Genomic DNA, 144,179 nt, shown 5'->3' with positions numbered 1-144,179 from the left:
GTTCACTCTGGTTCAATATCTGACACCTGACAGGTAGCATAGTATTTATATGATATTTCCAATCAATGAATCAATGAATATCAATGAATTTCCTTTAAAAAATTCTCAACTTCATCCCAAGGCAAATAACCTTAGAATGCTTCGCCAACCAAATAGTTAATTGCATTCAGAATGAACAGTTAAGCTGGCATTACAATTTTTATTTTTCCACCTCTTACGGTATATGCTACCAAGTTTTGGTATCTTACATAAAATATATAATTGAAAAACATTTATTCTTAGTTAAACTGATACTAACAACTGTATCAATACATAAGGAATAAATAAAGATACTTGTTCAGCTAAATTTAGAAATATGCTTCTTTTATGGTTGCAGAATGCATTTAATGAGTGAAATATTATTAATGCATGATGATGATCATGAATCAAACACTTACGGATCTGACAGCCACAGAGATTTTGCATCATGAGATGAATTATAATAATGATTTAGAGATTTAAAAAAATACAATTGATGCTGCTTCACTTAATATTTAAGAATATATATATATATATCATGTTTGTTTGTTTGGCATTTAAGACAAACTCATAACACCCAGAGCACCTTCAGACAAAATTGTGCTGGTAAAGTATGTAATATATTTACAAAAGCTTTATAATCACAGATAACTTCTCTTTGAAGACTTAATTTCTGTGCTACTAATTCTTGCAGCAAGAAATGCATCCTATGATAGTCACATAAATTATTTATAATTTAAATGCCACTTTTGTGAAATCAGTATTTCTTGCAACTGATTACAAAAATTCTATAAAAATTACATACATCACAAAACTGAAGTCTAAAACATGGACAAAAATGCTTTTTTAAAGCTAAGGATTCACATGTGAACAAACAAATACTAGGTCACAACAATATGAAATTTCAAGCATCTCTGATACACAGTGATATGAAATGCATCAAATATACTTAAAATGCTTGAGGTTTCACCTCATTACAAGCATTCCACAAGGATAAACAAGTTTTGATGTACACAATTTTTTTGCTTTTTGGATCAGGATCAAAACCTTTCCTCCTCAGGTATTTCAAGAGTAGTTCCTTTGATACTTTTTGGCGATGAAGGACTTCTGAAGCATTTGAAGCACTTTTTATTATTTCATTCACTAAATCAGGTGCTTGTACACCATTATAATGATCATCCATCATATGGCTTGTAGTTATCATGGCAATTTCTTTCAGGTGATCCAAACTTAGGCAACTAAGTATTTCACGCAACCCTTCAACTTCATGAGGATTCATCCTGAATCTTGAATATCCTTAGTAGGAAGAGAGGCTGTGATATGCAATTTATGAACTGAAATGAAATATTGCACAGGATATGAAATTTTAACAAATACTATATGCTTAAAAACAGAGACAACAGTTAACAACAGATAATATTTTTCAAAAGGCATAAAGGGAAACATAAAAAAAAAAAAAAAAAAAAAAAAAAAAAAAAAAAAAAAATCAAAACAGACAACAAAGATCAATCAAATTAGCCAAATTTAAAATTTCTATTTTTATATAAAATAATCAAAAATCATACTGAATTTTTCTTATGCTACTTAAGTCAGAATTTCCAGTAGACATGACAAAATTAAAGTTGCAACTTTATAAACTATGCATGTTTTTTTTAACAAATTGCCATTACTTTTAATAAATTGTGTAAATATCTTACAAGCTAATGGAGAAAATTAAAAAAAAAAAATATGACAGTATATTTGTAAAAATCATACAATCAAACTCTGATTATCTATCAGTCTCAGGACCATGTCAGATATTGTTTATCTACCAGTCTTTGGATCATATCAGATGAATAATTGAAATTACTTCCACCACTGCTATCTAATATGGGCACTTGATAATTAAGTTTAGTTAGTTTTAAGATCTAGCTCAGCATAATACAAGGTAGAATATGAATAAGAATGAAGATTAGAATTGAAAATTGATCATATCAAATATAAGAAGTAGTGTAAGAAGTAACAGGTATAAGAAGCAAGCTTTTTAACTTGCTTCTTATTATGTACAATATGAACATAGTACTTTAAATAAATTTAAAATAGTCTTTAACTGCAACATGGTAAATATTAACTGCTTTACTTTGCTGGAGGGTTTTACTTTTTCACTTAATTTGCAGTAAAATGTGGTATGCAATTTTTACTTATAGCAGTAACCAAAAGCTAGAGAAACAATTTTTCAATATTTCAGATACTCTGTAGTTAAAATAACGACAAAGTTAAAAACATATGATATCTGAATAACATATGTGCTTTAATGTTACCAGAAATAAATGTGTAAAATTTATATGGTAATTTTCAGTGGAAAATTCTTCCTGCATTATTTTATTTGACAGTACAATACAGTATCCTTCTAACATTATTTTAAACTTTTACTTTAAATACAGAGCCACATGATTATATTTTATTGTACAATATGATCTGTTCTAAGTAGATGTGCCAGTATGAAATAAATAAGGCATTTGTTAAAAAAATAAAATTGTTCTGAACATGGCAATCAGTCTTTTTGGCATTACCAATAAATATATAATATACTATTTTACAGTTGTTTCTCGGTAAATTTATGCTATATGATAATTTCTGAGCTTGACATTTTGTCATAAGCAAGTATTTAGAAAAACATATCTTCTAGGATTTACCAAAAATACTCAAAAACCTCCAAAGCTAAATTTCTTTTCCTCAGCTCTCTGCATTTAAACAGTACTACAGTTCTGAGAATGTTGTTTTTAATCATTGAAAATAAAAATACAACTGTTCACTTACATTTTCAAAATGCAATTTTCAATATTAAAATCATTCCTACCACTAACAGAAACACTGCAAAAATAAATAAAATATACTCAGTGATGAGTTACAGTTTTCAGAATCTGAAATTAATCATTTTATAGCATATTGTACTACATGTAAACAAATTTCAAAAGTAACACATACTTTCTTCTTACGAAGTTTACTTATCAGTAAAAAATTAAGAAAGACAATGATTTACATACCCTTGTAATTGTGAGTTAAAGATGCATGACAACTTTTAAATTTCATTACTTCAAATATAAAATGTGATAAAATTACAATGTGAGAACTTCTATTTTACTTATTTTTACATGAAATACATACATACATAAAAATATGTAATTCCTATAATTTTACTATTTTTTAATCAGTTCATTAATATTTTAATGCCTTTGAGGTAGCTCATTTGAACTCTAAAAATGCACTGTATTCCTTAAGTTTTCAGAATTTTCAAAATAGTTTCAAATCAGTGCTATGTATATAATTAGCCATACTAATGAATAATATGTCATGCATTCAAATTATTGTAAAGCTAAAAAATTTATATCACATGTTAAAAATAATGAAACTAAAAATTTATATAGGAGAAAAATCAGTATATACAGAGAAAAATAGGTATGTACAGAGACAACAGAATTGCCTTTGTGGAAGCAATATCAAAAGTAGAGCTGGAAAGATAATGAGGGAGAAAGAAACAAATATTGAACACAAAACAATTTTCTATCAATAATAAATAAACACATGTGACACACAACTAGAATTAACTTATTTAAAAATGCTAAAAATATAACATATTCCAGTGGAATGAATTCACCCCCAAATAAAAAAAAAACTAATATGAAGCTTAAGAAAATGAAAACTATATAAAAATGAATAATCCTTTTGCATAAAAAATTCTTTACATAAACATATATAAATAAGATTAGGGGTATAAAAAATATTTAATTACTTTATTTAACTAACGAAATTAATAAAAAATATAAATATGATCATATGCAAATTGTTAACAGCCGATTATCATAACAATTAAGTACACTAAGTGGATAAATTATATACGTTTTCAAAAGTTAAATGCAGATGAAGAACTAATTCTTACAACCAGTTACATTATTCAAATTTCGCATCATACTCGGCATTAATAAATGATATAACGAAGTATACGAAAATAAACATATCTAATACAGCCAAGTATAAGAAATTACAGCTATTTCAGGGCATATTAATTAAAGACATATAACTTACATTATTAAAAGGAACCGTACAGCTTACTTCTTCTCAGAATGCCATCGCAAATTTTAGACAGTATAAGTTAATGAGCAACAAGTTGTCACATCCGATTTTATTCGAAAATTAATCAGTAACTTTTTATACAAAATTCTGTGCTACAGAAGACATAAATCTTAAATACGGTATAACGCTGTTGAAAAGACAGCTTCCATCAACTGTCAAAATGGATAACATTTAAAAAACTAATAAAAATAATGTTGGCAAGCAATATTACGCCAAATATGGTAACTGGTAAACATTATTATGTGACTGATATAAATATTCCAAACGCAAAATATAATTCTAAATGATTATAATTAAAAATGCATATACATATACAGCGTATTAATCAGACACATCTTTTGATGAAGTTTTTAAAATTATAATTCTAAAACTAATATTGTACGGGACAGCTTCTTAAAACTTGAAGCTCCAATTGGCGATAAAATTTATAAACGCCAAGTGGTGGAGCCATTCCTTACTCGCATGAAAAAAAAACAAGTCTGAAACTACTGTAACATGAGACGTTTTCTGGATGAAATTAAGTCACATTTTCATACCACGTAAAACTTCTGAAAATATTAGGATATGTACCTAAAAATATAAGTAAAATATCCGACATGAGACATTCTTTTTTAAAAAGACATGCCATTGTAAAAAAAAAAAAAAAAAAATATGATGGCGGTAAGCGTGTTTTTAAATAAAGTAAACTGTATTACGTCAAGTCCACAATTTATTTGAGGAAATTATGTTTCAATCTTTCTTTTTACTATACAAGTTTAGAAAAATCATGCTTAAAGAAAAAAACGGCTTCAATCGCTTGTGTTCAAAGACATATAAAAAAAAATGACCTCTGTTCTGCTATGTTTACATTTGAAAAAACGCTGTATTGGAAAAAACAGTGTTGCCACATTTGATTCCGTAAAAAAAAAACTCTACACTTCTGAAAAAAGAATTGCTACTGTGCATAAATGTGTCTTGAAGAAAATAGCAATGAGTAACCAAATATTTCAGCATCATTGCTTATTTCAAAATGTACTAAAAACATTACATGGTGAAGAATTAAAAAAAGGAGAATTTTTTTAATCTTAATAAAATGAAAAAAACTTGCATATCTGTATCTTTGCTGTCGATTCATACAGTTTTTCAATATTTCCTGGTCGCCCTGTCGATATTTAGTTGGATTGTCTGAAATGTTTAATTGATAAATGCAGTTTTCAAATATTTTTTTAAATAATAAGCAAATGCATCGAATAACGATAATATTACTGCATCTGCTAGATTAAATGCAACATTTTTCTGAAATACTCGAAAATATCAATGTTAAAATATTGAAAAGGTTTTTCTGTTACAAGTAACATGTGGCCAAAGGTTTGGTTTATGTGATTACGGCAAAGCCTCGAAGGCTATCTGTCTAAGGAAAGGGTGCCTTCGTCGAGGTCTTTTTAAGGGAAATTGGCTCGTATACACGTTACACGTGGGGAAAACCCACAAAAACTCTGACGAGCTTCCGATCGAACTACTGATTTTACTGTGGGCCAAGTTGCCAAATCAGAAATCTTGGGCAACATAGGTAGACAACAAAAACTATGTTAAATTTTGTTATATAACTGTTTCGTGGAATATGAAAGATACAGAAAGACTAAAAGGCTACGTAAGGTAATTTCACCAGGAAAATATTGTGTGTTTGTGTGGATTTTTTAGTGCCCAGTTTTGTTGTAAAGAATCCAGTTTTGTTGTAATCAGAAGAAACATTTTCACTCAGAAAATTCACAGATCTTTATTTAGAGATGATCAAAGACGAGAATCATTTATATCGCCTCAGACAAATGTATAACGTTTCTTAAAAATTTCATAAAATCATATTATTGAGTAAAGACGTCTCTAATATTTTTCTAGTATACTTTCTCTAGGTTTTCTCTCAAAATTTACTATAACTCTCTCGATAAACATTAATCACAGAACGCTAACCAAAAACAAAAACATCATTCTAATATTTTTGAACGAGCGAAAAAAGAGATAGACCTGTTGCTACTCAAACGTGAGTAAAATATAATTAAAACTGCAAAATTATGTTTATACTTTCTCACACATATTAGACTGTGAAATGCAAAGCGGTGGATTCCAACAGTTACAGAATAGTAAGTAGTGATAAGCTTATAATGTTTGTGTTATAAAGCAATTTCTATCAATTTTAATCTTCCTGTTGTTTGTGCAGTCACAGCGTCCCGTTTTTGGCTCTCAGAAATGCGATTGGTTTAACATTACTGAAAAGCTGCATAGTATTTTTTTCATACATAAGATCAATTACCCTAGTTTTTACGCGAAAATAAAAGATAAATGCTGAGTGATCATTTAAAATTCATTAAATTAAACCCATGTTCAAAAACTACTTCTTGGCATGGTATTATTTTCCTTCAAAGTTTAATTCATATTATAGCAGGCTACCAGATTAGCATTTCATATATCATCTCTCATCAAATCTCTATTCATCTTACGATCGTTTCTGAACTGAGAGCTTCGTCTTAAAGAAACAAAATCTCACCTTGAAAGGAAATTATTATATTTATTTGATGCTTCGCTGTACACAGATGTCTTCAATGTCAGCAGAGACTTTGTGAGGAAGAATCTTATCTTTTGCAGATGTGCTATCGGAAAAAGCTTCGCCTTAAGGAAATCATACTCATAAATGTTTAGAAGTAAGCTAAGTCGATAACACTGCTATAGATATGAAGTCCTTATATTCAAGTGCTTAGCAAGCAGGCACTGAATTTGAGAGGTGCCCATTTGCTGAAAAAGAGGCTAAATCTTTTTCATATTAATTACTAAAATTTGTGTCATATAGTCAATATGAATAAAATGCTTCATTAAAATTCATAGCCTTTTCAAATTTTTAATTTGAAAACTAAAAAGAATTTATTAATTTACTAAAATTTAAAATTTTAAAATTAATTATTTTTTATTTTATATTTTTAGTACTCTGTAAGATCTCTTTTTTACATAAAATTTCTGTAAAATATCCTTTATATTTTAATGCTACTAGTCTGAATCTAATATTGTACATTCTAAATATTGTACCATATAAACACATTTTATGACCTTAAATTTTGTTTGCGTTAAAGAATATATAGAAGATAAAACATTTAATTGAAAGTACTGAAGGAAATCCGAAGTAAATTTTGGAAGGTGTTATTCTCAGGAATTTTTAATTTACTATTTTAGTATACATTCTATAGCATTTGTTCTCAACGGGGGCGGTATCGCCCCCTGGGAGCAGTGGAAGGATGCTGAGAGACGATGAGCATGTTTTGGCATTCGAACTTCCCAAAACATTTATTTAAAAACTCCCCAGAATATTTATTAAATCGATTATTCAATTTACTCAATTTGTATCAGCAATAAAACGGACTTACGCGACGACTCCCCTCATGCAATTCTACGAATAGTGAGATGAATCTAAAAAAACTCATCCTGACAAACAGAATAAAGATTTGCCATTTTTCTCGAATATCAGAGCCAAGTTTCTGAAGGCACAGTCTGTCTGAGTTTTACTAGTAACCTCATAAAAAAATGCGACGCTGCTTTGATAGGCCTCTTATAGTACTATATCAAAATTAATTGTTAAATCGGGGAAAGCTCATGCCATGGACAAAGAATTGACACAAAAAAGAGACGTCGACTCCATATCGTGAAAAGGCGGACTTGCGCCTTTATCTCTCTAACAGTATTTAATCGAACGTTCAGAAACTGGCTCTGAACCATTCAGTACACGCAACTCACTGACCATACTTGATTGTTTCATTGATATTACTCTTTTAGTGTATTTTTTTGCTGTTCGTTTTTTAATTATTCGTTAATAATAAAGAAATTTTAAATATAAAACATCGCGGTTCTAAATGACCGTCTGTGAGACAGGAGCGATATGTTGTCTTAATTATATTCCTCGTTGAAAATACAGATTCACACAGTTAGGTAGAGCCAATGAACGGTGTTAAATGAAATGCACCTTTTTTAAAATTAGGATACTTTACTTCGTCCAAATTACGTAATTCCAAAAGTCATTCTTAGGTTCTAAACTACGTGCTTTTAAAATTTTGTCATTTTGAAAGAGAAAAATTTCGTTTTCCTCAGGAGATAAAGAGAATATATAATTAATATTTTAAGTTATCGTGAGCTTCTAATGAAGTATTATTATTTTATATCCTTTATCTTACTTCTAACTAATTAATCAAGGTAAAACAAAACTGCTTACCTTGTTCCAATGGATTCGTCCAGGGCCACTGGATGCATTCTTCTCAGGGACTCTATCTGCAAAATCTTGAGAGGGATAATCCATAAATGATAAACTTTCTTAACGCAAACATATTTAATGAAGGCGTTAACGGTTACATAATTTTTACATAATGAAAGGTTAAATGTTCGCACGACGCAGCGTGCGACTTCTCAGTCCCGAGTTCTCGTGACTCTCTAGCGAGAGTTCATAGTTCGAGATGACGTCACTCAGCCATCGGATCTCAGCAAGAGTTGAGTTGCAACATCCTCCCGCCCGGAAGGACAATTGCCGTAATTGTCCTTATTACATTCCAGCTCCACCGGATATAGTAATTGCACTGGTCTTTTAATCGTATGTCCATTGGGCAAGCGGACAGCACAGGCTCTCACCTTGCCATCTCTCCCAGGAAAGACTTCCATTATGATGCCCATCTTCCACATCAGCCGTGGAATTTTATCTTCATGCACTAATACAATAGTTCCTTTCTTCAAACAGGTTCCCGTTTTCGCCAGTTTGGAATGATGAGCAGATTTTAAATTCATCAAATAATCCTGCCTCCATTTTCGCCAGATTCTTTCTACCAGAATCTGTTGATGTCTAAATCGACGTGTAAGACTCTCCTTTGTTGAAGTTAATTTAGAGCTTCCTTGTGGCAATGATAGTAATCGTCTTCCTATTAAGAAGTGACCAGGGGTCAAAGATTCTGGCTCTCCTAAATCCGAGTATGTAAATGTCAAAGGTCTGAAGTTCAATGTAGCTTCCACTTCTGTTATGACTGTCTCTAATTCCCTGAATGTCAAGGATGATTTTCCTAAGATTCTCTTCAGAAGAGCTTTAAGAGACTGAACCATACGCTCCCAAAAGCCTCCCCATAGTACATTTTCACCTCTAGTTAGTAAACCAGCTGGATTATGTTCACCAGGCGTATATCTCCAGTTCAAGACATCTGAATTCTTCTGTATTTCCTTCACTCTGTTCTGAACGAATGGCTTCCACCTTTTCACATCACTTCTAATCCAATGTAACGTTATACTAGAATCGGTCCACATATATACAATTAAATCAATGTCCCGAAGTTTCTTTTGAATGTAATTTGACAAGCGCGAGCCTATCAAAGCACCCATCAATTCCAATCTGGGAAGCGATAATTTTTTCAAAGGTGCTACTCGTGATTTTGATGTAATGAAACTTGTATGAATGACTCCATTTTTCGAATAACGAAAATACAGAACAGCCCCATAGGCCTTCTGACTCGCATCTGTGAAACAGTGTAACTGTAAACCATCCTTTATATCCCTTTTCCCAGCACCTGCAAACTGATGTCTTGGTATTTCCAAACTAGAAATATGAGCTAATTCATCACACCAGCTTTGCCAATTCTTTCTGAGATTTTCTGGTATTTCAGTGTCCCATGCTATCTTTTGTTCCCATAAATCTTGTAGTAAAATCCTAGCTCGAATGGTGTATGGATTTAAAAACCCCAGTGGATCAAAGGAACGTCCTACAAATCTCAAGATTTCCCTTTTAGTTGGTATGTTTTCTATCCTTTTGGCATCTTTTACCAACTCTTCAATTTATATCAAAAATGTATCATTTGACCTATTCTATATGTATCCCAATACTTTAGAACAAGTCAAATCGTGTGAAAAATCTTCTTCATTCCATACCCTTTGTAAATTCGTTTCATTCGTTTTCCACTTCCGCATGTTAAATCCACCTTCTTTCAGTATGCGTTTAATATGTTCCGATTCCTCGAATGCTTCTGATTCTTCATCTGCTCCAGCGATTAAATCGTCAACATACATATTTTCAGTTAGCATGGAAAATACGTTCGGATACTGTAACTTGTATTTGTCAACATGTACATTAAGAGTTGCTCTGAGAAGAAACGGACTAGATGTTGCTCCAAAAATTACCCTTGTCATACGAAGAGCCTTTATTTTGGTTCCATTTAATTCACCATCGTTCCATAGAAACTTGACTGCGTTTCTGTCTTCATCAGCAAGGGAAATCTGCAAGAATGCTTGTTCGACGTCAGCTGTAAACGCAATTCGATTTTGACGGAACTTAAGGAGCAATTCCAGTATGTCTGGACACATCTTAGGACCTGAATGTAAACAGTCATTTAATGACAAACAATTCTCCGCATGTGACGAAGCGTCAAAAACCACACGGAGTTTTGTAGTTTCCTTGTTTTCTCTTATAACGGCTTGATGCGGCATAAAATACGTTTTTGGTCCAATTTCAATGTTAGTCTCTTCGGCGATTCCTTCTTTTAAGTACCTATCAATTACTTCGCGATATCTGTCATAGAACTGTTGATTATTCTGAAATCTACGACTTAAACTCTTAAATCTAATTTTAGCAATCTCCAGATCATCTCCTAGCTCATTTGAATTATGATTCCAAGGAAGGCGCACAATATAACGATTGTTTTCAAACTTCACAGATCTTTTGAAATTATCGGAAACTAAATTATCTAATTCGAGTTCCTTATCCGAATCATAATTTATCCCCATAGAATCGAGCTTCCAGAGATTCTTCAGCAACCTAGACAGCGATTCATTCTGTGTATCTTTATTATTATGAACCACAACCTTCATAGTATTCATATTACTTGGGAAAATTCCGTAAGCCCGTTCTGTTCCACTAATGGTCCAACCCAATTTTGTTTCAACCGCTACTAAGGAATTAGACAGTCTGTGAACCTTACCTGTAACTATTTTCCAATAAAAATCCGCTCCTATCAGTAAAGAAATTTTCGGCGGTTTATTCCCTTGTTCCCATTCATCGGAAAGTTGTATGCCCTGTTTTTTAATAAGATTAACTATTTTATTTCTAGGGGAATGAATATGTGATCCATTAATGACAGGAATAATTAAAGCTTCTATTTTGATTTCGTATCGATTCTTCGAATTACGCAAAATGAGCCTGGTTTTTTAACATTCTGCGCTTCAGACGTCGTGCAACCGAAAGAGAATATTTTTATTTTGTCTTCTCCAATAACGGGAAGTTTTAATTTCTTACAGATGTCCTCTCTAATAAATGTTCGCTGCGATCCTAAATCAAACAACAAGCGAACGCTTTGCTGCCGCAAATTGCCTGTGTTTATAATTTCAGCTCGTGCTGTCAGAAGAAATGAGTTATTTGCTGTTGCGCAATCGGAAACAGAAGAGACTACTGCCCTTTGGACGGGACTCTTGTCTGACGCATTCGTTTCGTCAGAGTGTATCAATGTATGATGTCGCCGATCGCAAATACCACAAGTTAGTTTCGATTTGCACATCCTAGCTAAATGGCGTCTTTTGAGGCACCTGAAACAAAATCCACTTCGCATTAACGCTTCCTTTTTCTCTGGCACAGTTTTTTGACATGATTCTGACGTATGATTTTCAGAACAGAATAAACAGCTATTAGATAGTGATGTGTTTAACGCTGCCGCTGAAGGAATTCTATCCTTATTATAATCCCGATTTCTTTCGCTGTCTCGAAAACGTTCTCCAAACTGCCGCTTATTTTCAAAATGGGATTTCTTTTCAGTGACTTCAGAATCTGTTGGCTTAATTAAAAATCCTGTACGTTCTCGACTTTCTATTTCTTTTCTTAGAAAATGGAGCAAATTCGTAATTTTTGTCTGATTATCATCTTCATACTTCCTATTAAATTCTAGTGCTAAATCATTCGGAATCACCTTTATTAATATCGGATATAATGAGGTACTGTACGAATCCGGTAAAATATTACACGATTCTAATCCTCTGATTTGTACTTCACAACGATCATATAATTTTCGAAGTGCTGTCACATCGCCAGACCTTTTAACCGGAGGCATAGTTAATAAATTGTTCACGTGGGTATCTATTATTAGTTCTTTGCGTCCGAAGCGATCTTTTAATATTTTCACAGCCTTTTCGTAATTCTCTGCTGTTAACGTCAACCCTTGTATTGCAGTTTCTGCATCGGAAGTAAGAATTGACTTTAAATAGTTGAATTTATCTACTGCATGCAGACTTTCGTTTTCGTGTACAGCTGTCTCAAATCGTGCCCAAAACCCGGGCCAACTGCACACGTCCTTTCCCGAAAATGTTTCCAGGGCCAATTTCGGGAGTTTAATTTTGTTTTGCGATTCAGTGACATTTCCACATGAAGTAGAATTAGCGCTATGTGGATTAGTATCTAAATATCTTTTTGCGCGTAATTTCCAAACAATAATTTTACTTTTATACTCTTCTCTAGACATTATTTCATCTTCTAAATTTGTTACATCAATTAAAGTTTCAATATCATTATCCGCTAAGATTAGTTCTTCTTCTTTACTAATTAACTGAGCAACCGTTTCTTCAATTACATTTTTATCCCCCTCATTAGCAATTTCTGTTTCTATTTTATTTATTAGCCTCGTAACTACTGCTCTTATAGCTGATCGTTTCTTTTTTAATTTTTCTAAATCCATGTTTTTGCTTAAGCAAAATCTATTAAATTTCAGTTCAAATTCAACCCAATGGCTCCACGTTATGGCGCCACAATATTATTATTTTATATTCTTTATCTTACTTCTAACTAATTAATCAAGGTAAAACAAAACTGCTTACCTTGTTCCAATGGGTTCGGCCAGGGCCACTGGATGCATTCTTCTCAGGGACTCTATCTTCAAAATCTTGAGAGGGATAATCCATAAATGATAAACTTTCTTAACGTAAACATATTTAATGAAGGCGTTAACGGTTACATAATTTTTACATAATGAAAGGTTAAATGTTCGCACGACGCAGCGTGCGACTTCTCAGTCCCGAGTTCTCGTGACTCTCTAGCGAGAGTTCATAGTTCGAGATGAGTTTCATTACGGCTGTCTCCCTAGAGGAAGTAAGATGGACTGGGTTAGTGTAAGCCACTACGATTTCACGCGCTCCCGTGTTCAGCTTTTTTTTTTTTTTTTTTTTTTCTTATGAAGAGTGGATTATTCGGGATCCGATTAGTATTTTGTGTTATTCAGTGTGTTTCTACTGTAATTCTGGTTTTAATTACTGTGGATTAATACGTTTTTGACCGTGTTTTGTGCTATGGTGTGCGTTGTGGGTGTTAAGCCTAACACGTGTCAGCAATGGATCCGAAGGATTACCCGCCGCTTCCTCCGCCCGAGGTTGTGAATGTTAGTAAAGAAAATCTCTCTGGTTTACCCGAGGAGATATGTGCGTATGTAGACAAGGTGTTAGGAAAAGGTTGGAGTCAGCTATTAAACAAGGATTGTTACGATGCGGAGGATTATCAACTCGCGCTTCAGCAAGTTCTGCTTCTGAATGTTGCAGTTCATGTAGATGAGCAGTTAACGGAAGATGATCTCAATACATTATCCAGTGAGGAGGATAAGCAAAAACGTCTGGATATACACCAAAAAAGGAGTGGAATAGCCAAAAGACTGGCTTTGTTATTTCAGGGTAAGTGCGACGTTTTTAGTGCCCAAAATCCTAGTATTGTAAATTTATCTTGTGATAAGTTGAATGTGAATGTTGTTAAGCAGGTCCCTAAGATGCAGGTTATATCTACTGTTACTTCTGTTAACTGTAATGATACTATATCAAGTGTAAAAAATGTTAGTGATAAATCTGGTGCAATTGCACAAACTCCTAGCGGAGAAAAAACAAAAATTTTGCTTAAACGGCCTTCGAAAAAAGGAAAAAGATGTGTTAGCGAAATTCAGGATTCAGAGGGCTTTACACAGCCGCGTAATACGGCTCGGCCTGCTAAATTAGTCAAAGCTAATGCAGAAATTAATGTTAGCAATAAATTTGATAAGCTAGGTGAAAATGCTAATGCAGATACTACTGCCACTAATAATGATATGGAAGTTAGTGAAGAGAATGAGGTTATTGAAATGCAACAACCGAAGGTGAAACCGATAATGGTGAAGCCTCCAATTAAATTTTCGGATTTCTCTAAAAAATTGAGGGCTGAAACTAATTTAGACTTTGCAGCTAAAGTTACTGGCGAGTTTTTAAAAGTTTTTCCGAAAACGGAAAATGATCACCGTCAGATAACAAAATATTTGGATGAAAAAAGTGTAGATCATTATTTAATTACCAGAAAGATAGATAGGCCCATCAAAATAGTTATAAGAGGTTTACCTATCGATTGCCCCTCAGATGACATTTTTGAGGAGCTGATTAATTTAAAGTATAAACCTCGAAAAGTTACCCAAATGCACAGAACCAAATCTAAGGCTCCTATGCCTTTGTTTCAGGTTCATTTAGAGAATGTACCAGGGGTGCAATCTATTTATGATGTTAAAAAACTACTATGTTTCTTTGTTGAAATACATCCTTATAAAGTGCGTGGAAATGTTGTGCAGTGTCACAACAACACTTCCACCACAGTAGTGAAAATTGCAAACTACAACCAAGATGTGTGAAATGTGCGGGTGCACATCGTACTGATAAATGTAATGTTAAAAAATTAGACTCTCCTATTTGTTGTAATTGCCTGCAAGAAGGACACATCGCCAATTATCGCGGATGTCCGAAATTCCCCCGACGTATAGTCGGAAATAAAACTGTGAATAAGAGTGCAAACTCAGAAAATGTAAATAATGGTGTTAAAATGCCTAGTACTTCTAATGCAAATTTGAGTTATTCTGCTGTTGCCTCCGGGCGCAGTTATGCTAGTGTAGCCAAGGGTGACGTTCAAAGATCTGTAAATACTGTTAATAATTTTAATGTTGATATGCATAAACAGACTGTCAGCAGTGGTGGTGCTGCTAGTGCTACCGTTGGTTCGGGTATGTTTATGGACTTTCTCAAAATAATCAAAGAGGTGTGTGATGTTTTTAAAGGCACCACAGTTATGAATGTTTTTCAAAAAATCTCGGCAGCCATGCCTGAATTGCGGGCTGCGGAGCACTCAATCGATAAGTTGTTTATATTATTTAATGTTTTTGACAGTGTTTTTTCCAATGTTGAATAATTATGTATAGTGTAAACAATAGGTACTTAAGTATTATTACTTGGAACGCAAATGGTTTGTCACGTAAGATTAATGAATTGCGGGATTTTGCAAGTGAGCACAGTCCCGACTTATTTTTCCTACAAGAACACAAGCTTGACCCTAAAATACCATTGTGTGTGGCAAATTACTATACCTACAAGTCGCACAGAAGTACTACCGCTCCTCGCCCACGTGGAGGTGGCACTGCACTTCTTGTCAAACGCTGCATTCCCCATTATCACGTGAACATTCCACAGCTCTCAGCCGTAGAGGCCACAGCTATCTGCATCACAAAAGACGCTAACACTCCATACACATTTGTCTCCACCTACATTCCTCCCATGAGACCTGTGGCTGTCGTTCAGGCAGACCTTGAAATTCTACTCACACTTGGTACACATGTTATTATTGGTGGAGACTTGAACGCAAGACACCGCGCATGGAACTGCTACACTTCTAATGCAACAGGAAGACTGATTTATTCCTTGGCCGCGTCGGCACGGTTTAAATTGGCAGTTCCAAGTACCCCAACACGGTATGCTGCTGGGTCCACCGCAATTATTGATTTTTTCCTGTTGCGGAACACCAGTTCTCCTCTGGATATTTACGTACTGGACGAACTTTCAAGTGATCACAATCCTGTTAGGATTATTCTGGACCTCAGCAGATATACTACATCAGACACCAGGGCCTTTCGTACAGACTGGCAGGTCTTTGCCAAAGCCCTCTCCAACACCCAGTACACTTTACCCACGATACACAAGGGGAGTGACATTGATAGTTTGGTCAAGGACCTCACTGAAAATATACAAAATGCTTATGCGAAAGCACAAGTTGAAGTTAAACCTGGTATGAAACACAAGCCTCAAGAGCTCAGATTATTGATTAAAAAGAGAAATGCTGCAAGACGAGCGTATCAACGTACCAGACACCGTGATGATAAAAGGAACTTCAATCGCCTGTGCGAAGCGGTCAAGTTTCTTACAAATAAACTCTCACAAGATCGCTGGACTAACTACCTCAGATCTCTTTCTGCAGAGGATAACTCCTTATGGAAAGCAGTGAAGAGGTACAAAAAATGCTATAACGCCATTCCGCCCCTTCACGGCCCTCAACGGATCCATTACACCGGAACTGAGAAAGCAGAACTTTTAGCTCAGCATCTGGAATCTCAGTTCTGCATTAACAACATTTCAGACTCAGACACTGAACAGCTTATTGCTGACTTCCACTCCAATTTTACCACACAGCCATGCACAGACAACATTATATCAGCCATGCCATCGGAGGTCTGTCTCTATATCATGCGAATTGCGAAAAGGAAGAGCCCTGGAGTAGACGGGGTCGCAAATGAGATGATCAAGCACTTCCCTGTCAAGATAATACTCTACTTCACCAAGTTAGTGAATATCATACTACGATGGCAGTACTTCCCAACTTGTTGGAAAACTGCCAAGATTGTCCCTCTGCTAAAGCCCAACAAGCCTGCGACTGCTCCTGAGAGTTACCGACCAATCAGTTTGCTAAGCTCAATTAGCAAAATCGTGGAAGCAGTTATTCTACATAGACTAAACATCTTCCTGGATGAGCAGAAGATCCTCATACCCTATCAGTTTGGGTTCAGGCGTAAGCACTCGACAACGCATCAACTCTACAGAGTTGTTGAATTAATAAGCAGTGGGATGCAACAACATCGTGTCACTGGTGGACTTTTCTTAGATGTCACCAAAGCCTTCGATAGAGTATGGCTGGATGCCCTCATATACAAATTACACAACCTGGGACTCCCAGGCTACATCACAAACATAATTAAATCCTACCTAACCGGTAGACACTTTGTCGTTCATGTTTCTGGTTCATTATCCACAAACCGGCCTATACGGGCTGGTGTTCCACAGGGATCCCTTCTGGGCCCTACCCTATTCAATATTTACGTGAACGACCTCCCCACTACACACAACACAACACTAGCCATGTATGCAGACGACACAGCGATCCTAACTCAAAGTGCATTTGTTAGCTCAGCAATACAATAGCTACAACACCACATCCATTCGCTGGAGACTTGGCTGACCAAATGGAAAGTCAAAGTGAATGTCGACAAGACACATGCCATACTGTTTACTACTAAGAAGAATTTCCCGACTCACCTGCAAATGTATGGTGTGGACATTCCCTGGGTCAAGCAGGTCCCTTATCTTGTGGTGATCCTCAGTAAATCTCTTACATGGAACTCACACGTTACACATATTCTCAGGAAGTTTCGAGCTAGTAAAGCTTCACTCTTCCCCTTAATTGCTCGAAACAGTGTTCTATCTATTGATAATAAGTTGCTCATTTACAAAACCATGTTGCATCCAATTCTTAGTTATGCATGCCCCGTCTGGGCATACTCGTGCAAAAGTTTGAGAAGGCAGTTACAAGCTGCCCAAAACGGGGTATTGCGTATGATATGTAATGCCCCCTGGTACATTCGGAATAGCCAAATTCGTAAAGAGTTAAGAATAGAGGATCTTTGTGATTTTTATTGCCGCCTATCTAGGGCACTTTATGATAAACAGGAACTTCTGGACAATCCTGTGGTTGTTAACTATTGTTATGATACTAGGGACCCCAATTTCAGGAAACGCCCAAGGGCGATCCTAATAGTTAGTAATGTGTAATTTTGTATATGTGTTATACAAATTGTTGCTCAGATTCTTTATTGTATATTGTTCTTTTTTCCTCCTGATTGCTTTTTGTTTTTACTAGTGGCACTAAGGCGTCGCACTTCGTATTTTGTTTCTCTTGTGTGTACATGTATTCTTCTGTGAAATAGTTGTTAAAAAATAGTTAATCATGTATGGATTAGTAATTAGGTACTTAAGGAAAAAATTTTGTATTTAACTATTAGCAATTATGAATTTAAACTCTTGCTCATTTAATTATTTAGCACATTCAGTTATATTTCTCATAATTCGAAACTTTTATCATGTTATTCGATGAGGGGTAGGGCTATGGCGCCCAGGCACCTTGGTGGTTAAGCACCGCAGTTCAACATAAAAGTTCGAGATGACGTCACTCAGCCATCGGATCTCAGCAAGAGTTGAGTTGCAACATGAAGATACATGTGTCGTCTACACAAACATCGAATCATGTGATTAAGTTAGCATAATCATATCGAATTTGAAAACCCGATTCTCCAGTCAAGCTGGCGCCGATGTTCCATAAATTTGTTTCTTTTAGTATGCGAGTCTCAAAGGCCGTTCCCACTGGGGTTTATCTGAACTAACGGAGTCAGTTCCATGCGTCGACTAGTTCCGCTATGCCTGCAGTTCAGCTTTTTCAACTTGCTCCTATGGGAAAAAGGATTTTGGAGATAGGTCGGCTACGTCGATTGTGCCCGTTAATTCAGAAAACCCCAGTGGGAACGGCACTTTAGGTCTCAGTAAAGGCGGTCACCCCAAAATGTCTTGGTGGTCCACCGGTCGATCGCGATCGACTTAATGCCCATCCCTGATCTAGATGGATCGATGAAGGAAATTAAAATAGTCGAGAAAGGTCAGGTCCATCTAGACGTACTACAGAAAGCACAGATCGGCGCATACGAAGAGAAGCGGTGGCAGCCCCACTATTGACTACCACAGACATTTTGCGGATTGTGCGGGTGAACTTTGGATGCGCCAATGCCTAAGGTAACAGTTTGGCTGAAAGTGGCTTGCACCCAAGCCGCCCTTTGTAAAGACTGTCATTAACGCCTAACTATTGATGCGAAAGATTGCGATGGTGTAGTCAACAAGCCACTTGGACATCTGACTGGCAAATTTAGTATTCAGGGACACGTCTCGTTTTTTTGTCTGATGATAGCCACCAGTTAAGAGTCTGGCTGCGTCTGAGAGATAGAGCCAATCCGACTATTATTGTTGAACGCCACAGCGGTCGTCAGCATAGTGGTTTAGGGTGCCATCAGTCATGATAGCAGGTCAGCCTTTTTAGGAATCGGAGGCATACTGACGACACAACTATACGTTGATAAGGTGCTGCAGCCTTACCTTCCGCGGCGGTAAAATGGTATTTTGCAGCAGCATAATGCGACGGCAATCACTCGGCAATTTGTTAGCCGACAAGCCTTGCAGTATATCTCATTGCTTCCTTGGCCTACGATTCCCCTGATTTTTCGCCAGTTAAGTATATGTGGGACGTTACTGGTCGTTGTTTCTGTACTCTGCCCCACCCGTTATCGGAGGACGACCTTTGGAGAAGGGTTCAGAGCATATGGGCTTCAATTCTTCAGGATAGTATTCGCACACTATTTGAATCTATATCTCATAGGGATACAGCTTTCATCAGCGCGAGAGGTATGGGCATGCATGCTCTGTCTGTGTACCAACTGACATCACATTCTACCCAATTTTTCACGATATTATATTTTCTATGTCGGTCAGTGTATAGACATCTATATCTGATTACTCTCGAAATTGACTTCAAAATTTATTCCAAAATAAAGTTGCTTTTCTGTTTAATTTAAAATCCATAGTTTCTATAATAAAAATAAAGTCTTAAATAAAAATGCAGTACTTATTCATAAACCTTCTCGATCCACACCCTGGAAACAGCCTTTTATTCAGATAAGTATGGAAAAATTTTACTAAAAGACGAGCTGTCGGCTAAATGTTTTGTCTGTTAAATACCCTGTTGACTAAATGTCAGTGTCGGTTAAGTGTCCTGTATGCTAAATGTCCGTGTTGGTTTAATGTTCCTGTCAAGTGTTCTGGCGGCTAAATGTCCGGTCGGCTAAGTGTTACGGACCCACACAACACATCTAGAATAATATAATCGTTTTATATTGATTTATTTACATTAGCAAACTAAAACAATATGTTTAAATACTCACAGCATTCATTAAAATTTTACACTTTATTTACCATGTGCATTAAAATGCATATTAAAATAATTTGCTTGGAACATATCAAAGAAAGGCATTTACAAATGATTAAAATAAAACTGCACGTGTCATTTTTGTCCACTACAAAAGCTCTTTATTACTTCAAAATGACTACAGGAATATGTGCATAATTATGTTATAATTTTAATTAATTTTAAATTACATCATGACATATAAATCAATGTGACATATTTTAAAAACATATTAAATAAGACAAGCTTAAAATTGTAAATACTGCAAATCAAAGAATACACAAAGTGGAAAAAGTAGAAATATATTCTAGAATCTTTTGTTACATGTACAAATTTCTTTCAGAAGCTGAAATGAGATAGAAACATTCCCAGAACTTTTATGTTATTTTTAAGATACATCTGATATATCTTACCAAATATATCTTAAAATAAGATAAAACAAATAAACATATGATTAAAGCATAATTATGTAACCAGAAATAACATATGCATGATTTCATTACAGATCCCAAAGTAAAAGGAATGTAATACACAAAGTGGAAAAAGTAGAAATATATTCTAGAATCTTTTGTTACATGTACAAATTTCTTTCAGAAGCTGAAATGAGATAGAAACATTCCCAGAACTTTTATGTTATTTTTAAGATACATCTGATATATCTTACCAAATATATCTTAAAATAAGATAAAACAAATAAACATATGATTAAAGCATAATTATGTAACCAGAAATAACATATGCATGATTTCATTACAGATCCCAAAGTAAAAGGAATGTAAGCATCCTAAAAGTTATATACGTTTCGGCAATGACGATAGTGCATTGAAAAAAGCTCCCAAAGACTTGAAGTTGAAAGATACAGTACTCACATTGTAAAGAGAAGGGGGAATATTATCTGTTACATTAATCTTATATGTATCCAATAGATCATTAAGTTTACGATCTCTATGCCATCCTAACAAAATATCAAAGTCAAAATTTGTTGTGATCTGGCTGATGTGAAAGTTTTCAAGTAAAATAGATAGTTTGCTTGGCTGCAGAGACGAAGAACCTCTATGTAGATATTTTTTGGCAGTACATATTCTTTGGCAAAGATCTGAAACATTTCTTCTATCTACCTTACGATTCTACACAGGGTGTTTACACATTTTCGATTAGGAATTAAATAAAAAATTAAATGTTTTGGAATAAAAATTTGTGCCATCAGCTTATGATTGGAAATGAGAAATATCGTCGGTACTTTCAAATTTATTTTTCTTTCAAAATATCACAAGTAGACAGACTGTTTATTGAAGGGCATGTTTTGCGCTTCCAAAGAAAAATAATCCTATTCCATAATTCCAAAATGTTGCGTAATGCATGGTATTAAAATTTCTAAGTCCAAAATAAGCAACATTTTTCATCGGAAAGCGAAAAACAGTTACCCGAAAATGGATACCCGAAAATGGTACGTACTATTTCTAAAGTAAAACCGCTGGTACAAGAGAAACGTATCATAAGAGAATTCGCCGACGCAGAAATCAATTACAAATTCTTTAAAATACATCTGTAGCACTAATAAATAAACCAAGATCTACAATTTAAAAAAGCTAAAAAGCACAACATTCACCAGCTTTTGCCAAGGCATGTGGCTCAAAGTAGAACAATTTGGAGAACGCTCTGTGAAAATTATTTAGTAGGAGATAAACGGCAATAGACTGTGATCCTTAAGGAAGCATAAGTTTACCTAAATGGCTATAAAAAAAAAAGTCTCTTTATTACTGAAAACGAAGAGAAGAAGATGAACAAACTTGGTTCCGTCAACAAGTAAAGAAAGTTTCAGTAAGGCATTTATGATTATCGCAGGAATCACCTCAAATGGGAAATTTAAAACAAGAAGAGCGGGAAAAAATTGTTGAATCAACTCTACTATCAAGAAAACGTTTTACGTCCGATATTTACAGAAGAAATTCCATTTCTTTATCCCAATGACTTTCAAAGAGTGAAACTTCATCAAGCAACAAATTTTACTCCAAAAAGCACCACTGCATTCCTTAAAAAAAATTAAGAATAATACAGGTATAGCATATATACATTTTCAATATATCCCTGCAAATGCTCGACATTGGTTATTGTAAGTTTGACTCTTAGCAGCTCTTTTTAGGTGCAAACCCACCCCGATTGATGGATTCTGGAAAGTAATGGAAATTACTTTCCCTGCATATTTTATGAAAAGATGTTCTGTCATGGAAAGCATGATGCATAATTAAAAAAATGTCGTTATATTTTAAATATTATTTAAATGGCCCTGAAATCGTTGTAAAAATGTGTAAACAATTTCTGTATCTTGTAAAAATTGCCCCAAATTATCTGTCATACTTTTCTACAACCATATCTTCAAACATACAATGAATACAAATATTTATTCTTCTTTTTTCTTTATGACAGCAAAAAGACTTTTTGGATTTCTTTTATTAGTTGAAAAAATAGAAACTTAGTCATTTATAAAAGCAAATTTTCAGAAAGTGGGCGATATCTGTATGAAATTTGCATAAAATCAGAAAATTCAGAAGTTAGTAAAATTTAACTAATTACATGATAACTACAGGCAAGATACAAATGCCATTATATTTAGATAAAATACTTCAGGTAAACTTGGCACACAAACTTAGTTCATAGATTTGGCAGTGATAAAAATGATTAATTATAAAATTTTAATTTAATCGACACAAATATTTTATTCTAATGTACTGTATATTGGACTATAATACACTTTTTTCCCAAAAAGGAATAATAAATATTTCAGTTAAATCTGGCACATATAGCAAAGTTGGCAGTATAGTATATAGAAATGGCTTAGTAATAACATTTAATATGAGACAAAAAAAAATTTTGTTCTAATAAACTATATATTGGGAAATAACACACTCGTTTCCCAAAAACATACAGTACTTCACATAAATTTGGCACACATAAACAGAGTTGACAGAGATACAAATGATTTAGTTTTAAAATTTAAATTTTATACAAGATAAAAATAAAAATTTCATTTCTTTAAAATTACACATTGGGAATAATTATTGTCACAATGATATAAAAAACATTTCACCAATAACATCACTGTTGATTTACATTTACTTAACAGCTAGACATACTAATATCTATCAAATATTTCAAACCCATTCCAAGCTTTTATTTTGCATGATCAGAATCATGGCTCAGATTTATTTATGATGATGCAAAGCAAACACAAAATTTGAAAAGTTTGGCATTTATAAACATTAAAAATCATATACCAAAAATATGATAGGAATATAAAAAACATTTCCTAATTAATTAATATATTAAAACTTCACACTTGCTTTATATGATGTATTGTAAAAAAATGCAATGTAAAAATAACTCTACAAAATGCTTGCAATCAAAAACAAAAAAAAAAAAAAAAAAAAAAAAAAAAAACAGATATGAGATACAGTCAGTAAATAGGTCATAAACTGTAATGATATGAGAAATAGCCATGAATATTTTCAAAAGGTGTAATTAGGTAGATAGAAACACAATGAGATTTCATTAAGATAAGACAAACAACAATGCCATCGGTCATTGAGGGCATGTTCGGGCAGTGTAAAAATGGCTACTGTGCTGGTAGAATGTATGTTAGAAAGGCAATAGGCATAGATGTGATTTCTATGCTATTAATCTAATTCTAGACTTCAATGCAACTTTAAGCTGCAATTTGCCAAAAACATCCAGACCACTGAATCACAGCATATTGTTTCGTCATGAACAATGCTAAGCTTTATATGGCATGAATACTTCAGAAGTATCTTAGAGAATTCAAGAGAAAACTTCTCCAGTAATCTCCATACAGCCCTGACATTTTTCTTGCATTGTCTCCTTGAAGCTCACCTAGGTGGTAAACACTCCACAGATGTTGCAGACACCAAGCAAGAGATCATGGCTGTGGCATTAACTGAATGCAGCAAGTATTAGGATCTTCACCCACTGATGAAATAAAAATTTTAACTTAGATTGAAAATAAAAATTGGTTGTCACATAAGCATTTCGTGCAGTTTTATTTCTATAGTCATTTGTAGCCTATTTACTGATTACCTTATAGAATAAATAATTTAAAATGTATATTCTTAAGAAGTAATATTTATTTTTAATATAAGAACTGTCAGTTTACATATTGCTTATTTGTATAAAATATTAAATTTTAACATAATTTTAATTTTATGTCCATTAAAAATACATAAAAGATAAAACAAAAATATTTTTTAGTATAAGCAAGACAGAATATGCTTTATCAATTTTGAATGTTTACATATATTGGGATTAAACAGTACAATATTTATTTTAATAAATGTCAATCCAGAACTGACCTATACAAACAGGTAGATTTCCTTCATTACATATATTCTACAATCCTAATGGTTGCCTACATTCAAAGCACTGATCAAGAGCTTTTGAAACATTCTTGGTAAATAATTATTACTTATTACAACATTTAAAGCAAGCAGCATTAAAGTTTAATAATGGCTAATTTATTCTTTATATAATTATTTTAATGCAGAACGATTCATTTTCAAAATTTGTCTACTAACAAGCTGTGAAAACTTTGTAACTGTATAACTGTGGATGCCACAAATTTGTAACAGTGGATGATTTTACCTATGAATTGCATGATCACTGTATACTTAAAAATTGCTACTCTAATTAATGATATGAACATGTGACAGTTTAAGAAAAAAATAACTCAAAAATCACATTAATTTATAAGAAACAAACTTTACAATGCTCTAAGTTTTTTATAAAATACTACTTTACTATTTTGCTTTGAAATATAACATTAAACTTCTTAGATGAATAAGAGAAAACATTTTTATTGGATATAATATTCTAAAAAGATTACACTGTACAATATTTTTAACACTAAAGGAAAAGTAAAAAAAAAAAAAAAAAGTTAAAATCAAAAAAGAACATAAAAAAATAATCTCAAATATAAATTTCTATGTTTGAATGTAAATGCAGAGTAAAAAATAATTAATTTTATTATATTATAATGGTTTAAAAAGTTCAGAGAACAAAACATGTAAACAAAATTTTGTACCATATATTTATCACCTAATATCTTTCAAGATGAAAAAGGTCACACAACATTTCTACTAATATAGATTTCATGTTAAAAACATGACACTTGTCAATTTTGCTTTTTGTTTTACACACATAGATAATGAAGAATAAAAATAAGTACTTTTTAAAAGACATTGACTAAGAATCTTACACATATATATTTCAATATAAAAGCTCTATTGTATCATTAAAAAATGTGCCATATATTTGTATTACAAAATGTTTGTACTATTGTATCACTTCAAATGCTTTTATAATAAATAAGCATAAGACACTTTACAAATATTTTATAAAAACTAACAAAATTATATGAATATAATGTAAAAAAAAACACAAAATGAGTAATAGAAATTACTATTGAAATAACAGGTGATGTCAGCAAGATCAACAACTGAATGCTAACATTCTTGAAACAACAAAATAGTAATATACCAATGAATGTAAGAAAAGTTATTTATTACATTTATATAATAAGTGATTTTTATAATAACAATAATTAAAATTCAGAAACATAATTTTTTTAATCTGCACAGCACAGTTGTGTAAAAATATATATATATTTAAAATATAATACACGTTTTCTAAGGAGTTAAAATAAATAATATGTACACAAACACAAAAACATTCATATAACCAAAATGCGGAAAAGTTGATATAAATCAAAGATAATGCAAATTTTTCCTAAAACCAAAGATCTTGCCTTCATCGTTTTCTTTTATATAGTTGTAGCCTAACAGATGACTAAAATTCCCCAAACAACTTTTTGTAAACAATATGAAAAATGTATATTCATATAAAAAATTAACTTTTTCATCCATCTCAGCAATCTTCAACATTTGCTCAAAATATTATGACTAGTAAAAATTATACATGATTTAATGACTAGTAAAAATAATACTTTGATCTTTTATGATCATGTTAAATGAGTACTGACATTATTTTACTGAATAATGAGATGTTCAGAGCCAGATTTAGACTTGATAAGGCCCTAAGCTATTTGAGATAAGTCTGTTATAATATATTTTAATACTATTTATACTATATTTTAATTTTGGAGGGGGGGGCAAGAACGTGCAAGTCCTAAGCTATAACTTGTGTAAATTTGCCGCTGGAGATGTTCATAAGAAATTAAAATATTACTTTATTATATCAATTCTATGATCACTTTTTGATGTTAAGTACTACTAATCATCTGTAACAGTCATCATATTACGTAAAGGGCTGGAAATACTATCTATGCACTGGATTCAAAGAAGGGCACATTTGATCTCCATACTGGAGATTAGAATGGACACATTTACAGGTCTAATCTCCCACATAATTTTTATTTTGCTAATGACCATCTTAAGCTATGCATTGAAATATTCAATTGTGCATATTATACAAATAATTCATTTCTGGGAGTAGCATTTTGATTTAATGAACCACTTATTGGAACAAAGATGACTGTTGTAAAAGATAATTATTAAAATAACTTTTATTAGCTACAGACATCAACTATATAATTACAATGAAATAATTAAACTTTATACCATTCATCAAATAATAAACAATATTTTTTAGTATTTCAACATAAATTTTGTTTTTCCCCTTTCTTTCCCATAGCTTACAATTTGTATTTTATTCCCAATTTGTTCAGTCACAGGAATTAAGTATGCATAATTTTATAATTATATTTCTAAATTATAGGTATATTTATCAGAGATAGTATGGTTATTCTTTCACATTGATGAGTATACAGAAGTACTTGTACTAACAAACATTAACACTTAAGTACATAATGTGAAAATATGATAATGAAATAAAGATACATAGTTTTTATGAACAATATTTTACAAATAATAGAAAATATTCACATATGTAATTAAAGCCCTATCCAATTAAATATGAAAAACATAATATCCATGCAAATATAAAATGAAGGAAATTCATACAAAGCTGGCTTAAAATTCACATACGGGAAATTTTCATTGACCTTTAGCACATTAAATTAGACCTGCTTTACCAGACCCACTTCGTGTTAGTCTCGGATTTTCATGATTCTGAATTTTAGTATGATCAGAACTTTCCCAAAGTATTAAGCAGCTGCGAATATAATCTTGTCTCCGCCCTTTTGCTTTGACAGGAACTCCTTTCTTTTTCAAATAATTAAAAAGCAAATCTTTTGAAACTTTTTGACGATGCAACACTTCAGAGCTTGTACTAGCATTTCCAATGATATCATTAATAACAACATTTGGGTTGACATCATTATCATATTTGACTACATGATTGGTGGTCAAATTAAAAATTTCAATGAGATCCTGAAGACTCATCATACTTAGTAGTTCAATTAATCCTTTCTTTTCTTTCTCATTCATTTTCATCTAAGCACTGTGTTTCTCTGAAAGAAAAAAAGAAAAAATAAATAAATAAAATAAATTCCATATCAGTGTCCAAAATAAATTAATATTAATATGAAATCATTAGTAATCAGAAACATGAAAATAAACTTTTCTACAAGATTCTCATAGTTTAAGTTTATATTTCCATATTTTTTAAATGAAAATGATTTTTTAAATTATTTATTAATAAACATCTATATATGACTTTATAACATACTTGCATTAAACACACTTAAAACACGTAATTTAAGCACTATTTATTTCTTTCTTTTTTAAATATAACGATATACAAAATAATGATACTCCAATGTTTTTAAAAAATGTTTCTCAATATAAAATACTTGTACACAAGGGACAATTCAGTAAAATTTTAACACATTACATGTATAGAAGCTGCACCTGAAAATCTCATCACAAGAAATTTCAAGAGTTAATATTCTTTATGTTTTGAAATTCCTGATTTTAAACAAAAATTCTTTGAAAATCCACAAATTTATAAGAAATTATTTAAATTTATCTGATGAATTATGGTAGCCCACATTTGAAGATTTATTTTGCCCATCAGACTATGAAAGGGCATTTTGATATAGAAGTTATTTAAAATGGACATATTTAAAATGAAATATATATGGACATATTTAAAACATTATTTAAAATGAAATACTATTATGAAATATTTAATTATTTAAAATGAAATATTAGGAAAAAATTTCATAATCTGAAAATTAAATTGTGCTTTTCTGTTAACAGGTGCCAAATATAAGCACTAGCATGAAATCTAACTAGATGTTTGCAATCCTAACGATATGTAAAATTTCATAAACTTCATTCACTTTTCACTTGTGTTGAACATGCACAATTAAGTTAAGGATGATGCTGAACTTGCACTTTTCTCTCACATTTTTGTTTGAAAAAAACTTTTTGGTACGTAAGTATTATTGCTACTGCCAAAGTAGAAGTTGCCAAATTTTCAGAAATCGCCAAACTCTGGCAACCATGTGCATAATAGTTTTTTAGTAATCATATCCATTGTTAGTTGATATCCAAAAATTCACTGATTCATATTTTTATTCTGCATGCTGTGCCAAAGGTTGATTGCGCTAATACTAAGTACTAACTTTCTCCTTGTATACAATGATCTATTTTCACATTAAAAAATATCAGAGAATTGAACAAATTTGGCATCATGTATGTTAAACATTGTACAGCTATTCATGATGCGATACAACAGACTATAACATTTGGCAACTAGCAACCAGTTGTAGAAAAACACTTTGAAATTTCATATTATAACATATTGGCTCAATCTTGATGCAATGAGTTTTGCCTGAAATTCATAGAATGAAGTGTCATTTAACATATTATGTGCAACTAAATATAATCTGGTCGGTCTTTATGTTAAAAACTATTAAGATGCTGTTAAAAGATAGAATAAAATATCACAGGTTCATTGCCTTTTAGTTACATATCTATTGTTGTTACAATATTTGTACAACTATATGGTTTTATCAGTATTATTACATTTCATTTTTGATACATGAATGAAAAATAAAAATCCAGAGGTATAAAAATAATACAGCTACAGAGAAATTTAGTTGCAAAAATATGTTTCCCACTTCTGTGAAATTTAGAAGTGCTGATGAATTCTTAAACATACTTTCATAATAGCATTTCATAAAATTAGACAGAGAATTAAAAAAAAAAAAAAAAAAACTGTTTCAATACTGTGAGTGAGAGGCCCTTCTAAAAGCAAAAATGTGAATCAATAAAATACTTATTATACATAAATAAGTTAAAAAGTTTCCTGTATTTGCATGCAAAATTCACAGAATTCTGAATAGAAGTGCAGAACACAGATTTTATTAAGATAAATACTTTGTCAACTAATATGTTTTTTTTTTTTTTTTTTTTTTTTTCATTTCTGAAGAAGAGGGTCCAATGCTGGATCATCCTCAAAATCTATACCAACTTAAGATAATTTTTTCACCTAATTTAAAGCTTTATATTAGTATGCTTCTGTTCATTGTCATTATGAATTAATTCAAGAAGAGATAGTTTGGTTTGGTTTATTTGATTATAGCACAACTCACGAGGGCTATCTGCCTATGGGAAGGGATGTCTTCATGAAGGACTTTCTAAGGGAAACTGGCTCGCGTCCATGTTACATGTGGGAAAAACCACAAAAAACAGCCATGTAGCCAATGTCTGTCATAATGAAAATACTGAATACAAAGATATCACATAGATAAACATAGATCTATCTATCACGCATCACACAGATAAACATAGACAAGTTTTGGCTCTAGTGTAGAATTGGGTGCCCCTTCGATTAACGACAATTTTTTAAAAATTTTGGCGATGAAACCTTGCTTCTGTTTACCATGATAGTTTTAACTTTGTTTTAGCTTCCTGATTTTATTTAAATGAAAATAGTTTGATGTGTACATGGACAAATTTAAGGCAGTGCACAATTCTAGGATGTTTTTTTAAGTGAAAACAGATCGATGTGTTCGGACACAGAGTTTGTGCAATTCTTTGACTTCTTATTTTGGTTTTGTGTATGGGCCATCTTGATACTGTGCCTTCCAAGCGCCGATCTTGGCGTCAAAAAAGAATCGTCAAGAAACAAGGGGCACCCAATTGTAAACTTTTACCCAAGTTTCATGTCAATCACACTATAACATGATTATATGATATTCTTTCTCTTAGCATAGCAGTGTATAAACAGCTGGAAACATATGAATAGGCATGGATGCTGTAAATTTCACATATGGTATTTAATAATTTATTGTCCTTTAATACAGTGGTTAATACAGTTAAAATGTTACTTAACCACACTTACTGAAAACTGATTTCAGAAATTAGCTTTATTCATGAAAACGTCATTCAAGTTAAAGGAAAGAGAAATTATATATATTTCACTTTACTGAAAAGCAACTATTATCAGTTATTATAGTAAATGAGCCCAGTGGGACGAATTTTATTTCTATGATAGAAAGCAAGGACTTAACTATTTTCGGTATCTAACATTCTCATTGAAATGTTATGTCTTCGTAAATAAATTTCTCAATACGCGTTAGTGAATTTAAGCATATAATTTCTTACATTCATTCCATAAAATAAAGAAAATGCTTATTAGTGAGAAAATTTACGCATAAGGATGTTACATTTTTAAAATTGTAAATATACATAAAAAAGTATTTTGAATTAATTAGTTTTTAAGGATAATTAATAGAATAGTTTTAAGGATAATTAATTTTCACACTAAACGAAATCATATATTTTTTACTTTATATTTCGTTTTGCAAAATAAATTTCACCCTTTATTAATAAACTCCGAGGATTTCTGAATATTACTTTACCTTAAAATATTAAATATATCAACACCAACTGACGGCAGACGCTTTCCTCGAACTATATATTTATTTGGTAAATCGTCTTAGAGCCCGTAGTTTTGAAAGAGAAAAAAAAAAAAAAAAAAATTACTCCAAATATTAACTTTTGCGTTAGCTAACAAATGATTTCAAATCTTTTTTACAAGTAATAAAAAAACATTTTAATAATATTAACCATTAAAGGAATATAAAAAGTACAAAAATTGTATTGAGATAAATGAATTCATTACATATGAATTCAACACAAAGTAGCTTCAGTATCTCAGTGGGGTCTGAAAGCCAATTTCCATTAGTGCGATGCAGACACGTTGTCTCGTCAACCCCATTAGAGAGCACTAATGTAGATAGATACTGGAATTTTTTTTAATGTATAAAACGATTTTCTACTATTTTTACATCCACCGAATCGCTGGTGAAATTCGTTAAAACTGCTCCTAGTTCTTCTATTTGCCACTATAGTGAAGATTCGATGCCCTCTGTGAGAAGAATTTTAAGGTTTACTGGGAGAGGAGGACACGATATGGGTTTACATACAGGAAATAAGTTGTGGAACTTTGCTTCAAATTAATTTATTACTTGCGTTCCACTTTCGTTGAACTTTCTTTGATATTTTAAGGGTTCCCTACACGTTAATTGCTTCAGATATTTTTCGGGAATAGAAAAATATATTATCATTATTTTTCGCATCGCTACTTTATCAATTTCATGATTTATTACACAGATAAAGGCAGTGGCGAAAATAGGGTTATATAGTGAATGCAGCCACCTCAGCACCGGCGCCAGAGCATGTGCAACAGGTGCAGCTTCACCGGGCGCCACAATCTAGGGGCCGCTGAGCAGCAGAATCTAGGAATCCCAGTGATTGCACTATGCGGCGAAAAGCCTAGCGATGGCACTGGTAGCCACATAGGGACCCGGGGCTTTTAAGGGCCCTCAGATGTTCAAATTATCCTCAGATTTATCCTCAGATGTACTAAATTAGTTTTACATGAATAAATTCTACATTTAAAAAGAAAATAGAAATAGACTGGTATCTTATTCCATCAAAACATGTACATATAACAGAACAAAAGCAGAGTTGTAGAGTTTTGTGTAGCTACAACTCTGCTTTTCTATTAGTAACGATGCTAACTAAAATTCTATTAGTAACGATGCTAAGACTTGAGTGTCTTCCTATTAAAACATAAACACTTCCAATAGCTTGGTTTGCTTTCTTGGAGATATAATTAATGTAATATGGGAATAAGGAATCTAGTCATTCCAGTTTCGTCTTTGGGTATAATAATAATGCAGGGATAACAGAAGAACTAGCTCATTCCTTTGTGTGACTCCTTTCCGAAGCGATCCTCATAGAGGGTTACAGGAAGTAGTCTGAAAGTATGTTGCATCTGTTCTGACTTCATCTGTTTAAAACTGTAATAAGTCTTAACTTGTGATGCTGTCCATCAAGTAGGGGTGTTGGTATGCAGATAGAAGATGTAATGTGAGTGTGCTGTAGGAAAAGTTAACTGAGTGACTCGTGTTTAGTTTCTTTCTTCTCACTCCTTCATGTAAGGACAGTGCTAAAACTCTCTCATAATGACTAAATAATGAAATATTTATTGAGATTTATTATGAAAATTCTAATGAATCTTATTTAATTATTACTTTATGTAAAATAAATGTGTTCGTTTGCAATTTCGTGTAAAACTTGCTTTATGGATTATTCAAAAAGTATGATCATGCTGGACACTTCCGAGAAGACAAGGTAAGAAATACATCTTTTCCTTACTTTGGTAATTTGTTGTAGAAATATTTTACAACAATTATTTATATTTTCCTTGAGATACTTTCTTGAGACAAATTCCATTTGGCATAAATATAGTGAGGAGCATAAAAATAAGTTGCAAAAAAGAGAAACAATTTTGTACAGGTATATGTGTGTAAACAATTCTATCGGGACTCGAACCCGTCATGGAAAGTTTACAATTGTTTGTCTTATCTACTACGCCATAGAGCTGTCGCATACAAAATATAACACAATGTATACAGATAAAGTCCACAAAACCTGCTATGTCAGGTACAAAAATCTTCTTTGCAAGGTATTAAATAAAAACTTGGTTAAATATGAATAAAAAATAAAACTTGTTTAAATGAAGTAAAAAAAAAAAATATTAGATAATATAAACAAGTCCTATAATTCAGAAGTCAAACAACAAAAATCAACGTATTTCTGAGTCTGTAGGTTTAATCCTAAGGTCATTATTCAGGATGGAGTTTCTTACGAACCAGGGAGCATTGGCTATGATTGTCAAGGTTTTATCTTGTATTCTTTGAATTTTCAATCTGTTCGTACGAGCGGTAGCCGCCCAGGCTGGAGAAGTATAAAGTAGTATAGGTCTTATGGTTTGTAAATACAAAATTCTATTAGTAACGATGCTAAGACTTGAGTGTCTTCCTATTAAAACATAAACACTTCCAATAGCTTGGTTTGCTTTCTTGGAGATATAATTAATGTAATTTTGAAATGTTAATTTTCTATATAAGTGAACACCCATGTATTTGACTGAGGTATCACGTGCTATTTCAATATTATTAAGTTTGGATATTTTCAAGAGGCTTTCTGGTGCGGTGTTTTTGAAAATAAACATCAGTAGATTTTTTAGCGTTGATTTTTTATCTTCCAGGCTTCAAACCATGGATAAATCTTATCAAGGACTGCTTGAAGTTTGAAGACGGCTTTTTTAGGATTCAAAGATTTGCTTAAAATAGCAGTGTCATCGGCTTAGCATGCGATGAGGGCTTCTTTAGGATAATTAGGGATATTATTGATTTATATGTGCACAGGTGCTAAAATACTACCTTGTGCTACTCCTGCAGTAATGTTTTTAACTTCAGATAAGGAATCTTTAATTTTAATTTGAAAGGTGCGCGATTAAAGATAACTGGCTATGAGAAGAATGATTCCTGGTTGTTCATATTCCATTACTTAATGTGACGCATAGGTTTGGCAAGCCCCTTTTTAAGGCGTTGTGGTGTGACTGCGGGATTGCGTTTTATGCTAATTTTGGTTGTCTATTTGAGTATGTAAATTGTGTGTTTTAATTCTGCCTCTTATATTGCTACCATTTCTTTTTGCGTTTGCTGCTTATTTTTTTAGTACGAGTGTAATAATGATCTTTATTTTGTAATGCTTTAACACTCTTTCCTCCAAAAAAACCTTTTTTCTTTGGAGGGAGAACATGTATAAGATAAGAAGTGGGTAACATGAAATATTAATTTTCATTTGCAATAGTCTTTGGAGGGAGAACATATATAAGATACGAAGTGGGTAACATGAAATATTAATTTTCATTTGTAATAGTTTTTAAATTTTCCTAATTAAAGGAAGTTAAGGAATGCTTTTAGTGTTGTTATTTTAATAATAAAAATGAATAACAACATTAAAAGCATCCGCTGCTCATGATAAATCTCTGTAAAGTGCGTTTTTTTTGGAATCAATCCAGGTCATACGATTCTTACATAACGCTGATGGAGCAGTTACTTATACAACGTTTCAGACAATACTCATATAAAAATTTCTAAAATGAAACTTAAGAGAACCAGTCGGACTGAACTAAACGATAGCTGAATCAATCTTACCGAATCTTCATGCGAAAAATCGTATTCCCTCTCCCCTTCTCTGCTTTATCAGCTTATTTTGACCAAATGTGACGTGAACAATAAAAAAAAGCATTCAACAATTCTCGACTACTGCTACTGTCTTTATGCGTCGAGCTCTGACACTCCATAATTTATTGTATTCTCCGCTTTGCCATTAACATTTAAAGTATCAGATAAATGTAGGAGCTTAGGTGTTGATGACATGGGAGAAGTTAACTAGGAGGGCGGATTCATGAAGAACTTAATATAATCGGGCAAGATGAATTCTTTTTGTTCTCGATAAACTATTTTTGATAGATAAACATCTAAATTGGAGTAAAAATCGAGCATAATTGAGGGAAAAATATAATAACTTTATTTTGCACTAGACCCTTGATTCTCCCTTTTGATTTAATTATTTTCTTTTTCGATCTTAGGAATTTGTTTGTAGTAAATCTGTGTCATTTTTCGAAAGAGAACATCGTCTAAAAACTGTTTTCAGCGAACATCTCTCAAAACTGGTCCTTTTTACGTGATTCTTGTGTGATGTTGGTGACGTAGATAATGTCAGTAAGAAATAATTTTGGGTTATGCGCATTGAAATGGAGACAATTAATCAGAGCGAAAGGAAGTCATGACTGAGTCGATCTTAACGATGCCTTCATTTGGCAAGTTCGAGCATCTGCTCTCGCTAGACATCCTGCTAACATGTCGAAACTTACCTTTCTTAAATTATATTGTAGCAATGTTTAAACTAATGATGTAGCTATTCAAGTAAAAGCGCGATTTTTGTACCAAAAATATTTAATCGAAAATGAAATGTTATCAATTAGGCATTTTGTAAAATTTTATTTCTTGCCGAGGAGACATGCAAACACCTTCGTCACCAATGCTACGCAAAATACACGTGAGAAAAACCAACTTTGAAATAAATAACCCAGAGAGATTTACCACTAGCAGTCAACATTGCTAGGACAGGAAAAGGAAATAACCAAACCAAAAAGGAAACCCAAGGACTCTGCAAATTAAAGTCAATAATTTAGCTTACCTATTTTTACGTATTCTATTTATTGTACGAAGCAAAGGAAGTATTGTAATCACGAAAAATTATGGGTATTGTATTTCAACGAAAATATCCATTTTGATCGCTATCGAATGCAATTTAACGATGTTTTTACGTCACATCTGTACTTAAGGAGAGAATAAAGGACTCTTTTTGTTTCCCAAACCAACAGAGAAGAGATTTTTTTCGTGGCGTCTGAACGTGCGTACGTATGTATGTATCTCGCATAACTCAAAAACGAGTAGCCTCAGAAAGTTCAAAATTTGTATATAGGACTACTATAACATATAGTTATGCACCTCCTATTTTGGTTGAAATCGGCGGCACCAAAAGTATATAAATATATTTACATATCCACTCTATTACTTGGCTCAGTGAGCTCAGTTTTTACATTCTTATATGTTGGTAAATATTGTGCATTTTTTGCTTTAAAAATGATTGAATTATGTTGTTCATATATTCCGGTTAAGGTTTTTATGATTTTTATTAATCTGCCTGCCATAGTTGTAGAATTATCAACATTTTAAAAGTTGTTTAAGTGCGGCTAAACCTATTTTTTTATACCATAGCAGCCATATTTACGGAGTTAAGTCTTTCTGCATCTTCAGTGTCTTTTTGTCGAATGGGACCAAAAGGAAACTTTTACTTTTGTGCACCGAAAAATCTGCCTCCTGGCCGAATTGCTTGTTTTTGCCTAAAAATTGTAATTTAAATTGCAAAAATTGTTTATTTAATTGTTTTAACTGTATTTGGTGTTTTATGTTTTTTTATATCTTTCAATTTTTAATGAAGATATTTTGAGCTTTTATGCATTTTTGCCTTGCATTTTTGCTTGCATTGCGGCGAAGTGAGAACTGAATTAATTGAGTGAGAAATATGTCTCTAATGAAATTCGAGGAAATAAGTTTAAATGAAATGCTGGAAAAATGCGTATAATTTAATATTCCGTACAAGGAAGTCATGTCGTGTACACATCAGATTGTTTTACATGTATCTTACATGTATGCATGCATGTAATAATTCTGAAGAGCTTAGTCGTGATGGCAGAGTGACAGGCTGGGAAGACGAACAGATGACATCGACACAAAAATGAATTAGACGAATTTCCAATCTTTGTTTCCAAGCACATAAAATCATCTCAGTAGATATTTATCTAATCATAATGAAATCCGCTACATTTCTATGATTCAGTCATAATGAAATATTATAAATTTCTATGTACATTGGCTTTGTAAAATAAATTACATAGGCATTTAAGCAAAGGTAAAGCGACGCGGTGTTGAGAGAGCAGCAGTTAGGGAAGGGAAGATGCCAATGCCAATGATTTGCAATTTTCGGAGTGCCTATGGTTCAAAATAGGAAGGGAAGAATGACGCAGTTAACGGTATTTATACGAAGTCTGAGGTATAAGTAGAGCTAATCAGTGATTGGTTAATTTGAGGTTGTTACATAACATAGGAGGTTCTCGAATTTGGGGAAACAGATGAATTTAGGGGGAGAGCACCAAATCTAGAATGTTAATTTTAAGGTTGAAAATTATTTTTAAAGCAGCTGTGGTATTTTCTTACATCTTACATGTATATTTCAGCACTTCAATGCAGAATGTGCTCCGTCTGTTCATACTCACAATAAGATCGTCGAAGAGTTCTTCATATATTACAGCGAATTACTTTTGTAACGTCAATCGCAGCTGCTATTGGGGACATGCTGTCGGGAATCTTCCGAGAGCATCTCATATATATTCGATTGGATTTACTTGCGGGAACATGAAGACCAATCCATGCGATAAATATCTTCACTTTTTAACGCTGTAGGATGAGATGTAGCGTTGTCACCCATGAAGAACTCAGGTCTACAGCAACTCAGAAAAGATAATTGCGAGGAAGGACAGATTTCTTTGCAATAGCGGTGACTGAACTTCCTTGGATGAATTGAAGTGGAACATTCTACAGTCACCAAATATTATGCCTCTCCATTAAAAGAGTTTTGGTAACTCCAAACTTATTTCTTTATATCATGTTGGAACTGCGATTCCTCATTCTTTCTAGATATTTAGACGTCGTGATTCACTCCAAATCCACGAAACCGTACCGTAACGTACGTGAAGAGAAAAACGTAACAATGTTATATGCAAGGTACTTTACATATGCATAACTTACTTGTATTTTAATTAAAAGTAAACATCATAACTTATACTTTGCCGAAAGAAGTGCTGAACTAATTTTGATAAGAGTGGTTTTGGTTTATTTGATCAGGCAAAGCACTCGAGGGAAGGGATGCCTTCGTGGAAGACATTTTAAGGAAAACTGGCTCGTATACACGTTACACATGGGGAGCAGCCAGCCCGTTCGCTGGGATTTGAACTCCGAACTGAACTACCAGTGTTCAGAGACTTTACCGCTCGGCCTAATTCTGATAAGAATTTCATCAGAAACCACATTTCTATTATTTAATATCAATCTGAAAGTGAGAAGGCGAACAAAGATTGTTGTATAGGAACATCACATGTCAACGGCATGACTATCATAGAAAGTGTATTATACGGTAGGCAAATCATATTTTATCTGTTACTTCTCTTAAGCGATTGATCGAAAAAAATGGCCTTTAACGGCTGTTCCTTTTTCTTTTTTTAATTCAACATACAAAAAGTACGCAAGCCCTAATCTCGTTTTAAAAAATTAGAGACAGCTGGATTCTTGCATAAGCTAAATGCCATAGCTTTTCGGTCTTAATGGTTCACACCTTTTTTTCTTTTTTTATTTGTATTACCCATATCCATTCTCGTTCTAAGAAGATACTTAACAATTTTACTGCTTTTTCAGGTTTGAATTTCGCTCCGCATGTACAAAAAAGGTGACAAATGAATATTTTTGAGATTTTCATGCATTCCTCTCTGAACATAAAATTGCTGTTTAAAATTCGGAGAAAATGCTGTGTTTCAGTCATTTGTGCTACTATTTCGTTTCATCTCCTTACTACCGCAGAAAACTGTTGTCCGCTGTTTCCATGGAAACGCAATAAAATAGTTAAACGACAGTTCCGTCTTTGCTATGATACACCGTTTACAAGTCTAAATTGACCATACATTTTATTACATAAAAATCAGATATAATGGAATATGAACTATCGAAACATACCGAAATTGAAATCCCTGAGACACTGAAACCTATTCTTATAGAATATGCAAAGAATGCCATCCGAGCGAAACCAGACGATTTGCTTCAATGGTCAGCTGAGTAAGTAAGTTTATTACAATTTCACAAGTTTAGCGAAAGTTTAAATTAAAAAAAAAATGTGATTTAAATAATCATATCAGGATCATGTATTTAAAATACATTGAAGATATAACAAAAAAGGTTACTAAAAGGTACAGATTTTCAGGTAAATGATTTAAATAAGATGAAACAGAATTTTAAGCTAAATAACTTATATAAAATGAATTTTAATGATAATTCTAAACTTCGATTTTGCAGTGAATTAAAATTTACGTAGTGATAACGACATGAGTTATTAGATATGCAAAGAAAGGAAGTAACGCTCAAAACTTAGTAGTTTTAGTCAAGAACTATTTTATCAAAAGGGATAAAACAAAAGCTGTAGCTTAAAAAATCGTCTTAAATATATATTTATCAGCTTTGTAGAAGTTTTTACTTTGTTTGTCACTATTTTTAAAATAAATATTTTAAAATAAACAGATAAGTAAAAAATTAAGAAATAAATTTCTTTTTCTGTATATAAAGTAAATTTATCCCTTTTGCAAGTGCATCAGAAACACACACAAACGCAAAAAAAAAAAAAAAAAAAAAAAAAAAAAAAAAAAAAAAAAGGACTTTGCATATTTTAAAATTAAAAACATGATTTTTTATATAGATAATGAATTAAAAAATCAGTTATAATTATGAGCAAAAACTATAAAATTTATTACATTTAAAAAAGTAAGTACGCGATTAGTACTTAAGAACTGAAAATACCTGCAAGATATACGCAGAAAATTAAGTAGGTCAATTAATTAAAATTTTTTTAAAAATTATAACTTAAATTTTATTTATAAGATCCTAATTATTTGGAAGATTCTCGTAGCGCTCTGAAAGAGCTCGATGAATTTTCAAATATTATAAATACTGATGACAGAATTAAAGTATAACTAAAATTTTTGTACATTTCTAAAGTTATTATTAATTAGAAGATACCAATTGCGAACATTCATGTTAAGACAAAATATCTTATATTATTCCAATTAATTATATTCCACTTATTAAATATAAAACTATTCATAAAATTTCATTTAAAAAGAAAATGATATATTTTATTATGTATTGCATTTCTTTTACTTATGGTTTTTCAATAAAATTGCTTTTTTTCATCCCGCAAAAAGTAATCAGGAAAGTGGTTTGTTTATATTCCATTTGACATAAAGTGTTAAAAAATATACAAGCAAATATAACTTAATAGTTGATTGTAGACCCATAGTTTTCAGTTTCAGAATTGAAGGCCTTCAGACTTCGGAAGTTTTAATTCAGCGATATCTTTTATACAGAAACTATAAAATACAAAAATTTAACACTTTTATTCAGGCTTCGAAAAGGAAAAATGTCAATATGAAAAGCCCTTTCTGATCCATAACAGCAGAAAATAAAATTTTGGAGAGACTAAATAATGAAAGATAGGCATGTATGTCAAATTTTGAAATGAAGATTTCTATAAGATGTCTTTCAGTAAAACACTGATTTAGGAGTCTTGCTTTTGAATTAAAATTTAGAAATGATGAAATTCAAAATCTTATGAGAACATTAATGGCGTCAGTCGCCTTCTTATTTTGGGTATGTATAAGTGTGTTGGAAATTATAATTTCCGGAATTTTTTTCAAAGCTAATTTTGCCTATTATGGACCAGACTTTTCCCCAATTTTAAAAGATTATTAGTACAATAAACAACCATTTTAATTCGAACCTTTTTTCCTAAAAGGTCTGCACCAAATTATCATAGCTGGCAAGCTGACTTTATACATTTTTACTTCCTTCTACGAAGTAAAGAAAGTATTGTAATCGCGAAAATTTTCGGGTATTATATTTCAACGAAAATGTCCATTTTGACAGACAACATCGAATGCAATTTAAGGATGTTTTTGCCTATGTACGTAAGGACTTTTTCCCAAAACGGGTTGCAAAAAGGATTTTAAATGGATTCAGAAGAGATTTTTTTCGTGACCTCTGTACGTAGGTATGTATGTATGTATCTCGCATAACTTAAAAATGAGTAACCTCAGAACGTTGAAATTTTGGATATAGGGCTGCTATAACATGCAGATGTGCGTCTCTCTTTTTAGTTGCAATAGGCTGCATCAAAATTATATATACAGGGTGTACCGTAAATGTTGCGACAAACTTCTAGGGGAGGTAGGGCACATTATAAGGATTGCATAGGAACTCATGCTCGGAAATGTCAGAGGTAAGTGGTAGCAGAGGTAGAAGATGGGAAAAGAAACAATAATAATAATTAATTTGAAACATTTATTGGAAATGAATACAAATGGTGTACGAATGCTTGAATGTTACAACAAATGCTCGAAGTTTGCACTATCAGAGGCCAAACGTGCCTGACATCGACGGACCATTTATTGCCGGACATATTCAAACACACTGGGAATTTCTTCGATTGTAGCAGCTGCGCAGGCGAATCCTGCCATGAGATACATTTCAGACACAACAGTATCGTGATACACGACACTTTTGATGGCTTCCCACAAAAAGAAATCAAAGCTTGATAAATCCGCTGCGCGTGGGGCCCAGGGAAATGGTCCAGCCCACCCAATCCATCGATGAGGGAATGGTCTGTTCAAAGTTCTATGAACATCCAGTCCAAAATGAGCAGGGCCCCAGCATGTTGGAATCACATGTCACGCCTCACATTTGGTGGAACATCGTCAAGCAAATCGAGAAGAACCTGCTCCAGAAAGATCAAATAATTCGTGCATTCATATGGTCCGTCGGTGTAAGGCATGTTTGGCGTCTGATGGTGCAAACTTCAAGCATGTATTGTAATATTCAAGCTGTCGTACACCATTTGTATTCATGCCCAATAGATGTTTCAAATTAACCACTCTTGCTTCTTTCCCATCTTTTACCTCTGCTACCACTTACCCCTGAAATTTCCGGGCATGGGTTCCTATGCAATTCTTAATCCTTACAATGTGCCCTACCTCCTCTAGAAGTTTGTCGCAACATTTACGGTACACCCTGTATATATACCAACTCTATTACTCGGATCCGTGAGCTCAGTATTTTTTATTCTTATTTGTCGGTAAATTGTGCATTTTTTGCTTTAAAAATGATGGAATTATGCTGTACTTATCTTCCAGTTAAGGTTATTATGCCTTTAGTTAATCTGCATGCAATAGTTGTAGAATTATCAACAATTTAAAATTTGTTTAAGTGCGGAAAAGCCTAATTTTTTAACCGTAGCAGCCATATTTGTTTTTCAGCAGAATACTGGATTAAGAAAAGAAATTTAATGTTGATTGGCCAGCATTTCTGCATCTTCGGTGTCTTTTTGATAGGTGATACCAAAAGTAATCTTCCAGCACCGAAAAATCTACCTTCTTGCCCGCTGGCCAAATTGCCTGTTTTTGATCAGAAACTCTAATTTTAATTGTAAAAAGAAATTAAAATGTTTTAACTGTATTTGGTGTTTTACATTTTTCAATTTTTAATAAAGATATTTTGAGGTTTTATTTATTTTTGCCTTGCCGGAAAGTGAGAAAATTAATTGAATGAGAAATATATCTCTAATGATATTCGAGGAAATAAGTTTAAATGAAATGAAGCAAAAAATGCGTAAAATTTAATATTCCGTACAAGGAAGTCATGTGGTGTACACATCAGATTTTTAAAACTTTAATCCCGGAGTTACGATCGATTGTTTAAGAGATATTTATTTCAGCAGACTTTTCGAAACATCGTTTACATTATCTACTCTAATACATCTTAACACACCGATAAAAATATGGAAATGAGAATCCCCATGCAGACTTTAAATCTCTATCTGTATTCCGTACATTAACCTTCAGAAAATTTCATATTCAAACGAATATATCTACAATACATATACTTTCGTATTCGAAATTATGTATTTCATTACCTGAAACACTATATTTACATGTGTGCTCCGCCTTTTACTAATTTCACAACCTCAGAATCGAAGAGATGAGAATTACGCAGTGCACACAGTTTTGAAGGGAAGCAAAGGAAGAATTTATACAATTAAAAGCATTGATGAATAGATATACTAATATATTACTCTCCTCAATACTATTTTTATATTATTATTTATTAGCTTTCTATATTGTGAAGTTGCATAAATTATTTGTTTACGGCAGAGCCCGCCAGGGCTATTTGCCTAATAGAAGAAATGCCTTAATAGAGGACATTTTAAGAACTGACTCGCATTCATGTTACAGATGGGGAAAACTACGAAAACCAACCATGCAACCAGCTAATTCGTCCCCCAGTATTTCAGTCACCTTAACGAATTAACGGACGAATTTAACTCGCTGTTGATGAGGCTGTTTCGAGGTGAGGTTCACGAAAATCTTTCTGAATTCATTCTTGCAGTTAAAATTTTCTGTTTCTACCATTATTTAAACAGACATAATAACAAATCTTTTTGTCATGAATTCAGTACCGTTCATTCCCATATATTTTACCGCTTTAAATAATATTGTGTAACTACAAGTATACCGGCTTGACAGTGCACAAAAAAATTAGTAATACAGAGTTACTTGAGCTGTCCCCGATGTTTGTTCGAAAATTACACTAACTTGAACATCTGACTTCAAAATTTCCAAAGTTCTCAAATGGAAAATTAAATGCAGAGTATTTATACTTGGTATTATGTTGTAGTTAATGGACAGATATGTACTCCAAGGGAAATGATAATGAAGCCTTTTTGTGAGATACGTTCATACACACGGAATATAAAGACCTCTTATACTCTCCTTTATGAACACATTTAGAAAACAATATCCAGAGGATGCTCTCCTTACTTTGTCTATTCCGTATTTTCGGCTCCATCAAATCCAGCTTATATTGTTACGGCTTTTATAAAAAATATGATACATTATTATTGTTCGTTTACTATCTAATGCAAACAGATTCGAATTGGACTAATTTTTGCCAAAATGCTCAAATCGCGACATGCTGTCATCTGAAGACCCGCTTTTTTAAATCTCCATAAGAGGGGAAAATTCGCTGAAAAATATAAGGTTTGAATGAATGACTTGACATGCAACAGAAATAAGTATCACTTTAAGGAATTTTAGAAACGAAGCACTCTTGTGCAGAGAAATTCTGCTCGGATCGGCATAATGGCTAGCGACGTTCCCTGCAAAATAAGCTCACCAGATTCGAATCCAAGAGGTAACCCACCACTGGTAAAGTGGTGTCTGTCCAATTCCAATTGCTTTCGCTCGCCCTTGGTTTCAACTACACACAGTTATTACCAAAAGTTCAGTGTTGCCAAAGGCCAATCACGGTAGTAAAATAAAAGAGATGTACTTTAGGTACATCTGTCCCCCGGAGGCATAAAAACCTTTCAGAGCTTGGGACTGGCATTCCTGGTCGTGGTGGCAAATGTTGCATTCAAAAATAACAAAAGTCGTAATTATAGAACACAGAAAAAAGCTGAAAACTATTCACATAAATACAACTACCAAGACGGGTTGTGATGTATGGTGCGGGGCCTTTTGACCACATATTCAACAGTAGGGTCATAATCGCACAGGTTTCTAATAGAAGCGTAGGAAGAGGTTCTAAGGCTTTCAAAGAAATTATGTGAAGTGATCAAAGTTTGCTCATGCATGGCCTTCACATTCAGATCCTCCTGAATTTGAGAGTTCTTCACAAACCACGGTGAGTTCACAATCGCTCTAAGTATTTTATTTTGTATTATGCCTAGTTTAGCATGCTCAGTCTTGTTGGCTGTCGCCCATGCTGGCACTGCGTATAACATAATCGGTCTGATTAAGGACAGATACAGTGTTCTTTTGATTTTTATCGATAAGTTAGACTTCCTGCCAATCAAGCTGTAAAGGGCACAGAACACAGCATTCGCTTTTTCCTCTATGGCTGTAACATGGTATTTAAAGGTGAGTTTGCTATCTATAATAACTCCTAAATACTTATAGGAGTTAGGCATCGGAACTGTATCGTTTTTAATGTTGATATCCGTATTAAAAATTTCATTCTGCCTGTAGCGTCTGTAAAGCACAACACAGCATTTACTAGAATTTAAATTGATTTTCCAATCCTCGCACCATTTCGTAACGATATTTACTTTGAATTGCAGTTTTTCCATTGCAAGAGGCGGGCTGACAGAATCCGTAAGTACGACCGTGTCGTCGGCGTATTTTAGAATCTTGGAATCCAAGGGATTTGGGAGGTCATTTATAAATATATTGAAAAGACAGGGAGCGAGGACTGCTCCTTGCGGGACACCACTGTAAATTATTTTTTTCATGGAAATTGCATTTCCACACTTTACTTGGAATATTCTACGGTAAAGATACGAGATCATAAGTTGAATAAAGCTGACCGGGAGCAGGAAATTGCTGATCTTATGGATAAGTCCTGCGTGCCACACTCGATCGAATGCCTTTTCGAAATCGAGGAAGCACGCAGCGACTGCCTTCTTTTTTTGAAAGTTGCCTGCAATATATTCAACCAGATTTAAAATTTTATGCGTAGGGAAATGACCGCTTCGAAATCCAAATTGCGAACTGTCGAAGAGGTCAAGTATCTCAAGGTGATTGGTAAGTCTGATTTTTAGAACTCTTTCAAAGACCTTTCCCAAAGCAGGAAGCAGACTAATCAGCCTGTAACTAATTATTAATTTCGGGTCTTTACCCGGCTTCGGAATTGTAATGATGATACTGTGCTTCCATTGCTGGGGAAAATATCTATATCGTATGCAGGCACTAAAGATTTTCACGAGAAGCACAATACACTTTCTTGGAAGGGCCTTGAGGGCGTCATTACTGATTTCATCAAAACCTCTGGCCTTGCGAACTTAAAAGATTTTTGATAATCTGTCTCGAACTTCTCTGGGGGTGGTGAGATCGAAGTAGTTAGAGGGAGTTCTGCATTTAAGCGAGGTAACGGAGTATTGAATTGCTCTTTCATGCTCGGTATCTTCTTCTGGGTGGGACTGAAAAACTTTACTTAATTCTTCTGCCATTAAATTCACAATTTCAGTCTCAGAATGGTGTATGTTACCCATGTGATGAATTGGAGTAATGCTATTGGTCCTTGTTGTTCGAAGCGAGCGTGCCATTCTCCAGACCGTCCCTGGCTGCAAGTCAATATTTTCCAGAGCGGAAATCATGAATTTCGCGTTTGATTTCCCTGTTAAGATAATTAACATATCTCTTATCTCTGGGGTTACGGGATAATTGCCACTGTTTTCTAATGCGATTTATCCGCTTAATAATGTCCTTAATTCTTGTCGGAAGGGCGAGATGACTTTCAGAATTCCTCGGCGAGGAAGCGTTTTTAATGGCATTCTGCATTTTGTGAGTAAAAAAGGTAGATTTGATTTTCGATGTCACTACAAAGGTTAAAGCTGCAATTACAGGGGTAATCTCTGAGCTGCTCTGTGAAGGAGTTCCAATTTACTTTATAGGAGATCTTTTTTAAAGGCGAATAAATTCCATAAAAAATGAAACGTGACCGGGAAGTGGTCCGATGACAATTCTTCGTGCACTTCAAGTAATGGAGTCGTACTAATGTTCTTGAGTAAGACAATGTCCAAGATATCTCCCACTCCATTATTATGGATGTGAGTAGGTGAGTGAGGGGCAACTAGTCTCACATCGTTCCTAAGCAGATAATTATTTAGAATTCTTCCATTCGGGTTATCCTTCCTAGTATGCCAAGTATGAAATTTAGCATTCAGATCACCCGCAATGATCGTGGGGTAATTCGTGGACGTCAAAAAATTGAGATCATGTACCTGAAGAAGTCTATTGGGAGGGTTGTAAACTGCTATGAAGAGATTAGTGGTGTCTGTACGGCATGGGGCACTAAAAATACTAGCGAGCCAAATGTTCCCTCGAGCGGATTTATGGTGGTAGGGAAGAGGGGTGGGTGATCCTTAGACTGCCCCCTTCCCAGAGTGTTCTCCATCAAAAATGGAGTGAAGCTTCCAGTTAATGTAGTGAAAGTATATCCTGTATGACCAATGTTGTAATTTTCGTGACCCATTTGGTTATATCTGTACCAGTAAAAGGATATTATGCGAATAGATTAATAATTTCTGAATTATAAGTTTTTTAGAGGGAAAATAGGAAAGGGGATGAAAGATTATTATTTGAATATTTATTAAATCATTGTAATATTCATATATTTTAGAATATTTAGAGCATTCAAGTGTTGATTCGGCCGAGTAGCTAATGCCCACTGTATTATGTTAACACATTTAAGTGCCAAGCCTATTCTGTCTTCCTTTCTACTTATCCATGACATCCAATTTCACTAATGTGCTGGCAGCTGGAGATCAGTTTAGAATTTGATAGAAGAATATCCTTTTTAAAACTGTACATCAGTCAACAGTGACTGACATAGCCAGAACAAATAAGACAAATCATTGCACAAAAAGCCGTGCACACACAAAAAGGGGGAAAAAATTCGGGAATCAATTTTATGTTGATGAATTGCATATTTGCTATAAAAAGCAAAGATACTAATATTCTATAGTGTGCATAAGACATAAGAATCAAGGATAATAATTAATGTAGGTTAATGAAAAAAAAGGGCGATTCCCCACCCATACTTGCCAACCTACGACACTCAAAAATCAGGAGATTTTTCGTAGTGTTAAAAAGACTTTTTAAAAGATAAAAAATATAGTTTTTAATAATGAATTAACTTTAAATAGTTACTAATTTTTAAATGCAAGCAACACAAAAAAAGCAATACAAAAATACACATAAAAAAAATTGTATTACTTCCATCGTTTAAGAAAACAAACGAGGAAAAAAAAAAAAAAAAAAAAAAAAACAACCCACTTTAATCAGTTTTCGTACAATTTTTATGAACAGTGGCAGATTTTGCTTTCGTTAAGAAAGAAACTTCATAATTTTGTTCATAGCAATTGTCAAATTGTCATGTAGGCCTGCTTTCTCTAATAAAAGTTTTTCTAATGTGTCATCACTAATATTAGATCTAAATTTAGTCCTCGTTTTCATAACAACACTGAAAATTTCTCACATTCTGCATTACTATAGGGAACTGTCAAGATGGCCAACATAGTTCTGGACAGTTCGTTATTTTTTAAAATTCCATCAGCATATTTTAGTTTTCCAATTAAACTCCACTGGGTGTCAATCCTAGCTGATTTTATAACTTCATCCAAGTTTTCTAATTTTCAACTGCAAAATTGCGACTGCAATATTATCAGTGGCAACATCAATATCATCATCTTTCATGATTAAATGAAGTAACACTGGAAATCTGTTCAAAAAGTACCTTATATCAGAAAAAGATGCATTTTCTACAGCAGAAACATCAGCAACTTTAGCATGCAAAATCACTTCATCGTTGACTGGAAATTTATGTAGTATGTAATCACATACTCGACTGAAGTAACTTCTAACATGAAGATACAACTTATTTTTGTCTTCTTCTGAATGCTCTTCCCCTACTTTTATAGTTGCAGCTCCCATGATCAAATCTTCATCTTTCTTCTGATTTTCTATTTCACCATAAATCACATCATATATAGAATTACAAGACAAAACACAGACTGGTTTTACAAACTTTGATAAAATGTCTTTAAACAGATCATAAATCATTGATTGCAAAACATGAATTAATGGCCATTGGCCCATTGGAGAACTGGAGAACGACGTTTCTGGATGCGTATGCTCTCACTCACAAAGCAGAAATTCTCATCAGATTCGCAAGGTTTTATTTTAGATATAATCTAGAGAAAATTCAATTGCTTTCAGACTTCCAAAACTTTTTTTTGTTCATATAACGAAGTATTAAGCCAAGTTCCATAAAATTCGTGAGAAATTTTAAGAATAAGAAAAAGTCGGGAGAAATATATTGTAAATCAGGTTGGTGGAAGAACGGTCGAAAATCGGGAGTGTTGGCAAATCTGGGTGGGCCACCCCTTTGGAAAAAGTTTAAATACATTGAAAGATGTGGTTATAAATTTAACATTCCAAGGATTACAATTTAACATTCTAGGTTCTGAAATTTCAGAGTTCCCCACAATTTAACGAATAAGTGATAATGGGGTTTATAATTACAAAATGGCCATCTCACTTTGTACCTTGACTCCTTTACTTTTAATACACATCCAAGACGAAATATCGAATACATCAGGAATTGGCAGAAATTTTTAAGTATAATGAATTAGGAAGCCATCCTTCTATGTAAAGATTTACATCCATAATCCTAGGAGGCTTAATTAAAACAAATAAATCAAAAATTACATTTTAAAAATTTAAACACTACATTTAATATATCAGATGCATAATGATTATCTAAGCTTTTCTAAAAAGAAAATATGTTCCGCTATATATTTTATGAACCTTTTTATATGCTATTTTTATTTTTTTCTCTGACTAATTTCCAAGTAATATTTTCATATTTTTAAACATTGCAGGTATTTTAGATCACTTACTAAACAGTCAAATGATTTGGAAGAAAAATGTGGTAGACATAAAAATGCAGAAAAGCAGTAATTCAAGAAGCAAAAAATAGAAAAAACAGAAGTTCAGAAAAATCTTCAATATTTTCACACTATTTAATGTTATATACAGAAACAGAAATATCTGCATATAATTAAATGTAACGTATAATTTGGATTAAATTTGAAAAATTCAAAAGCTTTTACTTTTATACCCATTTCGTAATGAAATATATTTACACAATTACAGCAAAGTTCAACAATAGATTTTATTGCTAGTAACAAATAATACATAATCAATTGATAAGCAACAAATTTTTGATATTTCAAGGTATTAAAAAGTTTGTTTAATGTTTAATAAACATCTAAAAATACTTTACAAAAATTCAGAAATGCATACAAATATTTTTACACAAAATCAATGCAAAATTTTAAGGCATTAAAATACATTTAATATTAATATTTTAATAAATATATATTTGTCATCAAAAGTGTGTAGTGCTGATAAGCTACTACTTATTTACAAATATGATAATACAGATATACAAAACATTTATGCTAATGTATATTTTAGCACAAAATTAATTAAAAATACTATGACAAGTTCTCATGTATTTTCAGGTGTTTAATGAAACAATAACTTAATTTTCATTATATATATATTATTAATGCTTAATTAGTTTGAATTATAAAAAAGCCCACTGAAACTATAAGAAAATCTAATAAAAATATTCACAAAATGTATAACATTAATAAGTATTATGTTAATAATACAACCTTTGATTGTTAATTATAAAAATACCATTTTTTATGCAATCATACATCAAAATATAATAAATTTTTGGCACTTACACTAGAAAGTTTTAAATAAATTTCACTGGGATCAGGAATAATATCAACACTATTAAATACAGGAACTTAAAAACATCAAAAATTAATTGAAGAATATGATATTAACATGAGCAAAATTGCGAAATCTTAAAATGACTAGGAAAGGAACACGCAAGACAAGAACAAATTTTTGGAGCATATTTCAAACCTTCAACCATCTAGGAATTTTATTTCAAAACTCTAAAATTTCTGAAAAGCCTAGGAAAAAGAAAATCATCCTCTCAATATATTTCCAAAATATACCAGGCATTTTCTGCCTGGACTCTTTCTCCTTATAATATGCTGACCAATGTGCCGCAAAATGTTCTCAATGCTTATGATTCTTTAGGAACTTGCTAAAGATATTGTGACAAGTTGTTGAACATTTATATATAGCTTGGATAATTACAAAATTAACCAATAAAAATCCTTAAAAGTAATAGATATTTATTAAAAAATTAAGAAGATTACAATAAAATATTAACCTTCGAGACTTATGCCCATAAATGCATGTTTATAAAGCATACTAGTTTTTAAGCAAACTTTTAATGATTAGATGCGTAAGTATATAAAATATGTATACATATGCATATGACCACAAATTTATATTACAAGTAAAATATATGCAATGAAATCAACATTTAAAGTTTAAATAATACAATTAAAAACAGTAAGAAAAAGTGCAAACTCTAAAAATATGATGAAATAAAAACAGAACAGCATTGTTTAACTTACTGGAATGTTAATTGGAGTATACAATTAAATAACCACCATGAATACAAATAAATCATTCAGTCAAATTATTTCTAAAAATGAAAAGAACACTTTAAAAATCCTTAAATTTCCCAATGGCTATATCAGTCTTTCAGAGTTCACATTTTATATTATAAGAAAAAGCTACAAGAGTTGTTCTGTTACTGTATATAGATGAAAATTATTTTCTACTTTAAAACAATATTCATTTATAATGTTTTAATGAAATATTTAAAATTATTATAAAAATTTTTTTAACTTTTATTTATGTAATCAAAACTTTCTAACAGCTCTTTAAAAATGCACAAACCTTTCAGTATTTTATTATTATTAGTAGTAGTAATAGTAAGATAATTGCACAGAAATAAGAACAAAAACATACATTAATACAGAAATAGTATATTATGAAGCAGTAAGATAATTGCAAAACTTATGGATTAATCAAAGTTCAATAGTATAAAGCCAGGAGTAAGAACAGAAAGAAAGATATGGTATATAGCAAAGCAATAATATGTGACTAATTACTTTTAGTGACTGGAATAATTTTAATAATTTTACACATGAGAAAGAGAAATTAATAACTTTAAAATTTTGTTGATGACAAGCAAAACTGAGACTCAACTAACTATAAAAGCACACAGAATGCATTGCAAAAGAAGAGACCAGCATTATCAGCAACAAAATCCTAATGTAAATATGGACTAAATGTGTATCTTAATATGAAAATATTTGAAACATTTTCAATTTATAAAAATGTTATGAGAGATTTTTAGTAAAGTGAAGAAGTGAGAGATTTTTATTAATTGTTATGAGAGATTTTTAGTAAAGTGAAGAAGTAAAATTATGCGGGTACATTTTTACTTTAAATACCTTATTTTTTAACCAATTTGACTAAATTTTACTTTTAACTTTTGGTGTTTATATATAAATATTACTTACACATTTTCAACTGAAGAGGGGAAGGAACTGCTTTCAAAGTAGGCATGCACAAAAATGATGCTATTTAAATTTATTTGAAGGTAATAAGTAAAGGAATTAAGAAAAATCTTTTATAGCATGTAGAACGGTTATAATGTAAAGGATCTGAATTTGACTTGAAGAATAATGCATCACAAATAACAATCTAAATAACATATTACAAAGTATGGGAGTATCTGTACCTGTTCTACAAATCTGTGAACCTCCTTGGAAGTATAAAGAAATTTAAAATCTAGTTCTCTTAAATATATTACGAAATTTGAACCAACTGGTTCTCATTAAATTAGTATTTAGTAGCCTCAATTGTGAATATTAATAACATTGTATTAATCCTCTATTGTGAATAAAAGATTAGTCTTTTCATTTTAAAGTTACATTTAATACATCAAATATCTAAAAAAATCACAAGGCAGCTAAAATATTAAATAATGTATCTTAAAAGCACTTAAGTTTCAGTTTTATATATGTTATACAACAATAATTTCTGTAAAAATGAAGAATATTATTATGCAAATTCACATGCAACTGGCAATGAACAGAAATATTGATTCAGAGATATCCAAACAGTGCAGCAAAATGCTAAATGTCAAGACAAGATAATACCAGGTGCCCCAAGATGAACCAAACACAAAGCAAGTAAAGTCTAATATGTCTGGTTTAGTTTGCCTCAAGCACTGATGATGTACAGCATAAATAATTAAATTTATGATCTGACACAATAAGAGTTAGATTCATATTCTGCTAATGGCATGATGACTTGTAATGATTTTTTAATTTAAATTAAGGCACAACATTCAATCATGCAGTTAAAAATATCTATATTCTACTAAATACTGAAAAAAACATATGATAAAGTGGCGAAAGCTTTTCTTAAAAGGAGTTACCAAATTAAATACCATAATATGTTATTTAACATTTCAATTATATTTTTTAAGAAAAAGTCTCTCAGACTAAAAATCTATATCAGTTTTCAACTACTTTATACATAGCTTATTTCTATGTTGGCATATTCAACAGATGGGTAACTTAAAGCAACAAGCTACATACAGCATCATACATTTTTTACAGTCTTCCACTTTTAATTTACTTCAGAAATGAAAATTACAGCATATACTTAATTAAAATATTTTTAGAACTATAGAATCTATGGAGATATTACTTTCTATTGACTAAGAACTCTTGGAAAACTTTTTCACTTCTAAAACATAATCAGCCATTTTTGATTGCCTAGGAAAATCTATTCAGCTTTCATAAAACTCATTTTGTAAAGTGCAGTTTGATAATTGAAGCATTACTTATATTCACAAATGATTCATTGTTCCAACAATTCTTATTCTGTCAGATTTTACAAGGGTTAGACAAAAATATGGAAACACCTCATAAAATGCATGTTTGAACTGAAATGTTTATTCTTGGAAAAGCTGTTGGTTGCACTGACATGTGTGCACAACATCCTCAATACAGTGCAAGTGCCATTCGTTATTCAGACAGTGTTCTGTGCAGTTGTGAGTGGTTCACGTCAGAGTTATATTAATTTAAATGTGTTCAAAATTGTATGGTGGGTGGTTCCGTAACCAAGGTAGACGTTAAGATGCACACCAGTATCTAAAATTTTTAACTCATACAGGAAAAGCAGAAAACAGCATCCGTTAAGCCACAGCGGACACTCAACACACAAAAGTGTGTGTTGAGTGATCATGATAGATGATCATTGAAGAGAACTGTGATGGAAAATAAGAGGACCACAGCCACAAAAATGACTGTTAAACCGAATGTACACATTCACAAACCTTGTCAGCACTAAAACAATATGAAAGGAGCTCCACAAACAGGGTATTTTTGAGTGACCTGCAATACAAAAGCCACTGAGTGATTAAAAAATGCTTGTAAGAGGAGAAAGTAGAGCCAAAGTCATAAAACCTGGACTACAGAGCAATGGAAGATTGTCATTTGGTCAGATGAGCTTTGCTTCATGCTGTTTCCAACTTCTGGCCGACGAATGCCGTTCCAAGCATATGATAGAGAGCGTTTGTTTGCCAAGAGTGAAACATGGCAGAGGTTTGGTCATGGTTTGGGCAGCCATGTTGTGGTATTCCAGGGGACCTAAAAGCCACATTACTGCCAAGGATTATGTGACCATTTTGGCTGATCACATCCATCCCATGATACAAATTTTGCTCCTCAATGGTGATGTCATATTCCAAAATGACAGAGCTCCTGTTCACTCATCTTGCATCATCCAGGACTGGTTTTCAGAGCATTAGGGTGAATTCTGATATCTACGTGGCCACCACAGTTACCAGATATCAACATTATAGAGCCTCTGTGGGTTATTCTGGAGAGAAATCTGCATACACACTATCAACCGCCATCATGTTAACTTGATTTGCCAATGTTTTACAGGAACATTGGTATAAAATTTTCTTGCAAAGCATACAAGACCTCTATTTATACATTCCAAGAAGACTGCAAGCTGTTTTGAATGCCAATGGTTTTCCTACACTGTTTTAGTCACAGCAGAATATTTATTTTAGTGTTTCCATATTTTTGTCCAATCCCTGTAATTTCCCTGCAAACAAAGGAATTACTTACGGTAGTATTTTTCCCTACAGTGAACATGTTTTACAATGTTCATGATATTCTCTGAAAGTTTCTCATCATTTGAATAAGTCATATATAGTTTTCATATATAGTTTAAGATACTATATATGAAAAGTTATTCTGCTTGTATTTTTCCTTTAATTCATTGATATTACATATATCTCTTTCAAGAAGTTTATGACACAGCATTTTAACCACATTAAATCTTTAATAAAGAAAGAATATTTTTCAAGCTAGTCACTCTTATTGGAAAATATGCTTTAAATTCTTAGCTATTTCAGTTACATATGTCTGTAAATTTGCTCTTACATCAAGTTTCCTTTTCAAAATTAGAATGCTTTGTAAGAAACAAAAATACAAAGTTTATCAGCATGTAAACTGAATGCCGTGAAACCTTTAAAATATGATAATAAACAATATATATGTTTCAACATGAAAGAAAAATAGTAAAAATTTAAATTCAACATTTATAAAAGTTAAAAGACATGATTTTCAGATATAATTTTTCAATGAAATGACAAATCCAAAGTGCAAAATTTGGAAAATATATCTAAAATCCAATTTATTTAGGAGAGGGGAAGGACTGTAAGTTATAAATGTGATACAGGCAAGTCAATGGCTAAATCAGCTTACATGAATAGTTTTACAATGAAATTAAAAATCACAATGAGGAGATAATAAATCACAATGTATAAATGAATACAAGTAACAATTTTAAATAAAAGCTCACATTTAATGAGATTATGAATGTGATACAGAATATCTGTAACATGTCAAGTGAATTCACATTTCAAAGCAAGCACTCCTGGGATCTAAACAAGCCGAAACTTGCATGGGGTTTATTTTATGTTAACTTAAAAGTAAATGTACTTGGCTATGGTGTAGACATGGAATATGCATGTCTAATATGACTCTAAACAAATTACAATAAAACATAAATTATGTGTCACAAGTAACTTAAATATCAATGTTATAAATGAGGTGAAGTCTCTCTAAAAAGTGACCACCCATTGATGGATTTGCTTATTCTTGTTGCAAAATATGAGGAAATCATCTAATATTACAAAATACAAACATCTAATATTACAATACAGTAAAGGATACAGGATTAATTAGAATACGCAAACAAGGGCTATCTACTTAAAAGAAAGAATGCCTTCATAGAGGAGATTTCAAAGGGAACTAGTTTTATATTTTTGTTAAAATTCAGAAAATAAAATAATAAAAAAAATTGCTATGCAGCCAATCTGATCACCAGGATTTGAGCTTGGGTTGAACAAGTTCAGCGGTTTAACACTTAGCTGCTCGTGGACCATAAAGGGTATAGAACAAAAAAAAGAACATGGATGCAATACAAAACAGAAATTGAAAGTCTGAAAACAGTATAATTATGTTATTAAAGTCATGCCATTCCAATAAAACTTGCAACCATTACTTTGCTGCTGACAGTCTGCATCTAGATCACATTTCATCACACCAGGACAACAATTATTGGAGGCATTTTTCATCCAACTTTGGCATTCAGTCAGAAAATCACAGCTGATTTTTAATCTAAAATTTATCACAGCCATCTTATATAATTTATTGCAGAATATTTTTTAGTGCTTTTGAATGTTATACCTTATTTAACCTTATGATATATATATATTTTAGTTCTGTTAGAAAATTTTCCAAATTCTTTCTGTAAATGTAATTTTAAAGTATTTGTGGATCAACATTTTTTTAGCCAAGATATGTTTTAGTTCTTTTTCCAGGTCTGGCCTTCCAAAGAGAGTATCATCTCACAGAACTTGATAACTGGTGAAGTTCAACATTACTTAATTATATTCTCAAAAATATTAGTCCCTAACAATTCCTGTGGAGAGGTTTTACTGTATTCATTTAAATATAATATAAATAATAATGCTGTACATTTTTGCCAAAAATATTGTTAAGATCTTAATGAATATCAGTAAATATTAGTAATGAGATACTAGAACAAAATGCAAGTAGGAGAATATTTCTTTTGCATGAGAACATATATTGCAATTTTCAGTTTAATTTCATATATGGTTGCCCAAACTGATGCCTGCTGTTTAATCTCTACCAGTTAACATAGTTAATATCTGGACTTATGGTTATGTCTATAAATTTATATTTTTAGTACATTATAATAGTCTACTGTGCAAGCATTAAAAATATAAAGCTATACATTAATCATTAAAAATGTATTGTCAGCATTAAAAACAAGCATTATAATAGCTATATAAGCATATATACATGTGTCGGCATTATAATATGCTATATAAGCACATATAACACATTATAATGTTCAACTATTTAAAGACTGCGATTTTTTTTAAAATAGAAAATTAAAAAATAGAAAATTGAATTTTATGAGTGAATCACAAGCCAATGTTCTAAAAATTTTTTTTTTCTTAGAAAGATATTTTAACAACTGCTTATTTTTCTGTTTGGGATGAGGTAATGGCAACCCACATAGATAATCTTAATTGTATGCATCACAAAAAAGAAATTTCAAGCACAGGAATGTAAATTAAAATGTTCAATACTCTATAGATTTATAATCCACAAATCAGTTGTAATTATTAGATCATTTTATTCATTTAGTTGCAAATACTAGATTAATGTTATTCAAAACTGTAATAATTAAAAACCTTGATTATCATTTACTCACAACTGAACTGTTTACCATTGCTGTATGCTAAAGGGCTGAATTACTAAAGAAAACAAGACAAATATCTAAATTTTCTGAAGAAAATTATTCATTGCACTTATAAAATAATTTTGAATTGTTTTATGAATTAACCTGAAAATTTTAATGAATGCCATGTATAAAACAAAGTGTAAATTATTATTTCAAGATAATGATAATAATTTCAAAACTTTAGCAGACCATTTTAAAAAACTGCTAATACACTACTCATAAATTTCGTGTTTAAAAATTCTCTAATGATCCTAAATCATTTTAAATCTACATCATTAGCACTAAGATAACTTCATTACAGTATGAAAAATTCTTTAAATTTACCCCGATTCTTAATATAAAAAGTTTTATGATTTAAAAGAATACAAATATTTTTATAAATCAGATATTAGGATCTTGAGTCACCACTAGCAAAATCACGGAATCCTGAATCCTTCATTGTATTGTAACAATTCAGACTAAAGACCTTTTAAATAATATTAATAATAAAACATATTTTGTAATATAATGCAAATAATACTTTTTCATATGAAGCAATTTCATTACAACTTGCTTTTTCTTATAATTCATTCATTCATTCATATGTACAATAATGACAAAAAATTTTGGTTTACACGATTATTTATAAAAATATTCAATATTTATACAGATCAAACAAGAAAATCCATTTTCCAGAAAGAAATGACAAACCCATCTACAATGCACAGAAAATTCATTCAATTTCTGTTACTCAATATTGTCAGAGTACAAACATGCACTATTTCTCATGCATTAATATAATTTAACAAGATTATTGCAATGCATTTTTTTTTGTTTAATAAGAATCTTAGCCAATTTCACAATAAATAAAAGACAGGTTCTGAAATTTCCATATAAATGCACAGAATTATTCTATTAAAAAAGTTAGGTTAAAAAAAAGACTACTGGTTAAATTTTTTAAATTAAACCTAAGTTATTACTACTGTTAGCAGTACTACTGCCTTATCTATAACTTAACATGAATTCTAAATTTAGCCGACCATTAAAAAAAGGATTATTATGATAAATACTACACAAACTTATTTCAATCTTTTATGCAGTTTGTGGAAAAAATGGAGGGGGGGGGGAGAAGGAAATCCAATTTTTTCAAAAGATGTAGTTGGAACATATTCAAATTTGTTAAGCTATGTAAAATTATCTTATAACAGAAAATTATTTTACCTTATGTTTTAAAATAAACTCTACATATATCATTTCTGATTTAAAAATAAGTCACACTCCATCAAAAAACTACTATTCGCACTTCAAAACCTGCTTTAAGTTCTTGAGAGAGTTAAAATTCTTTGTACAGAGATCCCACGATTAGAAATATGTTCCCCTTGTGCAATAGGAAGAGGAGGGAAGGAGGATCAATGTCTAAGCAATGCTGAAAAAATTATAGAATTATAGAAAATTATAGAAATTATAGAAAATTATAGAAAATAGAAAATTCCTGATATCAAAGATATAAGTTTACAAAAGTTTTTTTAAATGAATTAGAAAAACTGAATGAAATTACAAGAACATATGAACATTAATAATGTACAAGTATAAAACACAAAGCTCAGAATATTGAATTATAAAATAGCAAAATTAAAAGGAATGATTTTTTGCAGCTCTGTCAAATAATATGAAAGTTTAGAAAAACGTGAATATAAAGAAGAATGCTAACAAAATGTCATGGAGAAGATTACATTTTTGTTGCACTAAACTTGTTTCAGACTATAGTTATAAATATTCTCCATATAAAACACAGTAAATAGCTTAAAATAACATATAAATTTTCTTCTTTATCAAGTAATTAAAAAATTTACTTTACAATACACTAAATTCATAAAAAATCAAAAAAACATTTTAGGTCATGAGCGGAAAAGATTTTTGAGCAAAAAATTGAGTCTCAACTTTTCTTCAATCCTCTCAACTTTCCTTCAATTTTTTCACCTAGAAATAATAAAATAAATGAATGACAGTACTTTTAATCACTAACTTATTTGAATTATGTTACTTTGATGCTAATAACGTAAAAATAATTTACCAAAGAACAAACAAAAGTAATAGACATTATGCAGATACAAAATGGCCCCAAAATATTTTTTTGACAAGAAATCATTTAGTGGCCATAGTTTTATTTTAGCAGGTTGCATAATTTCTTGGGAATAGCACAATAAAAGAATGGTAACATAATTAAGAACGGAGAGAGGAAACACAGAGGTAATACACATGCATTCATTAGGAGAATTTAAATTTTTTCAAAAAAGGTAACAAAATCTATTGTTGAACAGTAATCAGAGAGCACCATTAAGTACGAAGTTTAATATTTCAGAAGCATGCAGAATCCATTTCACCATTCCAAATCTACATATACTGATACTTGTTTTTTTATTCTATTAGAGAGTTATTTGATAAAGGGCTCTATTCATGATATTTTTAATGCTAGCTTTAAGTGAGATTGAATGAGTCCCATCGGGTTCTGATGTCACGAATCATTAAATCTGCTATTTCGTAATTAGCTATTAAATTTAAGGATAGATTTTGAAGGTAGTTTTAAGTAAAATAGCGGCTCTTTACAAATAAAATGGTCGACGTGTTCCTATTCAAGCTGTGGGTAAATAATATTTCATAAAATTTTCATGGATAGCACAGGCAAGTGCTTAAAACTTCAGAAATGTTCTTGACTTATCAGAATATACTTTTCATAATTATAAACTTTGCTTTTCAAGAATGTCTAAAAATGATATCATATTTAAGCAACTGCTTACTTCTGATGAAAAAAGCCTAACTAGTAACCATCTGAATATATATCTTTTACAGTTCAACTTTCTGAAATTTATCTGAAAGAATTAATTTTTTTAAAACTTTCTTTACATTTGTATACATATTCTGTTGAGAAGATGCAGTTTGTTGCTTTGAGTAATAGTTCACGTGAATATTTGATGTGAAAGTTAAAATTCTAAGTGTTAAATAAATTTTCATATCTGTTCATTAAAATGTAAAACATATTTCAAGATTTATACTTCACACTTTATATACACCCTGAATGCTTCACACTTTAAAATGCGCATGCTGATCTTAATATCGGATAGCCGTTTACATGTTAGACAACTGTATCTGACATTAAATTCAATTTCACAAATTTGAGGTATCAAGCCTTTTTTTTATTCCCTTTTAATGTTACACTTATATTTCATGAAATTCTGAATTATACTGGGTTTCAGTTTTTCATAAGAAACTTTTCCCCATGCATATTAAGTCATTACTTCTTTTTGTGGGCAGTTTCTCACAGGCTTAATGGCTCAACGATGCTGGCTAGAGGTCTGCAAAGCACAGGGTTGTGAGATCGAAATCAGTAAAAAAAAAAAGTTTTTTCCTGCTATATTTAAATTTCCAATTCTTGCACAATTAGTTCAATCAAAATGTATTTTATTCATGTTAGACTGCCTCTACTTTTTTATTAAATCATATTTATCTTTTAATTGAAATATTTTTCTCTTACAAGTTTATCATTTATTTTCCAGGTTCCGATATTTTGCACACATTTATTACTGCCTTTTATTCAAATCAGTCAAATTTTGCACATTAATTATACTCAACGCTTAACTGATCCATATACTACACATTCAATTACTTTTCATTAAGTTCTATTTATATTTTAATTGTAATATATTCATGCTTTTATCATTATGGCTTCTTTCCTTCTCTGATCTTTTTTAATTACAGTAAAAACAGGCTTCAAATATAGTTGTTGTTTTATCTGATATTTTGTTTATACTAACTTTTTTATCACCAGTGATTAGAATTTGTTTTGTTTATAAAGAAATTTGAATAATTTCCACTCATAACTATTTACTTATACTCATTTCCACTCATAACTAATTTACTTATACAATTTAAGCTAGGAAATAAATTCCATTTATTTTAAACTCTGAATTAAACGTTTTTTAAACTAGAATTTATGCATTAAATGTGGTGCATAGACTAATAATTATATACACATGGTATGGAAACAACAATCAAATATCTCAATACCCTTGATCTGAAATACCCGTCAGGGTTCCACAAAATAAGTTTTTAACCTCTAATTACTTTGTTTCATACCTTTAAACAGTATTGACTGACTCGCCAATTTTAACAAAATTCCGGAAGTTTTGAACAAAGAGGATCGCACATCGTAAGGATCACTTTGATGGACCGTTAAGATCAGCTTAGTTAGGAAATCAGTTTAAATAAGTGCAAGTACAAGATGATGCACAGCCAGCACCTATGCATCCAAGTAGGCATATCAGGTATTGCCCAGCTTTGCTAACTGCTCAACTTCCTCTCCGGATGGAATTCTAAGACAGGACACCTGGGGTGTGGTTTAAGGGTTTCCCATCTCTCTTCCCCTATAAGTAACCTCTTGAGAGGATTTTGGTTCACCACATACTTGAGGATTTTGGCTTGCTCCTTCCTGCACAGGCATTATACACTTTGAAACATCTATGCTTTTCCACGGCTTCAAAACCAGCCTTTTATTACAGCAGTTGGACTCTCTAACTACTATTCTGCAGGGCAGCTACCAATTTAAGCATGAGTCATTTATGGTTACTGGACTTGTTAAATTTAGTGACTGCTCTCAAGTAAGGATCACTACTTATGTGCATGTCATGAACAGGGCCAAAAGAAGAAATCAGTATTGAATATGTGCCTAAAGTAGAAATACCCACTGACATTTAAATAAAGAATCCTGGTATACATAATGGAAATTTGCATTTCCTTTTAGTTGTAGAGCTGATGATGAAGTCATGAAGCTTTATAATTTTAAAAGAGCTGACACAAGCAAAGTACTTCTCACATCTTCAACAATGTGATGCCAGTGCCTTCATCTACATATGCTTATTCAATGCCCTTGATTCCTGAGCTACATGTAATTCCTGTAGTTGCCTAACCAATGCTGAGTAATCATTATGGTATTGAAGAATTGGAGCATTTGGCAATATGCAATGGAGGTGACAATGCTACGATTTCCTAAGTGGAAAGCAAGTGTTCCTGATAGAGTTCAAGAATTGATAGCTGTCCAAATGAGAGAAACTAGGAAGAATCATCATCTTATTATCACTGTGTTAAGATGCTATGGACTGTTTTTGTTATGCTACTGACAGTCTAAATTAAGATAACCGCTTTTTAGTTTTCACTTATGCTACGGTGTGAACTATGGCTCTGCTACACTATGGACTAATTTCAGGAATTAATAGTTTTCGTAAATCTTCTTTCAATTATGTAATGACTTATTAATTAAATTAAGTAATTCAATTTTGGGATAAAATATGCTAATTTTTTTCAGTGAAAACAATCTTTTTACACAATCTTAAGTATACATTATTAAGTCATCCTGCTTCAAACAACATGCAGCTGGGGGAGGGGAGGGGCTAAAGTTGTTAAAAAGTAAATTCTTTTCTGTACAATTAAAACTTTACTTACCTAAATTTCGCATTGTTTTACCAATGAGATGAGATAGTTTTTCATCTTGAGAGAGCTCCCATTTGTAATCATCAACGCGTTTTTCAAAACATGCTGAAAGTTAATCTTCTTTTTAAATCTATGCATATATTACATTTAAAATATAATGAAATAATATCACAAATCATAAAAATTGGACTGCATATTAAAAAAAATTATTAATGATTAATATAATTTCTAATTTAACATGAAACAAACATTTACTTCTTGTATTTGTCTGACAAAGTTTTCTGAATTTCATTCTCCATTTACTCTCTTCAATAAACGTATCAAACATTTGGGTTTCAGAAAACCACTGTAGAAAAGAGCGTATGCTATGAGAAAAAGCATTTTTGAGAAATCCATCTTTCTGCAAAGGAAATAAAATAAACATAAGACTTAGTAGACTCAGTTTTAAGTAAACTTTAAAGATTGCACTCTTGATTTTTTTTTTTTCTTTCTTTTTTTTTTTTTCCTAGGCAGAATTTTTACAGTTACATGCAAAAATGATTATTAAGTAATGATGCATTAAGTTTAGAAGAAGAAATCTACTTTTCATCTCTTTCTGCTTTTAACACATGCCACTCACTTTAGCATTTTACCATTTATTTTTCACCACTGCACTAATGAACATAAAATGGTAGCTTCTGTTGACTGTCTGAAGAACTTTGCCACTTTTATTTTGATTCGGAACAAGTTCATCTGTGCACAGTCTTGACTTCTAAGAAGTCCAATGTCATTTAACTCCTTAAACTAATTTAACGAAATATACAAGGACAATCTGCCTAATTAGAGATATGGCTTTGCAAGGAAGTGTTCTGAAGGAAACTGGCTTGTGTTTATGTCATACATGAGGAAAATCATGTGTCATGTAGTGAAATTAATTTAAGTTATTAAAATCTTATTTCAAATTCAGCTATATACTTTAATTTACTAAGTTACCTTTTAATTAGGGGTATTAATAATTAATTTATTAAAGTTAGTTTATTTTGAAAAGTCACTTATTTGGCTTTTTTAGTTTAGTTTATTTTTAAATTTTGGTTAAGTTATTACTTAAGAGTTACTTATTAGTTGTTACTTAAGAGACATGTCTTGTAAGTAATTTTTTAGTATTATTGCAATTTAAAAATACAAATTATAGATTTACCTATCTAAAATTTATAAACAGTATACAGTAAAAATTTGCCTTTCTTGCAAACCTACTTTGCATTCATCAGTTCCCAGGCCATTATAACATTTACTCATCTACATGTCTATTACAGCAGATGACCTTTTCACTGACTCCTGTGCCATGATCAAGGTATTTCCCTTCTGTTGGCAATTTCACTTTGACAAATGTACCATCTATAGAGATGAATTCTTCAGTTAGACAAGTAGTATCTTCTTTTATTAATGTGACACCCCACTTGTGGAAAGAATTTTCTTTTATTATTGTTTTACACACCCACTGTGTCTGATAAAAATTTTTTTTAACTATATTGTAGTAGTAAATTCTTTAAGAACTGCTAAATGTTATATCTCTCGGGAGATATAACATTTAGCAGTTCCTGAAGAATTTGACTATCTCCCAGGAGTAACCATGTTTGAGGTATTTTAACTTTAACTGAAAAGCTAAAAAAAACAAATATTAAGTAAATTAGTTGGCATTTTTTTCTGCCACCTACACTCTTACAAACCTGGGTTGTTGCCCTCAGGTTAACTGGTTTTAAATTTCTAGAATAAAATACAATATTATATTTGGTATATTTTTGTTAAGTGTTTTGGAAGGATTCCAAGAATCATTACACAACAAGTGGTACTCTTATGACAAGACAATGACACACACACACACACATATATATATATTTTCCAGGTCACTAGTGGGTATTCTACCCAATAAGGAGCAAAGATACTGAAGCCCAATAATTATTGTCAACCTTGAAATTATAAAAATTGGAATTTTCTGGGAGGTTTATTCATGCTGCCCAATGGTATCATTTCAAAAGAATTCACACTGACTTAAATTCACTTTATAATGTATGATTCAGGTTATTCAACTATTTATAACATGATTCCAATGTAAAATATATTATTTAATTAGATATTCTAAATTTTATGCTCTTTGAACAAAATCATTTTGTAATTTTCTTGCACTTCTATATTGAGAAAATCCTGTGCAAGAATTTAGTAATGTAGCATTTATTGATATAAAACACAATAAATACAAATATAGAAATCCTGAGCAGCAAAGGAAAGCTTTAATTTATCTAAGTACTTTTAAACAGGAAGAAAATAAAATTAGTAATTAATGTACACATATGGATAAATTTAGTAATGTGCCATGTAAAAAAATACAAATATTAAACAATTAAACATTGTCTGAATCTTTGTACAAAGTTCTACAAACGCCAACATTAAAAATTAATAAAATTTAATAAGAAAAAATATTTTGAAAATCCTCAGGGGTAGAGGAATGAATTTTGCACAATTTAAGTTTCATTCATTCAATACATTTCATTTACTGGTTTCTACCGTTTTTCTTATGTGCTACGAGTATTGCTTTAAGCAATAGGAGTTATTCGATGCTATTTTCTCATCATCTCGCAATTTTTCGAGTGTGGATTACTTCGAAATCATGTGATCATTTTTGTGCGCTGTGAATAGCGAATTCTCCCCCCCCCCCAAGATTAGCAACAACATGCAATGGTGGGGAACAAATTCTCTCCACCTGCTAAAATAGATACATCTACGGTTCGGAATCACGTGCTAGAGCTGACGGACGAAATGCATCATTTTGCGGATAAATATTTAGGAGGAAGTTGGAGTGCTTTAATAAATGTGGAATCACTTATGTTAGAGGACTACCTGTGTATATTACAAAGTATTGAAAAGCTAAAATCTAGGATTACATTGATCGACATGGATTTGGAAACATTGACTGCCAATGCTAAATCTGATCAGGAACTGCAATTAGTTCGGACTGTGTTTGCCAGGGAGCGCAGTTTAGCCAAAGAATTATTACTGATATATAAAGGTAAGCGTGGGTTTTTTGGTGCACACTATCCTGATTCTATTAATCTAAGTGTTACCGATATTACCAGAAAAGTAATCGCTAGCAAACTGAAACTTGTTAAATCTAATGCTTGTAAAAATGTTGATGTTTATGTTGAAAATGGAACTGATGTAAATGTTATTAATCCTGTTTCAAATGTTAATGATGATTCTGGTAATATTAATGCTAAGCCCAAGCGGCCATCAAAAAAGAATAAGAGGTCAGCTACCAAAATCACTGATACTGATGGCTTTACTCAGCCGAAAAACAAGGCCAGGCTTTCTAAGTTAATTAAGTGTAATGTAGATATTCCCGTAATCAATACATTTAATGGATTAAATGCAAATGGCAATGGAAATAATAATATGGACCAGGGTGAGCCTAAAATTATTGAAACTGAGCCCTCAATAATTAAACCTATTATGGTAAAACCTGCTGAAAAATTTTCTGATTTTGTTAAAACACTGAAGAGTGATACTAAGCTTGAAGTTGCAGTTAAGACAAATGGCAAGTTTCTGAAAGTGTTCCCAAAGATAGAGAGTGATCATAAGTTAATTACTACTTACTTAGATGATAAAGAGATAGGTCATTATTTAATAATAAGCAAGGTAGAAAAACCTATTAAAGTTGTCTTTAGAGGACTACCCATAGACTGTTCTAAAGATGAGATTCATGAAGAGCTTACAGCTCTTGATTATACGCTGCGTAAAGTCTCACAAATGCATAGATTCAAAACTAAGGACCCTATGCTCTTTTTCAAGTCCAGTTGGAGAATGTACCAGGGGTAGAAGATATTCATAACTTAACTTACTTCATGTGTTTTTATGTTACTGTTACCCCATATAATACTATCGGAAGTGTTATGCAGTGTCACAACTGCCAACATTTCCACCACTCATCAGAAAATTGCAAACTAAAGCCCCACTGCGTCAAGTGCGCAGGGGCACATATAACTGAAAACTGTAAGGCTAAACGAATTGACAATGTTATGTGCTGTAACTGCAAACAATCAGGGCACATGGCCAATTACCGTGGTTGTCCCAAATTCCCTACTGCTAGAAATGTTAACAATTCACAAGGTAATGTATAAAGTAAAGTTAATGTATCTTACGATATAAATTTTGGTAATCGAAATAATGTAGTACCAGGCATTAGTTATGCTAATGCATCTAGTGGTAAATCTAGTGGCACTTGAAAATGGCAAATTGTCTGATAAAAATGTTAAAAACTTAACTGATAACAATAATATTAAGAAGAAACCTACAGAAGTAGGCCCAAATGTATTTGCTGATGTGTTTAAATTTATTAAGGAACTTGTTGATATTTTTAAGGGATTCTCATTTGCTAACATTATTAGAAAGATTACCTACGGATAAAATGCCTGAGCTTCAAGCTGCAGAGCACACTATTGACAAGATGTTTATTTTGTTTGAAATATTCGAAAATTCTAAATGTTTCTAAATGTGATGTATCCAATGTTCTAAATGTGATGTATAATGTATAGTGTTGTTGTTAACAATTGTGTAAACATTTATACATGGAACGCAAACGGTTTGTCTTATAAAATTAATGAACTGCGAGATTTTTATAAATGAGCACAGTCCTGATCTATTATTCCTATAAGAACACAGACTTGGCCCATCAAACCCAATCTATGTTGCAAATTACTGTGTATATCGATCCAATAGAGACATAACTGCTGGCAGAAGGAGAGGAGGTGGTACTGCTCACCTTGTTAAATGCTGCGTTACTCACTATCAAATAACATTCCCACAGCTATCTCCATCACAACAAAATACAGGCACAACATACATGTTTGTATTTACTTAAATACCACCATCAAAACTCCGCACAGCTGTTGAGGCAGATCTCAACACATTACTCACACTTGGTACACACTTAATTATAGGTGGAGACCTGAACGCTAGACACCGCACATGGAACTGCTATAATTCTATTGGCAATGTCATATTCAACTTGGCCCACAGGGATCCCATTTCAGATAGCAGCTCCAAGTACCCCAACACGATATACTACTGGTTCCTCTAGTATCTTAGACTTCTTCCTTCTCAGAAACACCAGTGTTTCATTGGATGTTTTTGTGTTGGATGAATTATCTTCCGACCACAATCCAGTCCGTTTGATACTGGACATCAGTAGTTATACTACACCAGTCAAAAAAGACTTTAAAACTGACCGGCAAACTTTTGCCAAAGCTCTAAACAACATTCAGTATACAATCCCAACAATACATTCAGGCAATGACATTGATAGTTTAATCGAGGAGTTTACCTGTGCAGTACAAAATACCTACAAAAGTGCTCAGAGAGAAATGAAACAGTCTAAACCTGTCAGATCCAAGGATTTTAGTCAGTTCATCAAAAAATGCAATGCCACCAAGAGACAATTTTAGAGAATCAGATCCAGACGGGACAAAACTATTTTCAATAGGCTGTGTGATGCAGTCAAGTCTCGCACTAATTATTACTCACAACTTCGCTGGGCTAACTACCTTGAGTCCCTCTCCAGAGACGATAACTCCATATGGAAAGCGGTCAAAACATATAAAAAATGCCACAAGAACATTTCCCCCTTTAAAGACCCTCAAAGGATCCATTACACAGATACTAAAAAAGCAGAACTTTTAGCACAGCATCTGGAATCTCAGTTTCGCACTAACAACATTCACAACCCCATTACAGAACAATTAATTACTGACTTTCACAACAACTATATGCCAAGCTTACATACTGACAACACGATCCTAGTCATGCTGTCGGAAGTTTGCTCCTACATTAAAAAGCTGAAGAACAACAACAGCCCTGGTTATGACACCATAAGCAATAGAATGATCAAGAAATTTCCAGTTAAAATCCTACTGTTCTTCATAAAGGTGGTCAACCTTATACTCAGATGACAGCATTTCCTGGAAAGTTGGAAACTGGCTCAAATCACACCAATTCTGAAATCCCAAAAGTCTGCAAGCTCACCAGAGTTATACCGTCCGATAAGTCTGCTATCCTCACTTAGCAAAATTGTGGAGGCTGTACTACTAACCAGGATTAATCAACATCTGGAACAAAATAGCATCATCATTCCTCAACAATTCAGATTCCAAAGCAGACGTTCTATGGTCAATTCTACCGTGTTGTGGAACTTATCAGTGAAGGGCTACAGAAAAAGAAAGTTACAGGAGGACTGTTCTTAGACACAGCAAAAGCCTTCGACCATGTATTGCTGGACGCACTCATCTACAAACTACACAACCTGGGCTTCCCAAGTTATACGACAAACATAGTTAAATCCTACCTAACCGGTAGACTTTGTCGTTCGCGTCTCAAATACACTCTCAACCTGTAGGGCAATCCTTTGTGGTGCCCCCAGGGGAGTCTGCTTGGACCTACCTTATTCAATATCTACGTGAACGACATTCCCACCACACCACAACACTCCAATGTATGCTGATGACACTGAAATCCTCTCACAAAGTGCATTTGTTAGCCCAGCAATACAACAACTATAAGACTACATAAACATACTCGAGACTTGGCTGACAAAATGAAAAATCAAAGTTAATGTGGACGAGACTCAAGCAATTCTGTTTACCAAGAAAATTAAATTCAACGAAAACCAGCAACTCTTTGGAGAAGTCATCCCATGGGCCAAGCAAGTCCTTTATCTTGGGGTGATCCTCAGTATACTCTATCATGGTACCCACACATAACATCTATCCTTAATAAGTTTCGAGTTAGTAAAGTCGCACTTCACCCCTTAATTTCTCGAAACAGTGTACTTTCAATGGACAACAAGTTGCTTATTTATAAAATGGTATTGCGCCCCATACTATGCTATGCCTGCCCAATCTGGGCATAGTCATGCAAATCTTATAGAAAAAAATGCAATGGGCATAAAATTATGTCCTAAGACAGATTACCAATTCATCCTGGTACGTTCGAAATCAAAAGTTACATGAAGAATTGGGTATAGAACAACTTAAGTGTTTTTACTGCCGGCTCGCCTGGATCTTTTATGCCAATCTTGTTAATATCAACACCCCAGTTATAAGGATTTATGATTATGACTTTAATGACCCAAATAATAGTAAATGGCCTATGGCCATACTTATTGTATAACTTATTTAATCTGATATGTAACTCTTAATGTTGTGTTATAGATTTAAGGTTTAATTATTACTAGTGCACCAAGAAACTCACACTACTTTGCCTATTATTTATACGAATGTTTTTTCTGCATCAGGCTAGACTACTCATTCCTCCTTTTTCAGCCTTCCCAGATAGCACTTCATGTCTACTGAAACTTGACGCACACTTTTTTTAGAAATTTACCTTATCTTATTTCTATTCTTATAATTAAAAAAAAAAAAAAAAATGTTAAAAACATGATTTAATTATATAGATATAAAAATTCTAAATATATACTAGTTACTCATGCCAGAAATCGAAATAACATGCATGTTCTACAAGGGGTAGGGTCCTTGACCCAGGCACCCTTGGTGCTACACCGTTTCTCCAATGCGTCATTTCATTTACTCATAAAAAACACTTTATTTAGTAAAGGCTAAAAATTAAAAGCTATGAGATTTGGTGAGTGGGAGAGTTTGGAATTCAGAGATATAATAATAATAATAATAATAATTTAAAAAAAAAAAAAAAAAAAAAAAAAAAAAAAAGAGGTTTGTCTCTGTGTAAAACTAGAAGAGTTCGCAGCTATGCACTATGAAGCAATTTTCAACCGAGAAAAGTAGACGTGTGCATTAGCCTTGGAAAATGCTAGTTCGAGGATAAATTTGTTTCCTCAAAACAGTAGCATTTCCCCCTTCACTTTTTCAGTAAAGTCTCAAGATTCTACAGTAACAAAGCCAGTAATGCAGTTTCTTTAACCAGACTTCTAGTTTTATGACCTAAAATACACAGACACAATTGCTGTTGGCTGAAATATGAACTATCTTTGTCCACAGCCTTATTTATAATTTATTCTTGTAATACTAAAGGTATACAAAGTAAGATAAGGCAACAATGTATTCAGTGTAAACTTGTTTTCAATGTAACACAGCTGTCTTATCATATGAAGTCTCCTAATATAGTTACAGATGATTAATATCTTGTTATAAAGAATACGTTTTCTAAAGAATTTGAATTTGCTTCCTGTTTTGCAGACACACACTGACCAAGATGTTTCTATTGATTAATTCTGCATGAGATTAACTTTTTGGTTAAGGGCCAGAAGACTCAAGATACTTTTGTTTAGTTCAGTCTGTTGTGCATGTTTTGTTTACCGGTCATTTTACTAATGGAGACCATTTTTGGTAGTTCTGATGTTGAACTGGCAGTCAAAATTTCAAATGATCTTTTTTAAAACTTCTTTCACTTTTTTTTTTTTTTGTTTCGGCCTGTGAGGAAACAGTTCTTGAAATTCTCTAATTTCCATAAAAATATGAATGTCACTCAAACATATGAATAACATTAAATGGCTTCACATCAACCAATGCAAGACAATGAAAAGACTCAATAGCTATTTTGAAGTTAAAAATAATACACCTCACACACTTCAAATGAAGTTTTTCATGAATATTAATCATATTTCTAGTGCATGCAAAGAAACATGTTATTTTCAAATAATGTAGAGCAAAGAGCTAATAATATAAAGCAATTCCATTAGCTGTGTTTACTTATATTTGTCCAAATACCAGTACTATCTGCCTACTTCTGGCATATGACAGTATGATGGTTAGCAGAACCAACTTCAGTATCACTAAGTATAGACTCCAATCACAGAAAAAGAATGGATATTTATGTCTGTTGACCCTGCTTGTGGTTATGATGCCAATGACTCCTATGATGCACTCGGGGAAAAGCCCTCAAAAATAAGATAGTTAAAGATCAATAGATTTGCTCATTCTCATTGATGCTTAATTAGCAAATGTCCAGGTGTTCTATTAAAAAAAAAAATCAAATGGCAGGAAATCCAGACTTATTATTCAACTACTATACTGCAATGATAATTTATATATATGTATAAAGAAAAAAACACAAGAGAACAACATTACCTGAAAAAGAATGTCTTCATTTTGTTCAACAAGGTGATTCTCATAATGACCAATTAGTTCTACAAACATATGAATGAAGGCTTCTGATATCATTATATCTCGGAGCATTTTTGTTGGATCTGAAAAAATAATATTAACATCTTTTAAACTAGCTTTTAAAATTAGTTCTGTTTCATAAGATTTTATGCACATTATTAACCCTTTTAAACTTTTTTTTTTTTTTGTTTTACAGATGAATAAAGAATTGTCAGAAATCACATGAAATTACAGCTCCTGACTTGCTTTGGTCACTCTCAAGCTAATCTCTGAACTCAAAGCACTACTACTGCAGTCACTTTACTCTAGATACTTTCAAGTTGCACTGCTACTTTACATACAGGCAAGGCATTTATAGCTTTTGACCTATCTTCGAGAACATTCTGGGAAAAAAGGGTAAGAATTCGTTCTAGAATGTTTTGGCTCCGTCTATGGTATATCACCAATTTTGTCGCAAAATGTGCAATTTCTCACCAAATCTGGCATTCCTGCCTTTCCTTGCCACTTTCTGGCAACCTCAAATACGTTTTGCATGAAAGCTATCTTACTGCAGCTGGGCATCTTGCAACAATATATTCTAAAATTCCATACATAAATTTACAGACTGTTTCTCATCTAACTAAGCATGCTGCATGGTATTTTTTTGGCCCAGTTGAAGCTTGTTATCACAGATAATTATTACCTCGGTATGATTACCTTAATACTTGTTTTAGCAGATTACAGTATTCTTCACAAACTACACCGATTGAATTGGAATTGTATTAAGTTGGAGAGATTTGGTGCAATATTTTTGCTCCTTTAAATGACTGTCATCATTTTCAAATACCTGCAATATCATCCTTCAATCAAACACTTACCATTTTTATATGCCATTCCTGTCCATGTGAGCTCTATAATCAAATACTGACAAAACTTGCACATGCTTTATTCTGGGAAACCTACACTATGCATGACTGTTAAGATTTTTAACTAATACAGAATGCATTCATCATTCGTTTGTAACTGTTTTCCAGATAGTGAAAAGGTAGCCAAAAATTTAAAAGTTGTAAATGATGCTTAGGTACTTCAGTTTATATACTTTAAGACTATGTTGTTTATGAAGTTACATTTTCCTTTATGCCTCTGCCATTTTATTTATGTTTATTTCTTATCTAACTTAAACAAATCTTCTGTGATTTGAGCTTGACTGCTATTTTATTATGTTTATTTCCTATACAACTCGAAAAAACTTGTGTGATTTGAGCTTGACTGGCTAGCAAACATTTTAGCAAAAGCAAGAATTATGCAATGTCAAACAATGACTGTAACTGCATTCATAGTCATAAAAAAATCAGCAAAGTATTATTTCTGCATAGTGCTTTACTTTTGTGATCACTTTTATTCTCCTGAAATGAGGTTGTTTATGTGAGTATCGTTTGCTTCATTTTATTGTTGCAAACAGCGTAAATTCCTTTTGCTTTTCTTCCTTTAGTTTTGAACTTTATGTGTGGCAACAAGATAATTGATTGATAGAATTGTGTTTGTGACAGCCATGTAGAATGGCTCGCTTATTTTGTATCAATTATTTCGCATCGCTGACAAGTGTAATTTAATAAAAGTGTAGGAATACAGTCCATTTGTTGATTGATTATTGTTTGTGAAATATATTAAGTTTAACAGAATATATATTGTTGGTCAAAAGTCTAGCCGGAGAGCTAGTGAAGATAGTGACTGTTCTAAGTGTATTCTAACAACGCAAATATGATATGGTTTGTGAAAATTATCCACTTTGTGAGGTAAGTGGATTTTGAACAAAAATTCGTTTAATTTGTTGTTAAATTTTAAGAACAATGTTGTAATACAACATAGAATTCGATTTCATTTTAATAATAGTGTTAAGTGATTTAAGAACAATTTCTGTTTTTGAATTGATCAATTATGAGTGAACTTATAACTTTTAAAACAAAAAGAGCGGTCTTACGCAGGAGTGTTACTAATTATGTAAAGAAAATTGAAACTATTTTAACTGCAGATGAAATTAATTTAATAGAACTAGAGGAATGTGTCGAATTATTGAAACAAAAAGAAACTGAGTTAAGGAAGCTTGATTCTGAAATCGAAAGTTTAATTACAGATACTAAAGAATTAGAAAACGAAATAGATAATGTTCAGGAGTACACAGATAAAATTTATTTGTGGAAATTTAAAGGTGAAAAAATATTAAAAAATCAAAATAATAAAAATAATTCTAACAGTGTAATTTCAGAACAGGTTCTTGACAATATTAAATTACCCAAGTTAACATTACCGACTTTGGTGGTAATATTACAGAATGGATAGCTTTTAAAGATCTTTTCAGTGCTTGTGTAAGAAATAATATAAATTTATCTAATGCTCAAAAATTGCAGTATTTGAAGGCTTTGTTCAAAGGTGAAGCATATCGCATTATTCAAACCATTCAAATTTTGGATTGTAATTTTGAAATAGCATGGAATCTGTTAGACGAAAGATATTCAAATAAGAGAGAACAAATTTTTGCATATATTAAATGTTTTTTAAGTTTACCAACTATTCAAAATGAATCAGCATTTACTATTTTAAATTTAGTTGACAATATTAATGAAGTAATTCGTTCTTTAGAAGTATTGAATCAAACCATTGATAATTTTGGTGACACTTTAATGACTTATTTAATTTTGCAAAAATTAGACCCTTCTACAAAATTATGGTGGGAACGTCAGTTAAGATCTAATGAAATTCCAAAACTTACGACTTTAATTGAATTCCTAAAAAACTATGCAAGAACACTTCAAAATAGCAAATCAACAAGTAATAAGGTACCTAAATCTGTGTTTCAAAATAAGAATAATGTTCTGGTTGCTACTTTGGGTTGTGGTTATTGTAAAGAAGATCATAGTTTAGCCAAATGTTCGAAATTTCTAAATTTATTGGTTCAGCAAAGGATAGATTTTGTAAAATCTAATCGTTACTGTTTTAATTGTTTATCTAATATGCACTTGCTCAAAAAATGCAAGAGTTTAAATACATGTCAACATTGCTTTAAGAAGCATCACAGTATTTTGCACATTGTAAATAATTCAAAGAATAAAACTCAGTTAAACAGTATATCTCCGCCTACGCAATCTATCATCAAAAGAGATGAGTTAACAAGTCCTAAGGACGTTTCAGCCACAGTTTGTGCCTCTCATTATGATTCGAATGCAAAAGGTAATCAAACCAGTCACATTTTATTGTGTACTGCTTTAATAAAAGTTCAAAATTCTAAGCAACAATTTGTGAAGTGTAGATGTTTATGTGACACTGGATCTCAGAGATCATTTATTTCAAGGGATTGTGTGAAGAAATTAGGATTACGAGTGAAAGATAATTCCATTTCTGTATCATGTTTAGGAGAATTTAATACTATAAGTAATGGGGAAGTCGATTTAGTATTCACTTCTCATTTTAAAAGTGATATTCGTGTATCAACATCAGCGTTTGTACTGGACAAGGTGACAGATAACATTCCCTATGTATCTTTGCCATCAATCATCTTCGATAACTTCAGTGATTTACAATTAGCTGATCCATTATTTTACAAGTCACAACCAGTTGACATTTTATTTGGAGTAAATGTATTTCTGCATTTAATGACGGGAGAAATTGTCAAACGTGGTCCTGATCTACCATTTGCTCTAAATTCGAGGTTGGGATGGATAATTTCGGGTACTACAAATTTTGAATCTACAAATTTTGAGCCAGTATATGTAAATCATTTGAATACAAACACAGATGAGTTAGTAAATTCTTTCTGGGAGTTAGAAAAGTTTCCAAATGTACAACCTTTAACAAATGAAGAAAAACTTTGTGAAGAACATTTTAAAAACTCGCATTTTAGAGACACATCAGGTCGTTATTCAGTTGCATTACCATTCAAACATAATAGAGATATTCTAGGTGACTCCCGTGAAATGGCGTACAGAAGATTTCAATACTTGGAGAAGAGGCTGTTATCTATGAAAGAAATTTACAACCAGTATATTCAGTTTATGAAAGAGTACTTTTCACTAGAACACGTAGAATTAGTGCCAGACACAGATTATGAATTAGAGAATAAACACTATTATATCCCACACCACTTTGTGTTGAAGGACTCTAGCTTAACAACAAAATTGAGAGTTGTTTTCGATGCAAGCGCTAAAACAACCACAGGTGTTTCTTTAAATGATACACTAATGATACGCCCAAAAATACAAGATGACTTAATTTGTATTTTACTAAGATTTAGACTTCATAACATTGCAATAACCGCTGATATTAAAATGATGTACAGACAGATAAAGGTTCATGAAAAAGATAGAGATTTTCAGAGAATATTATGGAGAGATAGCACGTATAAGCAAATACAAGTTTGTCGTTTGAAAACAGTTACATATGGAACTGCAGCTGCTCCATATCTTGCAACCAAAGTTTTGAGTCAGTTAGCGATTGATGAAGGATTGAACTTTCCAAAGGCTAACTGGTGTAAAAGATAGTTCGGAAGGTATTGCATTGATAGACGAATTGCAACATCTGCTAAAAAGTGGTGGCTTTGAGCTTCACAAATGGTCGACAAGTGAACCGTCATTGTTAAAAACCTCTGGCTTAACAAACACAGACAGTGACAATATTCATCGTGTAATAGAAGACAAACCATTGAAAGTTCTGGGATTGGAATGGCATCCGGACAATGATGAATTCAAATGTAATGTCGGTGTAATAGAGTATCAAAGTGTTCCGACTAAAAAAATTATTTTGTCATTCGTAGCAAAACTATTCGATCCATTGGGGTGGATAGCTCCGTTTGTAATTCTCGCTAAAATGATCCTTCAGCAATTGTGGAAATTACAGTTATCATGGGATGATCCTGTAACAGAAGAGATTGATCGAAATTGGAGAAATCTATGTAGAGAAGTTAAACTTTTGAATTCTATAAATATACCTAGGAAAATTCTGCTACCTGATTATTTTCGATGTGAACTTCACGGATTTTGTGATGCGTCTGAAAGAGGTTATGCAGCAGTTATTTATATCAAAACTTGCAATAACTCTGACATTAATTTTAAACTCGTAACAGCTAAAACTCGTGTAGCACCATTAAAATCTATTACGATTCCAAGACTGGAATTATGTGCAGCAGTGTTATTGGCACGCTTAATTCAGTCTGTAAAAGCTGCATTAGTTATAAATTTTGATTTAGTGCAAGCTTGGAGTGATTCACAAATCGTGTTGTCATGGCTAAGGTCAGATCCTAAAAAATGGCAAGTATTCGTATCCAATAGAGTTTCTGAAATACAATCCATCTTACCACCTGAGAACTGGAGTCATGTTGATGGAAAGGAAAATCTAGCTGATTGTGCTTCACGTGGATTATTTCCTGCAGAACTATTATCTCATCAATTGTGGTGGAATGGTCCTTCTTGGTTAAAGTGCAGTGAGATTGCCTTATCTAAAAATATTCTTATAGATGAAGAGGCATTACCAGATGCACATAAAACAGTCTCATTTGTAATTTCTGAACCTGTACAGGAACTTGCTATTATATCAAATATATCTTCATTTCCAAAGTTACAACGCATATTTGCTTGGATATTAAGATTCATATTGAATTCTAAAGTAGCATATCTAGAAAGAAATACGTCTTTTTTATCTAGTAATGAAATTCGAGCTGCAACTTTCTGTATTGTCCGAATAATACAGGGATTTCACTTTTTTAAAGAAATTCAATGTTTGGAGTTGGGAAAGGACTTACCTACAAACAGCAACCTCCTTAGCTTGTGTCCAATTTTAGATGACAACAAAGTGTTACATGAAAGAGGAAGACTGAAAAATGCGCAACTATCAGAAAATGAAAAACATCCAATCTTATTACCTTCAAAACACAATCTGACAGAAATCATAATTAGACACTTTCATGTCAAATATCTGCATGCAGCACCGGAACTTCTTCTACCTTTAATTAGACAGCAATTTTGGATCATAGCTGCTAGATCTGCTATCCGAAAAGTAGTAAAATCTTGTATCACGTGTTGCTAACTTAGAGCTAAAACTGCAAGTCAAATAATGGCTGATCTACCGGAATCTAGAGTAACACAATCACGACCATTTCATCGAACTGGAATAGATTTTTCTGGACCGTTCATGATTAAACATCGTGCAGGACGTGGACAAAAATCATTTAAATATTACGTATGCTTATTTGTGTGTTTTGTAATCAAGGCAGTACATCTTGAAGTGGTAGAAGATTTGTCAACAAAGGCATTTTTAAGTGCATTGAAACGATTTATTGCAAGAAGAGGGAAACCATTTGAGATTTATAGTGACTGCGGTACTAACTTTAAAGGTGCAGACAAAGAAATCAGAAAATGTTTTTTGCAATGTAAGCAAAATCAAGAAATTCACAAATTTTTGTCTTTAGAGGAAATAAAATGGATATTCAACCCGCCATCATCTCCCCATTTTGGTGGACTATGGGAATCGGCAGTAAAGTCAATGAAATTACATCTAAAAAGGACTGTTGGTGATACTGTGCTGACCTATCCGGAATTTCAGACCTTGATAGCGCAGGTTGAGGCTTGTCTCAACTCTAGGCCATTGTGTCCAACATCGGCTGATCCAAATGATTTAACTGCATTAACACCTGGTCATTTCCTAATAGGAACGTCTTTAACTGCCATACATGAACCAGACCTAAATTATAGTTCCTTCAATCACATTGACAGATGGCATGTGAGACAGTTTATTTTTCAGCACTTCTGGAAAAGATGGAGTCGAGAATACCTGTCTCAGCTTCAACAAAGACCTAAATGGCAAAAAAGTCAAAGCAATTTAGAAGTCAATGACTTAGTCCTCATCAAGGAAGACAACCTTCTGCCTCTTAAATGGAGGTTAGGGAAAATAATTGCTGTTCATCCGGGCTCAGATCAAAGAGTCAGAGTTGCTAGTATTAAAACTGGTCATGGTGTCATAAAACGACCAGTCGTGAAATTGTGTCCTCTTCCTATTCAGACTAAAAAACTATGAACTGCTTTGCATATAATATTTTGTATTATTTTTCTTATGTTTATCTTTATTACAGTCTAAGAAGTTTCAAAATGCTCCAACTGTTGAAATCCCCTAGGATTTCAACGAGGGCCAGGATGTTTATGTGAGTATCGTTTGCTTCATTTTATTGTTGCAAACAGCGTAAATTCCTTTTGCTTTTCTTCCTTTAGTTTTGAACTTTATGTGTGGCAACAAGATAATTGATCGATAGAATTGTGTTTGTGACAGCCATGTAGAATGGCTCGCTTATTTTGTATCAATTATTTCACATCGCTGACAAGTGTAATTTAATAAAAGTGTAGGAATACAGTCCATTTGTTGATTGATTATTGTTTGTGAAATATATTAAGTTTAATATAAAACAGAGGTAGATATGAACATGGTTTAATTTTTTTCACAGCAGGGATAAGGATGACTTTTTGAATTTATATTTGCACTATGTTTATCTGAATCAAGAGGAGCAAAGCCATTTTGAATAACACTTCTTTGGCAGACAGGCTATGATCAGCTTGTATAAAACAAAATGGAAACGGTTTATATTTGGCATTATTTTTCAATAAGTTTTACTTTTAAACGTATTCTCAACTAAAAAATTTTAAGTTTTTGCTTTATAACTTTTCAATTCATCAAGGAATTAATATGCATTTAACTTTCATAAAAATTATTAGCTTTAAACCAATAGTCTGAGACTATTGCTAACTTACTTTAAAGCTAATAATCTAACAAAGTCTTCAAAGTTTGTTAACTCAGGAAATCCATACTAAAATTTTTGCTTTGCTTTCAACCCTATTATCCATGCTAAATGTTAAAAAAGCCTTAAAATATATTTATACTAAGTCATTTCACTTATCATGAAAATGGAAAGAAAATCATTATTTCATATGTGTAGCTGCTAATTTGTTAATCACTATTAAGTTTGCATAATTTTATAATGTAGTAAATTTACTGAGATATGCTTACAATTTTTTTGAATAAAAGATCATATTCTAGCTTGATTGATCTTATTTGTATGTGCATTTCACATGATACCAAAAATCAAATTCTTGCTACCTAATTTTTTAATGTTAAGTCTGTTGAAATACCAATTAGATTTTTCCTTTTCCACTGGTAAGAGATACGGTTTATTGAAATTCTCAACTGAATTTGTAATTCAGTAGAAAATTTCTTTTTTTCTCTGAGATATAGTCTCTTATAATTTTTCTCAGCTGAGAAATGTGCTTCAATATGCACTTTTTAATATTGTCACACAGCTTTGATTCATTTTCAATAATAATAAAAAATAATAAATAAATAAATAAATACAAAAAATAAAATAATAATAATAATAATAAAAAAACTGTTTTCCAAAATATGGTACATAAATTGCACTGACATGTAATGATCAAATATCTATATTTTAAAGTAACATACTAATTATCATCATAAGTCTTTAAAGGAAGATAATAACTTTACTTAAAACAGAAAAAGTGTCTCCTATTAGAACACAAACATCATTCACTTTTCATAATAAAATTTTCTTTATATTCATAATACACAAGGGGTGTTTTTTAAGTTAGGGCCGTTTGAAAATAAAAACCAAACAAAACAAAATTTTCAAAAACTAAATTTATTTTCAGATTCATAGTTTGTTTTAACACTTATCATACCTTAGAACTAAATTTTTAATACCCTCTTCATAGAAACTTGCCACCTGCTCCGATAACCAAGAGGTGACAGCTGTTTTCAAGTCCTAGACTAGACACTTCAAAAAATTTGTTTGAAAGAGATTGTGTCTGTTCTCAAGAATTTTCGCTGCAACTGAAGCGGGGGAGTCGATACTCTTCAACATTTGAAAGACACAGAACAGACCATACAAGTTACCTACACAGCTGCAACTGAGCACAGTTGTTTCCAAGGAATGCTGGGACCAACTGCAAGACATGTATTAGTGCATACATCAAAATGGCCCTTACTTAAAAAACATGCTATATATACATATATATATATATATATATATATATATATATATAATGTTGTATGATCTTAAATCCATTTAGTGCGAATACAAGTTATTATTACTTGCTCAATTGCTGCAAAGTTAGTTAATAATAATTTATTTCCTAAACAGTATTGATTAATTGATTATATTATCTCCTAAGTTAATTAAAGTAGAATTATTTTAAAAGTGTGCATTCTTACTGGTAAGTTATATTTTGAAAGATGTTTTGAAGTAATTTGAAAGCAAAATGTTAATAATGTTTTAACGGGGACTGGAGTTAAATCATCACGAAGAATAATATTTCAATTGTAAAAGGAAAAATTAAAACATGTAATCATTGTCATTGATCGGAAATTAGTTGACTTTTCAAGGGGAACAAACCAACTCCCGTTCAATGAACAATAATTGATAAAAATACGTAAATACGAAAGTGATATATATACATAATAAAAAAATTCCAACATTAGCCTTAAACTTAAAAAAAAAAAAAAAAAAAAAAAAAAAAAAAAAAAAAAAAAAAAACCTTTTGAGATAGCATTACACTTTTTAATGGATTCAAATTATTCCACTATGTCCTGAATTAGTTAGCAATAATAAAAGCAAGGTTTAATTCTTACTTAATTCCCCACAAAATAAATAATCTGAATTTAATTATCTGGATTTAAAAAAATGATAATTACTACAACGACATCTTACAACCAATTTGGTATTCATTTTACAATGAGTGCAAAACAATAAGGTAGCAATCGCAATGTTTAATGTATTTGGTGATTTTGACTATTGATAATATAGTCCCATTTTTTGGGTCCAATAATGATTTTACTCATTTCATCTGCACATATCAACACCATTATCATTCAACATAAATCCAAGGGTTATTTGTGTTTATTCACATATTCATTAATATATCTAAAAATTTTTCTCCAGTACTTTTATTTATAAGATGTTTTCAAAAAACACATCTTTTTTGACCAGCAGAATTAGAAACACAGGTCTGAAAAATACTAATACTATTAAAATAATAAAACAAGCAACATCCATTAGCAGTGTTGAGGATAAGATTTTGAAACACGGTATTAAGTATTTTCAGCTTAATATTTATTTATTTACTTTATTAAACATTTCTTTCAATGTAAGTTGTTTAAGTTGCTTCGTTTTTTGTGCTAATACTTTCTCTTTAATTCTATAAACAGACATAATTTCTTGTTCAGTTACAAAGTCCCACTGTTTAAAGTCCTGTAATTGCAGTGTCGAGAATACCGACTAACTTGTCAATCAAAATTTTCTCGTTTTCAATAATTTCTCTGTAACTTTCTTTACTATCAGAAGCGCGCATGCATAAGTTTGTGACTTTGAGGTCTGGATTATAGATCATTCCGGATAATGGACGTCCGGATTATGGACTTTGTACTGTATTTGAGATAGCTTTATTTTCATTTGTATTAGGAAGTCATCTCAGTTAAAGTGCGTTTATCTTATCTTTTAGTATTGAAGGGAGGAGAGGTTATTGAGAAAAACTGCTGATTATTCAAATGCTACTAATGAAATTTGAGTAAGTGGGGGGTTTTTAACTGTGGCATAAAATAGCTAATTTATACATGGAATAAGCATAAGATCGATAATAGACAAATATTTTAAATTATGAATTTAACAAACCTGTCATATTTTTAGCAAGATTCAAAGCAGTAATTACAGCTTTCTGTACTTTTCTTGGTAGAATGGTATCTTCATCATTGCAAGCTTTTAATATGGATCCTTTATCAACATCAATAATCAGCAGCTACATGAAAAAATAGAAACTGAATAAAATAGATGTAAAACTTCTTACATAATGTATTAATATATAAGTTTTGCAGTTAAATAATTTGAGTTTATTTATAATACAAGATAATTTCAAAATAACAGCTAAAACAGAATTTTAAAATTGCATAAATTTTTACCATACATTAGTGTTGATTTCCATAAAAAAACAATATATTTTTACAGAAATTACATGAGTCTGCTTTCTTCAAAAAGAACAGTTTCTGGCAGAACACAGAACATTCTGCTCCTTAAAAATGAAGTGTTTTTATACCAGCTTTTCTTGAAATACATCCAGCTTTTCTAACACTATCATCATTTGAAACTGGATTTTGCTTAAACTTAAAATCAAAGTTTTACCATAAAGCAAACAGTGTTATTTCATGATTCTGCACCTATTTGCCTTTGAAATCGATAGACTCTTGACTAAAATCTACACCCAACACAAGGTTGTTGCTTTGCTAATTTAATGATTGTATTGATATTAAATCCAGATTTCACTGCAATTATAAGGTTCGATACATGCTCGTTTTAAATGCGGGTACTGATTATTAAAATACCAACATGAACTACAAATTTTAAATTCTGAAATCTGAAGCTACTAATACATAAGAATGAGAACTTACTTCATGTTCTGAAAGCAATTCCAAAACCGTACTACAACTGTTTGTTAAAATTCCAAGAATATAAGGTGAATCTGAGCAACACTGAACTGTTAAACAATTAGGAAGAACAGGAACAATCATATGCGGCCATTCAAATGGATACAGCAAAGAAGACACTGCTTTACAGCACTGATAAAGGTTACTATGAAAAACATATAATAATTTAGAAATCATATTATTACAACATAAAATGCAAAAGATTTAAAAACTAAGAGACATGGACTTTATACTTCTGTTCTACAAATGGTGTTAAGTACAAAACTATAAACATACCTGGTAGAAGAAGAAAATAACAAAATACGACGTTCAAGCAATAAGGAAGCAACAGATTTTACAAGAATATCAACATCTAACAACTGCAATGCTCTTGTTAACTCAGCCTAAAATGTAAAAGCAATTTACAAACATAAAATGTTGTTTTTGGTACATATATATAAAATATTTTATTAATTATAAATTTGCTTTTCAGAATTATGGCAAGTAACCAAACATTATGTCATTAAATTAGATCAACTATGCATCATTTTAAAATACACATAAACTTTTTTATATATTGCTAAATACTATAATCTTTTTTATATCTTTTTGCAATTTCATTCATTTTACAGGTCAATGGTTACACAAATTTCATTCCTTTTACAGGCCAAAGGTTACACAACTCGTTATTGAGTAGGTGGTCATATTGTTATGGCTCCTCAGTGTATAAATGTGTGTAATAGACTGGACAGATTTATTATGCATAGAATGATAACACTTGCAGACAAACATAGCCATAGATTCAAAATAATTTTAGTACTGGTTAACACAATTCTTTAGATGCATAACCTTATTCACACATCATCGTGGACACAATATGCATCTCACAATTTTTGGAAGCTTACATATAGAGACATACCGTGGACCATAGACAGAAGCGAACAGCAAAGTGTTACTTTCATGCAGGCAAGCAGGAAAGCATACAACAGATACAGAAGAAGTGAGGAACACATAAAAAAGGTTTTGATTTCAATAGCAATCTTGTTCAGTGATTGGATAAGAGGTATCTGCATTGCAGCATTATATAAGATCTTACTATGTGGATTAATTTTGAAGTGCCACAGTTTAGATTCATATGTTATGACAATTCATATCTTACAATTTTAAGGATAGAAAGGGGAAGTATAAAATTAAAATGAAGAATAAAGGAGCTTTTGCAAAATTAAAGTTAGTAGTTTGCTTTCATATTTTAATCTTAGACATGTATATGTTACGGTGAAACACCGAAATCTGGAGAATGTCAACATAGTCACTTGGTGTATGTCCGAAATATTTTCCAAATACTCTTATTTATGACTGACACCAGTGAATGTCGACATTCACCATGTCGACCAATGTCGACATTCACCATGTACTAATGGTGAATGTTGAACATATAAGAATATTATATTTCCTTCTCCGTAATTCATTCACGAAAAAACGCACTTGAGACTCAGAATAAGAACATAAGAACTTAAAACACACAGTACATTCAAAATGAGAAAGGAAAATAATAGAAATTATAAAATTACGAAATTATGTGATTCAAATCTTATTTATTGCAACAATTTAAACTATTATGACACTTTGATATGCACAAGAGGCCCTTGCTTTTACAACTGCATTTATTTGTGGAACACTTCCTTTTGGAATGGCAGCGTGTACATATACTCCTCTCTTTTCGACCTACACCAGAGCATATCTGTGATTGTCGACATACACCGGTGAGGGTCCGAATGTACAAGAATGTAAAGAAATATTCGATCTTTCACCGATGTATTTGTGAATGTTGACATTCTCCAATTTCGGTCTTTCACGGTAACATATACATGTATAAACGTAAAAGCATATTAAATACTCTTTTATTCTTCATTTATGCTACTATGCTGCTGTTTTCTCATTTACTATTTCTAAAAAATTATTGTGCATTTTCAAATATTAGCCTATCTGTATAGAAGTTGTGTGTTCTTTCTTAAAAAAATTACCGCAAACTGAAAACCCATACATAAGGCAAAATGAAAAACAATTTTCCTGCAATATTGAAACTTGTTGCCATGAGGGCAAAAATATTGCCAAGCAAGCAACAAAACAGGCGGAATATCAAATAGCTGTTAAACAAAATGCTAGATATCAATGCTATAGTTTTAACTGTGGCAAAAAGTGAAAATACTTAAAAAGAAAGATTCAGTAACACGTCAATGAATAAAAGACACCTGGTTGGAACTTGCATCTAGTTTAATTTATTTTACAAAACAAGCAAGAGGTATCTAAAGAACTTTCTAAGGGAAACTGGCTCATATCCACATTATACGTAGGAAAAAACCCCACAAAAATACATATGCAGCCAGCCTGTTTGCCTGGAAATTAATTAACAGTGTTCATTGATTTTACCACTTGGTCACTGGTGGGCATAGAAATTCTGTTTGTAGTTCGAGCTTTTAAAAAGTGCTTCATCAACAACTGTATGGATGGCAGTGTGAATGATTTTGTACTTGGAGGATATTAATTCTAGTACAGAAAGTACTGAAAGTGATGATGATGATACACATACACATATCCCAATGAGTAAAAGTGAATTTTACGAACTATTCAAAATCCAATGATTTTCTACTATTATTTCTCGTGAACATTTTGGTACTTTTCCTTAGCTAAATGCATATTTCACCAACATCAGATTTTTCATTTTGGGGATGATGAAACCAACCAACAATACAATCAATTTTGAAAATGAAACAACTCTTTTCATACAACAAATGACTCATTTCATTTAAAATTAACTTTTTTCTTTTGGAAACTTAGGAATTATAAACTAAAGAAATAGAAAAGTGCTATATTTGGCAATTTATTACTTGCATCCAGCTAAAAGAAAAGTACCAATGTTTTTTGCAAAATTAGTGGAAATTTTGTTTTTTTGCAAATTATAATCCAACCCCATAATTTAGCTTTAGAAAAAGCTCCAAAAATTCTTGGCTTATGCATGGAAATATTACAGCACTTATATTATTACTAAAAATTACTCACTATATATCATTTTGCATAAAATGTGAATTAAAACGCTCTAGGATGGGGCAAAATTAGCCTAAAACTGCTAAAAGCTGTTTTACTAGAAATGATGCAACCAAATCGCATTTTTTTGGGGGGGAGGGTAGGAATTTAACTTTTGGCCTTTGTTTCTGCTCAGCATTACGCATTTTAACTTTTTATAGCAATAATGTGTAATATCTATTCTTTGGAGCATTACAGAAAAATCACATTACAATTCAAAACTCTCAATGTGAAAAATTGTTTAAGTTTGTTTAAAAATGTTTAAAAATGGAAAATTTATGTTTCAATACCAACACATAATTTCAAACTTGTAGCTCATTTTCAGGGGTCAAACAATTACAGAAATAGTTTAATGTATAGCAGCATTTTCAGATGATAGTTTTCACATACTTTAAATTTGTATAGTCTACATATGGATACAAAAAAGTATAAGGAAAACGCCCTGAGATATAAAACTGTTGCAAAATTTTCTGGTCTGAAGAATTATAAATCTCAGTATTTTAATAACTGGCTTATACAGTCAAAAGTCTTTAATCCGGACTCGTCGGGACTTCAGCGATTCCAGATTATAGATCATCAATTTAAATCTGGTAAGATGGCATGCAGAAATTATAAAATAAAAAATATGAAACCGTAGTTTATGAAATAAAGAGCAATTATGATCTAAAGGGTATCAAAATTTACCAAAAAAGAAGCCTAATATTTATTTGTTTACTTTATTAAACATTTCTTTCAACGCGCACATGCGTAAAGCATACATTACGCATAGTAAAAATTAGAAAATTGCAATCAGAAAACTATTTGATGTGTATTTGTGATATTTATAATGACGAGGAATTCGATTTAAATCATATCAAAGACGGAGTACATTGAGATGAAAGACTACATTTAGTAAGGAATTATAAACCGAATGAAATAAAAACATCTGGCCTGAAGATAAGGATATTGCTGACAGATCAACTTCCAGTTAATTGCGCGCTGCGATGCCCCCCCCCCACAGAGCAGCACGAAATTGATAAACAGATTTCAGAATGGTTAGAGAAACAAAGGATATGCCTTTATCCATTGCAGCAATTCCACTTTTTGTTTGAGGGACATCAAAACATGCTTTCGCTTTGTAGATAGATCCTTTAGCAGCTCCAGAATCGGAAATTCTATTTGATATAATCGAAAGTTTAAGCTTACTTTTATAAAATTGCTCTAACAGTCTGGAAAAATTAATAAGCCGGATCCAATTCGAAGATTAAGGAACAACGCCATCTGCAACATTAACTGAAATAGATAATTAGATAATTTTAGCTTAGCTTATACTGTCCGTTATACATTAAAACGCGCATTATGCGCATGTGTGAATGCATTATGCGTTGACGCATGCGCAGAAAGTTTGTAGCTTTGAGGTGTGGATCATAGATCATTCCGGATCATGGGTGTCCAGATTAACGACTTTTGACTGTAATTTAATTTGGATCTACTAAGTATTCTTGCAGCAAAATCTGATTATTGCTACAAATATAAAAATTCTCATTAATTCATTAACATAGTTTGATTGACCAAACTGCTCTTTATATTAATAAAACATCTCAGATATTTTGGTGAAAAGAAGCTCTAAATTAAGCAAAGAAGCTAATTATCTAACAGGAAATGAAAAAATATATCTTAGGTAAACACTAGAATCTTTAACAAATAATGAAACATACTAGTTAAGCATACTGAAGCATCATAGAAAAGACTCATATTTTATGTGAAAGGAAATAAAAATGTAGATCTTTCAGAAAGCATTACATTAAGAAACTGCAAACTAAACACCTCTCCCTAAAAAAAGCAAATTATTTATCATATTTTTGATTAATTCCTGAATAAATAAATAAATATTGCATTTTTTTTTTTAAATCAAAGTATTTGCCTCTTTTCTCCTTCCGGAAAACTCTAAAACATAAAAAAGAAAATTACTGCATATCAATATCTACCCATCTAATATATGATGGTGCTCATAAATTAAGAGACGGACACATTTGAATTTTAGGATAAAAAAGGCCAATCATCAGTGATGGAAATTCCTAGTCAGTTTCAAGTGACTTGTGATGCAGATTTAATAAGCTGGCCAATTATTATGAAAATGTGTGGAATCACAGGACAACACAAGATTTCTAATTATTCATAATAGTTGAAGAGGAAATGATCCCATTGATCAGTATCCGGATTTATTACCGTGCTCAATCCATGATAAGATTAAAAATAGGAACAGACTTCGCAAAAGATACCATATCTTTTGGGGCCCTCGTTAAAAAAAGGAGCTTAGTTAAATCAGGAAATCAAAAAGGATATTCAGAGTCACTGCGTAGACACGTGGAATGAAAAAATGCTTAATTTTAATGAGCGGATAATGCTTTTTGGACTTTTGCCAGAAAATTACGATGCAAACCACAGTGCAACAACCCATCTATAGTGGAAATTGCATAGCTCTTACCAACAAGGATAAGGCTTCTGTTATGGCTAAGCATTTGGCTGATCAGTTTATGCCAAATTCTGATCCCTGTGATCTTACTTTTGCTAACGATGTACGCTATTTTATCAAAGACTGGATCAGCGGCTCCCGGGCGCACAACTGCACGAATTTCACTTTTAATAAAGGAATTTCACCCAAGGAAATTAAAGAAATCATTAAACAGCTCAAAAATAGAAAAGCTTCCGGATATAATTTGATCACAAATGTCACTATTAAGTACTTGCCTTTGAATATATCTCTAAATATGCAAGTATTTTAAATGCCTGTTTAATGCACAATTATTTCCCTAACAAGTGGAGAACTACCAAAGTTATTCTGTTGAATAAACTTGGAAAAGATGCTACTCGTCCAGATGGTTACCCTCCCATAAGCTTACTCCCAGGATTTGGGAAAATTTTTGAGCGTGCATTTCTCAAATGTTTTGAACCCTACATGTCTAGACTCCCACCAGAACAATTCAGGTTTAGAAAAGGCCTCTCAACAACAAAACAACTCGTTCGACTTATGGAGTTCACAGGTGATGCCCTGCACAAGAATCAAAGTGTTACCTTACTCATGATGCTAGATGAAGGCATTTGACCACGTCTGGCATGAGGGGCTCATTTTTAAGCTCATTTCCACTGACTTGGACAGAGACCTCATACTCTTAATCTATTCCTTTATTAAGGACAGAAAATTTTACGTCAGTATTGGAAGCGATAATCTGAATGTCAACGAATAAATGCTAGCGTGGCCCAAAGGTAAATTTTAGGACCAATCCTATATTTATTTTACGTCGCTGATTTTCCAAAGTATAACATGGACAACAACACTTTCCTAGGACGCTACGCAGACGATACTGCATTAGCTACGACTTCTCTCAGAGCCAAAGTAGCGGTTTCTAAAGGACCCCTTTAAATGTGACTTTAAAACTTTTTAACCATTGTGAAAAAGGCTGTTTATCTTGGTGTAGTCATGAATAATGAACTCAGCTGGAAAGATAATGTGACTAAGGCCAGAAGTAAAGCCATGACTGCACTCACTAGTATTTCTTCCATTATGCAGGGGTGTTTGTGGGACCCCAAAAAATCCCCTGAAACTTTTACAGACTTACTACTGACATTTTGGAGTTTCGAGAAGGGGGGGGAGAAATGAAAAATTACAATTATTAAGTATTGAATGACCTAATTATAAAAGTTCAATGAATTACTTTTTTTGCAAAATTAATAACCATAAATTTTCAAACATATAAACTACTACATTTTATGTAAATATTTTAAATTACCTGAATTAATTCTTAAAAAAAATTACCTAATTTCTGCTACTTTTTTTTATTTTCTGATGTTTGTGGGCTTGTCTTTCTTTTGTGGTGAACTTCATAATTGCAGGAAGATTGACTTTTATTTTCCTCATTTACAGTTGAAGAAATTTCCTCGAGAACTGCACATGCAGAGGTAGAAGCAGTTTGCTTTTCTGCTAATGGTTTTTCAGAGACTTTTATACGTACTCATCTGAAATACATGTTTTTAAGTCCTCTTGATATGTTTTCCAACTTCTGTTCATATTCAGTAAGAGATCTTTGTGAATTGGATCAGTCATTGGATTTTTTTAGCAATATTTTTCACATGAGGTTTCTTTAGAAGCCATTAAATCATATTTAATAGTCTGCACTGCATCTAGAGAATCAATCTTAAGAGAGGTTCTATAGTCAGTGACAAGTGTATCCATTAAGTTGAATGCACTTTCCACTAATGGGCCATGGAAGCAGCTAAGGCAGGCTTTGACCAATTTAGCCGATGTAGGCTACTTATAATCATTTGTGAAATCATCTTTTAAATTAAAAACTTTAGACCAATATTTATCAATTGTACACTTGACTTGATTTCCACTTTCATCAGATGTGTAGAGCATTTCTTTGGTGATATCAATATCACTCTGATATAACCTTATTTCAGCTTCTACTTTTGACTTTTCATTATCACTAAAAATATGGGACATAAAAGATGATATTTTTTCAAAAGCTAATATTGTACTGGTTTTACCTCTTAGCTCTGGATCTAATGCTGTAAAACTAATTAGATATGAATTTTTAAGGGGTAATTTCTGTTTTATATGCTGTGCTGTATTAGTATAAGCTTTCATCAGAGAAATTTGGAATTCTTTTGCTATTGGATAATTTTTTGATAATTTCTTCAGGAGACTGGAAGCTTCTGCACCAGTAAATATTACTTTGTTAGGTAGATGGAATTCTGGATTTGTGACATCAACCTTTAATAAATCATTATAAGATGTGCACTCTATATTTTCTGGCTTCATAAAAAAAGAGAAAAATTTTGCCATCAATTTATAAATACTGGAATGTATTAAATGAAGCATTGATTTTTCTGTTTCAAATAATTTAATATATGTGTTGAACTCTGGTAATACTGCTGAATATAATGCCATATGCAATAAAGTTTTGTTTTGCATAACAAATAACCCATTTAGTATTCTTTTTTTCCGAGCTAAAGCATCCTTTGTAAGTTGTTGGGAATGCAAGCAAGAATACACCCTTTCAACAACTTTTTTCTGAGCTGCAGAAATATTTCTTTTATTGTATACAGTTTCAACATAAGAAAAATAATCCCCTTTATCAGCTTTATCCAAGTAGTGAAAATAAAATGCAATAAGAGCATCCCACAGATCTTTGATTCTTTCTAAAACACATAAAATGTACACCCACCTATGGTCTGGTCTCTTAAAGGGCTTAAGTTTTTTAATAGCAAGGGATTCACAGATTTTGAAAAAATTTTCTCTTTTACTGCAGCTTTTCATATCAAAATAGATGTCATCAAACAAATCTTCTAAGTATCTATCAAAACATGAAGCAAATTTTTTTGCACAGTTATTAGCTGTGTGACATGTGTCACCATCAATATCTAATAAGTGGGGTGCTTTGTTTGATCATAGTCTGGTTTCAACACCCTTTTTTTTCCACGCATGGTGTTACATGAGTCCATTAATACACTAATTAAGTTTGCCCATGGAATATTATTATCTTCAATAGTATTAACAACTGCTTTAAAAACAGCTTCTGAATTGCAAGATTCCATCTTTAGAGATGCAAAATGATGAATTACAACTTCATTTTGATTGTTGTCATAAAACTGCACCAATATTGCCAGTATACTTTCTTGAGCATTGCTAGTACTTTCATCCAAATTTAGAGAAAATGGAGTCTTCTTTAAAGTTTTAATGATATTTTCCTTAATAGTTTTTGCGAGCCCAAATTTCATCTTATAACATGCAGTAGTCCTGGACATTTCCAACGAGTTTAGTGCCGTCTGATCGCGGCTCAACTGTTTGCAGAGTTCAATTAAATTGGGAGCTACATTGAAAGAAAGAGAATTCTCGGCGATAAACGAAGTTATTAATACCTCTTGGCGTGCTTTTCTTGTCACTATATCCAATGGCCGAGCATCAGTCTCCAGTAAGTCATCAGTATTTTTTGAATTAGCATAATTACTTAAAGTCATTGAATGTCTAATGCCCTTTGAATATTTTATGTGCATCACAGTTTTAGAATGATTTGTGAAAGCTTTGAATCCTTCCCCACCATACTTCAGCATTGAGTTACAAAAAACACAATATGCTTGTCCAGCAACATTTATTTTCTTGCACCATGTGCCGATGGTATCCCCATTACCATCTCTCCGTTCAATCCAATTCCACCTAAATGCATTCCAGACACCTTCTTCTAATTGTATAATATCACTATTTATATCGAGAAATTTCATAGTGAAATTCTCTTGCGTACATAAATAAAAAACTATTTCAATAAACGAAACGAAAAATTTACACGTGCATCAATAAATGAAACGAAAATTTTACACAGCGGAGAAAAAAAAGTTGAGAAGCGATCAATGACAAATAGCTAATACGGCGAAAAATCCCCCCTTCTCTACTTATTGGCACCATGCCAGGAGAGATAAGACCTTTGAACCCAGAGTCATGTGACGCACATCTGGTCGAACGAAGTCTCTCCCTTTTTTTTCTGCCGCGTCTACTTGCTGAAAAGAATCCAGAAGAGAATGTCCGAGAACCGGGGGAATGAGTCATAACTCGCAATAAGGAAAGAACAGAAAAGAAGTTTTTTTCCCCCTTTTCACGCATTATTACTGCCTTTGGAGAAAGAAAGGAAAAGTTTTCATTACACACACTGACCTTGTGTTTTCTGCTTTCAAAGCAAACAAAATTACCTAGATCAAAATAAATAATTCATTATTATTCCTACTTCCTTTTGAACGACGATCCCCGGAACTTCCGGGGATCAAAGTTCAAAATCCCTGGAATTCCGGGGTTTCCCCGGAGCACAAACACCCCTGATTATGGGAAAAAACTCAAAGCTAAACCTCTCTAAAAACAGACATTTATATATGGCAGTTATCCATTCCATTTTCTCATACGCATCCCTGGCATGGGCGGCGGCCACTCAAAGAGATCTACATAAATTACAAATTCTCCAAAACAAGGCCCTGCATTTAATGACAAACGACAACTACTTTGTCTCTAATGAGACACTTCAGAGAGACCTAAAAATCGAGCCTGTTGAAAAATTCCTTCATCACACCAACAGCAGTTTCTTCGATAGAGCAGTCAACTGCCTGCCTGTACCTTGCTCACTTCAACAGGTTTGATTATATACCAGACCGTATGCTGCACAATACTACAAGAAATAAAAATTTCCCTACTTAATTATGATAGTTCATGAGCACTTTGTACATATGTATATTATTTATTTTGATTGTATTTGTATTTTATTATGTACCTTTTTTTAATGTATTTATGTATCCTGTAAATAATTTTATTTTATTTTACTTTCTGTGTATTGTTTTAGTTCACATGTACATGTCACGAACAGACATTTATTGCGCGATATCAACCTCTCTCTAGACTTTTTCTCCCCTTGTGACACATGGGCACCCCCTCTTACCTACCTTTGACACCTCCTTGCTCTGTCCGGTTTCTACCGTCATGTGCCCATGTGGCGAATTTGTCACTGAGCTGGACACATCGTGCTCTGCGCGATATCCCTGAAATACCGGCATGAACGAAAAGAGGAAATGAGTTGACAAGTTTAATTTATATTAAATTCCAGATATTCGTTTTACATTGTAATGGTGTGAAAACTGTGATATAACAAAAAACCCATTTCGATTATTTTACCTGTGCCATAATTATAGGGAAGCTGAAGGAAAGGCAGTCAACACCAGATGAAGTATGAGAAATCACAAATGGGCATATTTTACAATTAAAGAAAATATGTTTAAGAAAGTTTGTTATGCATCAAAGGTACAGCAGTGATAGACAGTGGCGTAGCTAGGGTGGGGCAAGGGGGGACATCTGTCCCCGGGCGCAGCATCCAGGGGGCATCAAATGGATGCTACGGAATTTTTTAATGAATTTTTTCCATTCTTGGCACATCAAAAGGGGCGCAAATTCTTCAGTTATTCCCGGGCGCTGGAAACTCTAGCTATGCCCCTGGTGATAGATTATGCAAAATAATATTATAGAAAATAGTTGTAGCACATAAGAAATATAACAGAAATAAAATGGCTGCAAAGCTGCATCTGCAATTAGAATATCACACCATAGCATATCTAGGCACTATAATCATGTTTGCTTCTATGTCTGTACAAGAATGTTGTTAAGTTCTACAGCAAGATAATAGTAAGAAATATTGATAGTTTCATGAATTCTCTAAGATTCACAAGTAATAGCTTGATGTAGTGTTCATAGATAAAAGGAGATTTTGTTTGTTGTCCAATTCTAGATAGCAACATACCTGTCACAAATCCTGCAGTTCCTGATACACAGAAAATATTAATGAAGCTGACCTTATGAAGTTGGCTCACAATGGTATGGAATGGAATAATAATCAATGGATGCAAAGAGCTGCTGATTTTGGCAAGCACTTGCTTAGAGTTACTGCCAGAATATTATTGTACTCTCCATAATTAACTGTTATTGAAAATTTACTCATTTTTATGAATGATAATATTCAGTATTATTTTTCATCCTCATAATTAATGGTCTGTGATAAAATTATACAGAAAAATAATTATTCTGACCTATAATATACAGAACAAATGTGGAATGATTTTGGTATGGGCACTGCAGATAGCAATAACCTTAACAATTACAAAACAGAATTTGGGCAATGAAATAAGAATGGCGAATCAGTTTTTAGTATTATCTAGATAATACTTTTAAAAATATGCAGAGTTAGCACTAACTATGTATTACAGACAACGATAAACACTGAATAAATATCATATTAGAGTTTTTTCATGAGATTATATACCCTATTTTCTGTTCTTGACTAACGATCAAATATGGTGGTTTTGCTGCTGTATATTAACTTCCCAAAACTGTATGCTCTCTATGCACACACATTTTAGTTAAGTTTTGCTTTTATTCAATGTTAAAATATTTTCAACAAAATCCTCTCCTATTTCGAAAGAGACTACACATGGCTCTTAATTTATGGATATTAGAACATAAAATCAAATAAATTACCCCCAAAATATATCGGTTCTAATTAAGAAATAAACACTATACTTACACCAACCACATGAGAGTCCAAAGGCCTTGAAATAATCACTCTGTTAGATTCTTCTGACTGGAGGAGAGGAAAATTTTTACAATTTAAATATATTAACTTTTATATTAGGAACACACACATGCAAAAAAAAAAAAAGTTTTCAGATTAGATATTATGCCCAAAGGGGCTGTTTTTTAAACGTTTGGATGTTACCTTTATTTATTAAATATCACATTCTTCGCACTTAAACCACAAAATTAAATTCAACAGCAAAATCACAAAATAATTTTAAAACAGCATGTCTTTAGCATGTCCGATAGACAGTCTCACGTGCTGGAGATAATTTTTTTTTTCCTGTACATTGTTGCCATGGCTATCTTTGAAATCAAAAACTCATAAATGCTTTACAAAATGTTAAAAAGCTAATAAAACAAATTCCAAATTTGGCTTCTACATGCCCATATTGGGATGGAGACGTATGTTATTCAAAATTTGATGGCTCTAGGTATGTTGTTTTATTATAGTGCGATAAACATACATACATTTATGCAGATTCTTCAGTATTTAATTTTTTTAGACATAATACACGCTCAAATATCTGGTGGCAACAATTTAAAAAGTGATTCGCCATTTATAGTGAATCAACACAAAATGCTAAAATGAAATTAATAGCTCTTCTGAGCTTTAAACCCTTTGGGATTAAAAAATAAAATAAAATAATAATTATAATAAAAAACAACACTTGAAGTTCATGTGAAAACACTTTGAGGAAATGTAAAAATTTCATAACATTCATAAATAGACTGCCAAGAAATTAAATTACATGTATAACAATAAACATTAAGATTCATAACACCTTTTTCATACCAAATAAGAGGTTTTCATGTAATCTAGATCTATACAATAGACATACAAAGAAATTATATGATTATGTTAAGAATGCCTTCAAACCCAAGTTTAATATGAAAAAAGGAAAAGCTTGGGACTATTTTTTTTCCTTTTTTGTCTCAACAGTTCAATTAGAATGACCACTGTTTCATTTGTTTGCAAGAGTAAATCAGACTAGCAAACAAATTCCGGCAACTTCTCATTGAATTTAATATTTGTTTCTTTTCTTCTGACAAGTTAACACAATTGCACTGAGAACCCCATTTTTCCAACATCATTTTCCAACAACAATGTAAAAGGTTACAAATAGAAACCAATATTTATAAGGTTCTGGGAAAATGTGTTTTTAAGAAAAACTCCTTATTGCATATCACATTTGCGAGTATGATATGGCATAAATTAGTAACTGTAATAATGAAACCCTTGAGCAGAAATCTGCCCCCAAAACTGCATTTGTTATACTTGAAAATAGGAGAAATGATCTTGATGCGAGCAAAATGCAATGTAGGACAATGAAATTTATCATTATACATGCACAACTTTAAATTTGGTAGTAAAATTGAATTCTGAAAACTTAAAAAAAAGGGAGGGGAGGGGAATTTAAAGAAAAAAAGATGATGTATGATGCATTGAATTTCCCTCTCAACATGCACAATGTAAATCTAACTGTAACTGCAAATTCAATATACTTGAAAACACGAAATAATTCCAAGAAGGTATAGCATTATCAATGCATGAGTAAGGTTTTGAAGCTTGTGCATTATTGTTTCTCTTCCTGACGAAGTCTACAGGAATGCACAGTAACATGCCACACTACTTCCACACTGTTTCAAGACATTTTTTTTCTTAAAATGAAGTTGCTCTCATCTGGTTAACTGATTAAGACAAAAGACATGAGGGTTATCCACCTAAGGTGAATGATGTCTCTGAAGAAGTAAAAACATACTTTATTGAAATTTTTGTATGAGATGAATTCTATAACACCAACTAATTCCTTTAAAAAAATCATTACATGTATTTTATGTTTTGAAAATTTTAAGTTATAAATTAGCAATTTTCTCTCAAAACTAAATTATTTACTTTACCCATAAAATCTGACTGCTCATAAGTTTTAGTAAACCTGAACATTTTATTTATCATATTTTATTACAAAAAATTTAGATATTACAGGAACAAATGAAATTTTAATATTTAATAAAATAATAAAAAGGCACACCTCTGTGTAATCTGGGAGAGATACACTGGCACCTGCATTAGGGACCCCATACTTTCTTAAAGAAGTGATATACTTGAAGCAGTTTTCCTTTGGCAAAGTAAGATGTTTTTCTATCTCAGTTAAAAGCTACAAAATATGAGTAAATTATAAAAGCATTAAAATATTAAATTATTGAAGATTTCTAAAAGCATGAAATACAAAATGGGCCTGATGCTTAAGGCCTTATTTTTATATATAAATAATAATTATCAAAAACACAACAAAGCTAAAAAAAAAATAAAATGCTGTAAGGTTCATAAAAAAGAATTATTGAAGTTTTAACCAACCTTTTTATAAAACAAGGGAGCATTAAAACTACTCAAAATACAAATAGCAACAGGAAGCTTCACACACAAAGGATTTTTGTGCAATCCATTTTGTGGCCAGCCCTAGAATAAAAATAGAATTAATATCCTGGCCCAAGTAATTAAGCAAAAATTAAGCCAAGAAGAAAGTTTCCTTACAAATCAACTCTTAAATTAATAATGTAGTTTGTATGAGAATCAAAAATTATACTATATGCAAAGATAAATATGAAACAAACTAGAGCCAAAATGAAAAACAATGAACAAAAGGATATTCAAATTAAAAGTAATAGCAAAGGTTTATATAACTGGTGTGCAAAAATTAAGGATGAAACAGAGAAATAAGCAAAAACGTAGAACAAGGCACCAGAATAGACCAAAAGATCAATCAGGAGATAGACTTGGAAGGAAGAGAGCTGGAAAGGGTGTTGCACACGGCCGGTTATCCTCAGAAGTTCAGTGATTTCTACGACATTAATTTGCTACTACTGTGCAATATGGGCAATTCAGGAAACAACATTTGGATGACCTTACATCAGGTAGTGTCATTGGGAAGTTGGAAGAAGGTCAAATGTGGCAAGTGTAGCAGAGGAGTTTGTGATTGCCTACAGCATTTTATGAGCCTGGAAAGCCTTTGAAATGGCAGGAACAGCTGTTTAAGCATTCAGCAGTGGTCATGCATGAGCAACAACAGTGGTGAACAATTAGCATACTGTCCTACTGTTGAGAAAAGACAGGCAGCAGGGGATATCGCATTTTAATGTGGCCAGAAAACTACACATATATATCTATATGTATCAAGGCTAGTACAGTGTGTGCCATTAACGCCTGCCCTTAAGAGATGGTGGTTTCTGTTGTTGTAACTAATCTCCATGTCTAGGAATATACTAGATGAGGTGCATTAGTCCATTCACCTCCAGAAAATCGAAAAGAAGCTTACGAGACTTGTAAAGGTCCTCAAGAGACAACTCAGGCACTCAGGAATATGTGCCGGTGATGCCGGTGCATTTTGACATTTAGAACAAATTTGGTGCATCTTGAGACCTCTCTCAAAAGTAAGTCCTTTCAGGTGTCCACTGAAGAATCGGGAAAGTGTTGTCTGAACACATCTAATCGCAATCAATAGCAAGAGATCTTCCAGGACAATCAGCTTGATACCAGGGATGATTTGGGAAAACGAGCCAAATTTGCCTGTCTGCATGTCTTCTAATGGAATATAGTTCAAGATATGTCAATGAATTGGTAACTGGTAATGGTTCTACAGAACCCTCCTTCGCCAGAATGTCTGCTATTTCATTCCCTCATATGTCAACATGGGAAGGAATCCATTGAAGGTGCACTTCACAGAGTGATGAGACCTGCTTAAGCTTGCTAAGAATTGCAATTCCGGCCCTATCACCAACTCTTTGCCAGTTTGAAAGATATTGGATGGCACTACGACTGTCAGACAGAAACCATACTGCTTTAAGATCTGTAAAGGATGAAACAGCGTTTAGTCCCTCTTCGATGGCTATAAGCTCACTCCAAACCAAACTGAAGTCAGAATTTTTTTTCTTTATTTTAACAATATTTCCATTTGTGCATTTAATGACTATAACTCCACTACCAGAACGAGAGTCCTCACATTTACTCCCATCAGTATAGATAAGGGTAGCTTCAGCGGGAATTGCATGTATAGTTTCTAAGGCAGATTGTCTTAACAAGGCAGGAATATCATTTTTCTTGGAAACTCGAGACAAAAGTTCCATATGAAACTCGACTCGAGAGAGTCCCTCAGATGGATCTAAACATTGTTTCAAGGAATGCTGTTCAACATTATGATCAATTATAGCAGCATACTCAATTTGACTAAGTGGGTTATTTTTCTGAAGTCTCTGGTTATTACTCCAGTGCTGCAGGGATTCTGAAGTTCTATTTTGGCAGCCATAACTGAAATGTTTATTATAATATTTTGCAAAGCCAACATTTCTTCTTAGGCTAAGGGGTTGAAGGTCTGTTTCATACAATGCAATTTTATTCGGGCAACTGTTGCGTAGGCCAGTTATAATACAAGAAGCACTAAGTTGGACTCTTTCTAATTTCTGGAGGTTGGTAGAAGAGGCACAACAGTAAATGGGGAAAGGTCGTATGATAGCTGAAGAAGTAGTTCTCAAAGTGCAAGCATCAGCTTCCCAATCACGTCCCGAGATATACCTTAAAATGTTTAGTCGTTTTCTGCCCCTAAAAACCAGTGCATCCACATGTTTGTTACTAGTGATCTCTGGATTGAAAACGAAGCTCAAATATTCAGGATGGTTTCTGTGGTGTCAGGAACACAAAAACTGGACACAACAGAAGTAGGTTTGAGTGCACTTTACAGAGGAAAGCCAATTTAGTCTGATGAACAATCCTGGACATCTATAGAGTACAGAGTCTATAGAATGGAACATGGAATCACTCTTCCAACATCACTGAAAAGGAACTGCTTCGGAGGTGCTGGAGTTCTCATTTGAAGTGGTATCATGCTAGTAGCTGTACTGATCTCAAAAGGAGGTTTGGTCACCAGTGTCTACTATTGAACAAAATTTTTCTTGACTCGTGTATGCCTGTTTAGAGGTGCTGTGGGTCTGGACTTCCTCTTATGGATAACAACACTACACTTCATAATACAGTAGTTGTCAGAGAGCTTTTGGAGAGTGAAGAAATTCAGTGCTTGGCTTGACCTGAAAGGTCCCCACACCTAAATATGGAACCTTTTTAACATGAAACCTTTTCAAGAGATGCTTGGCAGCTGCCAACAAAGAATCCACAGTTCAAATTGGCACTACACAAAGAATGTGCAATGATGCTTCAAAAGCTCCTTGTCTTGCTGTAATTTCTGCATCATAGTTAAGGACCCCTTCTAAAGACTGGATTTTCTTTCCAAGCACCTGCCACATGGATGTTTCTATCTTCTCTTTTGTCCTGTTTGGAGCTATCTTTTTAATAAAGTGTCTCATTATCTTTTTTTATTCCTCGTTTGGATGGTTTTGGTCAAAATACCACATTTTCACATCTTTGGATTTGGGGATCCAGTGGTATGATTTGGGTTGATGTGGAACACTTCTGCATGATGTTTCAATCAAAAACCTCTCTCATCCTCAACTTTTGCACATTAGTGTAAGAGATTTGAAACATTCTGTATTTTCTATTATGCTAATCAATTTAAGTACCTGAAAATGTGTGTTCTGTTTTTCACCGGTTTCAACTGCTATGCTACATTTATGACAAGGATCTATCTGATTTTCTTTTAACTCCTCCTCACCCCCCCCAAAAAAGAAGGTTGCCATATTTTTATAATTGAAAATAATTAAAATTTCAAAATTCTTTGATGAAAAAATGTTCATGTAAGCTTGATTTTATGGAAAAAACATATTTAGCAGTCAAATTTATAAAAACATTTAGCAAGAGCTTGAGCAGCACATATATTTTACTAACACACATTTTCAAGTAAGACCAAATCAGTCAATTATCTGCGTCTGAATATTACTTGTTCATAAACACTAAGGGGTTAATAGCTGCATACAGTACATTTGCTGCAGGTTCCTTTACAGTTACAATAATGTCATAAAAATGTCATTTCAAACGTGATATCTATCACGATATTTGTATTTCTGTAAGCAAAATTTAAATTTATAACAGTAATTTATAAGTTAGAGTTGAATGACATAAACAGGCAAAAAATACATTATTTTATTTTCAGCTGGCAAATTAAAATTATAGTTAAAGAATTATAAGCACCATATCTGTCATACTTAAAATTAACTGCAAGTAAATACTGGTCTTTATGCTATGATTAAAACACAGAACAGATGCATGATAATTTTAAAATATTTGCTTATTTCGAAAAGCTACTGTGCTACTTTCAAAATACACATTTTATATTACAACACATTTTCATACATACCACAGGAAAATGAAGCAAATGATGACCAGATACTATTTTTATCATTGTTATTTTCTGAAAACCATGTAAAATGCAAAGAATAATTTTCACAGCCCTCCCTTTTTTTTAAGCATTCATATATGATTCACTACGTATACCAATTATGCACTCTAGTGAACAACTTTACAAATTTCAAAACAGAATTGAATTTCTTCTGAAAGACCAGATATTCTACAGATATAGTCTGCAACTTTAGAATAGGCACTTCAAGGTTATTTCTTTCTCCCCAAACCAGGGCAACGACTGCTGTAGGAGAAAGGTCACATCCTCTAATTTGGCATAATCTTCTAATAGCTTCTGTGCAGTGATGATGACCGAGGTTACATTCATAAATATGGGGTCGATCGCTATAACCTTGAAGTAACTATTTTAAAGTAGCAGGCTATAGTAAATACCAGAATTAGATAATGTTTGCAATGTTTTCAAGATAAACCTATATTCTTCATCAAAAAGATCTTTTTACAAACTGCATTGGGAATAAAATGTATTCCTGAATAAATATTCAGAAAATTTAAGCTTATATCAAAAATGCTATTTATAGCTAAGATTTGAAAAAAAAAAAAAAAAAAAAAAAAAAAAAAAAAAAAAAAAAAAGCTTTATATTAATTTTTTAGCTAATTATGGCAAAGCACTCAAGGAATTACCTGTCCTAAATGAGAGATAGCTTTGAAGACATATGAAAAATTGGAAAAAATAAGGCAAAAACACAGGAAAATTTATTTGGAAATATCAGCTTGAAACTTCTTTAAATGCAGCACATTACATTGCTTTAAACAAAAGAAATTAAATATAGAGGGTATTTACACATTTTTAGAAAAGAAAAAGCAAGTAAGAAATGAAAAAGAATTTTAAAAAAGCATATGTTTAGGAATAAGCATTTCTCATAACAATTTATTATTTGAAATGCGAAATAACATCTGCTACTTTTAAATTTATTCTCCTTTCAAAATGTCATATGTACACAACTTGTGGATTGAAGGATATGTTTTTGCACTTTCCAAAGAGAAATATTCCTATTTCATAATTCAAAAACATTTAAAAATACACGGTATTAAAATTTCTAAGTGCAAAACATGCAGTATTATTAATTGGAAACTAAAAAAGTCAATCATTACTTCAATATAGAAAGAAGGAAAAGGTACATACCATTTCTAATATTTCTAAAGTTAAATTACGGATAATAAGAGAAAATCTGTCGATGCAAAAACCAATTGCATCGACAGTTGTTAAATATATCCATAGTAATAATAAATAACATAATAATCAAGATTTACAACTTAAAAAGCTAAAAAACATTATGTTCACCAGTTTTTGTCAAGGTATGTGGCTCGACAAAGAACAATTTATTGAACCCTGGATAAAAACTATTTAGTTGGAGATAAATAGAAATACTTTGTGACCCTTGATGAAGGTTTACCTAAATGAGTGCAATGAAAAAGTATATTTATTATTGAAAACCAAGCAGGGGGGGAAAATAACAAACCTGGTTCTTTAATTGCGAAGGAAAATCAAGGAATGTAAAAGAAAGGAAATTTCTTTATCCTAATGACTTTCAAAGAGTTAAACTTCAACAAGACAAGTCATACTTCAAAAAGTACCATTGCATTCCTTGAAAAAATGAAGACCGATGCAGATATTACCTATATACCTTTTCAAAATATTCATGAAAAGTCCCCTGACATTTACTCATGGGTCCATGAATACGGCTAATCTCTGAAAAGAGACCTTTTTAAGAGCAAACCCACCCTGATTGATGGACTCTGGAAAGTAACGAGAAAGGAATGGAAATCAGTATCCCCAGAAATTTTTTGAAAAGCCTTTCTATTGTGGAAATCATGATGCAGACTTATAGTCCAAAATAAAGGCTATAAGATCAAATATTAAACACTCTTTACATTTTAAAATGATTAAAATGCCATGAAAATTGTTATAAAAATGTTAAACTCCTTCTGTATATAAAAATAATCATCTACTTGTTAAAATTTTGAATTCGTCTATCAAAGAAAAGAAATGCAGCCATATTCTTGCAACAAGGGGGAGGGGGGATATGGGAATAATTTTGATATGTTCTTTAGACAAGATAACAATGTGTAAAAAGAAAATTTCTTAAATATTTTAATGAAGCTCTATCAAAACTCAGCAACCCCAGAGGGAAACTCCTAAAAACACAATTACAAGTCTGACGGGTAAATTTCCAGCCACAATATTTACTCTAAGAAAGTTATTTCAAACATGGTGTTGCAAATGACACAGACAGCCAAAAGCAAAACAGAGGATGATTGGAAACAGTTTTCCAGCTACAAATGATCCATAGCACTATCCAATACAGATATTCTGAAGCCTTAGGCACATACGTCTTTCAGGATCCTCAATGTCCCCTTTCTAATTGATAAAAGAGAGTTACGAGCAGTTACAAGATGATCTCTACCTATAATCTAGAGACTTACACGCCTAGTCTAGTTCATCAGGTCTTCAGTACCTGACATCTGATTCCAGCTCATAACTGAAGACTGTAATTTGCAGAATTCCAAAAAATGTTGCAAATATTTTGAATTTCAAAAATTTTTGATTGAATTTAGCAGCAGCTTCAGGTTACTAACAGCATATTAATTTAGCCTGAAAAATCTAACGTAAAGCATCAATATTGTAATTACAGCATTTCATAATGTTAACTTTGACCTTTTAAAACACAGGAATATTGATAAAACATCAATATTTGCTACAGATCAATAAACAGAAAAGTTACAGCAATACCAAAATTTAGAATAGAACACTGTCCATATTGCAAAACAAATTCAGAAACAAGTTCTGATAGCATTTCAGAAATTACAGCATCACTATAAATATGATTAAAGTGCTAATGATCTATTTTTAGTTCAACAGATTACCAATTCAGGAAATTTTATAATAAACTAAGAAATATTTTTTAAAAATTCATATAAATATCTCAATTTTCACTATTTAAAAAATTTCATTCTCAGTATACAGACTATGTAATTATTCCATAAAAAATTATAATAGCTTTCAACACAGCATAAAAATCAATTTTCTCCCCTCTCAAAACTGACCTGTATCCTCAGACAATAACAAAATATTTTCTCATCTTTATCAAGAAGAGAGAACTGGAATGTCTCACTGTGAAAGAAAGCAAATTATTAAAGTAACATAATGGCAAATGAATCAAAAATCATTAAAATGCTAAGTTTTAAAAATCTAATGAATAAAAGATATTCAAATATGCAAACAAAACTCATATGAAGGCTAATATTTCCATCAGCAAGTAAAAAGAATTAAATTCTTTCAATTATGAAAGCAGCAGGGAAAAAAAAAAAAAATTAACTTTTCCCAAAAGATACGTAAAGTTAAAATACTTCATAACAATTTTGACATATTTATACTTCAAGATTACATTTAAGTCTTCTCTTTTCCAAAATGAGCTGATTTCTTCCGGCAGTGAAATATTTGGTAGGGCAAAAAAGTAATAATAACAACATACCAGATCCCCCCCTTTTTTTTCATTATACAGGATAAAGTCCGAAATTCGGATGTCCAATATCTCGACCGTCAATCCAATAAGTAAATAAATACATAAATAAAATTTTTAAAAAATTCTCCTCATTGCTTATGAGGTCCAGGAATAAAGAATACTAAAAAAGTTTTAAAAAATTGTGCTGTAAATGCTATTTTTCTCCCCAAGAGTATTTCCAGTATGTCATATTCAAACGCCAGCTGGCTGGGGAATTGTGCTGTGATCATTGACAATGAATTGATTCACATATTGTTTTTAGTCAGGGTCATAATATTGGCCATTGAGTGGTTGCGATGGGGGGTTGGCATTTTTCTATCTGACATGAACAATAAGTGAAGCTTCTGTGTTGCCATGTTTATATGTCAGATTACCAGATTTAAACTGGTGATCTAAAACCCAGAAATTTCCCAACCTGAAATCAGCAACGTTTCAAGAATTCCAGATCTTAGAATTTAAACAATGATAAGTGTTTCCTTAGATTCTAAGAAATAAATGAAATCCAAGTTAGTAATCACACATATTCTCTAACAGTAGGCTATTCACAAAACTAATGACTTAACAGTACTTTTCAGTTTCGCCGGCACAAATCTTGCCAAGCAGACTTTATTGGCGACAACACACACTATACAAATAAAAAATGTCAACAAATATTAGTTCTAAGAAATTTTTATTTTGAAGATATAAACATTTTAATATTGCTTAAAATTTTGTAAAAAGAGAATAAATTTGTAAAAAGACATTAATTTTAGGATTTACTATGCTTTCATGGTACAACATCCTGATTCGCAGTTTCTAATCACGTTGACCCCAAGTGATCTCATCTCATGTAAACTATGCTACAAAAATCTAATTCTCTCAGTAATTATCTACATTAATTTCAAGTTAAATCTTAATTTGGAATTCAAGTTTAAATGCAAGAATTGTTTCAATTCGTACGAATAGCTTACTCCGAAATTATGTAAAACCGCAGTGCTTTACTAATGCTAGTGCATTCTGATTAGAATTGATGAATTTAACCCTTAACTTTGCCTTTTCTATATTTTCGCCTTCGGGTGAGTGGTGTGATTGCATCCTAATTGACTTGCTTACCATGAATGGCCTTGGGGTATAAAATTGAACTATCTGGGTAAAAATTCTATGTAATTGTATACCAGTATTGAAAGAAATAATCAATCTGATAAGAAATGGCTGCGACTTGTTTCGAAAATGAGGCGTAAAAGATTACCAGCGAGGATATTTCGTTTGGTATCAGTTGTACCATTTTTGGCGACTTTATCGCTTGCGCCGGCAAAATGGAAAAGTACCGACTTAACATATGATAATGATTTATATCTCCACCCCCAATAAATTTTAACTGATTAGTAGGAGCTAGAAAATTTAGCATTCATGAGGATAGAATGAAGGGGAAGAAGACTTCCAATTGTCACCTCAAAGATGAGTTCATATTAACTTCTTTTAAATATTTAAAAAAACTAGAGTAAAAACATCATAAAAGTTGAAAAAATATTCTGTACTAGTTACATAATAAACTGCTGAAAACAATTAGGGGATATTGTGAGTTAAAATAACCATATAATCGACAACTTTTTTAAAGCTAGATCAGTAGCCCAGAGAGCCACTGATCATTTAAAGACAGTCAAATGCAATCCATTGTAGTAGAAGCACTAGGAGTTTCTTAAAGCATAATTTTCAGACTACAGAATCAGTTTTTGAAAACTGGAAATGTTTGCCAAAGATCAGGACAAGGTCATATGCCTGCAACAACACAAAATGAAGATTGGTATTTAACACTAACTGCAAGAAGAAACCTCACTATGACTAATACTTTCTTGCAACAGCAGTTTCAGAGGGCTGCTGGGAGTTTTGACTCAAACTGCTTGAAACTGGTTCCACCATGTGGGTTTCTATGCTTGCAGACATATGGTTTTTGCTTCATTGACATAAGCTATGTACATAAGCATTGTACAAGCTCCTGTGTACACCATGCTGCCTGCAGAAGGTGGGCACAGGAGCATCTCGGTGGAGAAACATACTCTTTATGGACAAGTATAGCTTTTGTGTACAATCTGCCAACAGACAGATTCTCATCTGGAGAGAGCCTGGTATATGGAATACTCCAGCATTTTGTGCATGAAAGTGTCCAGTTTGGCGGAGGCAGAATGATGGTTTGGGCCGGTATTTCTATCACCACTTTGCACTATATGAGGATTGTAGTCCCTTATACACTCAAGAGTCAAAACATTATGACCAGCCCTACATTTTGCGATGAACGCGCCTGGATGACGTGGAAGGCACGTGATCAGGTGGAAGTGGTATTTAACTGCTGCTGGAGAGTCTGAAGAATCATTCTTTCACTTACTTCTGTGTGGAATGGAAAAGGCTGCAGATCTAAGCGACTTTGATAGAGGGCAGATTGAAATGGCTTGAAGGCTCGGAACAAGTATTTCCGAAACTGCACATATCGTGGGTTGTTCGCGATCTACAGTTGTTAGTACGTATGAAAAGTGGATGAATGATGGTGAAACCAGCAGTAGACGACATGGTGTTGGACGTCCACACGCTATCAAAGAAAACGGTCGTCGGAGACTGTCTCGCATGGTGAAGCAAAACCGGAGCCAGACAGTGGCTCGGCTGACAGCCGAATACAATGCAGGGCCAAGTAGAAAAGTATCGGAGCACACTGTTCAGCGGACTCTATTGGATATGGGGCTACGCAGCAAATGTCCCACTCGTGTGCCTTTGCTGACCAAGCGTCATCGCCAACTGCGCCTGCGCTGGGCCCGGGAACATTGCGACTGGTCCATGGATCTGTGAGAGAGAGTTGCCTGGTCAGATGAATCACGGTTTGTCATTCATCACGCCGATGGTCGTGTCAGGATAGGTCGTCTTCCAGGCGAACAGTTGCTCCCTCAATGAACAGTAGGTCATATACAGGCCGGTGGTGGCGGTATTATGCTCTGGGAGATGTTTTCTTGGGCGTCTTTGGGACCCGTGGTTGCAGTAGAGCAGACCATGAATGCTACAGGGTATCTGAACATCACTGCGGACCAGTTGCATCTTTACATGGCCTCTGTTTTTCATCTGGAAATGGAATGTTCCAACAGGACAATGCCCCGTGTCACAAGGCTACAATTGTGTTGGAGTGGTTCCAGGAACATGATGCTGATTTCCTGGCCGCCTAACTCATCGGATCTCAATCCGATAGAACACATTTGGGATGTCATGGGATGGCAGCTCAGAGGTGCCCAAGTGACCAAGTGATCTCATCTTGACCCCAAGTGATCTCATCTCATGTAAACTATGCTACAAAAATCTAATTCTCTCAGTAATTATCTACATTAATTTCAAGTTAAATCTTAATTTGGAATTCAAGTTTAAATGCAAGAATTGTTTCAATTCGTACGAATAGCTTACTCCGAAATTATGTAAAACCGCAGTGCTTTACTAATGCTAGTGCATTCTGATTAGAATTGATGAATTTAACCCTTAACTTTGCCTTTTCTATATTTTCGCCTTCGGGTGAGTGGTGTGATTGCATCCTAATTGACTTGCTTACCATGAATGGCCTTGGGGTATAAAATTGAACTATCTGGGTAAAAATTCTATGTAATTGTATACCAGTATTGAAAGAAATAATCAATCTGATAAGAAATGGCTGCGACTTGTTTCGAAAATGAGGCGTAAAAGATTACCAGCGAGGATATTTCGTTTGGTATCAGTTGTACCATTTTTGGCGACTTTATCGCTTGCGCCGGCAAAATGGAAAAGTACCGACTTAACATATGATAATGATTTATATCTCCACCCCCAATAAATTTTAACTGATTAGTAGGAGCTAGAAAATTTAGCATTCATGAGGATAGAATGAAGGGGAAGAAGACTTCCAATTGTCACCTCAAAGATGAGTTCATATTAACTTCTTTTAAATATTTAAAAAAACTAGAGTAAAAACATCATAAAAGTTGAAAAAATATTCTGTACTAGTTACATAATAAACTGCTGAAAACAATTAGGGGATATTGTGAGTTAAAATAACCATATAATCGACAACTTTTTTAAAGCTAGATCAGTAGCCCAGAGAGCCACTGATCATTTAAAGACAGTCAAATGCAATCCATTGTAGTAGAAGCACTAGGAGTTTCTTAAAGCATAATTTTCAGACTACAGAATCAGTTTTTGAAAACTGGAAATGTTTGCCAAAGATCAGGACAAGGTCATATGCCTGCAACAACACAAAATGAAGATTGGTATTTAACACTAACTGCAAGAAGAAACCTCACTATGACTAATACTTTCTTGCAACAGCAGTTTCAGAGGGCTGCTGGGAGTTTTGACTCAAACTGCTTGAAACTGGTTCCACCATGTGGGTTTCTATGCTTGCAGACATATGGTTTTTGCTTCATTGACATAAGCTATGTACATAAGCATTGTACAAGCTCCTGTGTACACCATGCTGCCTGCAGAAGGTGGGCACAGGAGCATCTCGGTGGAGAAACATACTCTTTATGGACAAGTATAGCTTTTGTGTACAATCTGCCAACAGACAGATTCTCATCTGGAGAGAGCCTGGTATATGGAATACTCCAGCATTTTGTGCATGAAAGTGTCCAGTTTGGCGGAGGCAGAATGATGGTTTGGGCCGGTATTTCTATCACCACTTTGCACTATATGAGGATTGTAGTCCCTTATACACTCAAGAGTCAAAACATTATGACCAGCCCTACATTTTGCGATGAACGCGCCTGGATGACGTGGAAGGCACGTGATCAGGTGGAAGTGGTATTTAACTGCTGCTGGAGAGTCTGAAGAATCATTCTTTCACTTACTTCTGTGTGGAATGGAAAAGGCTGCAGATCTAAGCGACTTTGATAGAGGGCAGATTGAAATGGCTTGAAGGCTCGGAACAAGTATTTCCGAAACTGCACATATCGTGGGTTGTTCGCGATCTACAGTTGTTAGTACGTATGAAAAGTGGATGAATGATGGTGAAACCAGCAGTAGACGACATGGTGTTGGACGTCCACACGCTATCAAAGAAAACGGTCGTCGGAGACTGTCTCGCATGGTGAAGCAAAACCGGAGCCAGACAGTGGCTCGGCTGACAGCCGAATACAATGCAGGGCCAAGTAGAAAAGTATCGGAGCACACTGTTCAGCGGACTCTATTGGATATGGGGCTACGCAGCAAATGTCCCACTCGTGTGCCTTTGCTGACCAAGCGTCATCGCCAACTGCGCCTGCGCTGGGCCCGGGAACATTGCGACTGGTCCATGGATCTGTGAGAGAGAGTTGCCTGGTCAGATGAATCACGGTTTGTCATTCATCACGCCGATGGTCGTGTCAGGATAGGTCGTCTTCCAGGCGAACAGTTGCTCCCTCAATGAACAGTAGGTCATATACAGGCCGGTGGTGGCGGTATTATGCTCTGGGAGATGTTTTCTTGGGCGTCTTTGGGACCCGTGGTTGCAGTAGAGCAGACCATGAATGCTACAGGGTATCTGAACATCACTGCGGACCAGTTGCATCTTTACATGGCCTCTGTTTTTCATCTGGAAATGGAATGTTCCAACAGGACAATGCCCCGTGTCACAAGGCTACAATTGTGTTGGAGTGGTTCCAGGAACATGATGCTGATTTCCTGGCCGCCTAACTCATCGGATCTCAATCCGATAGAACACATTTGGGATGTCATGGGATGGCAGCTCAGAGGTCAAAAACCACCAATTCGCAATATCTTGGATTTGAGTGTCCATTGCAACAACATCTGGTACAATCTATCTCCGGCCATCTATCAAGGACTTGTGGCATCCATGCCAAGATGGGTTGAAGCTGTGTTGCGCGCCAAAGGTGGCCCAACTCGTTATTAACAGGTGGTCATAATGTTTTGGCTCTTGAGTGTATAGTGCAGAGCGGTGATAGCACTATATGAGGATTATATGCTCTGCACTATACGAGGATTGTAGCAGCAATCAAGGATGAATTCATTCTTATGGATGATAATGCCAGCCACATCGTGCTCAGCTAGTGAATCCTTCGAATGGATTGGCCAGCATATTCCCCAGATATGAACCCAATAGAACATATTTGGGGAAGGTTGTTAATCATTTTTCACCATCAGATTTAAAAGCTCTCTTCTACATGAGTGAGAGAGAATACCCCAATCCCTCACTGATTCCATGCTTCATAGATGTACGACATTGCTTTTGGTCAGGGGAAATTATATCCCTTACTGAAACTCATTCATATCAGAGAAATCACATTTTTTGTTTGTTTGTATAATAGGCACAAATTGTGCATTTTTTATTTAATGACAAATATCATCAATAAAATTTAAATATTCCTTGTTTGTTGCTTCTTTTTCATACCTTACAACACCTATATATCACACATCATTAGTCACCAAAACTTTTCCTCATCTACAGTTTATATCCAAAATCATAATATCCTCTAATTGTTTTGAGCAGTGTACAGGGCAATATAGTTATTTTTATTAATTACAATAAAGTTGCTTACATTCATAACAGTTAATAGTTGGATATATTATGAATTAAACATATTTTAATTCATATCCATTAGACATTATTAAAAAAGTAAAATAAAGACTCAAATTATTAAGAAGAATATTTATTGGTTTATATGCTTAATATATCAAACAATAATAGACGGATCACTTCTCAAAGACAAATTAAAGATTTAACATTTTACTGAATGATAATGTTCTCAGAATCAACTACATCGCAACACATCGAAGATAAATATTTCATGTTCGCACAGTGGAGAGCCAAACGCTGCTTCTAGGTTCTTTCTGTTCTCATATAGAAATTTTTGAACATGATCATGACTCAGGAATTTATTTTATTAGAATATAATTTTGCAAAACTAAAAACCGGTTATTATGTAGTAAAATACCTTTAGCAAGGTGTGAAAAATACAAAAGCGATTTAAAGCTAGATATTCTTTATAAAGCTAGATATTCTTTATTCCTCATTTTATAACTCAATTCATAATGTAAACCTACTACTGTTTCTGTACAAGCTAATTTTATCATATTTCCTTTCAATATAGTCCAAGAATGAAACAACAGTTACAATATAATTATGCATTATAATCCATAACTACAACTCTAGAATTATTTGAAAGAAGTATATGTACAATTGATTTCAAAAGATTTTATGTATATTTAAACACTTTTTGCCTGAAGCACATTCAATTCTGAAAGAAAAGAACTTCAGTTTAGTTTGGGTGTAATCTGACGACTCATTATATACAGATGCTGATCTAAAGTACTTACTAATTTACATATCATAAAATACTGCGACTTCTTCATTTGCAGAAATCACATTGCAAGTTTAAAAGATTAATTTTACAAGACAGAAAAGTTCCTAAATACTGAAATTTTTCCCATAATGAGTTATATTTGAAATTTGTTCATTAAAGAAGTCAAACATCTTAACATCTTCTTTGTTCTGGGGTATTTTGTTGGCACCAAGTGTCACCAGTTTGGTTTAGCTTCTTCTTTGCTTGTCAGCAACTGTAATTATAACCATCCCTTTGGGACTGTTTTTTGCCTAATATACACATTTCTTTTTAATGCAATAAGCTTAATGATTTAGTACTATCCCATTTCTTCGAAAATACTCTTCACAAAGAAAAACTAAGTTCAAAAGACCACATCGTGGAATTAAAATATGACTTGAAGACTAAATGGCAATGCAGTCTTCGTTTACGTCACAAGAAAAAGGTTTTCCAAAGCACACGTGATTTGTTAGAGATCATACATTCTTTTCATTACTACCATAAAATTCATTTACTTATGATGTAAAGCGTTATTATTTATTGACTGTTGTGGATCAAACAAAAATCAATCACAATAGAACAACTGATTACACAATTACAATACAACAACTGAATAATAATTACACGAGAGCAGATCTTTGTTACCCTGTCCTGTCAAAATTAATTGATGCAACATAACTGTGGAAATTGATGAAAGATTATTCATACAAAGAAAAAAAAATAACGCAGGCCATATTCTTCTCCCAAAAAAGGTTTTTGAATAACACTGCTGTGAAATTAGGGAAGCTTTTTCTTACTGTTCCATATCACTCAATTTTGTCTAGTGTGCAGCCAAACGCTCGAGGAGAAAAATAAGCCAGAATGCACACTGATCTACAACACCAAAAATGCATGATATGCATCGCTTTAACAGAGAAACATTTATTTTTTACACTGAAAAATTAAAACTTAGATAACTTTTTCTTTTTTTTTAATACGTAAGGCAAAAGAAGAAAAAAAACTTACCTTTGATAAACTGACACAGATTTTTGCATCTCAGCATCAGGAAAACAAATATGAGGTAACAATGGATAATTATAAGTTTCAGAAATCTATGTAAAAAAGATGCATATTTAGAAAAATTACAGGGTTTAAATTCTGAAATGGAAAACTTCTGCAAGTTTAATATTAAATGAAAATACTCTACAGTTATCTTAAAGAAATAATTAAATTTATCAAAAAGAATACATTAACTAGAATATCAAACAAGATTTAATTTTAGTAGATACTACAAAGATTATAAAATAAATCAGATGTTTGCCTATGATCATTTCAAATATTTATGCATTATGCATATTATAAATCCTTAATTTAAAAACCACTTGAAACACTGGATAAAATAATTCTTCATTACCACTCATTAATTACTAAAATTTATATTAATTATTGACATTTTCATGCAAATTTATTTTCTCAACACAACTACTGCACCTAAAAAAAAAAAAAAAAAAAAAAATCATTGTAATCTTTTTTCCTCTCTCTCCCCCTTTTCAAAAATAAAGATTGAGATTTTACTTTCTTGAATATTTGCATTTTTATTAAATCTGCAATATACTGACATGAAAGAAGATTCCATGTAAATATGCACACCTTTAAAATCTTGCAATTTTTAGAATGACCTGAATATGCTAACTATCAATGAAGGATTAATGACAAAAGTTTGACAGGAATATTATTAATTAGCAGCTTAGACATGCATTGCAAAATAATAAAATATATAGCTAGTAGCAAAAAAATGCAAAATTTAGATTCATTTGATAAAACATGGTGGCTGGTTTATAAATGGTGAGATGGAAACAAGTGATATCACTTAGTGTAACCTTCTGAAGACTGTGATTGTTCTATGAATATTCCACGTAACATTCCACAGGCCCCTCAGATTGTGATTCAGATATATGTTATCGAAATGGTCCATGTCCAAATAGAAAGCACAAAACCCACAACAGAGAATCATTTTGTTGTTTGAATTTAAAGTTGGATATTTTGTGTGATTTATGATCAGTAGCATTAATGCAGCATTTAGAGAAAGTATGCTCCTGAACATACTATGCACTTAAAGGATATGCAAAATTCCATTCTGTGATACCATTTTGAAACATAAAGTATCATAGTCACTGAACTACAGCAATTTCAAACAAACTTCTGAAAAGTGTTGAAAACTGATACATAATAGACTGTTCAAATAAAACTTTACAAGCATGAGATGCACTAGAACACAATTTTTTAGATATACACATATCGTATAATAAGATACCATGCAAAAAATTCAAATACAAAGTGCATAAAATAGCTTACTTTGATTGGGAAATAAAAGGACACTTCAGGTTGGCAATTTGAGAAATTTATAATGAATAGTGATTCATATAACTTTGATGAAATGCAGATGCTAGATGATGATATCTAAATTCAAAATTGAATAGTAAGTTTCTGAAAATTTATATCATACAAGTGTCAAAAGTAAACTTATTAATGAGAAAAACTTATAGCATTCTAACTGAAATTAAAACATGCACACATCATACTTCATAAATAAAGAACATATTATATAATACATATGCAAATTAAATGTTAAAGCTTCTCATTGAAAAAATAATAAAAATTAAATACAGATAAATATCATAATTCAGACAGATATAATTAATTCTGATTCATTGGGACAAAAAAGGAACCATTATATTTTGACTCGGATAAATGAATAATCAAATTAATCATAAATTGATTTTTTAAAGTCAAATAACAACAAGATAATCTAATATCAGGCAAAACCGTAAACTATTTTCTCTAATAGTTATCTAACTACCATGGTTTTTTCCAGATGTTCATGAACATCTAAGTGAATTATTTAAATAACATTCATTTAACTAAATACATATAGTTACTTATTTTATTCATAACTTTTTTTTTTTTTAATTTTCAGTAAGGATGTCAATATAACCTTAAAAGAGTAATATTTAAAATCATTATAAGAAATTAAAAAAAAAAAAATGTGGTACTACAGTCAAAAGTCTTTAATCCGGACTCGTCGGGACTTCGGCGATTCCGGATTATCGATTTTTCCAGATTATAGATCATCAGTTTAAATCTGGTAAGATGGCATGCAGAAATTATAAAATTAAAAATATAAAACCGTAATTTATAAAATAATAAGCAATTATGATCTAAAGGGTATCCAAATTTACCAAAAAAGAAGCCTAATATTTATTTGTTTACTTTATTAAACATTTCTTTTAACGCGTGGATGCGTAAAGCATACCTTACTCATAGCCGAAATTAGAAAATTGCAACCAGAAAACTATGTGATTTGTATTCGTGATATTTATAATGACGAGGAATTTGATTTAAATTATATCAAAGACGGAGTACATCGAAATTAAATACTACATTTAGTAAGGAATTATAAGCCGACTAAAATAAAAACATCTGCCCTGAAGATAACGATAGTGTTGACAGATCAACTTCCAGTTCATTGCGCGCCGCGACGTGCCCCCCCCCCCCCCGCGCAGAGCAGCGTGAAATTGATAAACAGATTTTGGAACGGTTAGATAAACAAAGGATATGCTTTTATCCATTTTTTGTAGCAATTCGTTTTTTGTTTGATGGACATCGAAACATACTTTCGTTTTCTAGATCCTTTGGGAGCTCCAGCATCGGAAATTCTATTTGACATAATCGAAAGTTCAAGCTTACTTTTAGAAAATTGCTCTTACAGTCTGCAAAAAATAATAAGCCGGATCCAATTTGAAGATTAAGGAACAACGCAATTATCAACATTAACTGAAATAGATAATTAGATAATTTTAGCTTTTACCGTCCGTTATACATTAAACGCGCACGCGAAAACGTATTCTGCACTTGCGCAGATGCATATGCGCAGTCGTAAAGGTCTTGCGCGCACGAGTAAAACGCCTATGCGCATGCGTCAATGCGGCGCATGCGCAGAAAGATTTTAGCTTTGAGGTCCGGATTATAGATCATTCCGGATTACGGGTGTCCGAATTAACGACTTTTGACTGTATCTGATTATTTTTACCTCCACTGAAAAGCTGTGAAGAAGCAATGATGAGGCAAAATGTCTTGTGGCCAAAATGATCTCTAATATGGAAATTTGAGCTTCTTAGCATAGCAGTGGACCATGTACTGCAGTTTTTTTTTTTTTTTTTCGCCTTTGGCAAAATCTTGGACTTAGTTGTTTTCTGCACACATAGAGAGCAATGTAGCTCACATATATGCATCATGTGCCTCCTTTTTTTCCTTCTCATATTAAGATTTTGGTGCCGATGTCCCCCCTCCCAGTGGAAACAGACTGCTGTGTATGGCAGAAAAAAAGCATAAAAAATCGAGAAGTTTGCACATCTTGTATGAAACCAGAATAATGCTAAAAAAATAGGCAGCACTAGATGCATTGCTGATAGATGTAAAGATACTTGTAATGTCTGATACCTCACTCCCCCTGGTATTCGAGGGAAATAGTTTGTACAACTCCCTCTGGTGATTGATTGCCGCAGGGAAGAGTCAGTTAGGGTTTAGACAGCGTCGGAGGTGACTGCACGATTATCGCAGGCGTGCACTCATCGTATATCTTAATATGACTACACGATAATATGCAGGCGTGTACTCTCCAATTGACTTTAATTAATGTTAATCTTATGTAAATATTTTGTAATCTAATTAATACCTCTTATATATATATATATATATATATATATATATATAATTTATTTCCTAAACAGTATTGATTAATTGATTATATTATCTCCTAAGTTTAATTAAAGTAGAATTATTTTAAAAGTGTGAATCTAACTGGTAAGTTATATTTTGAAAGATGTTTTGAAGTAATTTGAAAGCAAAATGTTAATAATGTTTTAACGGGGGACTGGAGATAAATCATCCCGAAGAATAAAATTTCAATTGTAAAAGGAAAAATTAAAACATGTAATCATTGTCATTGATCGGAAATTAGTTGACTTTTTCAAGGGGAACAAACCAACTCCCGTTCAATGAACAATAATTGATAAAAATATGTAAATACGAAAGTGTTTCGTCTTTACTCGAGTTATAAGTTAAAGCCAAACCGGCAATTCTAGTCAGGCCAAATATTTCGGTGAATAGAAGGAATTATGAATCAATGCTGATATTCAAAGAACTTATTCTTATGAAGCATTTTAGTCAATTCAATTTGGAGTAAAAATCAATTACTGTAGAGAAATCCTATTTAACTAGAGTAATCGTCCCCGACACTTTCATGTTTATGCATTTGAGTACTATATTATTTGTAGAAATTAAACATTGGAAATTGTCATTATGAAATCGAATTCAAAGTAAAGTTGAAATAAACATAGAAGATTATAAAAAAAGATAAATAATGCAATCTTTGTAAAAACAAATCAAAGACAATATAAAAATAATATAAAAAATAATATAGAAAATAATATAAATAAGATCAGTGAATGTACATGAAGATATAAAGGCCAGAAAAGATATTAAGTAACTTACATTCTTTCTAGTGGGGGAGTTGGCAAAGTGTTCTCTTCGTGTCTGACTCAGAAGTGTAGGGTGTCCGAAAATTCTTAGCGGCAGTAGGGGCTTTGAATAATATCAGTCGGTAAGACTTGGCTGAAGTAATTTATGGTAGTGGGTGGGACTTGGAATTCTTGAGGGATGTATTTTGTGGAGTTCTTATCTGGGAGAGACCGTCTGTTAAGATTTTTTTGAGAATACTAGTGAATGGAAATTAATTAATTTTTGGCTAATTGTCGTGTTGCAATGATTAAGAATTTAAGAAAGGAAAAAGGCATTTTTACTGTCCAAGAGCTAATAGACAGTCTAAAGGCATGAAATAGGCCCATTTTTTTTAGTAACAGTATAGTAACAGTATATATATATATATATATATATATATATATATATATATATATATATATATATATATAATAGTATGTGAGAAGAAAGAAGTCCCATTATTGGATTAACACCCCGGATGACAGCAAACTAAAGAACCTTTCAAAATCAATCATCACATTGGTGTCAGAAGTCGGATCATTTTGTCGTCGCGGTGAGCGTCATCAAGAAGATAAGAGGTAGGCAATAATTTTATCCGACTTTTTGATTTTTTCTCTTATTGCATGAAAATAAGATAAAATGTTTGCAGTAAAAGGAATAAGAAAAGAAGATTTAATATTTCTCGTGGAAGAATTAGGTCAGACTGTTCCTCCTAACTCAACAGTAGCTGATCTAAGAAAACTTATTCAAATTCTAAGTTCAGAATGTGATAATGATCCAGAATTCGTTACAGAAATTTGAAGGAGTATGGTCTCAGACAGGCTTAAACGTGAGGATCGAACTCTGGAACTAGAGAAATTAAAATTAGTGCATGATAATCAATTAGAACTGACTCTCAGAAAAATCAGACAAAGGGATAGTAGTCGAAAAGACCCTAGATTCCGAGACAACAGATGATGGAAGTCAGCGCCAGAATTGAAACGTAATGGAAACACCTTCGTTAGAAAGTGAAAACAACAGACTTATATCTTCTAATATTGAGGTAAATAATGAAGAAATTAAAGAACCAACGCCACGGGCAGAGAAACTGGAAAAGGAAAAATTGAAAGAAGAACAGAGGGAATGTGACGATTTAGAGACTGTCAGGTCAAATTTAAAGAAGGGGAAAGAAAATTTTCTTTTAATTGACGGTTTGATATATCATAATGACAAGGTTTCGGGTGAAAAACATTTGGGACATTCTCAACTGGTATTACCCGTGAAAAGACGGTCGAAAGTTCTTCAATTAGCACATGAATCAGTCTTCGGTGCACACTTAGGAATTAAGAAGACCAAAGGGCAGATTCGATATAACTTTTATTAGCATTCCATGGTTAAGGACATTGCGGAGTACTGTAAATCTTGTGACAACCAAAAAGGAATACATGAGAGAGCACCCATAACTCCAGTGTACAGACCGGATTTGCCATTCGAAGTCATGAACATGGATATTATTGGTCCTATCGATCCACCATCGGGTCGAGGACATAAATATGTGTTATGTGTGATGGATCAGCATACACGATGGCCAGAAGCTATACCTATAACTTCTTTGAGTGCTAAGTCTACGTGTGAAGCACTATTGCAGATATTTTCTAGGACAGGAGTACCAAATATAGTAGCAAGCGATCAGGGAACTAATTTTTCTTCGGCATTGACCCAGGAATTTCTTAGAAGAACAGGGGCATCCCCGAGATTTTCATGTCCAGGTCATGCAGCTAGCAATGGTTTAATAGAACGATGGAATAGAGTCCTTAAGAATATGTTACATCATGTAATACGAGAAGACCCGAGAGGATGGGACAAATAAATTCCATTCCTATTATTTGCTTATGGAGAGGTTCCAAACTGCACTACAGGAGTGTTGCTTTTAAACTTCTATATGGAAGAGAAGCTCGTGGACCTCTAGCAATTTTAAAGTCATCTTGAGCGGGAGATATACCTTTGCCAGCCAATATCTCACAATCCATTGTGGAATATCTACAATCCATTGTGGAATCTTCTTTAATTGCTCTTCAGATAGGCAGAGAGCTTTTGCCGAATATTTTAACAGACGTTCTTCCATTTGGAAAGTCGACATCGGGAGCAAAGCTCAATAATGCTGATGCTTTGTCTCGATTACCTGTACAGGACTGATGTGCGGTAGTCCTCCTGATTATAGGTGCCATCATAGTGTAGATTCTGTGTGACTTTAAGCGACATTAATGGTGAACTAAGTAATTCACATCAGATTAAGTGGACACTTTATGTGCTTCTGTGTGACTTGAACTCTGTGAACTATATTGAAATAAGTGACGGTACAACTCTAATATACGCCCTAATTTCACCAAATGTGGCGATATGTGTTCTGCGCTGGTTTTTGGCACGATTGCAACTTCTATGGCAACCCTGTTCACGTTGAAAAATCTTTCGCTGGAGCTCGTTGATTTGCCTCTGTGTCTGAGAAGATGGGAGGGAAAGATAAAATGGTAGTTATTGAATTGAAGTTCGGCAAAAGGAAATATGATTGTGGCTATCCTGTTGAGGGGTAGTGGGTATTTGGAATTGTGGAAAGAGGGTCTGGGAGATTATTTTTAATGGCAGTGCATGATAAAAGTAGGGATTTGTGATTTTATTTATTTGTGAACCATAGTATAAATTTTCTGGATAGTGTGTCTGGCTGTCATGTAAATACGATAGTGATTACGTGGCGGCATGTTAAAGGCGCTATGAAATTTATATTTCTGCTATTCAAAAACGCATTAATTCATGGTAAGTGCATTTTATTTTATCCTTGTTCTTATTTTGTAGAATGTTATGTTCATTGGTTCTTTAGTATGAATTTCTGTCATTATTGTTGTTTTTTTTTGTTTGAATTGTTTGAAATTTATTTTGTTGTTTAGTGTCTAGACTGTGCAATTCGTAGATGTTTTTTAAAGTTGAAACAGAACGCTGTGTAGATGGTATTATTTGAAATTTATTGTTACGTTATTTTATTAAAGCAAAGAGTGCGTAGATCCTAGATTCCTTCCTTGCCTAAATTGTGCAATTCGTAGAATTTTTTTTAAGTTTAAACAGGATGCTGTGTACATGGTATTCTTTGAAATTTATTGTTGTTGTGTTAATTTATTAAAGCGAGGTGTGCGTAGTTTGTAGATTCGTTCGTTGCCTACATTGTGCCATTCGTAGATGTTTTTTTAAGTTAAAACATGTCGCTGTGTACATGGATTCTTGTCAAATATTTTTGGTTAGAAACTTTACATTTTTGCTATCTAAATTTTTTGTTTTTGTTTCGGATTTTTAGCTAAATTGTGTGTTCAAAACGTAGTTTTTGCATGTGTGAAAACCGCGTTTTTGGAGACATTTTAGGCTAAAAGTTCGAAATGTAGACAAAAAAATTTAGATAGTAATATGGCAGCGTAAAGTTTTCGCCAAATTTCTCGCCAAAAATATTTGGCGAGAAATTTGGCGACTTGAGGGCGCATATCAGAGTAGTTCCTAAGTGACTTTATTCAATATCTGACTAAAAACACTAAGTGGAAGCTTAAAGCCCTAACAAAAACACATACCTCTCATTGCTATATTTGTTATATTAAATAACCATATCTATCTTTTATATTTTACAGGTTCAGTGGAGATAAGATTTCTCATATGGTTATTGTGTTAAGTATATTTTAATTGAATTTTTAACATTTCATGCTTTGGTGTGACTTGAACTCTGTGAACTATATTGAAATAAGTTTATATGTATGTTTAGATATGTCATGTTGAGTTAGCTGTATGATATATTATTTGCTATGATTTCTATGATTTATTAGAAAATTTTTTTATGTATCTCATATAGATAATAATGATTAATCTATTATTGATAATTGTAATGATCAAGATAAGAAATTTGTATTGTATGAGAAATTATTCATGAAATTTATATGAATTGATGATAGAAATATTTCAATGTATCAGACGATGATTATCAGATATGTGATCTTGGGTTTGCACACCAATCACAATCTTAGGTAGGGGGTGTAATGTTTGATACCTCCCTCCCCCTGGTATTCGAGGGAAATAGTTTGTACAATTCCCTCTGGCGATTGATTGCTGCAGGGGAGTGTCAGTTAGGGTTTAGACAGCGTCGGAGGCGACTGCACGATTATCGCAGGCGTGCACTCATCGTATATCTTAATAGGACTACACGATAATATGCAGGCGTGTACTCTCCAATTGACTTTAATTAATGTTAATCTTATGTAAATATTTTATAATCTAATTAATACCTCTTATATATATATAAATAAAATAATGTGTGAGAAGAAAGAAGTCCCATTATTGGATTAACACCCCGGATGACAGCAAACTAAAGAACCTTTCAAAATCAATCATCACAATACCCAAGCACAGGTTTTTCTCCAATATCACATACACATTGACAACAAATCTTATGAATGGGTTAAAAAATTAACACATTCAGAGGATTAAATAATATATAAAAGGGAATGAAGTAATAAGCATATCTTTTGCTTTTAAGTACTTTCCAATTTTCTTTAATACCAGTTATAGAGACATTAGGTTATTTCAAAGCCAAAAGATGTGAAAAATGAGCAATGCCCTCACCAGGAATTGAACTATGGATATCTCGAATACGTGCCGAGTGTGCTGACATCACACCACGAAGACATGCTAAGAAGGCAGGAGAAATACCTTATATACTCTCCCTTTTAAAGGGCAACTGGGAATTAGGGAACCTCATCGCCAAATCCTGGTGGTGGAGAATCATCATCCACATCTTTTTTAGTTCAGGCGCCACTGTAGAGACATTAGGTATTTTTTGAAAGCAGAAGAGATAAAAAATGAGTAATGCCCTCACCAGGACTCGAACCACGGATTTCTCGAATACACGGCGAACATGCTGATCTAAGAAAGCAGGAAAAATACCTTATACAGTATATTTTTAATGTTACTTTTTGATTATCCACACCTCCTCGCCCAAAGTCAGCAATCACTGGAGAATAATTTTTCACCAAGCTAAGATGCAAAAGGCAACAGCCATTTTCAAATGCTAGCATGCAAGGAATAGAATACAAATTTGTGCATTCTCAATTGTTAGGTAAAGTACCACATTTTAGAGATGCAATGCTTTTTTTCATCAGCCTGCAAACTCCACCGTACCATTACGATTGCTTCCAAGGGGGGAAAAATCATTCAGTGATTTCAATCATATTATTATCAATACATTTGATAAATACTTTTGAACATAAAGCATTTTAATCTAGTTCCATTAAATTAAAATATCTTTCAGGATATTTATTTAATCAATGCAACAAGCATTTAAAAAGTTATAAAATGCAGTTTTAAATAACTGGTGTTGGAAGAACTGGAGCAGAGTATTCCATTTAGTAGATGTGGTTTATCAAAATAAACAAAATTAACACATTCTAATAGACAGAATACCTCCAGTGCTTTTGTGTATGACGTTTAGTTGAAAGTGATTGACACATTTTTTCTGACATTCTACAAAATCTCTTTATTCAAGTATAACTATTAGTGTCCTTTCTGGTAACGCTTTAAAGGCTTTAACAAAACGAAAATTTAGGAGATATTAAAAAAATTTTTTGTAAACACATGACTACCTTTAACACTTTAAGCGCTGTTTGTATCCAAATACTCACAACATATATTTTGTGCATATGAGCCTAATGTATCCAAATAAATGTAACTCGCTTCAGACATAAAAATATAATATGTTTTACAAATATATTACATTATATTAGGGGACATTTATGATATTTTAATAGAAAAAAAGTAATGACCCCAAACAAAAACTTTTTTGCATGCTGGCATTCAATATGTTTACTTTTCTAACCTTTTATCAGTGCTTCAAACTGAGAAGTACATAGATTTTCCAGTCTGGCTCGTGATCCCAATTAAATGACATGTTACCCCAAACATGCAAAGAAAACTCTTGCTTATTATATTACCTAGAGATTTATTTTGAAAGCTCTTAAATCAAAATATGGTTGCTCCAATTAACCACATATCGCATTAACCAGTAAATGGAAATGAATGTATAATAGTAAAATTAAAATACACACACACACACAAACAAAAAAAAAAAAAAAAGTTTTCAACACATTCAAAATTCCACAATGGCTTGATACAGCTTGCTTTATTAATATTACAGAGAAACTCTTTAATATTTTTTTCTACTGATAAAATATTAATGACCTATTCTTGAAATAAAAGAATAACTGTTGGATAAAAGACATGATAATAAATATCACTTTCTGTATGCAGTTTTAAACCTCATTAATCATATATTAAACATGCAAATATAATGAACATGAGATTATTTATTCTCATATTACTAAAAGTTCTTACAGGTAATTATGGTTGCAGAGACTGTTATAATTTTTGCAGCAAGAAATGTGAAAAATCAACTGTGGTCTTGCTGGGATTCAAAACACATACCTTCCAATTTGTAATTTCAGCATTTACAAAATGACAGATTACATAAGAAAATGTGTTAATTTCTTACACAGTAACTCGTGTAGATAAACCCTTTTTGGCCCTGATTATCAAACTTACTTTAGAAATTTAGGAGAAGACATTAAAAAATAAATACATACCTGCTTTCTCACAGATTTGACATAAATAATTCGATCTTGAATAGCTTTTGCAGATATGTCAGCATCAGATGCATCTAAAAAATAATTTTACATTTTATGAATTTGAAAAAATCAACAAATATATACTTAAATGATCTTCTAAATTACTATGAATAACCAGTTTATCACTATTTTTAAGAATTTTAACACTATTTTTAAATATCAAAACAAATACAAATAATTAAGTATACATAACTGAAAATGATTTTGTTAATCAACTAAATAACCCATTAAATTTTAATAGCTTTATTCAATATTAATAGCTTCGTAAAATAAAAAAATTCAGTAAATTTCATGTTCAAATGTGCAATAAAAATGTGGGAAACAGAAATGACTAAAAAACAACAAATTTTAGTGGTACCATCAAAAATATAAATAATAAAGCAGTAGATTGCATACGACATCATTATTGATTATTTTCCTACTATCACAATTAGAGAATTATTTTATTATATGAAGGTAGCTTCTTATTCCAACAGTACCTATTCCACAAATTATAAAGTTCTCTACCATTATTAAGTGATGAATGAGTTTTCTCCATATGTACTACTAGTTTCAACCAAAAATATTATAGCTTATTAAGTACACAAATCAAGATCTACATCAGCATTTTAAAACTCATTTTCAGATATTCTTTGTCTAGTTTTGGGGAAATATTTTAAGAAGGAAGAAAAGTGCATTATATTATTACTATTCATTAAGTAATAAGTGTCAATTCAACAGTACTTCATTTAAAGACATTTAGAATAAATTTAGATATTTTTAATAATCTTTCCCTGTAAAATAGGAATATAAATATCTAAATTTATTCTAAATGCATTTAAAAAAAGTACCACCGAATTGACATATTTTTGGGAAAATATCAATCAAAAGCAATTCACGATCAAAAGCAAATAATTTTTCTGATGGTAAGAAGATGCTGCTCCTCTCTTGAAAAGCAAAGAGCATTTTGACTGATTACACCAAAGAAAAGTAGAATTTTGGAAATCTTTAACAACATTTCTCTTGTATATAAAAGACGAAAAGCCATTTTCATTTTGTGGATTATAAATAGAAATGAGAAAGAATTAACATTTCAAGATAAACATCTTTTTTAATACGAGTTGAAATCACCAGAAAAATTTTCATTTGCGTTAAAAAATAACCACATAAATATCTCTTCTTTTATGGCCTTTTTGTTGTGTGTGAAAATAAATTATATTTACTTATTTATTTTCCCCTTTGCATATTTGCTTCCTATTGTATATGATTAAAAAACTTATTTACTTTCACAATTTTCTGAAATTTCTAAATCACAAGAAATTGGCCACCAGAAGAGCTCCTTATTTTGAAGCACCAACCATGGTATAAACAAACAAATACAAGTTGTGTAGACAAAGATAGCGCCCATGAATTGTTGCTTGCTTTTTGAAAGGTAATAAAAAAGAAAGAATATTAGCATTTTCAAATTTAAATTGGGCGAAAGTGAGTGACAGCACAGAATTGATGCAGCATGATTTTGAGCAAAAAATAGCACTATTTATTTTTATTAATTTACTTTTAATTTGCATTACTGAAACAAAACTTTTATAATTTTATCCCTTTTATAAAATGATACATTTTTTAAAAATGATACACCTGAAAGCAGTTCTACATTGTCCCTAAATAAGTGCTATGAAAGTTATTTTCTAAGCTACTTTCAGCATCGTGACCCTTGGTCTAACATGTGAGGTGAAACTAAACCATATAGTACATACATATGCGGTACATTGCATACACACATATGTGCTATATTGTATACATATGTTTTTTTAGGGCAGTACTGACAAAGAAATATTAAAACTACTACTTTCTAATGGCTCAAAACAATATTATTTTTAACAAGGGCAAGTCTTTCCTATGCCTAATGTGGGAAAAAATATTTAATATTATTTCGTCTGCTAAATCAGCTTGCACTTTAGAGGATGAAGTTATACCCTTAGCCCAAAGATGCAGGCTGATTTTAGGGCACATTTTGGAGTAAACACATTAATTGAAAATTTTTATTCTTAGACAGATTTATTTTTAATGACAATTTTCTTTTACTTGACCAAGAAAGAACAAAACAGATACAGAATCACTGAGATTACATCTTTATATTTTAAAACTAAGATTTATTTTTAACGAATACTTCACACTGGAACACAGATACGAAGGTTTATGCTACCATGTTGAAGCATTCTTCAAAAATAATTACAAACACATTTATTTTTGGATACATATTGAAAAATACAGTGCATAGTATGCAAATAAAATAAATTTCAAACGAGAAAGTGCTAGTCAAATGAGCAATGTCATATATAATGAATTTTCTGATCATTTAAATTATCATATACGAGGGTAAGTTGAAAAATAAGTTTCCCCTGTCGACTGAGGTCAGAGTTGTGTATGAAAGTCAAAAAATAGAATGAGACATTAAAGATATGACATACCTTTATTTTTCCACATAGGTACCAAGTACATTGAGACATTTGTCATATCACTTGATAAGCTTCAAAAAGCCCTCCAGGAAAAAATCAGGGCTTTGCATATGGAAGAAGTGTTGAACGGCTTGTTTCACTTCAGTATTGCTTCCAAAGCGCCTTCCCCCGATATTTTTCGTGGGATGGCAATTGATGTTACCATGAAGATGGCAATGACTTTCTGTTTCGGATTGTGACGGGGGATGAAACGCAAGTCCACCATTTCACGCCAGAATCGAAGGCCGCATCTATGGAGTGGAAACATCCGTCATCACCTGTCCGAAAGAAGTTCAAGACAACTCCCTCTGCAGGTAAAGTGCTCCTCACAGTTTTCTGGGATGCCCAAGGAGTTTTGTTGCTGGACTTTTTGAAGATTGGAACCATCAATGCTACGCGCTACTGTGACACCCTGTCGAAATTGAAAGAGGCGATTCAGAAAAAGCGGCCTGGCCTTCTCACATCTGGCGTTCTGCTGTTGGATGACAATGCCAGACCACATTCGGCGACGGCAACGCAAAACCATATTGCAACTCTTGGTTGGGAGCGCCTACACCATCCGCCATACAGTCCTGATCTCGCACCAAGCAACTTCTATCTGTTTCCGGCTTTGAAGAAAAATCTCGGGGGAAGGTGCTTTGGAAGCAATACTGAAGTGAAACAAGCCGTTCAATGCTTCTTCCATATGCAAAGCCCTGATTTTTTCCTGGAGGGCTTTTTGAAGCTTATCAAGCGATATGACAAATGTCTCAATGTACTTGGTACCTATGTGGAAAAATAAAGGTATGTCATATCTTTAATGTCTCATTCTATTTTTTGACTTTCATACACAACTCTGACCACAGTCGACAGGGTAAACTTATTTTTCAACTTACCTACGCATAATACATTTTCTTCCACAAATTATTCCACTGATTTCAGGCAGAAATAAACATGATTCAGTGATCCACCATTCTTTTTGTATATAACATAAAACAGTTCCAAACAGCAAAGTCGAGAAAATAGCTAAATATTTTCTTACAGTTGAATTTTGGATGATTCCTTTTGTTTCAATTATTGGGAGCTTTTTTTGAAATGAACTGTGCTTAGAATAGCAACTGGTCTTGCCTTTCAGAAAGAGAATGTTTCTCTTTTGAAAAAGCTATCATTTTCCTCTTTTCTAGTTTTTTTTTTTTTTTTTTTTTGTTGCTTACTTTTACAGAAAATTTTTATGATTCAGTCATACAGTTCCATATATGTCAGTTTTCCTCTTTATTAAATTTCTGCCAAAACAAGAGAATTGTCAAATTGTCAACTATTACATAGGCATTGTAAAAATGACCATCTAAAAATATGAGAATGGATTGAGAGGTCATTCCCAAATCTTCAAATTTGAGCAAATATGCTGTCCCCACCCCCGATGTAAATGGCAAGATTTAACACATAACCTGAAATAACAAGTACACACATAAAATAAAAAGTTTAATGCCGAAGTGTGCTCTTTTGAAGAGAAAAAATTGTTTCTACTCAAGTCTTCCTTTGAACATAATTGAGATATTTTTGGTACAACTCCAATATACACCCTAATTTCACCAAATGTGGCGATATGTGTTCTGCGCTGGTTTTTGGCACGATTGCGTGTTCTATGGCAACCCTGTTGACGTTGAAAAATCTTTCGCTGGAGCTCGTTGGTTCGCCTCTGTGACTGAGAAGATGGGAGGGAAAGATAAAATGGTAGTTGTTGAATTGAAGTTCGGCAAAAGGAAATATGATTGTGGCTATCCTGTTGAGGGGTAGTGGGTATTTGGAACTGTGGAAAGAGGGTCTGGGAGATTATTTTTAATGTCAGTGCATGATAAAAGTAGGGATTTGTGATTTTATTTATTTGTCAACCATAGTATAAATTTTCTGGATAGTGTGTCTGGCTGTCATGTAAATACGATAGTAATTACGTGGCGGCATGTTAAAGGCGGTATGAAATTTATATTTCTGCTATTCGAAAATGCATTAATTCATGGTAAGTGCATTTTATTTTATCCTTGTTCTTATTTTGTAGAATGTTATGTTCATTGGTTCTTTAGTATGAATTTCTGTCGTTATTGTTGTTTTTTTAAATTGTTTGAAATTTATTTTAGTTTATTTTGTTGTTTAGTGTCTAGACTGTACAATTCGTAGATGTTTTTTAAAGTTGAAACAGAACGCTGTGTACATGGTATTATTTGAAATTTATTGTTGTTACGTTATTTTATTAAAGCGAGGAGTGCGTAGATCGTAAATTCCTTCCTCGCCTAAATTGTGCAATTCGTAGAATTTTTTTTAAGTTTAAACAGGATGCTGTGTACATGGTACTCTTTGAAATTTATTGTTGTTATGTTAATTTATTAAAGCGAGGTCTGCGTAGTTTGTAGATTCATTCGTTGCCTACATTGTGTAATTCGTAGATGTTTTTTTAAGTTAAAACATGTCACTGTGTACATGGATTCTTGTCAAATATTTTTGGTTAGACACTTTACATTTTTGCTATCTAAATTTTTTGTTTTTGCTTCGGATTTTTAGCTAAATTGCGTGTTCAAAACGTAGTTTTTGCATGTGCGAAAACCACGTTTTTGGAGACATTTTAGGCTAAAAGTTCAAAATGTAGACAAAAAATTTAGATAGTAATATGGCAGCATGAAGTTTCTCGCCAAAAATATTTGGCGAGAAATTTGGCGACTTGAGGGCGCATATCAGAGTAGTTCCATATTTTTTTCTGGGGTGTAGGCTTCCTTGAAATTTTTTACAATCTTCAAAATTCCTAATTTTTAGTTTTTTAATGGGTTGTTCCTCTCTGCTTCATTGCCTAAAACCTTTTTATTTGCAAAATATAAAAACTTCAAAATTAAATTGAACCACTTTTTACTTAAAATTTTAGAGAAGTAGGGAGTTACAAATGTAGGTATCTGTGACCAATACAGGCTAGAGACATTTCTACTTTATTGGTGTCATTCCAAGATATACATCTTGTTTTTGAAGTTGGTTGATTTGGTCTTTTGCAAAACTTGTGATAAAATACTTACTGTTTATACAGCTATTTCATTGTTATTTAAAAGCATAAGTATTATATATATTTTTAATCCACTTATTCCTTTGTATAAAAATAAAAGCGAGGGGAAATCACAGTTGTGATCATAATAAAGCCAAAGCTGCTGGCTGCTCCATTAGTCAACTATTTTCATTTACTTCATCTCGAATATGAAGCATTGAAAGAACTGGAAGGGCATGAGACAACATCTTTGAAACAAGCTAATTTTAATATAGCATACTTTTAAATATATAGGAATAATAATAATAAAGAAATACAAACTGTCAAATATGTTTTGTGCAAAACCTAATTATCCATTAGGGAAAGAAATAAAAGACACAATACACTAATCCAAACTTCAGGTACTACTATAGTTTCTTTTAAAATTCCCAGTCTTAAAATTATTGATTAAAACGTAAAATATAAATTAATAATTCAAGTTTTGAAAAATAAAATGTAACTTAAAAAATTTCAGATCAATGTCATTCATAATTAGGGCAAAAGAAGTGACAGTGAAATTTAAACTGAATAATATTACCATGTATGAAGTTACAGTGATAAAATAAAATATATATTAGGTATAACATTTCAATTCGAAATTCTTACTACTGCAGATATAGTTTAGAGAATAATATACAGAGTATATACTCAAGGACTCGTAGAGATTGAAAAGATATCATTTAAAACCTTTTAACCTCTTTGTATGTTAACAGAGGGGAGGACATTGCTGTGGATCTCGTGGTGTGTGTGCTGAGAGGGTATCCACTTGGAGAAAGTGATCAACCACCCCTTGCTTTCCTGATACAGCCCAGCTGTAGAGAAAGCATGAAAAATTAATCCATCAATCACCTCGTTTCATTTTTGACTCTTTCCTGGGAGGGGGTTGAAAAAACATGAAGCGACGAATCTATCTCAGGGGGTGTAATGGTTCAGGTCAGGTTTAACCCCAATACATATGTGCTGTTGCTAATGTTTGAAGACACATTTCAAACTGGCAAGTCTTTCTCGGGGCAAACAGTGAAGTTGTTAAATTTAAAACATTTTAATGATTTTAATAATTTGGAATGCAATTTTCTAATGAAAAAATATCTACAGAAACATTTATATTACCTGTAACAGGAACGACAACTTGATTTCCTTGACTATCTTTAGATGCAGTTCGAAGACCAGAGAAAGATTCATATATCATATTCCTTACCTAAAAAAATAAACAATACTGTGAAAAATGCATTATACAATGTAACTTGTTTGTATACATATGTAAGTATACATGTATACAAGAATGCAAAATTAAAACTTTAATTTTTAATAATTTCTAAAGTTTCTCCTTTTAGATGGATAATAGATGGAAAGAAATAAAATGTAGGAAAACAAATACATATGCTTACAGCAACAAAAAAAAAAAAAAAAAAAAAGACAGTCATTAGCATAAAATGACAGGATAAATTATAATAATAGCATAACATAATAAGATGTAATTCTTCAAACTTTAATAACTTGAGGATTTTGATAATCATAACAAATATTTCCTCACAAGTAAAATTTATTGAAAATTCTTAATTTTTCTCAGTATGTCAAATTTCTTCAATCAGAAACAAAAATGTAGAAATTTAATGAATTAAACTGAATTTTTGTTAATGATATAGAAATTTTTTTATACTCTACCAATTAAAGTCAGGTATTATCCTCATAGACCACAATGGAACAAACCCCTTTTTTGCAGAGAATAATTTACTTCTTTTTTTGGGGGGGAAGAGGGAGTATTTAACTACACTTCTAACAACTGCAGTTTTTTCCTTTGAACTGAAAAGAAAATTTATATTTTTTTTTAAAGCATGTTAATTTTTAGTCCAAAGGGATTTGAATCCCGAAGGACTATTAGTTTCGTTTTGGCATTTTGCGTCGGACTCATAAATGTCGGTTCACTTTTCAAACTGTTGCCACAAAATGTTAGAGTCCTGCATTATATTTGAAGAAATTAAATAATGAAAAATCTGCATAAATGTATGTATATTTCTCGTATTGTGATAAAACAACGGTACATAGAGTCATCGAATTTTGAATAACGTAATCCTCCAACGAATATGAGCATGTGGAAGGCCCAATTTGAAATTTGAAATTTGTTTTATGATCGATTTCCTATTTTTTAAAACTTTGACGAATTTTTGATTAACAAACTCAAGGATTTCAAAGCGAGCAATGGCAACGTTGTGCAGAAAAAACATTTTTATCTCCAGCGCGTGAGTCTCTGTATCGGAAATTCTAAAGATATGCTCGTTTTAAAACTATTTTGCGATATTGCTGTTGCACTGGATCTTATGGTTTAAGTGCGAGGAACATGATATTTAATAAAGAAAGGTAACACACAAAATGTTAAAAAACGCCCCTTTGGACGTAATTTAAAATCTGAAACATTTCAGATTTTTTTTTTCTGAAGTAAGACTGATCTGTTAGATTACTCTCAAAATTGATTCAGTTTTATTCAAATATATGCTGATCTAAAATGACCTTTTAGGTAGTAAAGGACATATTGCCCTACTTTTGGGGCTTGGATAAATACCTTGCACAGACAGATGTTTGTAAAGGCAATGTCTCCATAGATGACAGGCACTTAAAGCACTATCAGTCTAAAAGTCCTCTCAAGAAAACTGAAGGTAAAGAAAGATGTATATAAAACTTTTGGTTTCCATACTCCAGTGCTCTTAGGTAAAACTGATATGGACCGAGATAATAATAATCCTTGTGTGATCTGCTTTAATTAAATAACTCGGTTTACGAAAGCCATGCTTGAATTGATGAATAAGAACTTTCACATACAGTATACTAAATGCAATAAAATATAATATAAACTAAAAAATTAATTTGAAGCTACTTACAGACTTTCCATTGGACCCATTAGCCTTCTCCCGATCAGGGACATTTGGTTTAACAATAGGAGTACACTGCAAAGATATAAGATCCATGGTAAAGAAAGATTTATAATTACACACATACATATATATAAATGTAAACCTTTCAGGTAAAATGCAATCACAATAAAAATTAACATGTGAAAGAAACAGAAACCAAGTTTTTGGATGCTGTTAGAGAATTTTGTTTGACTGAATAAACAGAAATTTCTAAATAAGGTAAGTGGATATTTTCTTTGTGTAGTGCTAAGATGAATTTTCCTTTTTATGTTATTTCATTATTTTATTTAAAATGTAGTTTATTGAGGTTATATATTTATTGTTTGGCTCTAGTGTAGAATTGGCTGCTCCTTTGACGTTTTAAGTAAAAATAGATTGATGTGTACATGGACAAAGGGAATATGCAATGCCAAGTTTGAGCAATTCTCTGATGTTTTTTTCAAATGAAAACATGTTAATGTGTACACGGATACCGAGCCTGTGCAACTCTTTGCTTGTTATTTTGGCTTTGTGTAGTGGCGATTTTTGCGCCAAAAACTGCCGCTACACAAAGCCAAAATAAGAAATCAAAGAATTCCACAAACTCGGTGTCCATGTACTGCCCAAAATCGCGATTTTTGCCAAGCGCTATAAATGTGCCTAGAAATACATCTACTTTAAAGTAATGTTAAAAATTTTATAAGTGATGATAATAATAATAACAAAATGTTTTTAAAGAATTTATAAAAAATATTTAAAAATAGAAATTTTTAAAATAATTATTTTAGAAATTATTTAGAAATTTTTCAAATATTTAAAAATAGAAATTTTTAAAAAATGTGCAAATTATATTTGGATTAAACCTAAATTTGGAATTCTGAAATAATGAATCAAGAAAATTTAATAATAAAAAAAAAAAGAGATGTTAATAAATATATATCTAATTCAATTAAAATTCACACTGAGGAGCTAATTTTTTAAAAACTACTTGTCCAATTATTACAAAACATGGCACTATAGCATAGCTTCAGCTGTAGAATCGAAATATGGAAAAAAAAATTAGCATGTCATTTCAGAAAAAGTCATTTTGAGTGAAAATATCTATATTAGATGCTATATAAAAATCTAACACACAACCTAAGTCGCACTTTCGAGATGAAAAACACAAGTTGAATTTTGTCAATTGGCCCAGTAGAAAGGGAGATATAAAACTGTCTCCCCCCCCTTTTTTTTTTGTTTTCTGCACAATCTACATACACATAAAAACTTTCAATGCTCAGTCAAAGGCTCGGGGTAGTCTGCTCCCTCCACACTGTACACCCCAGTCTGTAGGAGATCATTTTTGTGATAGCGGGCCATTGAAGATGCTTACATCAGAAAAACTATGCTCATATGCAGGAGAAAGTATTGAGTGACAGAATATTTAGAGCCCAGAAAAGCAGCAAGATTGAATCTATCCGTACAGTACAAATACGTTTTCTTGGCCACCTGGGCTTATCCAATGTATGTGAATTATCATAGCAAAAATGATGGCTAGATAATGTTGTGCTGATGTATTACAGTAAGAAATTAAGATAGTGGCTCAGTTGTTGGCATAAATGCCAACCAGAGCCAGGTAGTTAAGGTGAAAGATAACTGGCAATTTTTTTTTTTTTTTTTCATTTCTAGGAAGTGTTTTCATGCATTTAAGATGAAAGTCATCATGTGAATATTTGCTGCAAAGCAAGTACCCAGTTTCTTATAACAATTCAAAAACTACAACTTGTGAATATAATTCCAAAACAACAATGTGGGTTTAAGGAGCTTGGCAACTTTTACAACTGAGATTTCACTCCTAAGTAATTATTACCTGTTCCTCTACGTGAAATCTGACTTTTGAAAAAAGAAATTTAATGATGATAATGGCTCAAAAACAGTAATTACAAACCGTTTGGAGGATTATGTTTTCGGCGATAAAGAGTTGCTCATTAAATTATGTAAAAAGCCTATCATGGTAAAGAGATCATACTGAAAAATATTTTTTTTTCTATTTACTAACTAAATGTTAAAGTATTTAAGCATATTACTGTAAATACCATACAGCATTTCGCGCTATTCACAGTTTCATACATGTGTAGCAGACATAAAGTTCTGCCAGTGAATGTGGGAAAGCTACTAATAGCACATAACACAAAACATATACATATTTTTTATCACTAAATATTTTACTGAATTTATTTTCTAAATGCTTTTTATCACTAACTACTTAAATTGAAGAATCTTCCTTTTTTTGTTTGCACTTCATAAAGAGAAAATTTAAATGAAAATAAAAATGATATTTCTTACCATGTAATGTAAAGACTTTTCTTCTTTGTTGGAATCATCAGGCACTTTGCTGGAAGGACTTTTATAGACAGCAGAAGGTTCAGCATATATGTGCTCTTCACTGTGACTTCTCTTTAAAGTTCCATAATGTTTAGGTGGACTTACTGTAGTAGGTGTTAAATCAACAAATATTTTAGATTGCTTTACTTTTTCTCTAATGCTGCTTGCAGTATTTGATAAGTTCTTGAAGTAGTTGAAAAATCCTTGAGTTTTATTTGAAATGATTTGCGATTTTGGAGTTGACTGACCTTTATCTCCTATTGCTGAATGTATTTCAGGTGCACTTAAAAGCCTTGGGTTTTTCAGAGATGAATTTGTTGACTCAGGTTCAAAACTGAATGAAGCTGACACCTGCCGAAGCTTGGTCCCTTTTGAAATTTCTGTTCTTAATTTCGAAAAATGTGCAGAATCAGAGACAAAATTATTTTCAGCGACAACACATTCAACAATATTTTCACTTACATGAGGCGTCTTATCTTTATCTTCATAATTAAAGCTTCTAGGAGGTTTGGCAGGTGGTGATGCTACATTTAATAATCTATTTGTTCCACTGGAATTAATTGTTTTACATTTGGAGTCAAGATTCAAGAGCAAGGATATGTCTGTTGAATTAATTGGAGTTTTCGGCATTCCATTATCACAGTCAGTTTCCTTTGACAATTCAAAAAGCTTCGTCCTTTCTTTAACGGAAATACGATTACTAGGGGTAGTATTATGTTCTGGATACTTATTTTCAGGAGGTATTCTAGCATCATAATTGGGAATTTTCGATTTTTCTAAATGCTTTCTTGTATCCGAGTTTGCAGACCGATTTTTCCGTAATGGAGCTACAGGAGTTGAAGATTTATCACAACTTACATTATTCTCATTGGTAGCACTTAGACTTTCAAATTTTTTGCGTATCTCTTTTATATTAACTTTGTTTTCCTTCGGAGGAGTACGACCTTCACGAGAGGATACGGAAGCCCTTTTATTCATAACGGCATTTTCAGTACATCAATACATACGATAAAAATAAAAAGGAATTCAAGGTTGACTATTTTTTAAATAGCAGTACAGAAAAATTACATTAGAGAAACAGGAATGCGAAAAAACACATTTCGTAAGCGTTATTTCCCAGACACACCTTGAATTCATTTCAAAATATATCAAGAACCTTAAAGTAACAAACACACTAAAATTGTATCCATTAAAAAATTCAATAATACAACAACACTCTCCTAGACATGTCCACTTACTATAAACAACAACATAACAGTTCTTCGGCTATGGGTATCGTTAAACAAATTTCGCGTATCAGCAGGTGAGGGACTTCCGGAATTCAATTTCCGTTATAGCAGCTATTGCCAAAATTATATTAATAAAATTGGCATCTAGCACAAGGAGGTTAGAATCATAGATATAGTAATACCTCCTTGATCTAGCATTTGCCAAATTTGCAATTCGGGCATTATGAATGTAGAGCATCTTCTTATATGCCCAGAACCAAATAAAGGATCTCAACAACATGGTGAGATAAGTAAACTATTCTGGAATGCGAGAGCTTGAACTCCTTCTAAAGACTACATCTCTTACATTTCTTTATTTATTGTTTAAATTTTTAACTTTTTACTTTTGCTCCCATGCTCCATTATTCTGATTCTTACTTTAAATGCTTGTTCTTTTTTATTACATATCATTGTTCTTGTGTGACACTTGAGCTGCTTTATATGTTTGGATTAACAAAGCTATTGCCAAATTTCTCAACACAAAATGGATGTTAAATGAAAATAATAATAATAATAATAATAATAATAATAATAATAAATCTTTCACTTTATTTTAAGATTTTTTTTAATGTTTTGTTGTCAATAGAGGTATTCTTTTCATTGGTGCAACACCGGAAAGTGCGATCTTGAGCATCAACGTCCATCGAAAAAATTGTAACTTTCGAAATCTATGGCTTCGAAATAGATGTTGAAGTCCAGAGGAATAAAAGAAATGAGGTGTTATCAGGCTCACTGACTCAGCGCCTTGGCTGAGAGTGTCGACAGTAATACAGTAGACACCCGCAAATTCCACGTAACGCGGACTGAGAGTCGAGTTTCACGGAATAAGGAGTGACTTTTTCAGAACCCTTAATATTTAACTGTAAATTAATCTAGACATTTGTAGCACAATATTGGCCCCGTAAAGTTACAGCATACAATTAAATCAATGTTGATTTTTTTATGTCAAGTTCTAGCACAATAGGAGTCATAAAAAGAACAAATGCCCTAAGATAATTGTATAAAAAAACTTACATACAAAAATGATGAAAGATTATTAGTAGTTCTTGGTAGAAAAATATTATGTGACGGAAGATTGTCTCTCATTTCGTCACCGTGAAGCTTCATCCCGTAGAAACAAATTGTCCATACCAGATGCGCCTTACTCCTCCATGAAACTCCTCCATTCCTTCAGTCTTTCACTATGGATCATTATTTTAGCTTTTCCACTGCCTTCAATCTCTTCATTTTCTGATTCATCTTCATTTTTACCCACGTTGTCTTTGATCAGTGCAACTATTTCTGCATATCCTAAAATTTCACAATTTTCATCTTGCTCCACCCATTCTTCAACATCACCAGCAGTATCTTCTTGGCAACCTGGAATTTTCTTAAGTAAGTCAAGTATTTTACAATTTCCTGTCTCTTCTCTGCTTTCTTGAAATTCGTTTCCTGAATGGTGCAGCAACTTTCTCCAGGAACGAAACGAAGCTTATTCGTTCTATTTCACTCCAAGAATGAGCTATCCATCCAAGAACATCCAACATATCTATTTTCTTCAATTTCTGTATCCTATCACACCTTTATCAAGACCAGAAGAAATAATCACTCTCCGACCTTGTAGAGTGGTATTTGGTGCTTCTCCTAGTCCATTTTTACTAGAAGCAACTATAGCTTACAATCTAGAGAACGCTCCGGATGAAAGGAAGCAAACAGCTTGTCAACTCAAAGAGTCTTTTTATGTGGACAACTGTCTTACAGAAAGTTTTTATTACGGCTTTAAGAAGATTCTTTGCTCGAAGAGGTAGAGTAAATATAATCTACACTAACAATGGTTCAAACTTCATTGGTTCAAGCAATGCTCTAAGAAATTTAGATTGGGAGAAGATCATGTCGTTTTCCACTATCAAGAAAATCAGATGAAATTTTAACCCTTCAACAGCCGCCTGGTGGGGAGGATGGTGGGAGCGCGTGGTTAGAATGTTAAAAGTGATGCTAAGAAGAATTTTGGGCACGAAAAGTCTTGACTATGAAGAATTGGAAACTATTCTAATATGTGACTGTGAAGCTACAATAAACTCTAGACCACTTACATATATTGAAGACAATTCTGAAGGTCTGAAGCCATTAACTCCCTCTTGTTTCTTACCAAGTATTCTTAGCACTGAAACAATTGATTTAGACGAAATCGACAGTAAAAGCCTAAATATAAGATTGCGTTTTGTACAAAAATTAAGGCAGGATTTAAGAATGAGATTTCGAAATGAGTATTTAGCAATGTTGATTCATAAAGGTAAGAGCCTCGAAGAATCTTTAGGAGTTGGAGATGTCGTTCTTTCAGAAACTGATGGCAAGTGTATCAACTGGCCTTTTGAAATCGTCATTGAAGTCTTTTCTGGAGCAGATGGTCACTCAAGAGTTGCCAGAGTGAGAACAGCTGATGGAGAGAAGTTGAGACCATTCCAAAGATTTTATCCGTTAGAAATCAACAGTTCGGAAAAGTTATCGTTCATTGCCCAAGATGCTCGAAGGGATGAAAGTGCCTCTACGCCCTGCAGCTAATGATTCAGATTCTAGTGAAGATGATGATTCATCAGCCAAAGTCCTAGATTTTTGTTACTAGAGCTGGTCGACGTTTTTGTTGCAATTTATAGGTATCCTACAAATTGCAAGATGGGAGGTTGTTTGAGTAATACCAGCTACAACTCAACTCTGTTTAAGTTTTATGTTTTAAAAAATAAGCTCTATCATTTTGGTAAGAATAACTGCTTCTAAATTTTTGTAAATGTCTGCAATTAAAGTGTATTTTCATATTAAATCCATAGTTAATTTCGAATCCTTTAAAAACACCCTTCCTCTATGGTTAGAACAAGAGATGAAAAGAAGTTTACGTCTGTATTTTTTCTTCGATGCCTCCTAAAACGCCCAATCCATTTGTTGATACACTGAAGTTACGGTAGGAGGGAGAAATTTGTCTCTTATATTTTCGTCTCGTAACGGTTCTGCATAAGGATGGGATGAAGCATTGTCTAGCATGAGAATCGATTTCCTTGGTAGTTTTTTTTAATGGAACGAACTACTGATGAAACCAATCATTGCTCCCTTAATCCATGCGTTTGACTGATTCCGGTACCAAACAGGAAGTTCACAGCTGGTTTCAGTCCCATTAGTGTACATTTTTACGTCTTTAAACGCACAGAGATTTTTTGATTTGCCTAAAGCACTACTTTGAGCTTATGGCTGCCTGTTGCATGGCTGCGTGCCAAGATTGTGACTCTCTCCTTGCTTCTTTTGTAGCCAGGGGCCGATTTTCCATCTCTGGATGCCAGCGTTTTCGGAAGTAGCATTAGAAAATTCAGACCGGTCTTATCACAATTTTAAATTTGATCTTCAGATATAGCTTCTTTTTCAATTAATTTGTGGAAATTATCTTTGAATATTGCAGCATTTTCCAAATTAGCTGATAGCTTTTCCCCACGAAAGTTTAACTGGCTGATGCCGTACCGCTTTTTCCATCTGTCGAGCCAGCCAGCACTAGCAGTAAATCCAGGCTCTCCTTGAAATTCAACATAAAGGTTTAGGATAAAAATTGGTCTTGAAGTAAAGCTCTTGTAGTCTTGTCTCTTGAAAAAATGGTCCTGAAGTGGGTGTTCTCTGTTCCTTTTGCAGCCTGAATCACAAATAAAGTGACTGGCTCACTGCACTTTTGATAGGTGCACCCTTCGATTCAACATTCGTGTTACAGTGGCAAGCGACAGTTCATTCTTTGGCAGAGTTAAAAACTTACTAGAATGCTTGCGGCTTTTTTTACTAGGCATTTTCAACTTTCTTTGCAAACATTGGTAAATATGCAAGTATAATACTTAAAACAGCCTACCGTTCTCACATTTTATAGCGCTTCCAGATGACTGTACTTTTACTTATGATCTGCATGATGCAGATACTATAATCCTACTGGAAGCTTCCTTCAGGATGTTACATTTTGGTTGGCCAGCAATGTATTTGATTGCAGCCCACTCAGTTATTTAGGACTAATCTGTTCACTCCCATAGCAGACAGAGTGACGTTCCTTGCAATGCCCGTGACCTGGGAGCGTTGAGCATTAGTGTTGACCCCAAAAGGTTTTGTAATTATGAACGTGAGAAAAGGATTACTATAAAATCTGCTTTTCATCGAAATACTTCAATTCCTCCACATATTACATTTTTTTAAAACCAGAAAGCTTCAATAATAAAGAAGTAAAAAGATTTAAAACTCAATGCATATTACATCCTATTCTCATACTTATATGCAAGTAGTCAAACAAGCATGTTTGAGTAATACCAGCTACAACTCAACTCTGTTTAAGTTTTATGTTTTTGAAAAATAAGCTCTATCGTTTCTGTAAGAATAAGTGCTTCTAAATTTTTTGGAAATATCTGCATTTAAAGTGTTTTTTCATATTAAATCCATAGTTATTTTCGAATCCGGAACAGCGTCAGTATAGCCCACCTTCAAAGTTTGGCGAATTTAGTTTGGCGCCAAAGCACATGAAATACGTTGTTTTGAAAAATGGTTGCCATCCAGATTTTCGACAAAACTCCGTGTTTAAAAAAATGGCGGCCATCTTGATTTCACTAGAAATCGTGGATAATAGAAATAAGTTTACGACTATTATACACGATTTATACACGATTATACACGATTATACACGACTATTATACACGAGAAAGAAATATTAAGAAATGATTAATAAAAATGATTAAGGTTAAAAGGATGTAATTTTAAAAACAATACCGGAAACCTTTAGCTATTTCACCTTTAATAAATAATTTGGTAAAAGCGTCGAATAGGCTGCATCAACAAAGTTGAGAAGGCGGAGCTGTGTGACGACCGTAAACGGGCGGGAATAAGCTTGTGACGTCACAATGTATTCTCCATGGACCTTATAAGAGATAGACTGACCCAGTGGGCGGGGCGCGCGTCACCGACATGTTGGCAAGAAAGAGTAGGGACGATCTGGTTTACTTTAACACTAAAACCTATGGCGTTTGTATCACATAACTCTTTTTAATTATTAAATGTGATACGTTGTATAGTGATGAGATTATGAAAGCCACAGTTTTTTTCAAATAGGATTTAATATATCTCATTAAAGCACTTTTTACTGCATTTCGCGCATTTTGTTCACGCGTAATTCTTGTACAAACATCTTTACTTTGGTAAAACACTAAATACTCTAAGCACAAAATTTATGAGCTTAATTTTGCTTAAAAATAAAGTAAAATTAAATGAGATTGATAGTACGCGATGCTTTGAAATAAATAAGGTAAAATTAAACAAGATCTGACAATTTTTTTAAATTTAATGAGCATTTTCAGGTAGTGATTTTCCAAACTATAACATTACAAAACGATCATATTTATTTGATTATATGATCATTAAATTATTAACATTAAAGTGGATTAGTTATTTTAATAATTTATAAAATTCGGAGCATAAAATTTTCTGAGCGTAATGAAGGGAAAAAAAAGATAAAATCTAGAAGGACTCTTTTTTTTAAGTTTTGTGTGTTACCTATATTTATTGAATATCATGTTCTTCGCCCGTAAACCACATACATTTGAAAACAGCATATCCGTACAGTGCTTGCTCTGAACTCGATGAGTTTGTAAATCAAAAATTCGTTAAAATTTTACAAAATGTGAAATAGATTAAAACAAATTCGAAATTCTGCCGTCCAGATGCCTATGTTCGGGTGGAGGATTACATTATTCAAAATTTAATGGCTCTAGATACTGTCGTTTTTGTCACAGTGCGAGAAACATACATGTATTCATGCATGGGCTAATAAATTAAATTAACAATAAATAAAAAAAATTTTACGCAGAACTAAAAATAAATTAAAAAAATAATTATTATAAAATACAAGCAAAATTAATTATTATGGTTAAATACAATTTTAATATTGAAATTAAATGTATAAAAATTATTAAGGAGTCAAAAGTGTTTATTACTATGATGTATTATGAAATATAATTGAAATAATATTCCCTTACAGAAATTGTGCTATAATACTCATCTATAATTTTAAAAAAGCAGCACAATTTAGAATTTTAAACAAAACTTTCAAAAATTCGTTTTTAAATATTTTAATATTTTTTACTTATTTACACCAATAAAAAGCATAAAAATTGCAAGAGAAAATTGCTTGTTTGAAATTTTCTATTAGTTCAGATTTAAAATATTATTTTCTAAAAGAAGTAGTTACAAATTTCCTTACAGCATACAAAAAGCTAAAAAAATATCCAGTCCTGAAAGCATGCAATAGCTTTATAATTATTTGGAATGTTAATTATGCTCGATAAATATGCTACATTTTTAAAAATCAATCTCAATTTCAAAAATAAAAACATGTAGAAATTCTAATTTGTGAAATGAGGCGCTACAACCAGCTTTTTCTTGACAATTATACACGCTGCAATAGGCAATCAATGTAAATTTCTGGAAGTCGTCCCTACTCCTCCGGATGTGATGAAGGTGACAGCCCGCAACGCCTCAGACAAGGGAGAAAATCCGTTTGGGTTAGTGTATTTCTTATAAGGTCCATGGTATTCTCCATGCTACGCGTAATTTCTATTTTCTTTTAAAAAAATAATGAATTGTTTATTATTGTAAATTAATATCAAATTCTTTAAATTTACATTTCTGAGCTTAGGCGTAACTGAAAATATGTATAATAAATTGTTTATATTTAAAATTATCATGATACAGTAAGCGAATTCTACCAGTTATTACAATGATTAAGAACGTCGCAGTCTCTCATACTTGTATTTAATACAGCTTCGGTATTTTCAAAGATTTTTAAGCTTTAGCATTTATACAAATAAAAAAAGTTTTTTTTATAATTAATACTCTGGAACATATCAATTTTATCATATTTACAAATTAACGTTTTGCTACGTAACAACATAATCCCTTATATACCAGTAAGTAGACAATTTTCATTACTTTCTAAAAATTTTAAACTTCACATTAAT

The 144,179-nt window shown here is 32.5% G+C and overlaps 3 protein-coding genes across 6 annotated transcripts in view; 1 reads left to right on the top strand and 2 right to left on the bottom strand.

Annotated features, from left to right (window-relative positions):
- The window catches only part of LOC118180604 (uncharacterized protein C3orf38 homolog), a 13,165-nt gene extending 8,181 nt beyond the window's left edge, over window positions 1–4,984 (bottom strand). The window contains exons 1-2 of one of the 2 annotated variants that reach the window (XM_085822448.1): window positions 4,084–4,984; window positions 1–1,352 (exon numbers count right to left, since the gene is read on the bottom strand). The exon at window positions 1–1,352 is cut by the window's left edge and continues 8,181 nt beyond it. In XM_085822448.1, coding sequence (XP_085678574.1) covers window positions 968–1,297 — 330 coding nt within the window. In that variant the 5' untranslated portion in view covers window positions 1,298–1,352; window positions 4,084–4,984 and the 3' untranslated portion in view covers window positions 1–967. The remainder of the gene's footprint in view (window positions 1,353–4,083) is intronic. The other variant, XM_085822449.1, reaches the window with a different exon arrangement.
- A 33,835-nt stretch (window positions 4,985–38,819) lies between these two features.
- On the top strand, window positions 38,820–49,745 carry LOC146995965 (ropporin-1-like protein). Of its 2 annotated transcripts, XM_085822447.1 has the most exons (3): window positions 38,820–39,068; window positions 43,289–43,403; window positions 49,498–49,745. In XM_085822447.1, exons 1-2 carry the CDS (start codon window positions 38,944–38,946, stop codon window positions 43,362–43,364), a joined length of 201 nt encoding a protein of 66 aa, XP_085678573.1. In that variant the 5' UTR covers window positions 38,820–38,943; the 3' UTR covers window positions 43,365–43,403; window positions 49,498–49,745. The 2 variants fall into 2 exon arrangements, with proteins under 2 accessions (XP_085678573.1, XP_085678572.1); XM_085822446.1 differs by lacking the exon at window positions 43,289–43,403 and having other exon boundaries at window positions 38,838–39,068; window positions 49,498–49,740.
- Window positions 49,746–55,605: 5,860 nt separating this feature from the next.
- On the bottom strand, window positions 55,606–137,296 carry LOC118204290 (DENN domain-containing protein 2A-like). 2 transcript variants are annotated; one of them, XM_035376627.2, is made up of 17 exons: window positions 135,875–137,296; window positions 133,538–133,603; window positions 131,772–131,859; window positions 125,106–125,179; window positions 115,261–115,365; window positions 113,932–114,017; window positions 105,171–105,237; window positions 98,121–98,222; window positions 97,795–97,920; window positions 95,712–95,768; window positions 83,836–83,942; window positions 83,524–83,704; window positions 82,754–82,877; window positions 72,022–72,140; window positions 63,149–63,293; window positions 62,906–62,998; window positions 55,606–59,389 (listed from the first exon to the last, which is right to left on the bottom strand). In XM_035376627.2, exons 1-17 carry the CDS (start codon window positions 136,889–136,891, stop codon window positions 59,346–59,348), a joined length of 2,601 nt encoding a protein of 866 aa, XP_035232518.1. In that variant the 5' UTR covers window positions 136,892–137,296; the 3' UTR covers window positions 55,606–59,345. The 2 variants fall into 2 exon arrangements, with proteins under 2 accessions (XP_035232518.1, XP_035232533.1); XM_035376642.2 differs by lacking the exons at window positions 55,606–59,389; window positions 62,906–62,998; window positions 63,149–63,293; window positions 72,022–72,140 and adding an exon at window positions 80,710–81,029.
- Window positions 137,297–144,179: the final 6,883 nt, after the last annotated feature.

Source organism: Stegodyphus dumicola, chromosome 8, assembly GCF_044657685.1.
Source record: "Stegodyphus dumicola isolate Sdum_Otavi_A_Nest chromosome 8, ASM4465768v1".
NCBI classification, from domain to species: Eukaryota; Metazoa; Arthropoda; class Arachnida; order Araneae; family Eresidae; genus Stegodyphus; species Stegodyphus dumicola.
Note: the sequence above shows the minus strand (reverse complement) of the source record. Positions and strands in the feature narration are given on the sequence as shown.

What these genes read in the sequence shown, in the direction of transcription:
- LOC146995965 (XM_085822446.1), top strand. Translation starts at nt 38,944, where the DNA reads ATGGAATATGAACTATCGAAACATACCGAAATTGAAATCCCTGAGACA. An exon ending in TTGCTTCAATGGTCAGCTGA is followed by an intron (nt 39,069 to 49,497) that starts GTAAGTAAGTTT and finishes TAAACATTGCAG; the next exon opens with GTATTTTAGATCACTTACTA.
- LOC118204290 (XM_035376627.2), bottom strand. Translation starts at nt 136,891, where the DNA reads ATGAATAAAAGGGCTTCCGTATCCTCTCGTGAAGGTCGTACTCCTCCG. An exon ending in GTTATTGTCTGAGGATACAG is followed by an intron (nt 98,223 to 105,170) that starts GTCAGTTTTGAG and finishes TTTTTATTCTAG; the next exon opens with GGCTGGCCACAAAATGGATT. An exon ending in CTCTCCCAGATTACACAGAG is followed by an intron (nt 95,769 to 97,794) that starts GTGTGCCTTTTT and finishes CCTCTCCTCCAG; the next exon opens with TCAGAAGAATCTAACAGAGT.